The sequence below is a fragment of the Lithobates pipiens genome, unplaced genomic scaffold (genome assembly GCF_037356315.1).
Source record: "Lithobates pipiens isolate NorthernLeopardFrog02 unplaced genomic scaffold, aLitPip1_a1.2 Scaffold_59, whole genome shotgun sequence".
Classification (NCBI taxonomy): Eukaryota; Metazoa; Chordata; class Amphibia; order Anura; family Ranidae; genus Lithobates; species Lithobates pipiens.
This window is the reverse complement of record NW_027507880.1, coordinates 3,126,498-3,270,676: the sequence shown is the minus strand read 5'-3', so window position 1 is coordinate 3,270,676 and position 144,179 is coordinate 3,126,498. Positions and strand designations below refer to the sequence as shown.

Genomic DNA, 144,179 nt, shown 5'->3' with positions numbered 1-144,179 from the left:
CATTAACGTAAGGTGACCAGATTTTTTTAAATGACATTTTTTTTGTTTAATTGGCAAATGGTAAACTATTTGAATATTTTCCACGAATAATATATTCAGTGTATGTGGTATGTGTTTATAGAATAATTGTATGATATATACGTTATTTCTGAAAATCATTTCATACCAGCCCCATAGCATTATTATTATACCAGCCCAACCCCATAGAGTCATTATATTCTTGTTCATAAAAGGGAAAACCATGCATTTTAACCACTTAAGCCCCGGACCAATTTGCAGCCAAAGGACCAAGCCCTTTTTTGCGATTCGGCACTGCGTCGCTTTAACTTACAATTACGCGGTCGTGCGACGTGGCTCCCAAACAAAATTGGTGTCCTTTTTTTTCCCACAAATAGAGCTTTATTTTGGTCATATTTGATCACCTCTGCGGTTTTAATTTTTTGCGCTATAAACAAAAATAGAGCAACAATTTTGAAAAAAATTCAATATTTTTAACTTTTGCTATAGTCAAAAATATCCCCAAAAAATATATAAAAAAACTTTTTTTTTCCTCAGTTTAGGCCGATACGTATTCTTCTACATATTTTTGGTAAAAAAAAAAATCGCAATTAGCGATTATTGATTGGTTTGCGCAAAAGTTATAGCGTTTAAAAAATAGGGGATAGCTTTATAGCATTTTTATTAAAAAAACACACAGCCTAAAAAACACACTATTGCAGCTGATGCTTTGAGGGGTTGCTCCATTAAAGCCTTAAAGGAGAATATACATTGATTGCTGGATACCTGCTGTCATCGTTTGAGTGATCTAAACGCACATCTAGCCTGGCACGAGAGTACTGGGCGCCGCAGCTGGTGAGTTCTCCAACGAGGGGGGCACGGTCACTGAGGGTTATGGTGAAGGCTATACCAGTATTATATGGACACTAATAAGATTTGCACATGAAAAGGATTTAAACTTTTTTTCATGGAAGAGTTTTTACAGTGTTGCACTATGGGAGATTTTTGTTCTTCTTTCTGAGGTGCTTTGAGGGGTTGCTCCATTAAAAGCCTTAAAGGAGAATATACATTGAGTGCTGGATACCTGCTGTCATCGTTTGAGTGATCTAAACGCACATCTAGCCTGACACGAGAGTGCTGAGCGTTGCAGCTGATGCTTTGAGGGGTTGCTCCATTAAAGCCTTAAAGGAGAATATACATTGATTGCTGGATACCTGCTGTCATCGTTTGAGTGATCTAAACGCACATCTGGCCTGGCACGAGAGTGTTGGGTGCCGCAGCTGGTGAGTTCTCCAACGAGGGGATGTATTATTATTTTAAGACTATCACATTGAGTCTTTTCACAAATATATATATTTTCCATTTTTTTAGAGATATTTTGTTGTGAGGGGTAACACAATTTGTTGTTTGAGCGGTAACTTCAATTTGATTACTTTTACACTAATTTAGCGCTACAAGGTGATATTTTATGGTTATTTGGATGGGTTTAGCTACATTCACCTTCTTGTTTATTTATATAATATAATATAAAGGAAAATTGTTGCCCATACTTACCGACCCCTCCAGGACCACCTTTTTCCTAGCCCATAAAGGGCGGCTGTCTGCCCACACCAGTGTTCAAAAAATACCCGCCTCACGACGGATAAACTGGGTGGGAATCCTCCGGCTGACAAGGGGAGGATCCAGGAAAGGAAAATTACAGTAAGTATGGGCAACAATTTTCCTTATTTCTGGACCTCCCCATGTCAGCCTACTACGGGATGTAGCAAGCTTTTTAAAAAGGGAGGGAAGACAAAAAATAAGCCAAACCCTCAATGCTACTCAAATTTTTAATGGGCGACAGCCGCCATAATAACCATAGAGCCAAATGTCTCCTCAGGCGGGCAAGCCAATTAAGCCTGTAATGCCTAACAAAAGGTGTTGGGCACGCTCCAGTTTGCTGCTCTGCAAACTACCTCAGGGGCGACCTTTGCGTATGCTGCCCAGGATGCTGCCATACCCTTCATCAAATGTGCTTTGATCTCTGAAGGAGGAGGAAGGCACAGAGTTTTGTGTGCAATATGCATGGTCTTTGACAAATCTGGAAGAAAAAACTCTGGATGTTGCCTGCATACCCTTTTAGGCCCCATTGGGAAAAAACTACAGCTGATCTGCTTTTAGACCATTTGAGGTAGGCTGAAACCGCAGAGCCCAGGTCTAACCTACTCCACTCATCATCAGCTGTATCCACCGGAAAGGCTGGGAGAATGACCTCCCAGTTCATATGAAATCATATGGCAACCTTAGGTAGTAAGCTTGGAATCGGCCTAAGGACTATCATGTCTGGGAGCACCGAACAATATGGTTCTTTAGATGAGAAGGCGCACAACTCGGAGACCCTTATGGTCGAGGCAACAGCTAGTAAAAAACAAAAAACTGTTAAAAGAAATAATGAACAAGAGAAAGCTTGATCAAATGGAGGAACCAGCGATGTTCCCAAGACTAGTGTTAAGTCCTCTTTTTGAAAAAACGATTTCAATGGAGGTCTGATTTCTATGGCTGCCCCTAAAAATCAGATCACCAACGGATGTAGAGAATATCTTGTGCACGACATTTTACCCTTCAGGGAATTATAAGCTAACCCTTAGAGACCACTCTGCAGAAACGCCAAAATGTTAGACACTGAAGAAGATCCAGGGTCCCAACCCCTTTCTGTAGTATTCCAGATCTGGTGATAGGTTACATTTGTGGACCTCTTACGAGCCTGTAATAATGTCTCCACTACACCACCTGAGAGACCCAAGCAAGTTAAAGCCTCCCTCTCACTTTCAAGTTATTTACTTGATCCTCCTGCAGTTCGGGTGTCAGGTCCCACTCCGCAGAAGGAGATTTTGACAAGGAGGCAGTGGGATTGGCGAGCCCAACTTCATCCTCCAAGCCAGAGGAAACCACGGCTCCCTGAGCCAGTAAGGTAAGACTACTATTGCTGTGATCCTTCTTGCTGAATCTCCAGCAGGATTTTTAGAGCCAATGGAAGCAGCAGGAACACATAAACCAAGGGGAAGTTCCAAGACCTGGACAGAGCTCCATGACCCAACGCCTGTGGAAGCCAGGTCCGGGAGAAGAAGCAAGGCAGTTGACAATTCTCCTCCAATGCCATAAGATCTAACGATTCAGGCCCCATTCGTTGTGATCCTCAAAGCCTCGACTCAAGTGATCTTCTGAAACCATTTCCAGGCCCTGTGAGATAAGATGCTGTAAGCCCTTGCACACACCGTCGGACATTCCGACGGAAGGTGTCCGATTGGACAGTGTTGTGGGATAATCCGACTGTATGTGGGCTCTATCGGACTGTTTCCATCAGAATATCCGACGGACCAAGTTTTCCACCTTGGCTATAAAACTTTCCGACAACATGATCCGATCGGTCCTTGTCCGATCATGTGTAGGGAATTCCGATTAGACAAAGTGCCACGCATGCTCAGATCAAATTCCTACACCAAAGCTATTGGCTACTAGACTGAACGTAGTCCCATCGTAATGAAATCACGTCACCACGTTCTGAACGATTGGATTTTCCGACAACTTTGTCCGACCTTGTGTATGCAACAGTTTCGGACAAAATCCGTCAGACAAAATCGGATTTGGTTGTCGGAATGTCCGACCGTGTGTACAAGGGCTAAGAGCCGAGATTCTTCTCTATGCATAGGAAGATTGACATGTCACCTGAAGGAGAGGGCGACTTCTTGTGCCCCCTTGAGACACACAAGCCACCGTAATTGTTGCCCAAGAATCTAGACAGCTCGACCTTGCAACATAGGTTGGAATGCTAAGAGAGTGTGTCTGACAGCATCCAATCCTAGGAAATTCACAAAAGTTCCATTGGCCTTAAACCTGCTGTCCCAGGCAGTGTGCCCTGTAGCCTGCCAGACTGGCATTGGTCGTCACCACTATTGGTTCTGAAGCCTTCAACGGAACTCCACAGGAAAGATTGCAAGGTACTGACCACCAAACCAGGGACCAGATTATCTGAATTGGCAGATAGAATTTCTGGTAGAAGGAGTGACGATCCCACTGAAGAAGAAAGTTGCATTGAAACCTCCTTCTGCGCCTCCTGACCCATGGGACTACTGGAACTGTGGCTGATAGAACCCCCAGATACTGCATGCATTCCTTCACCATCATCGAAGACCTTTCTATCACTGCTTTTGTCTAAGACTGAATCTCCTGGACCTTCCTCTGAGGAAGAGAAACACCACCCTGATCCATGTTGAATTGCACTCCTAAATACTCCAACATTTGGGTCGGATGCATCTGGCTCTTCCGATAGTTGAACAACCAAGCGAAACTACTGTAGCTAGTTTGCAGGTGAAATTCACATGAAGTAGAACAGGGGTGCCCAACCAGTGGCCCGGGGGCCACATGTGGCCCGCGAAGCCCTCTGATGTGGCCCTCGACCTCCTGCTCTAAGATGGCAGGTTGGCAAGCCCAGATCACAGGTTGCCAACCAGCCATCCCAGAGCAGCAATTTTGTGAATGAAGCCACTGGTAGTGGAAGCAAGTGGCTGCGGAGCAGAGCCACATAAGCCAATGCTTTCTGTATAGTGCCCGCTCCTGTCACAGGCGGAGTAATACCAAATGCACTCCACCTGGGACAGCAACAGCCAGTGATACCAGAATGGAAGATGGTTATTAAAGGTAAGTTTACTACTAAATTCACAGTATATATGGATATATCTGTTTTGCAGTGGTTACTGGGCTGCTTTCAAACTGATTCACAGGTGCAGTGCACCTATGGGTTACCTGCATTGAGCCATAGACATCTGTTATTACCTGCGGGTTTGTTGCGCCTTCAGAAAGTGCGCCACACCTGCAGGATATAATAGAAGTTTATGGAAAAATGTAGCTAACCCGCAGAAAATCCACAGGTTCACTGCACTGCACCCACGCTTTGGGCAAATAGCAGCGCGTCAGTGTGAAAGCAGCCTTAGGTCCCTTTCACGTGATTGGTCAGACCCAATCGGACTTACTATTCACCTCTATGGAGCAGCAGATGTAAACAGACTTGTGTCTGTTTACACCCGCCTACCTAAAAAAAAAAATAGAAAGGGATCTGAGGGCCCATAGAGTAGAGTGGGCTGTGTCTGTGGACACAGACCCGTCATCCTCCTGCTCCGCTCATTGTGACCCGCGACCAGTTGCCAATTCACTTAAGTGGCCCTCACTCTTCAAAAGGTTGGGCACCCCTGAAGTAGAAGGAGCTCATTTGAGGGACCCAGAAGTAGCATGTCGACTAGATAATGGAATATTTGCACTCCCTTGACCCTGAAAGTCGCGACGACAGCAAACAGTAGCTTTGAGAACATTCTCAGAGCCGTGCAGAGACTGAATGGGAGACATTAAAAGTGAAAATGAGAGCCTTCCACGGAAAACCTAAGAAATCGATGCTGAGATGTGTCTATGGAAACAAGAAGATACCCATCCGCCAAATCAATGGAAACCATCCAGTCTCCTAAGTCCACAATGGAAATGATCGTTTCCCCTGACTCCATTTTGAATGGTGGAACCTTCATGAAAGAATTCAGGACTTTGAGGCCAAAAAACTGGCCTGAAACCCCCTGAAGCCTTTGGGACCAAAAACAGAGGGGAACATACTCTTTGACCAAATTCGTGCCTTGGAACCGGAAGGATGGCCCTTGCTGCCAACAGCTCCTCTATATATTCTCTCAAACATCTGTAGGAAGCCCAGTTTCTACAAACAAGGTCTGATGGGGCCTTGTTCTGAACTCGAGACAATAATTCAATGCAGGCATCCTGTAATTTGACTACCCAAACCCCCCCGAATTAGGCTAGTTTTGCTCCTACTTGAGAGGGTTAAGTGGAGACACCCTCAGAAGGACTTATTTGAAGCCTTAGAAGCTTCATTGGCCCTGGGCTTGGAAGGTTTCTGGAAGGTTGAACCGGCTCCCTTCCATGAAAAACTGTCTGTAAGTACTGGCCTCGCTGGACAATTCTTTGGATCTATTGTTAAACTGAAAGGGCTGCTGTTGTCTTTTTCTCTTATGCAGGATTAGGCTAGATCTGCCGCCAGAAATCCGCCTGTGTGTAGGCTCCGGCGGAATTTTTTTACCCAAAAGTCCGGCGGACTAAAAGCATTTTTGCACTCCAATCTGTCCGCCGGACTCGCATTTCGGCGGACAATACGGCCGTGTGTGTGCCAGTCCGCCGTACTTTTGAAATGAATGGACTTTTCCCGCCCGGAGAAAAGTCCGCTCATTTTGAGCGCATCTTCAGGTAGCCAGGGCCAGCAAAGGAGGCGTCGCTGGCCCCGTGACCTGGTATGGACTTAAAGGGGAATCCCTACGCTGAAAAATCGGCGTGGGGTCCCCCCCTAGGTCCATATTAGACCCTTATCCGAGCACGCTACCCGGCCGGCCAAGAAAGGGGGTGAGGACAAGTGAGCACCCATCCCCCCCAGCCGTACCAGGCGCGGCCCCCCCACCCCAAAGCACCTTGTCCCCATGTTGATGAGGACAAGGGCCTCTTCCCGACAACCCTGGCCGTTGGTTGTCGGGGTCTGCGGGTGGGGTGCTTATCGGAATCCGGGAGCCCTCTTTAATAAGGGGGCCCCGGATCCTGGTTCCCCACCCTATGTGAATGAGTATGGGGTACAATGTACTCCTACCCATTCACATGTGAAAAAAAGAAAAAAAAAAAACACAACACACAAGGGTTAAAATAGTTTATTGCACAGCTCCGGGGTCTTCTTCCGTCTTCGGGGGTCTTCTCGCCGGACTCCTCCGCTATCTTCTGCTAGCTCTTTTACTAGCGGAGGAGCCCGGCTTTCTTCTTCGCCGCCGCCGCCCTCTTCTTCCGACTTCGGGGGTCTTGTCCCCTTCTTCGGGGGGTCTTGTCCCCCTCTTCGGTTCTTCTTGCCGGGCCACCGTGCCTTCTTCTAGCTCTTTTACAAGCCACCGCCGCCTTCTGTTCTCTTCTGGAGATGTTGCCTCGTCGCTGTCTCCGGTCACAATGACAGAGACGCTGCGTGCGGCGACTTATATAGGGACATCACCGGATGATGTCCCCGCCCATTATGATGTCACATAGGATCCCTAAAGGAGACCGAATCCTCCAGCGGAAGCGGAATGTGGCAGGCGAATCTAGGTAATGAAGCATGCACCTTAGGCATAGTGCCCCAAGGGTTACAGCTTCGATACTCTATTATGCACATTGAGCTTCTCAGGCCCCGCCCAGTCATAGCCAAATACTTCTTTAATTTCAGAAATGAATGGGAAAGAAGGTAAAGATTTCTTTAAATATGGGTAGTATCTCTGCTGTTTCTTTAAGGCGGCAATTCTTCCTGCCACTACCTGCCACGCATCCTTAACAGCCTCCACCATTAAGGGGAAAACCAGTGCAAAAATCAAACGTATGCGATTCCGAGACCATCTCAGCCTCAGATGGATCTGAATCGCTATCGACGTCAAAGTTAAAACGCACTGAAAACACATGATCTGAATCTGCAAATGCTGAAGATACAGCAGGATGAGCAGGATTCCTTGAAACACTGTTCAACCCTTCCTTGACTGCGTGTTTAATGTAGGATTTAACCTGGCGTGCATTCGCAGCATTGTCCTGAGCCGCCTCCTTGAAGCAAGATGCACACCCGCTTTCCTCTGATGACCTCAACTGAGCAAGCCCAACAGGATCCTTCTTCTGCCTGGGCCGGCGATGAAGACGTATCTGAAGAAGAGGATCTTTTTTTTTTTTTGTAAATAATTTTTATTAGAAGAATTTCACAGTATAATCAAGATACAAATCACATAGAGATCAGAAAATAACCACCAAATAATCACAACATACTCACAAGATAGTCGCAAAGTAATCACAAAATAATTTCAAAGTAAGCACATAGAACTTTCCACATCCCCCCGTCTATTAAGTCAGACCCCAGCCTCCCTCCGCCCTGAAATCACTCCAGTATGCTGAATTAAAGTAGTGAGCCGGCAGGGGGGAGGACATAAAATAGTGGGGGGGTGGACGAGATAGTGGGTGATCGAACTAAAAATAAACTAAGCATAACATGTGAAAGAAGGAAAGGAAAAGAAAGAAGCAAAGGAAAGGGAAAGAAAGAGTGAAACTATCAGAAATTGGTCTGTCATATGCTCAAGGTTGAAAGTTAGTAGGCACAAGAATGGTCCCATGTAGTCTCTGTAACCTACTAGGAGTAATTGGTCAACAGTTCATGGACACGTGTCTGGAATTTTCCTACGCCATGTTTCCCACATTTGCCAATTGTTATCAAACTTTAACTTTTTTCCAAGCCTGAGGGCTAGGGTTGATTCATACGTGTAGTGCAAATTGGTAGTTGCCCACACCTCTGAGGCGTTAGGTGCTTGATTATTTTTCCAGTATCTAGCTATCAGTGTTCTGGCTACCAGAAGAATATGGGATATTACCACTCTGAAATTAGGTGGGTATTTTTCAATGCCAAGGTTGAGAATGGCCAATCCTGGCTCAAGGGTAGAGAGAAAACCGGTGATGCTGGATATACCACGAAATATGGCGTTCCAGAAACTGATAAGGTGCTTGCAAGACCAAAACACGTGGAAGAGGTTAGTTACCCACCTCTCCACAATTTCGCCAGCACAGGGGGGAGGACCCAGCCAGGCCAAACTTTGAAATCCTATACGGCGTAAGATACCACCTCAAGGCTATTTTTTGGGCTATCTCCCAGTGTCCAACACATTTGGAGGCTGCATAATTCGCTCCAAACGCATGACACCATTGTGCCTCTGTAAAGGCCCTCCCTAGATCCTCCTCCCAGCGCAGGAAGGGACGGGATTTAACAAAAATAAGCTTGTGTTGGAAGAAATTATAGAATAAAGATATTCCTTTGGGCAAGGTAGGGGTGGCAGCATAAAAATTCCAAAGAGAGTCTGCTAGCACTACATGAGTGGTCTTACCATCCTTCAGTAGATGAGAAATTTGGCAATATTTGTAGGCATCAGAAGGTTTCAGATGGAAACGTACTTGGAGGGATTGGAAGGGAATCAGCTGGGGTCCCTGGAAAAGATCCTGTAGCCTCCGTATCCCCCTCCCGACCCATTCCCTCACCGTGAGATTAGGGATGATAAAATCTAGAGTCTGCAGCGGGACAGGCAGGCTAGCCAATTTGATATCCCGTGGGGTGGACTGAAGGAGTTCTCTCCAAGCTTGCAAAGATGCTCGAAGAGTATCGGGAAGCCTGCGAAGGGACCACTGTTTAACAGAGTCTGCAAGAAGGAAGAGCCCCAGATCCCGAGTAGGGCAGAGGGCTCTTTCAATACTGCACCACCTTGGCTCCTGGTTAGAGTTGAACCAGTGTTTCAATTGGACAAGCCTGGATGCCAGATAATAGTCTCTAAGGTCCACCATACCCATACCTCCCGCCAGCCTGTGTTTTGTCAGCAGCAGCTTCGAGCATCGCGGTTTTCTGGAGCACCAAATATACTTATGCATTAGGGAATTAAGTCCGGAAAGATGTTTCCCGGAGGGGGGGACTGGCAGTGATCTAAATATGTATAAAATTTGAGGGAGCATCAGCATCTTAAAGGATGCCAGGCGTCCTGACCATGAGAGTTCAGTTCTAGCTAGTCTGCTCGCTTCTTTGGATAATTTATCTATAAGTGGAGGAAAGTTAGCTTCTGCTAAGTCCTGAGCTGACTTGGAAAGTTGAAGTCCCAGATAAGGGATAGTGGAGTTGCTCCAAGTGTATGGGAGCGCGGTCCTCAAATCAGTGAAGAGGGATGGGTTAGTGCTTAAGTCTAAAATGATTGATTTTGAGAAATTTATCTTATAGTAGGAGATCAAGCTAAATTCCTGAAGTACTTGATGTGCTTGTGGTAAAGAGGAGGATGGGAGGGTTAGGAAAAGGATAATATCATCTGCAAATAAGTTGACCTTGTGGGGGCCTTCTTGCATGGGAATGCCTGCAATCTGAGGGTGAGATCTGACCCTCTCAGCCAGTGGCTCAATCAAAAGATTAAAGATTGTAGGGGAGAGGGGGCACCCTTGCCTGGTACCATTCGATATAGGAAAAGGGGACGACAACATATTAAAGGTGAAGACCCTCGCTGAGGGGGAGGAATACAGGGCGAGAATGGCTGAGAGGATCGCCCCCCCGAAGCCAAACTTCTGCAGGACCCGTTTCATGTAGCCCCAATGGATCCTGTCGAACGCCTTCTCCGCATCCAATGAAAGGAGCAGAGAAGGCGTCCGAGAGGTCCGTGCGTATTGGATAACCCCAACGACCCTCCTGGTGGCATCCGATGCCTGCCGGCCTGGTGTAAAGCCCGTCTGGTCCGGATGGATCAGCAAGGGGATGAGGGGAAGAAGTCTCTGGGCAAGAACTTTGGCATATATCTTAACGTCTGTATTTAGTAGGGATATTGGCCTGAAATTGGATGGAGTAGTCGGGTCCTTACCTGGCTTGGGAATAGTGACCACTTAAGCCCCAAGCATCTCAGGGGGGAAAGACGCAGAGGCGAAGGCCTCCGCATATACCCCCGAGAGATGCGGGGCAAGTAGGTCAGAGAATGTGCGGTAGAAATCATTAGTTAGGCCATCCGGTCCCGGAGATTTCCCCAGGGGGAGAGACCCAATGCATTTCCCTATTTCTTCCGGTGAGATAGGCTGGTTAAGAAGTTTTAATTGATCTGTAGTAAGGGAGGGGAGATTAACACTTGCTAAGAAGGATTGGATGCCATCATCCGTAGGCTGAGGTGTGTCTACATCTAATTTCAAGTTGTATAAGGAAGAATAGTAGTCTGCAAAGGCGTCCGCTATTTCCTGAGGATTTATTTTCTTATCTTTAGTCACGGGGTGGTAGATGAAAGGAATCTTGGTCTTGATCCTAGCTGCCCTCACTCTGTTGGCTAAATACTTGCCGGCACGGTTGCTGGAGGAATAGTGCGACAGCTTGAGGAAATACACACATTTATCGTACTTAGCAAGCAATAAACGTCGGAGATCAACACGGAGCTGAGTGAGCTTCTGGGCCATGTTGAGATCCGGTCTAAGCTTGTTGGAAGATTCTAAGACCCTAATGTCCTGCAAGATCGAGTCCAGTTGCTGATTCCTAAGTCTCTTTTCTCTTGAACAAATTTGGAGCATGATACCCCTTATAAAGGCCTTATGGGCACACCAAAGTGTAGTAGGGCTGCGCACTGAACTGGCATTGAACTCAAAGAATTCAGACAGGTGCCTGGAGATAGCAGCAACATGCGAGGAGTTCTGGAACAACTGTGAGTTTGCTCTCCAAACATAGGCCGAGCGCGGAGTGTGCCCCTCCACCACAGCAACAGATACGGGTGCGTGATCAGACCACGAAATATCGTGGATGGTGGAGGAGGACACTGCCTGCAACAACAGCCTATCTACCAGAATTAAGTCGATCCTGGAGTAGGTGTTGTGTCTGGCGGAATGGAACGTATAGTCCTTCTCACTCGCATGTTGGCACCTCCAGGCGTCATATAGATCTTCAGCAGCTAAGAGGTGTTGGAGTCTCGGCAAGGGTCGGTGGGATCTGGACGTAGTATCCAGCGTGTAGTCGACCGTCATATTAAAATCGCCACAGACAACCAACGACCCCCTGCGGCATCGGTTAATCTTACGAAAAAGCCTATTCAAAAACCGTAACTGATGCACATTGGGAGCATAAAGATTTACAATAGTATACGCCTTATTGTTCAATTCAGCAAGCAGAATTAAATATCTCCCTTCAGGGTCCATCAGTACTTCAGATAAAGAAAAGGCCACTGTGTCTCTTATAGCAATAACTACCCCCCTCTTCTTTTCTGAGGCGGAGGCCTGGAAAATGTGAGGGAAGTTCTTATGCTGGAACCTAGGAGCGGCCGAATGCAAGAAATGAGTCTCCTGAATACAAAGCACATCCGCCCCCAGATCCAAGGCCTCCCGCCACACAGAGTTCCGTTTGACCGGATGGTTTAGGCCGTGAACGTTAAAGGATACAAAATTGAGCGACATTAGGTATGGCAGTCAAATGCAAAATAGACAGGATGGGATCCCCTTTAAAGCAAGTATCAGCATCCCCCGAGGTTCTGAGTCCTCCGAGGTGTAGGAGAAGGAAGGGCCAAAATACAGTCAAGCGATTCGGGCACAGACAGACCAGAACAGAGCTGTAGTACAGCTGTAACAAAAATAAAAAAAAAACAGAAACACAAGATGAAAACAGGAAGTGGTAAAAAAAACGACCTCCGAGGAGGTCTGAAGGCACTACAAATGCCCATTGATGTGGGGTGTATCAAAGGTGAGCATCAAAGTACATCCAGCGACTAAGAACATCAGTCGATAGAAGTGCAGCAGCAGTCCGCTTCAGGGCACTCTTTTTTTATTTTTCTTCTTCCTCCTCCGCTGTACTGTTTGCCAGTCTCCTTGAGCATCCACCTTTGAAGGTAGAGATGAAGTCAGAGGTGCGGTTTGATCCTCAGGGAGAATATCCAAGATGCGTAGCAGATCCAGCCCTTCTTGGAGGGTAGTAACCACAGAGGACTTACCCTCGTGGGTGATCAGCAGCTTCAGGGGATATCCCCACCGGTAGGGGATTCCGTGGTTCCGGAGAGCCTTAGTAACAGGCAGAAGTGTTTTACGCCGCTGCATGGTGAATTGAGAGAGGTCTGCATACATCTGTATGTGGGAGAATCTTTCTGGAAGCTGGGTCTCCCTCCGGAACGCTGCCAGTAGCTGCTCTTTCACATGGAAAAAGTGGACCCGCATTAGAACATCCCGCGGGATGTTGTCCGGCAAGTGTGAAGGTTTAGGGAGACGATGAATACGGTCAATGATCATTTCTTGGTCAGATAAAGAAGGCAACAGTGTTTTCATAAGATCTTGGACATGGTGGGCGAGCTGGGTAGGTAGGACAGTCTCAGATATACCCCGCAGTTTGACGTTGTTGCGTCTGGATCTGTCCTCCAGGTCCGCCATTTTGGACTTGAGCCACACAATCCTCAGATTGATCGTTATGAGCATCCACTAAGGTATTGTGAGCCGCAGCAAAGTCCCCCATTTTCTGTTCAACATGATCCACTCTCCCAGCGAGCTCACCCACTTCAGCTTTGAAGTTGCTGATGCACTGCATAAAGTCTGTGTGTAAAGAGGCACGCAGGGAGACAAGCATGTCTTTAAGGGTTGCTTCAGAGACAGGCTGGTTGGTGGCAGGGAAGGCAGAGATACACTCAGAGAGTTCTCTGGTGTCAGCAGAGGAGCTATGTTCTGCACTAACCTGAAGAGCTGCATCTGACAGTCTCGGTCTGGATTTCACAGGGCTGCTGCTCAGTGGTGTTGATGTCCCCGGCGACCTCCTCCCCCGATCTATGCTGGGTGCTGGGCTCCCAGATGAGGCTGAGGAGGAACCAGGGGAAGAATGCAGGCCGCCGCCGGCGCCATCTTGGCACGATTCGCGGGCCGCCGGCGGGAAGAAGTCCGGCAGTTTTTTAGGCTGTACGGGTCCTTTCCGTTTCGGCGGCATCTCCGGAGGGTGAGAGGATTCCCCAGAGTGATTATCCGTCGTTTTCGCCGGCTCAGGGGACTTCTAAAGCTGCAGGGTTCCCGTCACTGGAGCAGAGCTCTCCTTCTATGCGGCCATCCACCAACGCGCGGTAGCCACGCCCCTGAAGAAGAGGATCTTCACTGTCTGCACCCAGATTTCCTCTTTCTAGAGGCTTTCTGATGTCTTGACCTCTCTTGGCTCAGGTCCGAGCTACTAAAGTGAAGTAAGGGCGAGGGAGATCTGGAATGCTGTGACAGGCGTCTATCCAGCTGCATGCGACTTGTCATGTTTAGCCTTTTTACTCCTTTGAGGCTGGAATGCTGACTGGGAACCCCTTTGCGGGCGTTTAGCTCACACTGGGCCCTTCTCTCTGTAAAACAGAGGATGCGCTCTCTTTTAAAGAAATAAAATAAACTTCTATATCCGAATCTTCAGTGCTAAGGCAGCTAGGCAGGCAGACAAAACTCCCCAGATCTATAAAGACACAGGATAATAAAAACACTCTGACAGACAAGTAACACAGCAGTAAGAAAAGAGAGTCCTGGAAACCAGGTTTACCAGAGCAGAGTAGCAGATTGTTCAGCTGGAGACTGAGATTAGCCCTAGAGGACAGAGCCTGCTGCAAATCAGCAGTGAGCATTCTGGTGTTTGCTAGGCAATCCAAGAGGAAGCTACCTCTGACCTCACCTGCTCAACTGAGCTTCCTGAAAGGAATACATGTGGAGGTTGTGAACTACAAGTCCCAGCGAGCCAAATCACTGCCTGAACACACCAAACATGGAAGGAGAGAGTGCCAGCACCTGCCTAACGAAGGTATATACAGTCATTTATACTTCCAGTGACCTTTGTCAGTAATACACAGTCATTTATACTGCACCTTTTTATCCCAGCACCAAGGGAACCCACACTCCTCAGGAGATTTACTGCCTCTATGGGGGGGTCTGCTGATACGGGAGAGGCTGAACCCAAACAGGATGGATGGTGGATGGAGAAAAAAAAAAAAAAATAATAAATAAATAAAATCATTTTTAAAAATAAATAAATAAACTTTAAAAGGCGTCCGGAGCGAGGACGAAAAAAGAACACTGGTGTGGGCAGACAGGCGCCCTTTATGGGCTAGGAAAAAGGTAGTCCTGGAGGGGTCAGAGGGGGCGGAGCTGACCCATAGTAGGCTGACATGGGGAGGTCCAGGAAATGTATATATATATATATATATATATATATATATATATATATATATATATGTAATATATTTGCATTTAACAGAACAAAAATCAGCCCTTTAAGCCCGAGAGGCAGAAGTGCCGTCAGACGTTGCTCCGATAAGGGTAAAGAGCCAAGTGGGGGCAACCTTACCCTCAATCGACTTCCTGTCCAGGTTTCTGAGGGACTGGATCAGTTACGGGCCTACTGACGGCTCAGGTAAGTTTGGAGATGACTGGAAAGTGGTGGGGTGGGGGGACATCTCTCCCGCTGCCTCTAAAAGTGATCCTGTGATGAATCTGCCACTGGGACCACATATATATAAGACACAGAATTGCCCACAATACAAAATAATACTTGGGTTATGGCAGCTAGCTGCTGCCATAACAATGGAATTTAACATCATACTAAAGATATAATTGTACTGTGGGCGGTTGGAAAGTATTACATTTTAGTTTTAGATAGAGTAGGAAAGTAGAGTAAGACCATTTGTTTTGATAGGCAGTGTCAGTGCCTTAGCAGACACTTGAGGTCCTCATCAGTAGGATGCTACTGATAGGCATGGAACACTTAGAATGAATGTCTGCCCTGCCCCTACCAGCAGTGGGGCACCGTGGATAGAAGGCTGGGATATAGATAGTTTTGGTGTGGAGATGCGGGTGATTGGTCTTGATAGGAAGTAATGAGGATACGGAAGGATGTAGGCTATAGGGATCCATCTTAGAGCTTTCCCTTAGGGGGGAAAGCAAGAAAGGAGAGGAGCAGGACTTTGTAGACTATGCTCATCTCTTGCTCAAAGTCTACCTCCTCATGTGTATCATATCAATAAAAATTGATTATTCCTATAGTTGAAGATTGAATCAGAAAAGAAACCCATCATATATGAAAGTATGTATGGCCACCATTAATGCTCCAGTCAAGTCATTGGCTGCTGACATGAGAGAGAAGTTGAGGAGCTGAAGTGGCCTACATAGCATCGCCAGTACTACGTTTCATGTATTGGGAATGGATAGGAGAATTTTAAGCAGCATTCAGAGTTTAGGCATACACTATATTATCAAAAGTATTAGGACACCTGCCTTTACACGCACATGAACTTTAATGGAATCCCAGTCTTAGTCCGTAGGGTTCAATAATGAGTTGGCCCACCTTTTGCAGCTATAACAGTTTCAACTCTTCTGGGAAGGTTGTCCACAAGGATTAGAAGTGTGTCTGGGAATGTCTGACCATTCTTCCAGAAGCGCATTTTTGAGATCAGGCACTGATGTTGCATGAGAAGGCCTGGCTCACAGTCTCCGCTCTAATTCATCCCAAAGGTGTTCTATCGGGTTGAGGTCAAGTCAAGTTCCTCCACCTCAAACTCGCTCATCCATGTCTTTATGGACTTTGGCTCGCCCACTGGTCCATATCATTTCGAGGAGGGGGGATTATGATGTGGGGTTGTTTTTCAGGGATTGGACTTGGCCCCTTAGTTCCAGTGAAGGGAACTCTTAAGGCATCAGCATACCAAGACATTTTGGACAATTTCTGACAAGCAAAATTCGAGAACTGGATCTCAAATTTCCAGACAACAAAATCCATTCTGACCCACAAAGTTCCATGCATGCTCGGAATCAATGCATAAGAGCTGCACGGGCTATTGAACTTTAATTTTCTCGGCTCGTCACATGTCACTGCGTTCTTGCCGTTCCAAAGTTCCGACAAAATTGTGTGATCGTGTGTATGCAAGAAAAGTTTGAGCCAACATCCGTCTGAAAAAATCCCATGGATTTTGTTGTCAGAATGTGCGATCGTGTGTACGTGGCATTAGGGAAATGCAGCTATACAGTTTTTTTAAAAGAACATTACATATAAAACCGCAGTATGTTATATCCGCAAGTACCATTCTGTAATGTATTATTTAATAATAATTTTATATAACATTAAATATGACTGCTGGGTTTCTCTTCCTTTCAACTAAGGCAGTGATTTGTTTGCAAATATTCTGTCTGCACATTTAAAAAGAAGCCGGTGGTTTAAAAGAATAAACTGTTTCTCTTTTTTCATAAATAATATCACATAATCATAGTAGGCAGACCCCCACCTCCTTCCTCCCTTCCCCTTAGCACTCACTTTCAGGAAGCTGACTTGAACAACCTATCTCAATATCTACAAAAGTGCTGAAATACGCAAAACCTTTTTTTTTTTTATTCTTGCAATGTGTACATACGAGTTCAGGCCGTAAACTATTTTCTACGTGAAACTGTATTCTTAGCAAGTGTATTTATGGTTCTTTTAAAAGAATAACTCCATCCAAAACTAGTAACCTTGCTTAATTTCAGATGGAAGGTGGTCCAGAGACAAATCATTGCATGGAACAGCACCAAGAGATACATAAAATGAAAGGATCAGTCCACCCATAAGTTACGTTTTATTTCCCGTGAGAAGTTTAAATCACCAACCAGCTTGAAATTTTATCCATTAGGCTTACATATACATTGTCTGAGTACTACCACCGTCTAGTGGTATATATTAGGTAGCACAGCCACAGAAGTCAGGTCGTAGAATATGCACTGTATTACACAACCAACATAGACTGTAAATCCGACATTTTGAGGACTTGCTGGATCAATTCCAGGATGGCGTCCGCATCCATCATGCTCTTGGTTCTTGTCATCTGGTCTGCTTGTTTGGAGGACATGGTGGACAGAGAGACACATGAGGGAAAGCTTTCAGGGGTTGCCGAAGGATGTGTCCTAAGGATTGATAGGAGGTTGCTTCCCAGTTGTGAGTGAGGTATTTTGGTGAAAGTTAGGGATCGACCAATTTTGACCATATTACAGTAAGAAAGCAGAGAGAACCCCCTGCTGGGTTGGAGCTCCCCACTTAAGCAGCCATCTCCAGTGAGCGCTAGATCACGCCCCACTACAGTCAGATTTTTGGTTACCTGTAAAATATTTTTATTTAAGTACATCACGGGACACAGAGCATCTTCCAGTTCATAACAATAGGGTTATACTGGGACGTGTAGGTGATTGGACACAATGGCAAAAAAATAGGAAAGACAAGAAGTCCAATTCAAGATAAAACCCCTCCATGTCAGGCCAGGTTCCAGTTTTTGTAGCAAAACATGAACCACCAGCAAGAGGAATCCAGTGGTGTACTTAAAGAAAAGGATTTTACAGGTAAGGGGAATCCTACATCCTAGGACACAGAGCATCTTTCAATTCACAATGATAGGGACTTCCCAATGCAATGAAATGAGGGGGAGCAGCCAACTACCAACCACAAAAGCTATGAACCTTGCATAACTGCCTGAAACACATGATAACTGAAAGGAAGCATCCTCAGATTCGTGCTGAACATCCACTTGGTAAAACTTGGTAAATTAATTAAATTAAACCTAGGTAGCAGCCTTACAAACCTGAACTACCAAAGCCTGATAATGAATAGCCCAGAAAGCCCCTGTGACAGACCCAACTGGGACAGGGGCTTTTGGAGGGGACTGCAGGGTAGGCTCTTGTCTGCTGACTATGGGCTCTAACATTTGAGGGAGCTACAATAATTCAGGAAGATGTCCTGTTATATAATGCAAGATGACATTACCACACTTAACAGGCAAGCCATGATGGTCTCTGCCAACTTGAAGCTCAGTGAGAAGATATATGTAAAAAGAAAGCTGGTTAATGAGATTTGGACAGCCCCGAGTCTTCTTGAATACTGGTGCCAAACTGTCTGGGTGGGCACTGGGCATGGACATCTAGGATTGTCTAGGTGACTAGTTGTTAATTAGCTTATTGTTTATGTTTATGTTAGTAGTTCATTAGATGTACTGATATTACTGTTGTAATAGTGAGAGTCCCTGTCTCTGGGAAAATGGGGTTAAAATTGACACAGAGTTTGCATATCTGCAGATTGCAGAGCTACAGAGCGTAGATCTGAAAAGGAGAGGACTGCTCTGGCAGCTTTCTCCGGATCTTTCTAATTCCAGATGGGGCTCTGTAGTTTGGAAATCTCTCAGAGGCTTGGGTCTTGTGGATAGCCAGCAGGTTGTGCACCCAGGTGCACATAGCCCATATAACGAGGGGCTGGTGAGAAAAGTGGAAGGAAGGTGGAGAGTGAGCAGCTTGTTACTGCTGGTGAAAGACAGACCCCTGTCAGGAAAACTGTCTGCCCTGTGTGAGACTACATTCCTGGTGAGGAGGGACTTCGTGTCTGAGAGACTGGGAAGATTGGGACAGCTACAAGGGCCTGTGAGACCAGAGAAGGGTCTGGGAGGCTGGGAGAGCCAAGGAGACTAACAAGTCCAAGGGGGCTGAAGGAAGTCCCGAAGCCTGTGGGACAGTAAGCAAACCCAGGGGGCTGGAGAATCCTATTGTGGCCAGTAGGCCAGTTCAGCAGGGAACTGCAAGGCAAAGTAAGCCTAGGAGCAAGGAGGCTTGGCATTTACTGGAGAAGAACCCCTGTGTGGGAAAACCTATGTAAGAACTTTTATTTTGTTCCTTTTAATTGACTGCTCTGGATTTACTACGTGAAAACGCATCTACCACTAAGCTAAACACCCCAATATCACACTGTTTACAGTTTTCATTATTTGGGATAATGTGATCAATAGTGTATATGTATAATGTATATATAGGCCCTCATATTATGTATATTTTCATAAAGGCTTTGAGAAAACCCAAAGCCATCTTGTATTTCTTTTTAGAGGTTAATTTGAGTTCATAGCTATTGAATAGACATTGTTTTCTGTCTTATGAGACTGTATAAGTCTGTACCATTATCCCAGGTTATATATCTCTTGGCGTTGACACTTATAGATAAAGGGAGATCCTACAGACGAAACCTGAGCTCACCGTAGTATTTTAGAAGCTATAGAAACCAGAGGGCTTATTCACAATTCCTATTGTCTTATGTATTTTAAATAAGGTTTTTCTTTCATGATATGGTTATAAAGTATCTGTATTAATTAGTCACATATAAACCTGTTTACTACATATATACATTATTATTATAAGGTTGCAAATATGGTATCCTATTTAATGGGAATGTTCATGAATAACTGTTAAGCTATGGTTAGAATAATGACTTCACTTTCATGGCATTTATAACCCAACTAATGATGTGGGGGAACTAATGCCAGCGTGTCTGGGGATAGTGACACTTGATTGTCAACCATTAGACAATTAATGGTGTTTTGCTAAGCCAAGGTCAGAAGGTTATGTCAATCACATTAAAAGTAATTTCTGATCCAACACTGCCCCTAAGAGGCTGAAATTGGTAATTATTCAAAATGGCATTGGTCATGGTTGTCAAGATAACATATAAACTACAATGTCATATGACATCATCAATGACATAGTTGTGAGAAACACACCCACATTTGGGGTGGGATAAAAAGGTGTTACTCATAGCAGAGGGGATCTGAGGTCTGATGGGAAAAGGAGCCATGAGAAATCTAGAGAGAGAGATCTAAAAATGAGTTGAGAGAGACAGGAGCTGTCTATACATCACTGAAAGATGGAGAAATGTAGGGAAATTGAAAGAGGTCCCTCTGGGGGACTCATCATCATCATAACAGAATCTTCTCAAACTGACCGATTTCTTAAAGTTCTGGTAAAGTATTAACCTTTCCATATTATACCTTTTTGGTAATTGAATTGTTTTTGCATATTCGTTACTGAGACCATTTAAATATATGGCAAAGCAAATTGGAGTTGTATTATTTTTAACTGCAGTATGAAATAATTATATTCCAAACATTAAAAAGATACACACCGTTTTGTCTGTCTTTAAAAAGCTAAAACCAATATCGGTACAATGGTTTTATTATCAAGATATGTGTAAAATAAATTCACTCTAAATGTAACAATAAGTCTTGATTAAATTATCAAGCTGTGCACAATATAAAAATGTTATTTGTGCATTTAAGAGTGTAAGATAAAGCTCTGTTTGTTTTGAGAAGAGATAACACCGCACTCGAGGTAAACAAGATTGTCTACACTAGCCCGTGAAGACACGGAAGCTATTCACTAAGCCCTTGTACACACGGTCGGAGAATTTGTTGTAATGTGTCCTATCGGACCGTGTCGTCAGATAATCCGACTGTGTGTGGTATGCATCGGACTGATTCCGTCTGAATATCCGTCGGACCCAATTTTCCAACATGTTGGAAATATTTCCCGACCAACTGGGCTGATCGGACATACTCCAATCATGTGTAGAGAATTTTGATCGGACCAAGTGCCACGCATGCTCAGATCAAATTCCTACATCAAAGCTATTGGCTACTAGCCTGAATGTAGTCCCATCGTAACGAAATTACATCATCACGTTCTGAAAGATCGGATTTTTTCGCCAACTTTGTCCGACCGTGTGTATGCAGTTTCGGACAAGATCCGACGGACAAAATCCGACGGATTTGGTTGTGGAAATCTCCGACCGTGTGTACAGGGGCTAAGAGTTACCAAGTCTCAAATATACCCAGTTATTCAAGAATTGAAATGTGGTATTTTATTATAAGAACTTGAATAATAGAAATGTCAATAATATTATCTGAACCATCATCTATCTCTGATATGTAGAAGTACTGTATATCCATTTATTTGTTTTATCACAAAATATACCTGATATTATTTTGCACTGTATTCTTAGTTAATAAATATATATTTTTAAGCAATATCATTTGTATCACTTGTCTTCAAAATAGCACGGATAAACAAACTTGAATTTCTTGTTGGTATTGGTAGAAAATTGTAAATCTCCCAAATCAAAGATTTGCATATGTTCATAATTATAATACTATTTTATTATTTCAGTATAAACATTCTGACACAACTATAATACCCGGTTCCTGGTTCCAGAGAGGAGGAAGCTGTATCTTGATGGAGGCATCCATGCCATCACAGCCCCAATATTCCTTTCACTGAAAAGTTGGTACTTCACACTTTAATACATAAGCCTGAAAAAAAACATTGCCATATTTATCAAGAAATTGAAGATTTAGAAGCTACATGGCCCTTCCTTGAGACCTCAGAAAGCAACAAGTGGGAATCTGACTGACAAATAGCAGCAGTTGAGTTCAGGTAATGAACCACATCCAAAGTGTGCAAAACTTTGTCCCCCATCACCTGAGGACTCAGAAAAAGAGTTGGTAGTACAATATTCTGGACAAGGTGTAATGAGGAAATTAGGCAATAAAGATGGCTGGGGCTGTAAAGCCACTCGGTCCCAGTAGAACGGCCTTACAATATGTAGCAGCAGGCAGGTAAAGTCACCTGGTTGTATCCAGGATGGGAAATATGTGTGCCCTAGATTCAGGCTTTATGCAGACTTGTACAACTAGAGGGGAAGAGTTAATGAGCCCAGCTGAAGTAAATGGGCTCATTAAGACCTCTACAAAAAACCCCAGCATGCTTAGGGAGATGCTCCATCCTGGAACCAGTTTTGTGTTGTATAGACTGGCGAGTGTGATATCTGTTCTGTGCGGTGAGTTAACGCCTGTGTGGCAAACCTTTACAACAGAGGCAGGGACTGGTACAGCACAAGGCTGCACCCAGTTGTTAGACAGGGAATCTAAGTGTGTAGTTAGAGGTCAAGCTGACCAGGATTTATTTTCATGTTTTATTTTTTGTTTGGCTGTTATATGTATCACTGCATGTAGCATAAATAAACCGGATCTTTTGTTTTTTGCACCTACAACGCTGTCTGCTGTGCCTGATTTTGTGTTGTGAACCCATCCAGGGGGTCACACACACCCGCTGCCGAGCTAACCCCTCACAGTTGGTGGAGAATGCGGGCAGTTTTTTTTTTTTTTTTTAAGGCCAGCATGGAGGAGATACTGAGACAGCTGGCTCTAGCAAATGCAAATCAGCAGCAAACAAATGCGGGTTTACAAAGGAGCCTTGCAGCTCAACAGCAGAGTCTGGAAGCTCAGCAGAAGGCTCACCAGCAGAGTCTGGAAGCTCAGCAGAAAGCTCACCAGCAGAGTCTGGAAGCTCAGCAACAAGCCCAGCAGCAGACAAATGCAAATCAGCAGCAGACAAATGCAACTTTGCAGCAGAGTTTGGAAGCTCAGCAACAAGCCCAGCAGCGATCTGAAGCCCGCTTCATAGACCTGTTGCAGAAGCAAGAGCAGAGTTTTCAACAGCAAATAGAGACATTGATACAGCAACGTCCGCAGACAAATGAAGCAAGTGGTTACAATAATACCACATCCTTTGGTGTGAGCCGTTTACTGACAAAAATGACTGGAGAGGATGATCCGGAGGTGTTTTTGACCACATTTGAAAGGACTGCTGAAAGGGAAAAGTGGCCTAAGGAGCAATGGGCTGGACTGGTGGCCCCTCTGTTAACTGGGGAATCGCAGAAAGCTTATTATGACCTAGAGCCTGACCAAGCAAAAGACTATGTGGTACTAAAAACAGAAATATTGGCAAGGCTGGGTGTCACCCTGGCCGTCCGGGCTCAGCGTGTGCATAATTGGACTTTTCAGGTTGGAAAACCCCCCAGATCTCAAATGTATGATCTCATTCACCTGAGCAGGAAGTGGCTGCAGCCAGAGATTTTGACCGCACCAAACATTGTGGAACGTGTGGTTATGGATCGTTTCCTGAGAGCTCTTCCTACTGCCATCCAAAAATGGGTAAGCCATGGAGACCCAGAAAATGCAGATAAACTTGTGGATCTGGTTGAGAGGTACTTGGCTACAGAGAACTTGACCACCTCTTCCAGGGACTCACGGACTTTCCATCCTAAGACCAGATCATCCCCAGTGGCGGGTAAGATGACTCAAAGGGGTGAGGGTGGAGAGAGTGAGAGGGTGGGAGTCCTACCTAAGGTCTGGCGGGAGCAGCCCAGGAAGCCCATGCTGCAAGAGACAGCGAAAAAGATTATTTGCTACCGTTGCCGGCAAGAGGGACATATTGCAGCCAATTGCCCCGTTGTGGATGAGCCTATGCAATGTGACTTTATAAGGGAGAGACGTCAGTCGCTGTTTGCGACAGTTGCATGCACTGCCATTCGGGGACCTGAGAAACATTTATGTAAAATGTGTATTAATGGTAGAAATGTTGATGTGTTGCTGGATTCAGGTAGCCTGGTAACATTGATAAAAGCTGAATTAGTTACTACAGAGGTCTCTGGGAAGAACAGGGTGGCTGTTATTTGTGTGCATGGGGACACCCGAGAGTATCCTGTAACTTCAGTGTTTTTTGAGACCCCCAAAGGTAACCTCTCTCATCAAGTGGGGTTAGTGTCTCACTTACCACATGATGCTGTTGTGGGAAGGGATTTTCCAAAATTCTGGGAACTCTGGGATTGTCCTGAGCCCCCCACTGGTGCCCCTATAGACCAGGAAGATGACCAGAATTCCTCTGGGAGTGGTGAGGACTCTCCTGAATTTCCCTTGTCGGTATTGGCGGGGGAAACTCGAGAAACTGGGGAGGAGCCAACATCTTCAGATGAAAACATGCCGTCTGTGGAGTTTTCAGATCTTGAGGTTCACAGGGAAAATTTTGCCACAGAACAGTTAAAAGATCCCACCCTAATAAAGGCACGGGAAAATGTGGTGAAAATAGATGGCGAGTTAGTGAACCCAGATAAGACTTGCCCTTATCCTTACTTCACTATGGAAAGGGACCTGCTGTATCGAGTGGCTCAAAGGGCAGAAGAAACCATTGAGCAACTTGTAGTGCCCAAACCTTACAGGAAGTTGGTGTTAGAATTGGCCCATGGGCACATTCTGGGAGGTCATCTGGGGGCCGAGAAAACCAGAGAGAGGGTACTGCAGAGATTCTATTGGCCTGGGGTCATGAAGGAAACAGAAAATTATTGTTCCTCCTGCCCTGTGTGTCAGAAGTCGGCACCTATGCCACATTTCCGTAACCCGCTGGTACCTCTTCCTATCATTGAGGTCCCCTTTGAGAGGATCGCAATGGATTTGGTAGGTCCGATAATGAAGTCTGCTAGGGGGCATCAGTACATTTTGGTTATATTGGACTATGCTACCCGTTATCCGGAAGCAATTCCTCTTCGAAATACCTCGGCCAAAACCATAGCCAAAGAGCTATCTCTTGTTTTTAGCCGCGTGGGTATTTGTAAGGAACTGCTTACGGACCAAGGTACACCCTTTATGTCCCGGGTTATGAAAGAACTATGCAAGTTGTACAAAGTGAAGCAATTGCGTACATCTGTGTATCACCCCCAAACAGATGGGTTGGTTGAAAGATTCAACAAAACCCTTAAACACATGTTAAAGAAGGTGGTGGATAGAGATGGAAAGAATTGGGACTGTCTAATACCCTATCTAATGTTTGCCATTAGGGAGGTACCCCAATCCTCTACGGGTTTCTCACCCTTCAAGTTGCTCTATGGGAGACACCCCAGAGGGCTGCTGGATATCGCCAAGGAAACTTGGGAAAATGAGAGTTCTCCTCACAGGAGCGTGATTGAGCATGTCGCCCTGATGCAAGATAGAATTGCACAGGTAATGCCAATCGTAAAGGAACATTTGACCCAAGCGCAGTTAGCACAGCAGAGAGTGTACAACCGTGGGGCCAAGACCCGTACTTTTTCCCCGGGGGATAGGGTCTTGGTGCTAGTCCCTACAGTTGAAAGCAAATTTCTGGCCAAATGGCAAGGTCCATACGAAGTAATTGAAAAAATTAGTGAGGTGAACTACAGGGTTAGACAGCCAGGAAGGCGAAAGCCGGAGCAGATCTATCACGTCAATCTGCTGAAAGCCTGGAGGGATAGGGAATCCCTAGTCGCAGAGACTTTGTCACAAGTACAGCCTGATTGCTTAGTTCCTGAGGTTGGAATAGCAGACACCTTATCGAAAGCCCAACAACAGGAGGTTAAAGAGTTTGTACTTCGCAACAAAGAGATTTTCTCTGAGCTGCCGGGACAAACATCTGGCGTAGAGCATGACATTATCACCCCGCCAGGAGAAAGGGTAAAACTAAAACCTTATAGAATACCAGAGGCCCGACGGGAGGCAATACGTGGGGAGGTTCAAAGGATGCTGGAATTGGGTGTGATAGAGGAGTCCCAGAGTGACTGGTCCAGTCCTATCGTACTAGTGCCCAAACCTGATGGGAGCTGGCGGTTTTGTAACGATTTTCGACAATTGAATAAAGTTACAAAATTTGACACCTACCCCATGCCGCGTATAGATGAGTTGATTGACCGGCTGGGAACAGCCCGATATATGACAACTCTTGATCTCACCAAAGGGTATTGGCAAATTCCCCTGGCCAAGTCGGCCAAGGAGAAAACTGCGTTTGTAACCCCAGATGGGGCATTCCAATATAAGAGAATGCCGTTTGGGTTACAGAATGCACCGGCAACATTCCAACGGAAAATGGATAAGATTCTGAGGCCCCATCAGAAATATGCTGCAGCTTACCTGGATGATGTGATTATCCATAGCACAGACTGGGTCTCACATTTGCCAAAAGTACAAGCAGTCCTAGACTCTATCCGGGAAGCTGGGTTTACGGCCAATCCAAAGAAGTGTACCATTGGACAGGAGGAGGCCAAATATCTTGGGTACACTATTGGGAGGGGGGTGATAAAACCCCAAGTCAATAAAGTCGAGGCCATACAGAGTTGGCCACGTCCCAACAGCAAGAAACAGGTACGAGCCTTTCTGGGAATCGCTGGCTATTATCGACGATTCATTCCCCATTTTGCTTCTCAGGCTGTGCCCCTCACCAACCTGACAAAAGGGAAAGAGTCGGTCATGGTTAAATGGTCCCCAGAGGCTGAAGAAGCATTTCAGTCCTTAAAAACAGCCTTATGTAGCCAGCCAGTGTTGTACTCACCAGACTTCTCTAAGGACTTTGTGGTACAAACTGATGCATCAGACGTTGGGTTAGGAGCAGTGTTATCCCAGGTCTGGAACGGGGAAGAGCACCCAGTCATTTACCTCAGCAGGAAGTTGAAGTCCCATGAGGTAAATTACTCCACGATTGAGAAGGAATGTTTAGCAGTGAAGTGGGCTCTAGATTCCCTTCGGTACTATCTGCTAGGTAGGCACTTTGACCTGGTGACTGATCACGCTCCTTTAAAGTGGATGGCTCAGAACAAGGAGACCAATAGAAGGGTAAATAGGTGGTTCCTGGCCCTACAAGAATTTAACTTTACAGTTAAGCATTGCCCTGGTGTTAAAATGGGGAATGTGGATGCTTTGTCTCGGATACATGCGTGTCTGACTGCTTGTGTTACAACCCCAAGGTTGAAACAAGAGGGGGGGGGTATGTGGCAGCAGGCAGGTAAAGTCACCTGGTTGTATCCAGGATGGGAAATATGTGTGCCCTAGATTCAGGCTTTATGCAGACTTGTACAACTAGAGGGGAAGAGTTAATGAGCCCAGCTGAAGTAAATGGGCTCATTAAGACCTCTACAAAAAACCCCAGCATGCTTAGGTAGATGCTCCATCCTGGAACCAGTTTTGTGTTGTATAGACTGGGGAGTGTGATATCTGTTCTGTGCGGTGAGTTAACGCCTGTGTGGCAAACCTTTACAACAGAGGCAGGGACTGGTACAGCACAAGGCTGCACCCAGTTGTTAGACAGGGAATCTAAGTGTGTAGTTAGAGGTCAAGCTGACCAGGATTTATTTTCATGTTTTATTTTTTGTTTGGCTGTTATATGTATCACTGCATGTAGCATAAATAAACCGGATCTTTTGTTTTTTGCACCTACAACGCTGTCTGCTGTGCCTGATTTTGTGTTGTGAACCCATCCAGGGGGTCACACACACCCGCTGCCGAGCTAACCCCTCACAAATAATAAGCAGCCAATTCTGAAACTCTGCAAGCCGAAGTAATGGCAATCAGAAAACGAACCTTAGGAGTCAGAAGCACTAAAGGAATATCTCAAATAGATTAAAATGTTGATGTCTGTACCAGGTTGAGGTCCCACAATGCAACATCTTGAACAAATTCCAGTACCAAAGAATGTGAAGCAATCAGTATCACCAAGACTGAAATTTTACTTTGGTACTCAAGATAAGGCCCTGATCTAATCCCAATTGAAGGAAGGCCATAATATGACCAACCACATACCTATGAGAGTGAAACCCTCATGGCTCACATGAAGAGAAATACGCTTTCCAAGTCCTATTGTAAATTGTTCTGGAAGTTGCCTTCTTAGCCTTAAGCAGAGTTAGGAATGACTGAATCTGAAATGCTACTGTCCATTAGGACCCTGATTTCAACAGCCACACCACTAAAGCTAGCGTCTATATAGTAGGATGGAAGAATTGACCTCCAACATCAGGTCAGGTCATACTTGAAATGTACAGCGTTCATCTGACGACAAGCTTACCATGTCAGTGTACCAAGTCCTCCTGGGCCAAGCCAATGTGATCAGAATCACTGAAATCCCTTTTATTTGAATTCTGCAAAGCAGAACAGGTAGAAGCTGCAATGATGTGGAAGGCATATATTATGTGCTTCAACCATGGGCTTTTTTTCTCAGAGAATAGGTGCTGGAACTCCCCCCTTCTGAGTCACCTCTTGTCCAAGCCTCTACCCACCTCCTAGCACCACTTCATTTAGAGAATACAGAGCCAGAGCCAAGTAATTTGTATGGAATTTTTTAATGATAACAAGAAAAGTAGTAAAATAGACGCCATCCACCCCCTAGCCCGCAGCATCTCCCCCAGCAATAAAAGATTCCTCCAGCAACATTAGACCCCCCCAGAAACAATAGACCCCCAGAAAAAATGGGCCACGGAAAAAAAATATCACCCCAGCAACAATAGACCCCTGCCTGCAACAACAGATCTCCCAGTAGCCAAGAATAATAGACCCCTCCCTCAACAGTTGATTCCTTCCAGCAACTATTGACCCTCCCAACAACATAAGACCTCCCAACAACAATAGACCACCACACAAAAAAGATCCCCTCCAGCAACAATAGATTCCCAGCAGCCAGCATCAAAGACCCTCCAGCACACTCCAGCAACCCTTTGCCATTACATACATTAAGTGCTGGAGGTGCCGGACCCAGGAACTGCGTTCCCCCATGTTCCCACTGAATAAAAAAACGTGTGTGTATAATATATATATATATATATATATATATATATATATATATATATATATATATATATATATAAATGTAGCGGACTCCATGCTTAGATGGGTGATTAGTATGGGTTTTCTTGTACGTACCCAGTGTTTCCCCCAAAAATAAGACCTAGCATGATTGTCGGTGATGGCTGCAATATAAGCCCTACCCCCCAAATAAGCCTTACCCTGAAAAGAAGACCTACAAGGACTTTAACTAGGGCTTATTTGGGGGTAGGGCTTATATTACAGCCATCACTGACAATCACGCTATGTCTTATTTTTGGGGAAACAGGGTATAGGTTAGATATAGGTCAATTTGACTAGGCCTGGTTGTTTATTTGGGGATGGGAGTGTTAGTGTAGGTTGGGGTGTGGCCGCTTACACTTGGACTCAGGGATACCTCCTCTGCTGGACGGTGGGCAGGACTGGGCAGAGAGGAAGGACTGAGGTCTGAGTGGCAGGAAACCCATGTGAGAGAATGGACCAGTGGTTAATTTCTTTGGTCACTGGATGTCTCTCATATAAAAAGTGGGGTCACATGCTCAATGGGGGCTGAAAGAACTGAGAAAGGAGGGCCGGGGGTTTAGAGACCCCGGAGCCTCCGGGTGGAGGTTTGAAGGCCTGGGGGTTCAGAGACCCCAGAGCTGGATAACGAAGGAGTAGGAGTCCAGCGGACCCACAACTGATCCCTGGAGGAACATCAGCTATTCAGAGATTTAACAGAGATGGGGATACACTGGATATCAAAGGAGGAGGAAGTAGGAGTCAACTGGATGGAGGAAACTGGGAATCGACTTTCTGTGAGTAACATGGACTGTTGATTGGGAGTGAGCAAAGGGAGTGCAACCCAGTAGTGCTATTCCGGGAACACACTGTGTGTCCAAGGACTGCAATGATACACAAGTTCCAGGACTTGACAGAGGGATGACAGCAAGGGTCATGGAAATAGGCAGTTTGGCCTGTGACATTGTAGTCTAAACGCATTTTTCAGAGTGATGCTGGTCAGTCCATATTGGATGTGTTAAGTTCTAATCGAGCAAAAGTTAAGTGCAGGAGGGAGTCACCAGAAGTGAAGTGTAACGTGCTAAGATAAAATAACGGGGCATCTCATATCATCAGCTTCAGCATTTATTTATGTACCCCAGACTAAAGCATTATCAACCTTAAAGTCGTGTGGTGTGTGCAATTGCATGGGACAGGAAAATAACGGGGCTAACTAACAAAAAGATAATGAACAACATTGCAGCTCCCAAGGGGGTAGTGCGCTACATAAATAAAATACAATATCACACACATGTTTACCCAATGATAAGGGCATAGCAGGGACATATGGCACCCCTCCCTCATTACTTATTTTTCCTCTGTTGTTCTCCTTCCCCCCTTCCTTTTGGTTAATATTCATTTATCATTTATACCTTTTCATCGTGCCGCTGCCCCCGTAGGGATTGCTGTGTGTAGCCTTCCCTGGGCCTTCCTCTGATTATCTTGCAGCCAGTTACTAGGTATTTTCTCCCGACCAACGGTGCTCACCAGGGCAGGACTTAGGGTGGTTGGGGCCCCTGGGCTTGAGTCACTTTCGGGCCCTACCTTCTATAGATTATCGTAATTATCGGCGTATAACACACGCCCCAAGTTTAGGAGGGAAATTTAAGGAAAAAACTTTTAGGATGGAAGTTTAAGGAAAAAACTTACATTTAAATGCCTTTCAATGCAGCCTTATCAGTGTCCATCTACAGCCTTGCCCATCCATCTACAGCCTTGCCCAGTGTCATTGGAGCCTTTTTTTATTGCAGTCTTGAAGTTTAAAAATGGCGCCGCCAAGATACAGAGTGCTGTCTATCTTGGCGGCTCTCGGGTCCTCTCGCAGTCCCGAGCAGAGCCGAGAGTAGCCGAGTTTATTTGGCTTGGCTCACAGTCACGCCCAGTCCCTGTGTTATGTCCATCATAGGGCGGAACTGGGCGTGACTGTGAGCGGAGCACGCGGAGCCCCCTATTGGGTGGGGCCCATGGGCTGAGCCCAGTCAAGCCCAATGGTAAGTCCAGCCCTGGTGCTCACATCTGCTCTTTATCCAATAATCAATCAAGGCTATTTGGTATTTTTTTGTATTTATTGTTGTAACTTGGATGTGAGAAGGGAATAGTGGGATACTCCAACTGGAACTACTTACAGATGAGGACAACTCTCACTTGGCCTCACCAGGTTGAATGCGGTAGCAGACTCTATGTTATACCATACTGCACTGGTATGGGAGAAATAAGTCCTTTGCTTGCTCTAGCAGCAGACTTGATGAAACAGTTTTATCTTCAGGATCCTCACTAGCATCCCCTTTGACTGACACTCATCCACTGACTCTACTAGCTGAACGGATGGCCCTCACAGGAGGAGACCTGTACTCACTGTAGGCAGAAACAGATCCTTCCTGGTGTGTCTCCTTTTCAGTCAGCTTTGCAGGGCATCTGGGTTGCAGCTTTACTCTGATTCAGGCCCTCAAGTTGACTATGAGAGGCTGCATGGCAGCCTGTGAAGAGAAGGGGCAGCCACCCCCTTCCTCTAGGACCACATTCTCCAGCCAAAGACTCAGAGCACATGTGCCCTTGGTATATATACAGTCACCCAGCATGCACTGGGGCACTTTCCTCTGCCAATGGCCAGGGCTGTAACTATGACTGTGCTCTTATTTGTTGGGCTTCCTTCCACTGTTCAATATGCCCCCCCCCCCCCCCCATTGGACCAGTGTGAAACATTCAGACAACGTGAGCAGCACCTGAGCACCATGAGCAGACCCTATCAATGGATCTCTGCTCCCTGATAAGTAGAGAACATCTAAATTTACCTGGCAGCCTCCCTGGTAAGCAGAAAACCCCAAAATCTATACACTCTCCTGGCACCTACCTAGGAGGGTGCTACGTCCTGTATACGATATATTTGACAGACTTTTAGATGAACCTTTCTATAGGTATAAATGTGTTTTTACATGAACTCTACCACCCTATACCATCAGATCACAGAACTTTTATTTTTTTATTTTTCTATAACTGCACAGCAATATAGAAAAGATGCTTGTTTGTTTTATAATAGCTTTATTTCACATAATATATAATATCTATGTTACAACAATATGTTACTGTTACGTTGTTGCATTGTAATCACTCAGATGCAATGTACAGTATTGCTGCATTCTGTTATAACCCGTATCATATAGAACATTTTAAATAAATAGAAAATTAAAAAAATATACCATTGAAAGTGCTTTGTTATATCGATTTGATAAGAGCAAAAAATATCCTTTGATCCTGCCAGAAATCCAGTGATCTGATAACTACCTGGGCTCTCTGCCTGGGTTGAACTCATATCAGTTGGCGTTGCTCTCTGCCATCTCTCTGGACAGTGGGGTGACAACGATGGTCCACTATATATACAGTGTAGGTAATAAGTGTTGTCACCCTAGGACAGGAAAAAAAAAAGCTTAAAAAATTGAAAACCAATGCAGCCACCACATCTGAGGACTGAACTAAGGTGCAATATATTACATTTCACTCTTTGGTTTGGCTATATTTTATGTCAAGGCCAGGCATGCTCAGGTGTCTGTTGCTATATACTGTGATGCCATGAATGTATTCATACAGAACTATAATATAAAACTGATAGGTCCACTTTACAATATACATCTCAACATAATTTTTTAAACTTCATTTTGTATCCATAAATGTCCCAACTTTGCCCCCTTCTGTGTTGTAAAGTTGCTCATTGCCATATGGGATTCTGTCTTTCCCTCTTTAAATTAGCTACGGACACACTTGCCTACCAACTGCTTTTATTTTTTTGATGTCTGAGCTGCATGACCAAAATTCAAAGAAGAAGGTGATGTGGTTGAACAATGGAATGGGCCTTCATCCCAATAAATCTAGAAAATGGAGAAGACTCCCCCTTACGGGACTTTCATGGGCCAAATGACAATACATAAAAATGTATGAAAAAGTAGTACGAAATGGATTGAAATGTAACATGATGAAAGTGGAAACATATGAACATGGAGCGGTCATAGGACTACGGTGATGAGAGTCACCATGGCAGAACATGCAGACCACTGAGGTGTTTCAGAGAAGTTTTCTTAGCCACTTCAGCCCCGGACCATTTGGCTGGCCAAAGACCAGAAATTTTTTTGCGATTCGGCACTGCGTCGCTTTAACTGACAATTGCACAATCGTGCGACGTGGCTCCCAAACAAAATTGACGTCCTTTTTCCCCAAAAATAGAGCTTTCTTTTGGTGGTATTTGATCACCTCTGCGGTTTTTATTTTTTGCGCGATATACAAAAAAAGAGCAGCAATTTTTTTCTATAATAAATATCCCCCAAAAATATATAAAAAAAAAATATTTTCCCTCAGTTTAGTTATACGCATTCTTCTACATATTTTTGGTAAAAAAAAAATCGCAATAAGCGTTTATTGATTGGTCTGCGCAAAAGTTATAGCCTCTACAAAATAGGGGATAGTTTTATGGCATTTTTATTAATAATATATATATATATTTTGTTACTAGTAATGGCGGCGATCTGTGATTTTTATCATGCCTGCGACATTATGGGGGACAGATCGGACACTCTTGGTGCTATTTTGGGACCACTCACCTTTATACAGCGATCAGTGCGATTAAAAATGCATTGATTACTGTGTAAACGTGACTGGCATTGAAGGGGTTAACCACAAGGGGGCGCTGCAGGGGTTAAGTGTGTACTAGGGATGTGTTCTAACTGTGGGGGAAGGGGCTACGTGTGTCACGACGCTGATCACCGCTCCCGATTTCAAGGAGCTGTAACCAGTGTCCTGTCACTAGGCAGAACGGGGAGATGCTTGTTTACATCAGCATTTCCCTGTCCTTCCTCTCCATGAGATGATCGCGGGTATACCAGCGGAAATTAAGTCCGCGGGACACGCAATCACACTCACGGAGCTCTCGGTGGACGCGCGCAGGCCCACACATCTTAAAGGGCAACATACAGGTACGTTAATATGCCTGTACGTGCCCTTCTGTCGATGTATATCGGCGTGAGCCGGTTGGCAAGGGGTTAGAAGAAAGAAGTTTCTTGAAACGCGTCGGTGTGGTCTACACCTTTTCATACTTTTTTGACATATTGTCGTTTGGGCCAATAAAGTCCTGTAAGGGGGAGTCTTCTCCATTTTCATGACCAAAATTCTCTCTTTTACTTTTCTGATATTGCACGGCTTGTCTCTAGCTGCCATTAACTGTGTGCACACCTGATTACTTAAAAGTGTTTGTTACCCCAGCATTTCAAATTCCTAATATGTACCATGTACTTGTATGAGAAAGTATCCTGTTCTCTTTGTATTGCTTTCTTTGTGTGAAATCCCTGGTGATTATACCAGTCCCTCTGCTTTCCTGTTAATAACTGACCACACTTAGCCCTTGTACACACGGTCGGACATTCCAACGGAAAATGTCCGATCGGACCCTGTTGTCGGATAATCCGACTGTGTGTGGGCTCCATCCGACTGTTTCCGTCAGAATATCCGACAGACAAAGTTTTAGAGCTGGGCTATAAAACTTTCCGACAAACTTTTCCGACAACATGATCCGATCGGACTTTGTCCGATTGTGTGTAGAGAATTCCGATCGGACAAAGTGCCACGCATGCTCAGATCAAATTCCTAGACCAAAGCTATTGGCTACTAGCCTGAACGTAGTCCCGTCGTAACAAAATAACGTTGTCACGTTACGTACGATCGGATTTTCCAACAACTTTGTCCGAAAATGGACACACAGAGCTGTGACTCGGCTCGGGTGCCCCCATAGGAAGTTGCTTGCTGTGGGGGCACTCGACAGGAGGGAGGGGCCCGGAGCAACAAAGAGGGACCCAAGAAGGGGAGAATCCAGGCTGCTCCATGCAAAACCAACTGCACAGAGGAGGTAAGTATGACATTTTTGTTATTTATAAAAAATTTTAAACAATGCTTTAAAATCACTTTAAATTTTGCAACCTAATAAAATTCAAAGTTTCTTATCTAGGTAAAGACAGCATTTGGATTTGGCAGGCCACATGATAAAAATTAGAGCAGATCTTTTGTGGTAAATAATGTTCTGGTAAAGGGAAAGTGCTCCACCACACTGTGTAATTCACTTATCACAAGAAGGCCATATTTAATATAACTGGCATGTAATATTGTCACTAGGGGTGTATGTTGTAACCTTGTGTAAAAAGAATTTAAAAAGAACCAGTCGAAACCAGATAATCATAGAAATTCAGATTCTTGCAATTAAGTTATTATAATAGTGCTTCTTTTCCTCTCAGGGAGGGCTGTGTGTACTGTTATTCACTTTTATTCTCTCCTTGTCATTGCAGAAATGTCAGTCCAGTATTAAGCTTGTAAGGCCTCATGGAGGCCAACTTGTCTTCTGCCTGATTTCAGGAATGACAAATGTTAATTAACTAGACCTTCTGAGTTTTTTTCAGTAATTTAGGCAGCACCTTTGTTACAGCACTGAGTCAGAATTGGAATCCAAACACATATATAAAGCTGATCTTCCACCAGTGTTTCCTATGAGTTCTGAGTGCAATATGCTGAGCCTGAATCCGAATGATCTGCTTTCCCACCATCTACTCACTAGATAAATGAGTTCAATGCTTGACAGTGTTTGTTATCGATTGAAATACAAAATTTTCCTTTTACTGTTGGAGATTGTGATCAACAGGAATAAATCTAACAGGAAAGAATGTGTATCCTAGTAGATCCAACTCATTCCAGAGTTTTGCTCTACAATGCTGACAAGTGCCCAGAACATACTGTACATTGTTCATTAGGAAGTGACCATATGCTGCTGAAGACCTTCGGTGTTCACATAGTTATTCCAAAAGATTTCATAGGTAAAATACATCACTATGAGTAAGCTGATCGGTGATCACCAATACATCTTATTTAGAGGATGCCATACCACAAGGTACAATTACTGCATGTTTCTATACAGTATATGGTACACCACGTTACTGCACAAGGCTACAAAAAAGCGTTGGTAATAAACATTAGGTACAGATGCTAAGTAGTTCTTCAAAAGGCATGATAGACTCCTTCAGAAAATGTACTACATGGCCAAGATGTGTTGAGGCCACTCACAGGACCCTGTGAGACAACACCGGGGGAAGAGAGCAGGGTAGTATACCAGCTTTTGGGTATACTACATTTTATACATGTACCCAAGTGTCAGCACTAGTTTATGCTGAAGCTCCTTCCACACTCCTTTCCCGACTTTCCCTGGTACCCCTCTCCATACTATTCCCCCTTTCCTCAAACACAAGTTTCCCAATGCTACCCTCTGCACTTCTCTCCTACACATACAATCTACTGTTACACTCTCAACACTCCCTACTACACATACCACCAACTGGTATATCCTCGACACTCCTCGACTACACATTCCACCCATCGGTATACCCTCAAAACTACTCTGTTACACATACCACCCATTGTTATACCCTCAACAATCTTCTACTATACATACCACCAACTGTTATGCCTTCAAAACACCTGTACAACACTTACCACCCATCGGTATACCCTCAAAACTCCTCTACTACTCCTACAACCCATTGTTATAACTTCAACAATCTTCTACTACACATACCACCAACTGTTATACCTTCAAAACACCTGTACAACACTTACCACCCATCGTTATACCCTCAAAACTCCTCTACTACTCCTACAACTCATCATTATACCTTCAACAATCTTCTCCTACACATACCACCAACTGTTATACCTTCAAAACACCTGTACAACTCTTACCACCCATTGTTATACACTCAAAACTCCTCTACTACTCCTACAACCCATCGTTATACCTTCAACAATCTTCTACTACACATACCACCAACTGTTATACCTTCAAAACACCTGTACAACACTTACCACCCATCGGTATACCCTCAAAACTCCTCTACTACTCCTACAACCCATCGTTATAACTTCAAAACTCCTCTACTACACATACAACCCATCGTTATACCCTCCACACTCCTCTACTACAAATACCACCCACTGTCATACCCCCACCACTCCTCTACTACATATACTACCCACTGTTATACCCTTTGTACTCCTCTCTTGCACATACTGTCCACTGTTATACCTTCCACACTTCTGTCCTGCATATGCCTCCCACCGTTGTACCTTCTGTACTCTTCTCCTTCATATTCTACCCTCCAGCCCTTCCTCCTGCACACAGAAAACATACATTTCTTACTACAAAACTGTACACACAGTTCCTACTTCTTATTGACATTTCTGTAATAAAGCACCTTAATGTTTGTAATATCCCAAACCCTACACTTTTGCTAGTAAAGCAAATTAAGTAACAAGAGAACAATTTAGTAGTAGACAATTAGATTATTACAGATGTCCATCAATTCTTTTTACATACCCCACAGAAGTACTTAAATCCACAAGTAACTGATTATATACATTTTGGTAGGATTATTTTAATGATACATGAGACAACAAAGAGAGTAATGAAAGAGTCCATAATGTGCAATATCCAACCGAAAATGCTTGTTTTTCTTCAGAATGCCAATGCTCTCATAGCCTGTAAAACAAACATCTTAGTTAGGGTCTACACACAGAAGACATTACCACACTGTATATTATAAAGCCCAGATCTAACTGATATTTTTTAAAGTGTAGAGATCCCAAAACCCCAATTACTTTTTATTTTTCTGCAGTCTTCGGGATGGGTGACAGGAGGGGTCCTTCTTACTCAGCGGAGGTGAGTGGTTCTTCCCCTTAAGCACTACATAGTTCAGATATACTGGTGGAACTCAGTACTCCTGGAGCTGAATGACTAATGGCATCATTGAACCCACTTCTTGTGAACCCAGGCGGCCATGGACACGCCACCCAACCTATACTTTTAAGAGGCGAGTTGGAATGATGTTGGTCATCGTTCAACTCCCAAGAGACCAGAGATTCAAAATGGAAGAGAAAGCAGGATACAGCACTGGAAAGGGTGAGTAGTAGCATTAGGTTAGTCATATTTCCATACCACTTGACTTGCAAATTAAGGTTCCAATTTGCTGTTATAGGGAACATCTAATTGTTTCAAAGCAGTACACTGAAAAATCTACCTTTTTGTCTTTAATTCCTCCTAAAAAATAGCAGTGCACTTCCACTGTACTGCATATCCACAGTATTTTTGAAATGTGAGATCACCTAAGGCACTGCTGTTTCTAACTACTAGTTTTACTAGATTTGAAGTCAGATTTGGTGATGTCACTTCTGTGCTACTCACTGTTCCCCTTGGTGGAGAAAAAGCTCTACCTGAGGACCCACAGTGCAGAGATGACCCCTGTTTTTGCTTCATCACGTATGTGGATCTGATCTTCTTGCTCCACGCCTGCTGCTTCTTGATCATTTTTCCTTTCCAGCTATAAGCTCACCAGTCATCGTTAACTAAGCTCTTTTCCTCTACCAAGTTGGCCTCCTCCAAACATAGACACAGTATAGAACAAGGCATGATAAGTTGGTAAGTTCTTTAGATAGCTCAGGCCTCCTCAGGTATGATATGCCAACAAGAATGGTGAATTGGATAAGATTCAAATTTTTGCACACATGCCTGCCAGTTGGAGGCATATAGACACTACAGGAAGGGATTAGGGTTAAAGTAGGTGGCCTGTAAAGTGACTCAGTCATGAGAGGTGTATTTGAGATGCCACTGTAGGCCTCCTTTTGGAAATATTGCCTGGCTGTGCCTAACTGCAGGCATGTACTGGCCATAGGGACTACCGGGAGTTTCCCGGTGGGCTGATGGCTCAGTGGGCCAGTTTCAGTGACAGCCAGTGGCATCGCTGGAGGGGGGGGACTTTTGGGGCCCATAGCCCAGAGTCAGACCAGGAGTCCCCAACCACAGGGTCCCGGCCCACTACCGGGCCATGGGCTCTCTGCAGCTGTGTGGCGGGCAGCACGGGAGAGCTGGAAAGTGGGCAGGCAGCTCTCACTGCCTGCCCTCTCTCTGGTGACCCTGATGTAGGGGGGGGGCTCTCTGGGGAACCTGATGTAAGGGAGATGCTCTCTGGGGACCCGGATGTAAGGGGGAGGTTGTCTGGGGACCCTGATGTAAGTCGGAGGCTATATGGGTACCCTGATGTAATGGGGGGCTCTCTAGGGACCCTGATGTAAGAGGAAGGCTATATTGGGACCTTGATGTAATGGGGGGCTCTTTGGGGATCTTGATGTAAGTGGGGGGCTGTCTGGGGACACTGATGTAAGGGGGGCTCTTTGGGGACTCTGATGTAAGGGGGAGGCTTTTTTGCACAATTGCATACAGTTTACATACTGTTTTTGTGTGTGTTTGCAAAATTAAAGTGGGCCGGTCTGGGTGAAGTCCAGGGCCAAATTTTTGTCCCAGTCCAGCCCTGCCTAACTGCAGTATGTTTCCGTCACAATCCTGGAACAGGAATGCTATAAATGAGTTTCAGAAAAATCTCTAAAAGTTATTGGTATTTATCTCTATACTTGTTCCAGGTCAGACATTCATTTGCCACCTTCATGTCAACCTTCATTTGCAAGTAGTGTGGAAATATGACTGACCTAATGCTACTTACCCTTTCCAGTGCTGTATCTGCTTTCTAGCACTGAGGTCAAAGCATCAGAAGGACAGTCAGGAAACTTAGATTCTTTAAGATTTCAGTAAAGACGGTCTCTATTAATCTCTCAGGAGAGTGTCTCTCAGTAAGGATAGTATGTTCCATCAAAAGGAGATATGGCACTAACCTCGTCTGGTTCCTGTAGCTCCTGGTATTCTGGCAAATAATTGGATTCCTTCATAAGTGAGATCTATACAAAAACAAATTTAATGAAATACGTTGATCAAAACAGACAGACTGACTCTTTGCTTTTGGTGAGATAATATCTGATGATTAATGAGGTGTATAGTGATCTAAACCAATGGTTTTTAAACTGTGGCCCTTTGGGAACCTTTTTCTGGCCCTTGGGGCATTATTCTTCCCCCGAATATGAGGCACTATACCCCCTCCACTGACATCAGCAGTAAGGCATAACTCCACTGACAGAAACGACGGGTCACTATTCTTCCCACTGACACAAACAATAGGGCACTATTTCTCCCACTGACACCAGTGATGGGGCAGTATTCTTCCCACCGACACCAAAAATGGGGCACTTTTCTTCCCACTGACACTAACAATAGGACATTATTCCTTCCATTTACACCAATGATGGGGCACTATCCCTCTCACTGATACCAACAATGGGGCACTATTTCTCCCACTGACACCAAAGATGGTGCCCTATTCCTCCAACTGACACCAATGATGGTGCACTATTCCTCCAACTGACACCAATGATGGTGCACTATTCCTCCCACTGACACCAATGATGGGTAGGTATTCTTCCCACTGACACAAACAATGAGGCTCTTTCACTCCCACTGACACCAGTGATGGGGTAGTATTCTTCCCACTGACACCAACAGGGCACATTTTCTCCCACTGACACGAGCCAGTGATGGGGCACTTTTCCTTCCACTGATACCAATGATGAATCACTATTCCTTCCACTGACACTAACAATGGGGCACAATTCATCTCACTGATACCAATGGCAGGGAACTGTTTCTCCCTCTAATACCAATCATGGGGAACGGTTCCTCCATCTTATACCAATGGTGGGGAACTGTTCCTCCCTCTAATACCAATGGTGGGGAAATGTTCCTCCCATTAATACCAATGGTGGGGAACTGTTCCTCCCTCTAATACCAATGGCAGGGAACTGTTCCTCCCACTAACACCAATAGTGCGGAACTGTTCCTCCCTCTAATACCAATGGTGGGGAACTGTTCCTCCCTCTAATACCAATGGTGGGGAACTGTTCCTCCCTCTAATACCAATGGTGGGGAACTGTTCCTCCCTCTAATACCAATGGTGGGGAACTGCTCCTCCCTCTAATACCAATGGTGGAGAACTGTTCCTCCCTCTAATACCAATGGTGGGGAACTGTTCCTCCCACTAATACCAATGGTGGGGAACTGTTCCTCCCACTAATACCAATGGTGGGGAATTGTTCCTCCCTCTAATACCAATGGCAGGGAACTGTTCCTCCCACTAAAATCAATGGTGGGGAACTGTTCCTCCCAATAATACCAATGATCAAACACTATTCCTCCCAATAATACCAATGATCAGACACTATTCCTCCCAATAATACCAATGATCAGACACTATTCCTCCCACTGATACCAATGATAGGGAACTATTTCCCCCCCTTAGTACCAATGATCAGACACTATTCCTCCCACTGATACCAATGATAGGGAACTATTTCTCCCCCTTAGTACCAATGATCAGACACTATTCCTCCCACTGATACCAATGATAGGGAACTATTTCCCCCCCTTAGTACCAATGATCAGACACTATTCCTCCTACTGATACCAATGATAGGGAACTATTTCTCTCCCTTAGTACCAATGATCAGACACTATTCCTCCTACTGACTACAGGCGATTTGTAATATTTTTACTCCCACTGAGCACCAAATGGGAATGGGCTACAGTGGGATTTCAACACTGAAATGTCAGAACTTTGTCTTATCAAGCGATTAGAGATATGTATAAAGATACAATAGGAAATAGTTCATTAAAGGCCACTGTGCTTGCCTTTTTCTCAAGCGCCTTGAAAGACTTAAGGAAGGAGTTGAGCAGCTTTGAAACACGTAGCCAAGTCACTCTGATGCCCTTCAGTTTCCGACGTCACGCTGGACTGCCTTCATGCTGTCAGATTGGCTTACCAAGCTTTGAGCCTACCTGAGTTGGCAGAGCTGCTGAGGACTCCTGTTGCACTGCGCACCATCATTCAGATGGCAGCTTTAGACCACATGACAGGCCCATATGTTTTCACTACCTGTGAGTTGACTTTTTTTTTCTACTAACAACTATTAGTTTTGCTGCACTCTGGTGGTATTTTTTTCATTATAAGATTCCAGCCATGTTTTTTTTCGACTCCTACAGTGCTATGGTACGCCTTTTTCCAATAGAAAATCCTGTGATTTAAAGAAATAATTTTTGGTGATCTGCATACCTTTTCTAGAAGAGGATCGTGCCCGGGTTTATACTTCTTGTCGTGTTCTATATGTAGGACAGCATCATGGACAGTAAGGAAGAAGATATCATAACTGATTGTAGCCTCAAAGAAGGAACACGCTTCCAGTTTTTTGAGTACAGAATCTGTAAAACGGGAAGATGTAAGCACACAATAACCCATAGCAAACCAGTCCAGTATCAGCTTTGATTTGTTTAGCAGATAAAATAAAGAAAGCTTTTTACTTTTTTACTGCCTTCTGTGTGTTAATGTACTTTGACATCTCTCTTTGATTAACTAATAAGACGTACCTTCACAAGCTGCAATGTAAACATCGACATCAATTCTCTTGAATTCTTTATAGATCTGGAAAATAAATCACACATAAGACACATATTCTTTTCTGTTCCATGAAAGATATTGCAACATAAGTATATATATAGGAAACTAGTAAGGAATATATAGTGGTGGGATTTTAAGTCACAGGTCCTTTTCATGAGAGGTTTACTACTTTTCATGTCCTACCACATGTTCTCACCAAGTTCTTAGCCATTGACCTTTGGCTTGAGCAGATGGTATTCAGTTTACTGAATTAAAATGGACCTGAACCTGAAAAGGTGAAGATTTATTATTTTATAGGGGACATCTATAAATGTCTATTGTGCCTAATTTTACCACGGGGAAAAAAAAAAGAACAGTTTTGTTTTGACTTCCACCTGAAAAATAGCTGTGCACCTACGGAGCCTTGGCCCTTGTAGCATTATATTTGCATTGAGGCATCTAATGCCACGTACACATGAGCGTAATGTCTGATAGAAAAAGTCAGATGGAAGCTTTTCATCATATATTCCGATTGTGTGTATGCCTCATCTGACGGACCTAGAAATAGAACATGTTCTAAATATTTCCAACGGAACCAATTCCTATCGGGAAAACCTCTCGTCTGTATGCTGTTCCGACGGACCAAAAATGACGCATGCTCTTTAGCAAGTACGAGACGGAAGCTATTGGCTACTGGTTATTGAACTTCCTTTTTCTAGTCCCGTCGTATGTGCTGTACGTTATCGCGTTCTTGACGATCGGACTTTGGTGTGATCGTGTGTACGCAAGACAGTTTCCGCGAAATTCTGTCAGAACTCTGTCGGAAAAAACCTTTAGCCCTTGTACACAAGGTCGGACATTCCGACAACCAAATCCGTCGGATTTTGTCTGACGGATTTTGTCCGAAACTGTTGCATACACACGGTCGGACAAAGTTGTCGGAAAATCCGATCGTTCAGAACGTGGTGATATTATTTCATTACAACGGGACTACGTTCAGGCTAGTAGCCAATAGCTTTGGTGTAGGAATTTGATCTGAGCATGCGTGGCACTTTGTCTGATCGGAATTCTCTACACATGATCGGAGTATGTCCGATCGGAGCATTTTGTCGGAAAATTTTACCAACAAGTTGGAAAACGGATACTCCGACGGAAACAGTCCGATGGAGACCACACACAGTCGGAATATCCGACAAAATGGTCCGATCGGACACATTCCGTTGGAATCTCCGACCGTGTGTACAAGGGCTCAGAGTTTATTCTGACGGGAAAACTGGTCGTGTGTACGTGGCATAAGTCCTCCATAGATGGATCAACTCTTGGACAAATTAGCAGGGACCGGCTGAAATTTGATCCATCTATTAGCAGGTTGGTTGTACCCAAGTCGATCCAGCGATTTGGTAGTGCAGGAGACTATGGTATAGTAACTGACTAACTGCCACTGACAGCACTGATCACTGTAATTGTGAAGAGAGAGATGAAATATAGAGCTAGTGTCAAAATAGCATGTGCTTATGGCACACACTAAAAGTGACCATCAACTTAAGTACACTGATCAGTAATTAAATGCAAATAAAATTAAAATATAAAATATAAATGAGTCCATAAAGTATCCATCCAGATACTTGATGGATCCGCCACAAAGCCGACCGGTTTAAAGAGAAAAAAGGCCAGCAGTTGAGTAAACCTCTAAATATGGTGACATTGGTAAAGCAATATAGATGGATACTCTTACCAGAGCTGATGGACCTGCATGTCAGCAACACCAGATCATAAAAGCATGTAAAGCCACGATCATGCAGAGACGGTATGCCGGGTCATGGATGATCCTTCATCAATGCGAGCCAGTCTGTGATGTCATCAGAAGACCTTTGCACAATGGAATCCAGGAAATGGAAGGAATGCCGGCAAAAAGTATGCCGCCCAAAGGTGATCAACAAACTCCAATCACTGGGACATAGCCAGCACTGCGAAGGTGCAAAGGTCTCCTGATGACATCACAGACTGGCTCGCATTGATGAAGGATCATCCAGGATTGCACAAAGACCTCCTTAGATAATGTCTATGTGACACTGAGCCTCCATGAAGGATATAACTAAAATCCAATCCAATGTAAGAGGCAGACCAGGGACATTTGTGCTGGGAGGGAAAATTAGGGGGTAGATTTGTGCTGGGAGGAGGATTTGTGCTTGGACAGGAAATTTGAGGGGTAGAAGATTTGCGCTAGGATGAGTGGTTTTGGGAATGGGATTTGTGCTAGGAGGAGAGATTTGGGGAAAGAGAGGATTTGAGCTGGGAGGGGGGATGGGGTCAAAGCTTTGTACTGAGAAGGGGGATTTCAGCAGGGGGGAATTGTACTGAGAGGAAGGGAAAATTTTTTTGGGGCAAATTTTGTATTGCAAAGGGATTATATGCTTTTGGGGCAGGAGCGGCCCATCCCTCATCACCCCCTATATGCAGTGGATAGATTTATGCATAGCATGAATCTATCCACTGACGCCGCAGCCGCCCCTTGTTCATGTGTCTGGCCCCTTTTGGGGCTTCGGCAATTAGAGCGGCCAGGGTTTCTTTTTTAAGCACCTGATTAGAGCCAAAGCTTTTAATAGGCTTAAAAATAGGGTGGAATCTGGAAGCAGAGCATTGCGTCTGGAGCCCACCCAGGTGTGTTGCAACAACGAATAAAAATTCACTGTTGCAACACTGATCCTCCTCCTGGCCAATCGGGAAGCAGGTGTGAAACCTGTTTCCCAATTGGCCAAAACGTCAGGCAACCCTATTGGACGCCTAGCGTCAGGAGGAGGAGAGAGGAGACACCGCAGTAGCTGCTCCAGGAGAGGGAGTAGCTTTCCCCAAGCCTGCCACGCTCACACCACCTGCATCCAAGGTAAGGTAAGCGGGTGGTGGGGGGGTGTTAATGCCGTGGGGGGGTAGTACCACTCCAGCGGCAGCCCGGGGGGAGGTTTAATTGCCACACCCCCATAAAAAAAAACACCAGCCACCACTGCTTTGGGGGGGGTTAGCATGCAGATTTGTGCTGACACATAATGCTCATACATTTTGGGGGGGGGCGCAGTTTGACATCTTCGGGGTGCGAGATGACCCTGTTCTTGCACCGAATAACACTACCAATTATCCAACATTAAAGATGAATGGGCCATAAGATTTCCAGATAGATAGGATATTTACCAGCTTTAGGACTTTGACGGCCACCACATCCAGGAATGTTATTTGGCTGAAGTCAAATATGATGCTGTGAATGGACACCTTGGGCACGGAGACTTTGACAGGTAGGTCAGCGTTCCAATCTACTTGGATCTCTACTTCCTTTGTTTGAATTCCATCGTCCATCTCATGGTCAGGGTCTTCTGGATCTTCGGCTGACTCATAGCCAAGGTTGTCAATGCCGACTGGACTGATGACTCCATTCTGAAGAGATATGCGACATGATATTTAATACCAATTAACATGCCAGCTATATTGAGAAGTCAACGGACTGCTAATATACAGTAAGTGGAGAAAGTAGCCTTTAACATACATAGCCCCTCTCATCGTCCTTATGGTCAGTGAAACCACTCCTCATACAAACCTAAGAACATTTTCGGCAAGTACTACCAGCTGACCTTAACAGCCTTTCTTTTATAAACTCTCAATCCCATCAGCCTCCAGTGTAACTGGGATGAATAAAGGTGATGTGTTTCAGCCCGCGTGTCAACCATGGTTCCTTCCACAGATACAGTGTAGGAGTTAGCGTAACCCCTATGCACAGGATGTGTGTTTTTCTCAGGAACACCCAAAGAAAATAAAAAATAAAAGCGTGAAAAATGAAAACTCATTTATTCACCACATCTAATGACTTCTAATCTGAAATATATTACATTTTTGGTTTTGGGTCTAGATGCACTCTAAATAGCCAACACAGCAAGATGCAAGCAGGCAAAATCAAGCTGAGGTAGTATTTAAAGTGGAAGTAAACATGAATTGTAAAAAAAAAAGGCTAGCAGATAGATATTTATAGTAGAAGAGAGTTTGTATGTCTCTTCTGCAATAAAATCTTACCCCCACCTGCTAGCATTTTGTTTTAAGAACTGCACATTGACAGTCGTACATGTGCAATTCAGTGCAGTAAGTACTGGTAGTAAAGATTAATTAACTCCCATGTACAGAAGTTATGTCATCCCGGCCCAGCCTCCTAAATCGTGGAAGAATACGGGGAGAAGATGGAAGCACCAGTGATGAAATGATGAAGGAGACTTCAAATGTCGCAGCACTGGAGGGTAGGGTTGGCCCAAGACATTGTGCTGCCTGGGTCCAAAACTAAAAATTCTGCCCCCCCAAAAAGAAACCACACCCACCTAAAGGCCCCCACATCCATTATTTTATATCATGATCATTAAAAAACAAAAATGTAATTAACCAGGAAGTGAGATTTATATGCAATGGCACCTTGTCTATGTAAAATGATATGACATACCATTTTGTTCAATTCCAAGAGGTGGGCTAGGGTAGTATATAGACAGGCAAGGGTAGTATCTGGACAGGCTAGGGTAGTATATGGACAGGCTAGGATAGTATATAGACAGGCTAGGATAGTATACAGACAGGCAAGTATAGTATCTGGACAGGCTAGGGTAGTATATGGACAGGCTAGGGTAGTATATAGACAGGCTAGGGTAGTATAGGAGCAGGCTAGAGTAGTATAGGGGAAGGTGGAGTGGCCCAGTGGGCAGTTGTCATCATGACAAACAAAACTGCTGGAAAAAAGAGTAAATAGAAGAGAAGGAGAGGTGGCCGTGGTTTAATTTGCTGCCCCTCTCAAAGTGCTGCCTGGGTCCAATGGACCCACTGGGACCCATGATAGGACTGGCCCTGCTGGAGGGGAGCACTTTACAAGGCCTCACCTCTAGGTAAGGGCAGGTTTAAAATTGGGCTCAGAACAACCTTTCTTTTACCCTATATTATACCAAATCTCCTCCAACCCTAAACTTTGAAACTACAATTTTTACTATGTATCTAATCCAGTTATTAAACTTTATACATGTTTATCTTTAGCTAAAATGTGGTAAACTAATATATCCCAAATTACATGACTGTTATTATAGTATTCACCTCCTGTTAATATACTGAGAAGCCTCATGTCACACTTTTATACATTCTACTTAACTATAAATCTATTGTATGACTCTTTTTATTGCATTATATTCAATAAAATATTTGAAAAGAAAATTGGGCTCAGAAGCCATGTGTCTATGGGTGCCTTTCCCTTAATCATGTTTTTTTTATTTTTTATTTTTTCATTATCAGTAGGAGTAGCAATCTCATTTACATTTACACCTTGTTATACAATAGTACTGTAAGCCAGTTAACTCCAGTCAAATCCAGCCATGCCACAACAGTTTTTTTTTATTTAATTTCATAAAACAGAGAAGGTGCTTCTAAGTGCAGTACGACGAGGATTTTAATATAAAAAGCAGTTAAAAACACCTACAAGATGCATGAAATTAATCAGCTCATCAATCACAAAAGCAAACATCCGACGGGTCTCCTGTCACAGTCCCAAGGCAAGTCTCACATCCCACCAGCGGTGTGGAGCGGTGATTCCAGAAGACCAGAGGACCGCCCCGCTTCTGGAGCCAGTGTGGAGCGCTGGCAACCAGAAGTGACGTTGAGGGGGCGGTGATACGTTGTGGAGCACAAGCAATAGCTACTTTTTCATAACCATAGACCTGGGACAGGAGAGCTGTGATATATAGAGGCCTGGGTGGGACGGCCATAGCAATTAACAAAAAAAGTTTGTATTTGTATTATAACCTAGATTGTTGATACATTTTTTGTTAATTGCTAAATGCCCCGTCCCGGAGACAGGAGACAAATTCGGGATCGATAAGTTTGTTTATTTTATGCATCTTGTAAGTGTTTTTAACTGCTTTTTACATTAAATTCCTTGTCATACTGCACCTAGAAGCACCTCTGTTTTATGAAATAAAAAATAAAAAAAACAGTTGTGGCATGGCTATTCTCGGTTTTATATTTTGTCAGAGCCTGCTTCTCTCTTATGGAGTGCTGCTGCTTCTCTCTTATGTACATTACAGATATTTTGCCTATTGATTCCCAGTTTACATCCAGACTTTCCATCTGGATTTTCCTGACCATTCCGACGGAAAATGTCAGATCGGACCGTGTTGTCGGATGTTGCCGTGCGTGGGCTCCATCGGACCGTTTCCGTCGGAATATCCGACGGACCAAGTTTTCCAGCTTGGCTATAAAACTTTCCGACAACATGATCCGATCGGACTTTGTCCGATCATGTGTAGAGAATTACAATCGGACAAAGTGACACACATGCTCAGATCAAATTCCTACACCAAAGCTATTGGCTACTAGCCTGAACGTAGTCCCGTCGTTACAAAATAACATCATCACGTTCTGAACGATCGGATTTTCCGACAACTTTGTCCGACCGTGTGTATGCAACACTTTCGGACAAAATCCGTCGGACAAAATCTGTTGGACAAAATCCGACGGATTTGGTTGTCGGAATGTCTGACCGTGTGTACAAGGGCTTAGGGTGCCAGAGCACCTTATAAATATCTATTTACTATTATTTTTATCTTAGATACAGCAAGGAATAGTTGAAACCTTTATCAGGTCATTATGTTGTTGTTATTATTATTATTGTTTTTATTATTTTTTTGATTTTTATTTTGTTATTATTTTTATATTAATATTTTTATTAATATTATTGTGGCGGTGCCTCCATTGGGTCGCTGTGTGTTCTAACATCCACATATATCATCCTGTGAGTCAGACATCCATTTTGGCAAACTTTCCCAGACAATGAATGGTCTCTTGCTTGTTTTTGTTGGTTTTATTAGGGGATTAAACTTGGATGGGGGGAAAGGGACATGAGATGCCCATATGATGAATACTTCTCAAAGAAATCAAAGCTGGTTAATCTAGATTTGACAGTCTCTTCACATCTCCTCCAGCACACTACTTGAGATCACTTGCTTCACTTCACTATCCAAATCTAGGTTCCTGTCACCATTAGCACATGGCTAGGCCTCACTCTGAATAAGTCGCAACATTTTTCTAGTAGCCCTTTCAGACATGCCAGCACGCAAAAACAAATTTCAGGGAGGTTGAAAATTCATTCCTGGTATTTCGCAAGGCGCTTGCGGGTGTGCAGGAGCTTCCGCAGAAATGCGGGAGACTCCCGCACCTCGCGGGAGACTTGGGATGTCTGCCCTTTACAGGCAAGGGTCTGCAGTCCCCTTTGTGGTAGCAATCGTTTTAGTTGAGAATAAACGTGCTGATACTTGGTGGACTCCTGCTCCCAGCACGTCTGATGGAAATCCTGCCAGCCCTCCTGGCTGCAACTCCAAAACACCCCCACAGCCCTTCCCTTGGGCTCCACATCCGAATCCTTGCATGTCTCTCCCAGAGCTTCACACTATTTTTCTCACTCACCGACCCCAACATTGATCCCTCCTGAATGACTTGCCTGGCAGTGCTCAAACTGTCCTCTTCCTGCTCCTGTTTCAGGACACCTCTCAATGACCACGTAAAGGCCAGAAAGGGGGTTCGCTCAGACCATGACAGTCTAACACTCCATCATTCAGTTCTTCCACTCGACAACTCCTCCCACAACAGGCTGACCATGGGTATATATACGAGGCCTGCCCCCTGACAATCCTAGTTGGGGATTGGTCAGGGCTCCTACATACACCCCATGTCACTCCAGCTCTCTGCCCTTCCTCTGAAAACCAGAGGAGGCGCCAAAGAGCTGAAGCACATGTTAGTAACCTGCTGCTACACTAAACAACTCCCCTGAACCCAGATCAAAAACAAACAGGACTAGCTCACAGGCCTAAATTTACAGTACAAAACAAACCCACTACTCTAGCACCTACCTACCTAAGGTAGAGGATGCTACATTATTATTTATTTATTTGCTGCCTGTGTCCTATTGGGGAGATTTAACTTTACTTCCTGTCCTGCAGACACAACAGGAAATAAGATGATATTGCTTCCATGTGAATGAAATTCTCTTTTTAGAAAGCTGTCACAGGAACAGGTGCCCCCGTTGGTGGACTATCCCTCACCTCTTGCTGTGTTGAAAACTCCAACATTTTTGGATTTCCCTCACTTTCTGTCTCAGTGACAGTGGCCACCAGAACAAATAGGTTTTTATTGCTGTGTCCCTACTTTGGAAAATCACCCCCCTAACAAAGGATCTAAACCTACTCTACCACTACTCTATCCAAAACTACATACAAGGTAATGGTAGTTTTATTCCAAGCACAGTAACTCCAGCATCATACTTACACAAGAAATGTAACTTTTTTTTTGTATAACCCTTTCCTGCCCAGCCCTGGCATACCATTAACTGGGCTATTACGCTATCAGGACCGGGATCTGAATCCACAACCTCTGCTGTGTCCAGCAGTTCCTCTTCTGACTAAGACACCTAAGATGCTGAACAGCTCCCTTTCTGATCTTTTAGACTTTTTTCCCTTGTCTCATGTTTCTGGGGAACCTTGAACTCTTTCCTCCTCCCATGGACTTCCCGATTTAAGCCAGGTATATGCACTACCTGTTTGCTAGATTATTGTGCTCTCTCCAGCTGATATCTTGCTCTTTTGCGTACCTGCAGCTATCATTATCTGCATTACCACTAGTTACTGACCTTTAGCTTGTTCCTCGACTACGTTTCCACCTGATCCCAGCCTTTTGGTTGGTGGGTGCCTCTCTGCTGCTATAGGTTTACTGGTTTCGAACCTCACCGTGAGATACACCCTGGGACGGGGGGGGGGGGGGGGGGGAAGGTCTGCCCTATAACCTTACCACTGTGATTGGCTATCACAGTCATCACATGATTGGGAGCTCCAGATCATTAGTAGGGACTGGGAGTGGTTATTCACAGTTTGGTCACTGTGTTGGGAGCGTGCAGTGAGTGCTCCTCTAGCACGGAATCCTCTGCTGCCCATATGCGTTATGTGGATGGCACCAGGTTAACAGATCAATTTTCCTAAGTCATCATACTAACATAAGAATTATTCTTAACTGAGTCAAGTCGTACACTATTGTTGTCAAGTAGCTAGTCCAAGCCTTCCGTCAAGGTTACAGGATTGATCCAGGATTGGGTCAATCGCAACATTTGTAACACACTTGGGTAATCAGACATCATTTAGAATGTAAGCTCACCTTGGTGGTTGTAAGCTCTCCTTTTTTGATAAGTTTATGAATCTTGTTAAGGGCTTTGGTCCTTTTTGTGTAAACTCGGACACTGTCAAATCCAACCTGCCAAATTCAAACATAAGTAATGAATACAAGTGAAACTTCTATATTAAATATAAATCTTGAAAACTTTCCTTTAAAGCCAGTGGGTGGAGATCTAGTCCCCATTCAAGCCCACTGTTTATGGAGGTCAGTAGCTCAAGCAGCAATTTACACACATACAGTAATTGACTTATTAACTAATTTTAGTAACTGGTCACAGAGAGTTATGCCTTATCAGATGGTCCAGTCCAAATTTTCAATCAAAAAAATTATCTTGAAAGCAGGCAGTATATTCCTTGCTGTCTATATAGCTAACCCAAAATCCTCTGGGAGTTCCATAACCACTTTCCTCCCATATGACATCATGTGATGTCCTTGGGTTGAAGTGGTTGTAAAAATTTTCAGCTGGTGATGCCCTGTAGGCAAAAGTGACCAGAGTGGCTGAACAGCCACACAATCACTTTTACGGGCGGCGGAGAGGGGTCCTCCCACTGTCGCCGCTTTCCTGGGCAGTGCTGTCCCATTTTAGGAGCCCAGCAGTGATGCGACCAGCAGCAACGGCGGCACTACAGAGAGAGAGAGAGGAACTGACCTTGTTCCTCCCTCTCTGTGACCCTGGAAACCAGAAGGGACGATGATTTTAAAAAAAAATGCACAATTTTAAAGCATGGCATGTTAGGTATCTACTTACTCAGCGTAAGATCATATTTTATATTTTAACAAAAAACTGGGTATTATATAGTGTTTGTGTGCAAAAAATTATTTATTAAATTTATTAAATTGTGTTTTTTCCCGAAAAAAAATGTGTTTGAAAAATCACTGCACAAAAATTGCATGACATAAAAAAGTTTAATACCTACCATTTTATTCTCTAAAGTCCCTGCTAAAAAAAAAAAATTATGTTTGGGGGGCTGTAAGTATTTTTCTAGCAAAAAATACAGATATTTATATGTAGGTGGGAACCAGTTAATGATCATGTAAGCGCCAATCACTAAAATGCCATAGAAGCTTTAACTTCGTATTTCTAAATGTATTTTTCATATAAAAATGTACGATTGTTTAACTCACAATTCGTCGAATGCCACTTCTCAACCCTTCGATGTTACCATAAAAGATACCGCTGGAAAACCGGATGATTTTCACCCCTTCTGGCTCTACAAGCTGGAAAAAGAAGTTATGGAGTTAACTTGTAGTGTTTTCTATGTCTTATTCCATTGAGACTATGAAATACATGTTGGAGTGTACATACGTTTTGGTATAACTTTACATTTTTGTAGAGGTCGGTATCAGGAATGTTTGCTAGAGCACTGCAGGAAGGGCTAAAAAAAAAAAATTGAATGATAAAAAATTACATAACTTAAAGCTGAACCCCAGGAAGGTGCAAAATACATAAAGTAATGAATGAATGAAATAATTTAATAAAAAAACATTATTTATCAATTTTTATTTGTTAAAAGCAAGCAGCATAAGTATCTATATTTGACCCGATCTCAGCCTCTTAATTTCCCTGTACAGGAGAACTCAGACTCAGGGAGGGAGAAGCAGCACAAGGAGCCAATCAACTGTGCTGCAGTGCAAAAAGCATGCTGATAGGAGAAGAGAGCAGAGTGATGGAGACATTAACTAGATTCTAATAGACTGTCAAGGAGACAGATGCTAGACTGGCACTGTCAATTGCAGTGGCAGGAAAGCAAAAGGGGGCTGGGGAACCCCACAGTGGCAGAACACCAGGGCACGGTTGCAAGTTCTACCTTTGCAACACTGGTAGTTTTCCCACTGCTTTGGACCCTTATATTTTCCTGGTGTGCTGGTGACATATCTCTTGTTTTCTTTCACCCTGGGGGACCTCAATACAGTAAGAAGGGGGCTCACTGCAGCACATGTGAAAGTGTCCCATTGCGGGATCGTAATAAAAGGCCCTGCATCAGAAGTAAAGAGGCCCAGAATATATATATATATATATATATATATATATATATATATATAATTGTGTTTTATAGTTGGCCCCCCTACTTTTGTCCCTGCCCCCCCCCCCCCCCCTACATATGAAAGCTGAAGATGCCACTGCCCCTGAAACCTTCACTCTGAGGCAATTTTCCTTCCACTTCACAACTATGTGTCACTTTGTGTTGGTCTATCACATAACATTCCAATAAAATCCATTTACAATTTTTGGTTGTAACATGACAAAATGTGGAAAATTTCAAGGGTATGAATACTTTTTCAAAGCACTGTAATATAATAGATCCAACAAAGGGAATAGACCTTTACAGTGTCAGTAGTCTCACCTTCAAGTGAATTCTGGAGTCTTCCTGCCAATACTAGTGTAAAAACAGAAAACAGGGACGGGGAGAGCGCCCAACACAGTCTAAGTGCAGCATCGATAGGAAGATTGTTTAACACAAGCGTTACTCTAGGTCAGTGATGGCGAACCTTGGCACCCCAGATGTTTTCGAACTACATTTCCCATGATGTTCAACTACACTGCACCTGGGGTGCCAAGGTTCGGCATCAGTGCTCTAGGTATTGAATAGGGATGAGCTTCGTGTTCGAGTCGAACGTACGTTCGACTCGAACATTGGCTGTTCGGCTGTTCGGCCGTTCGGCGAATTCCGAACGTTTGGGCCGTTCGCGTCAAAATTCGTGTGGCGCGCGCGGACCACAATGCACTGCGGTGGCGCAGTGCATTGCTGGCTCATGATTGGCCAAGCATGCACTGTGACCCCGCATGCTTGGCCAATCGTAGCGCCAGCAGCGAGGAGAGCCATGATTGGCCACAGGCATCCTGCCTGTGGCCAATCATAGCTCAGGCTGTGTAGTGCACGCCCCACACTATATAAGGCCGCCTTTGAGGCGGCCTCGTGTAGTGTGTTAGCATCTGAAGCAGTGGGTGTTCTGTGTACCTTCAACACAGTACACACCAATCGTTTTTGGCTGATTTCCTATCTTGCTGCTGTGTAGTGGTTGTTGTCTGTGCCCTGACCGCAGTATACACCACTAGATTCACCTCACCTATATAGCTAGTGATCTAGCTTTAACCACTTAACAACTGCCCATTGCCGATTAACGGCTTCAGGGCGGTTGTTTAACTCTGAGAGGCCGTTAATTAACGGCCTCCCAGAATTCTGCTCTCGTGCGCCCCCTGGGGCGCGCACTCGAGAGCATCCGTGACCGCCGGGTCCACAGGACCCGGCGCATCACGGATCACGGTAAACGGCCGCTCGTCGCGGCCGTTTACCACGTGATCGCTCCGTCAAATGACGGAGTGATCACTTGTAAACAAACCGGCGTCATGTTATGACGCCGGTTCCTCCCTCCCCTCTCTGTACCGATCGGTACAGCGGAGGGGAAAGAGATCGGTGTCAGCAGCGATGTGGGCTGCATCTGCAGTGCCCACATCGCTGCTCACCGAATTTAACCCCTCAATTCCCTGCCAATACTCTGCAATACCAGTGCATACTCTGCAGTACCCCGCCATTACTCTGCAGTACCCCGCCATTACTCTGCAGTACCCTGCCATTACTCTGCAGTACCCCCCATTACTCTGCAGTACCCTGCCATTACTCTGCAGTACCCTGCCATTACTCTGCAGTACCCCCCATTACTCTGCAGTACCCCCCATTACTCTGCAGTACCCCCCAATACTCTGCAGTACCCCGCCATTACTCTGCAGTACCCCGCCATTACTCTGCAGTACCCCCCAATACTCTGCAGTACCCGCCATTACTCTGCAGTACCCCGCCATTACTCTGCAGTGCAGTACCCTGCCATTACTCTGCAGTACCCTGCCATTACTCTGCAGTACCCCCCATTACTCTGCAGTAACCCCCATTAATCTGCAGTACCCTGCCAATACTCTGGAGTACCCCCCAATACTCTGCAGTACCCTGCTATTACTCTGTAGTACTCCGCCAATACCCCGCCAATACTCTGCAATACCCTGCCATAAATTGCCATACCCAGCCATACTCGGAGATACCCAGCCATACTCGGTGATACCCTGAAATACCCAGCCATAGACGCCCCCCACCCCTCACCGCCCTCCGGTGCTTCTACCAACTCGCCAGTACGATCAAAGCCAGAATCTTTTTTTTATTTTTTATTTCAGGCTTCCCAGCCTAGAGGTGAGATGTGGGGTCATATTGACCCCCAGATTTCACTGTAAAGAGGACCTGTCACCCCATATTCCTATTACAAGGGATGTTTACATTCCTTGTAATAGGAATAAAAGTGATCAAAAATATATTTTTGGGGAAAAAAATGTCAAACTAAAATAAATAAAGTAAAATGAACAATAAAAAAATAAAATAAATTTAAAGCGCCCATGTCCCCATGTGCTCGCATGCAGAAGCGAACGCATGCGTAAGCCCCACCCACATATGAAAACGGTGTTCAAACCACACATGTGAGGTATCGCCGAGAACGTTAGAGCGAGAGCAATAATTCTAGTCCTAGACCTCCTCTGCAACTCAAAACATGTAACCAGTAAAAAAAAATTCAAGCATCGCCTATGGGGATTTTTTAAGTAGCGACGTTTGGCGCCATTCCACGGGCATGTGCAATTTTGAAGAGTGACATGTTTGATATCTATTTACTCAGCATAACTTCATCTTTCACTTTATGCAAACATTGGGCTAACTTTACTGTTTTTTTTGTTTGTTTTTTAAGCACAAAACAGTTTTTTCCCCCAAAAAACGCGTTTGAAAAATTGCTGTGCAAATACCGTGTGAGATAAAAATTTGCAACGACCGCCATTGTATTCTCCAGGGTCTTTTGGTATGCATATGCTGTGTGTGTGAAATAACCTGATAATATGACAATTTTGTGAAAAAAAAAATAAAAAATAAAAAAAAGGAAATAGGCCGTCAGTACTTCAGGTGTGATCAATTTTCAGATATTGGCACCACAGCTTGTGGACTCTATAACTTTCACAAAGACCAAATAATATCCACCAATTTGTACTTATTTTTACCAAAGATATGTAGTAGTATGAATTTTGGCCAAAATGTATGAAGAAAAAATTACTAATCTGCTAAATTTTATAACAGAAACGAAGAAAAATTAATTTTTTCGCAGAATTTTCGGTCTTTTTTCTTTTATAGCACAAAAAATAAAAAACTGAGAGGTGATTAAATACCACCAAAAGAAAGCTCTATTTGTGTGAAAAAAAGGACAAACATTTCCTATAGGTCCAGTGTTGCATGACTGAGTAATTGTCATTCAAAATGTGAGGGCACCGAAAGCTGAAAATTGGTCTGGTTATTAAGGGTGTTTAAGTGCCCAGTGGTCAAGTGGTTAATAATAGAGCTTGCAGTCAGTAGTGTTAGGAGATAGTGCGTGCTATCTGCGTGCTCTGTACCCAGTACATACCGCTATAATATAGGGCAGGCCCCTACTTTCAAACATCCAACTTACAAACATCTCCTACTTGCAAACGCAAGGAGACAGCAGCAACTGAGATGAAAAAAGATGGACGACAAAACAAATTATACAGGGGTGATAACCCTTCCCTATGTTTTCCAAAAAGCTTAAAAATAGTTTTTTTGACTGGAGCTACACTTTAAAAATGTACCGGTTGAAAATTACAAACAGATTCAACTTAACACAACAAACCTACACAGTCCCTGTCTTGTTTGCACCGCCTGTATACTGCTGTTCTGAGTATATAGGGCCTGGGGGCCACATGCATTTCCTTTTTTTAATATGGGTACGGAGTTCCCCTTAATATGCGTACAAGACCCAAATAGGCTGGTAATGGGCAGGGAGGGCTACCCATGCCATTTTTCTGAATGATTTTCAACCATATTGCAGGAACCAGATATAACATTAAAACCGCAAGCAGTTTTAAATGGTGTTATTTCCGTTTAATGTAATTTTGTGCAGGGACTGTTCTAAACACGGGAAACACGTGGCACTTCACAGGCATACTACAGACACCCCCCAGGAACCATATTTAAAGGAATATTTCACCTTTTTTTTTCACTTTAATCGTCATTAAAATCAGTGCTCCCGCCAAAACGGTAGTTTTTAAAACTTTTTTTTGCAGTGACCCATGTCCCCTGAGGCAGGAGGCAGGTCCCCAAACCCTTTTTAGGACACTATCTTGCATATTAGCCGTTAAAATTAGCACTTTCCATTTCGAACGTTCGAGTCCCATAGACTTCAATGGGGTTCGAACGTTCGTAACGAACGCGGGGGTCGTTCGCAAGTTCTGGTGCGAACCGAACCGGGGGGTGTTCGGCTCATCCCTAGTATTGAACCAGTGGCATCCTTCTGATGGTACTCATGATGATTAGAGGGTGGATACAGAGCAGCTGCCTATCCACCCTCCATACATCTCCATTGAGTGCCATCAGAAGGATGCCACCCTAAGTAATGTTTTTGTTACATAATCTTCATGTCATTGCATCTCATCTTTTTTTTTTTACATTGCCTTTTATTAATGCTACACTGAGAGTGGTGTGCGTCTTCACTTTTTTTTTCTTATCATTTTACAGTATATCCATCAGAGTATTCTTAAAAAGCTGCCATCAGTTAAGGTCTCCACTGAACATATTGATACGCTGTGTTCTATCCATGTTTATGTGAGTGCAGTACTTATCATCCACATTGTTATTGATTTTCATATCACCACTCCCCCTGTTATATGTTCAAGTGAACATGATATGAATGACAGTGCCAAATATTGCAGGTAGCACTCACCCAGTAGATGCAGATAATGCTTGCTTTTATATAAAAAAAAAACAAAGTCCTGTCTGGAGCACTTTATTTTTATGTTACATCTTCATAATGTAATAAATAAATAATAAATAAATAATAATAATAAAAAATACATCTACATCTTCATAATCCTTCATCAGGTACAAGAAGCATTAAACAGCATAATACAAACGTGTTTAAATCATATTTCATAAGATACGATTTAAACGCATGTTTGTATTATGCAGTTTGATGTTCTTGTACCTGATGAAGGATCCTTGTGGGGTCCGAAACTGTTGTACTGATTATCCTTTATTTTCAATCTTCATAATGCTTTAATCTTTAATATTATGCAGTTTGATGCTTCTTGTACCTGATGAAGCATCCGTGTGGAGTCCGAAAACTGTTGTACTGATTAGCCTTTAACTTCATAATGCTTTAATCAATACAACAGTTTCGGACACCACAAGGATCCTTCATCAGGTACAAGAAGTATCAAACTGCATAATACAAAAATGCATTTAAATCATATCTTATGAAATATGATTTAAACACATGTTTGTATTATGCTGCTTACTGCTTCTTGTACCTGATGAAGGATCCTTGTGGGGACCGAAACTGTTGTACTGATTATCCTTTATTTTCAATCTTCATAATGCTTTAATCTTTAATATTATGCAGTTTGATGCTTCTTGTATCTGATGAAGGATCCGTCTGGAGTCCGAAACTGTTGTACTGATTATCCTTTATCTTCATAATGCTTTAAAACAGTTTCGGACCCCACAAGGATCCTTCATCAGCTACAAGAAGCATCAAACTGCATAATACAAACATGCATTTAAATCATATCTTAAGAAATATGATGTATTATGCTGTTTAATGCTTCTTGTACATGATGAAGGATCCTTGTGGGGTCCGAAACTGTTGTACTGATTAAAGCATTATGAGGATTGAAAATAAAGGATAAAGTGCTGCAGATGAGACTTTGTTTTCATGATATTAACGAAGATAGAGTGTACTTACAACTGCACTCGGAGAACAACGGTGAGCAAGCCAAACACCAATCCAGCCAATAACCCCAAATCCAATCCCAGGATGATGGCTGCGATACAGGTAAACACCCAGATCAGCTGAAATAGAACACAAGATATTTCGTATGTCAGGGGTGATAATTTAAAATTCATAGAAGTCAGTGAGTAAATATTTCTCTCAGTAGGGGTGCTATTACTTAGGCCCCCTTCATCTCACAGCCCCCCTTCACATCACAGTCCCCTTTACAATACAATCCCCCCTTTAAATTGCTTCCCCCTTTACATCACAGTCCCCTTCGCATCACATACTCTCTTTACAATATAGGGTCCCCCACCTTTATATCACAGCCCCCCTTTGCATCAGTTTCCCCCTTTTAGATCACAGTCCCCAATCTTTATATCAATCTTTACACCACATCAGTCCCCCATTATTCCATAGCAGTTCCCTATCTTTACATCACAGTCCCACCCCCTTTTCATCGTAGTCCACCATCTTTACTTAGCAGGCCATTACATTTATATTGCAAACATCCCATTTACATTGCAGGTGACTCTTTACATTACAGCCCCTTCACATAAAAGTCCCCACCTTTTACAATACAGTGCCCCCTTTACATTATACTGCTCCATTTACATCATAGACCCCCTTTACTTTGCCACCCCCTTTACTTTGCCACCCCCTTCATATCAAAGCCCCCCCCCTTTTGTGTGTGGGTGGCACAGTGGTTAGCAGCACTATGGTCGCTGGTTCAAATCCCAACCACAACACTACCTGCCTGAAGTATGCATGTTCTCCCTGTGCCTGCATGCATTTCCTCCCACATGCCAACAACAAGCTGGTAGGTTAATTGGATCCTGCCTAAATGGGCCACAGCATTTGTATGAATGTGAGTTAGGGTCCTTAAATTGTATGCTCCTCGAGGGCAGGGACTAATGTGAATGTACTGTATACACAAAGTGCTATTTAAGTAATAAAAAAATAAATATATAGCAGTCCCTCCCTTTACATTGCAACACCTCTATTACATCACAGTCCCCCTTTCCATAGCATTCCACTCTTTACATAGCCTGCCGCAGCAATACAGGCCCTCTCAACATTTTCATTGGTGTGATCATCCCTCCCCCTTCATAGCAGAGGGCAGGGGGAGTGATCAGTCTGGATGAAGGGTGGGAGTTTCCCAACTACTCCTGTAGATTGGTTGGGACCAGTGGCGGCTGGTGTTTTTTGTTTGGAGGGTGGCAAACAACCATGACCCCCCCCCGCTGCAACTCAAACCTCCCCATTCGCCCCCGGCTGTCTGCCAGGCAATCCATCAGCACTTACGCCATCTAGGCAGCAGGCACCGCTGGGGATCGGGCATTTGCGGGCATCCGAGGAGCAGCCACTGGGATCAGGTATCCGAGGAGCAGTGGGCATCGGGGGGACCAGGCATTGGGCAGCAGCACTTCTACTCCTCGCTTCCACCATGCATCTCTTCCCCTCCTTCTAGGCATACAATAGGATCACCTGTCCTTTCAGCCAACCACGTGATGGGTATCAGACACGCTTCCCGATTGGCCAAGAGGAAGATCAGTGTTGCAACAGCGAATATTCATTCGCTGTTGAAACACAAGTGGGTGGGCTCCAGATGCAATGCTCTGCGTCCGGAGCCAACCCTATTTTGAAGCCTATTAGAGCCTCTGGCCCTAATCAGGTGCTTAATAAAAAAACAGCCGCTGTAATTAATGCATCTGATCTCCTGAAAAGGGTCGGGTGCATGGATAGGGGCGTGGCTTCGGTGTGCCCACAATGGATGGGATGCCCTTGGGACCACCCCGTGTGATACCAACTAATCAGTTGCTTGTTAAGTTAAAAAGAAAGGCCGCTCCTGCCTATTATTCAGAGAGATCGCTCCTCCCACCCTCTGTCCTGCCGTGAAGATGAGAGCAGCGGCAGTGGCGGAAAGAAAAGAGGATACACAGGCAGCTAAATGGCATGACAGGACTGTCACTTGGTTTGGTTTCGGACCGTGGTCCGCCATTTAGTGATGCCTGCTGTATGTGCATAGATTACATACATTGATAATCAGTCTAATGTATTCAAAATGAAACAGGGAATGTGCACATTCCTATAGAGCATTTTGTAGGTAGGTAGAGCTGGGAAAAGGTTTCGAAAGACATCAGAGTACTACATTGTGCTACCACATTAGGTTTCTGGTAGCACAGTCACATGGTTACAACAATTTACAAGGCACAACAATCTTACAATTTACCAGTTACAATTTTACAAGTTCAAAAACTATTTTACAATTTACCGGTTACACTTTTGCAAGTTACAACAATTTTGCAATTTATGAGTTACAATTTTACTAACTTTTACAACTTTTTTAATGCTGGTTTATTCTCAGTGTTCTACGCCCATTAAATCTTTGGTTAGAGTTCATTCACAGTTCACCGAGAGGCACTGGCTGGTGGCAGTGGCAGAACGCTACCCTAGTAACACTAACCTAACTAACTTAAGTAAACTATCCTAGTAATTGGAACCAGGGCGGTCTTTAATATTGATTGGACCCTGAGCAAAAAAAAATTTGGGCTCCCCACCATGCAATTTCACTCTCCACCTCTGAGACATACAATAAATAGCCGATACTCAAAATATGTTTTTTTTTTTTGCAGCAACAGCAACTGCGATTTGTTGCCAGAGGTTACAGCATATCATTTCCGCTCACAAACTGGTTGCTAGAGGTTACAGCACATCATTACTGCTTACTGATTGGTTGTTAGTGATATATCATCTAAAACCCCACGTACGTGTCTCCTCTTCTTCTTTTGTTCTACACCTTTGGTTAGAGTTCATTCACAATTCACAGAGAGGCACTGACTGGTGGCAGGGGCAGAATGCTGCCGTAATAACACTAACCTAATCTCACATATAAGCACATAACTAAAAAATGAATGAAGACACACCAAACACGCCTATTATAGCAAAGCCTGTAAATACAATAACCTTGGAAACAAATTATTGCAATTGCATATCACATCTATGAAAGCTGTGCAAAATAGTTTAAAAGCTTGGAAGCAAAACCAAAGAGCCAATACAAAGGACTAGATAAAGGATTAATAGATGGATCCAAAAATTATCAGTATTATAATATTCATTTATATTGTTTTATTGAGCTTTGAACAAGAACCACCAGCTGCCAGGTGATGAAGGTTAACCACTTTCAGACCGGACCATTTTGCTGGTCAATGACCAGAGGTCTTTTTACAATTTGGCACTGCGCTGCTTTAACTGGTAATTGCGCGGTCATGCAATGTTGTACCCAAACAAAATTTGCGTCCTTTTTTTCCCACAAATAGAGCTTTCTTTTAAAGGTATTTGACTGACTCTGCGATTTTTATTTTTTGCGATATAAACGTTTTGAGAAAAAATGATATTTTCTACTTTTTGTTATTAGAAAAATCCAATAAACTCAATTTTAGTCATACATTTAGGCCAAAATGTATTCAGCCACATGTCTTTGGTAAAAAAAAAGTCAATAACTGTATATTTATTGGTTTGCGCAAAAGTTGTCACATCTACAAACTAAGGTACGTTTTCTGGAATTTACGCAGCTTTTAGTTTACGACTGCCTATCTCATTTCTTGAGGTGCTAAAATGGCAGGGCAGTACAAAACCCCCCCAAATGACCCCATTTTGGAAAGTAGACCCCCTAAGGAAATTGATAAGAGGCATGTTGAGCCCATTGAATATTTTATTTTTTTGCCTCAAGCGATAGAATAATGACAAAAAAAAAATTATTATTTTTTTTTACACAAAGTTGTCACTAAATGATATATTGCTCACACATGCTATGGGCATATGTGAAATGACACCCCAAAATAAATTCTGCTGCTTCTCCTGAGTACGGGGATACCACATATGTGGGACTTTTTGGGAGCCTAGCCGCGTACGGGGCCCCGAAAACCAAGCACCGCCTTCAGGCTTTCTAAGGGCGTAAATTTTTGATTTCACTTCTCACTACCTATTACAGTTTTGAAGGCCATAAAATGCCAAGATGGCACAAAACCCCCACAAATGACCCCATTTTAGAAAGTAGACACCCCAAGCTATTTGCTGAGAGGCATGTTGAGTCCATGGAATATTTTATATTTTGCCACAAGTTGCGGGAAAATTACAAACTTTTTTTTTTTCACAAAGTTGTCACTAAATGATATATTGCTCACGCATGCCATGGGCATATGTGAAACGACACCCCAAAATAAATTCTGCTGCTTCTCCTGAGATACCACATATGTGGGACTTTTTGGGAGCCTAGCCGCGTACGGGGCCCCGAAAACCAAGCACCGCCTTCAGGCTTTCTAAGGGCGTTACAGTTTTGAAGGCCATAAAATGCCAAGATGGCACAAACCCCCCCCCAAATGACCCCATTTTGGAAAGTAGACACCCCTAAATTTAGGGGTACACTAGTGAGACTAGGTAATAAATGGCGGGTGCCCTGAAACTATAAAAAAAATAACTAACCAACCAGCGTCACCTGTAACAGTTATATGGTGATCACTGGTGAAAGGGTTAACTAGGGGGCAATCAGGGGGCTTTATGCGGTAGTATATGGAGGTCCCTGGCGCTATAAAAAGCTGCGGCGAACCTAAATACCTACCTGCCTAGCTAGCGTCACCTGTGACACTAATACAGCGATCAGAAAAACGATCGCTTATTAGGCTGGGTTCACACTGGAGCGATGCAGGAACGCCACGAATCCGCGGCGGGTTCCCGCATCGCATGCCTTCCGGCGGCAGTTCACACTGCCCTATGCGAACTGCTGGGAGTGTCAGTGAAATGTTAATGACACCCCCAGATCAGTTCGCATATCGCAGTGCGATCTGCAAACTCAGATCGCATGGTGTGAACACCCATGCGATCCGATTCTGCTGCGGGCCAAAAAAAGGGTCCCGTGCGAATTTGCGGCGGGTGCGGCGCAAATTCAGCCATACTATCTGTATGGCTGAACTCGAATCGCACAGAGATCGGATGTGATTTGCACTGCAGTGCGGTGCGAATCACATCCGTTCTCATAAACCGTTGCAATGTGAACCCAGCATTAGTGACACTGGCGACGGGGGGTGATCACGGGGTTAAACCTTTATTGGGGGGGTTAGGGGGGTACATTAGAACTAAAGGGGGCTAACCCTAACTGCCCTAACAGTTATTACAGTCACAAATGACACCAATGCAAAAAAAAATAAAAAATAAAAATAAAAATGCAATAGGTGTCACTGTGACTGGGGGGGCAGGGGTAATTGGGGGGGGTGATCGGGGGGTGAAGGGGGGGTGTGAGTGTGCCTGGCATGTTCTACTGTGTAGTGTCGTGTTGGTGCAACTCACCGATCCTCTCTCCTCGGTGCCGGAACGAAAAATACAGACACGGAGGAGAGATTACATCACTTCCTCTGCCTGTGTTTACATTACAGGAGAGGAAGTGATGTCACGGAGCATTTCCATTCGTCGGGAGCGATTGCGAGGGGGTGGCCATGAATGAATGGCCGCCCCCTCATCCCGGATCGCTCCCGAACGAATACCGACCGCCGCAGGCACCGGGGGGGGGGGGGCCCGATCGGGCCCCCCACCCGCGGGAAGGCAGGGACGTACATGTACGCCCATATGCCTGCCCATGCCATTCTGTCGACGTACATCGTCGTGCGGCGGTCGGCAACTGGTTAAACATCATATATGTTTTTTTCTTTCTTAGAAATTAATCTAATAGGTTTGATTCAGTTTGGTCACGATGGTTGGTCCATAGGAGTCTGGTTTTGACCTAGGTCACAACCATTTGCAATATTTGACCATTGTTGATCGCTATAAGGTTTCGTTTTTTTCTTTGTTTTTTTTTTAATATACATATTTATTGCTCTGATTATATTTAGTCATGCTTTATGTTGGGCTTTTTTTATCTTCTTTGTTTTCTTGAGTACGTTCTGGTTGTTTTTGGTTTGTTGTGGTTCTTTGAGGCATGTAGAAGTAGAAACTTTCATAGGTTCACATGGGCCACCAGATATTTCAGGAGTGAACACCCTTTCGGATCAGGGTCAATGCATTTGGCACTCCAAGTGGAGTTATCCTGAAATAAGGTACCGTATCTCACAAAAGTGAGTACACCCCTCACATTTTTGTAAATATTTTATTACATCTTTTCATGTGACAACACTGAAGAAATTACAATTAGCTACAATGTAAAGTAGTGAGTGTGCAGCTCGTATAACCATGTAAATTTGCTGTCCCCTCAAAATAGCTCAACACACAGTCATTAATGTCTAAAATGTTGGCAACAAAAGTGAGTACACCCCTAAGGGAAATTGTCCGAATTGGGTCCAATTAGCTATTTTACCTCCCCGGTGTCATGTGACTTGTTGGTGTTACAAGGTCTCAGATGTGAATGGGGAGCAGGTGTGTAAAATTTGGTGTTATCACTCTCACTCTCTCATACTGGTCACTGGAAGTTCAACGTGGCACCCCATGGCAAAGAACTCTCTGAGGATCTAAAAAAAATAATTGTTTCTCTGCATAAAGAAGGCCTATGCTATAAGAAGATTGCCAAGACCCTGAAACTGAGCTGCAGCATGGTGGCCAAGACCATACAGCGGTTTAACAGGACAGGTTCCACTCAGAACAGGCCTCGCCATGGTTGACCAAAGATGTTGATTCCCCCTGCTCAGTGTCATAACCAGAGGCTGTCTTTGGGAAATAGACGTATAAGTGCTGCCAGCATTGCTGCAGAGGTTGAAGGGATGGGGGGGTCAGCCTGTCAGTGCTCAGACCATACGCCGCTCAAATTGGTCTGCATGACTGTCATCCCAGAATGAAGCCTCTTCTAAAGATGATGCACAAGAAAGCCCACAGACATTTTTCTGAAGACAAGCAGACTAAGGACATTGATCACTGGAACCATGTCCTGTGGTCTAATGAGACTAAGAGAAACTTTTTTGGTTCAGATGGTGTCAAGCGTGTGTGGTGGCAACCAGGTGAGGAGTACAAAGACAAGTGTGTCTTGCCTACCATCAAGCATGGTGGTGGGAGTGTCATGGTCTGGGGCTGCATGAGTGCTGCTGGCACTAGGGAGCTACAGTTTATTGAGGGAACCATGAATACCAACATGTACTGTGACATACTGAAGCAGAGCATGATCCCCTCCCTTCGGAGACTGGGCAGCAGGGTAGTATTCCAACATGATAATGACCCCAAACACACCTCCAAGATGGCCACTGCCTTGCTAAAGAAGCTGAGAGTAAAGGTGATGGACTGGACAAACATGTCTCCAGATCTAAACCCTATTGAGCATCTGTGGGGCATCCTCAAATGGAAGGTGGAGGAGTGAAAGGTCTTTAACATCCACCAGCTCTGTGATGTCGTCATGGAGGAGTGGAAGAGGATCCAGTGGCAACCTGTGAAGTTCTGGTGAACTCCATGCCCAAGAGGGTTAAGGCAGTGCTGGAAAATAATGGTGGCCACACAAAATATTGACACTTTAGACCCAATTTGGACATTTTCACTTAGGGGTGTACTCATTTTTGTTGCCAGCGGTTTAGACATTAATGGCTGTGTGTTGAGTTTTTTTGAGGGGACAGCAAATTTACACTGTTATACAAACTGTACACTCACTACTTTACATTGTAGCAAAGTGTCATTTCTTCAGTGTTGTCACATGAAAAGATATAATAAAATATTTACAAAAATGTGAGGGGTGTACTCACTATTGTGAGATACTGTATATTAAAAGAGAAGTATGTTTTTTTGTTTTTTTTATATTCATACTTACCTCGGTGGATGGAGCAGCAGACCGATGCTGCAGCTGTCCCCTGGTATCTCTGCCCTAAGAACCGAACCACCGAACATCGCCGTTTGCGCAGTTATCACTCCGGCCTGTCAGTCAGCATCTCTTCTGCTCTGATTCTCCACACTCATTGGAGCTATTGGGGGGGTTTGGCTGGGAGTGCCCATCTCAGCAGCTCGCTGAGAAGCTGAGACTGCCATCAGTCAAGGCAGCTGGTGGATCCAGACTTCCGAAGTCGGAATAATGTGCTGCCTCGACTGATGGCATTGACGTCAGCGGAGAGAGGACTTCGGGCTGCTCTCCACTGAAAATGGGTCACAGGAGTGCAAAACAAATTGCACTCCTGTGACCCAGAGGAGAAGCCCAGCCTAAAAAGCTAAGGACTTCTCCTTTAAAAGGCAGTCCATGTACTTTTAATAAACTTCAGGAACCACTGAAGCATCAATTAAGGGACAAAGCATATATCCATGACTCGTACTGAAATTTCCAAGGAGGATTCACCATACAGGAAAAATAAACTAAAAGTCACTCACTGCTTCCATGTAGGTAAGTCAAATGTAACATTCATAGATGGATATGCAATTGCAAAACATTATAATTTTTTCCAGGGGTCTTGTATTGTATCTTGAAGGGGATACACATATGTGTGGTTTTATATCAGCCTCTCTCAACCTTTTCAACATGGGGGAACCCTTGAAAAAACTTTCTGGTCTCAGGGAACCGATAAAACGTACTATATCTACAATTCATAGTATATTAGTGTGTTGGTCATTGGGAAGAATGCTCCTTACTCTTGTGGTCATTGGGAATTATTACCCCCTTATAGATAGCTAAAAAGGTCATTGGTGTCAATGGATACTTATCTGAGAGGCATAAATTGCTCATTGCTCAAGGAACCCCTAGCAACCTCTGGAGGAGCCCTGATTGAGAAACCCTGTTTTAGATGGTATACCAAATTGCGTATTGTCTTGGTTTTAACCTTTGTATTTATTGCTAAACATTGTAAAATGAAAAGCTGGTTATAATTATCATTTGTCCTTTTTTATATCTTAGGAAAAATAATTCTTCCATGGTAGTCCTGTGAACAGTAATGTTGCTATTGATAGTTGGTTATGACTAGCAGCTATACAATAGTCTTTAGAGAAATCAAAAACATGGAACCGTACATCACAGATGGAATTATATTGTGCACTTCTAGCATCCACCTAAAATTAAACTGCTACTTTTGGTCTGAATGACCCACAATGTTGTATAAGAACCCATGCAAGGGTTAACATTTTTATTTCCTATAAAATTCTGTTGATGACCCAATATAAGTTGGGTTATTGATCAGGAGGTTGGGCCAAATATAAGATACCTCCATAAGTGATTGTAAAGCTGTTCTACTTTCAGTAAAATATCAGTCCAACCTGGGAGTTGCCTCCTCGGGCAGGCGTTTATGGATGGAGATGGGCAGCTTGTGGACTAGGCTTCCCTGTGTTGCCTTCTTTATTTCCCTTCTCCTCCTCCATCCCCTACCTTTTACCTTTATTCTTTATCTTTCCCTGCCTTCCCTTCCTTACCCGTTTTTCCTCTTTCCACTTCCTCTTGCCTCAACCCCCGCTCCACACATCCTTTCTTTTCTCTCTCTCTCTTTCTCTCCACCCCTTCTTCCCTTCCTTTTTTTTCTTCATGCGTTACTTCTTCTTAGGTTCCCCTTTGCTTTTCTAAAATGGTTTCTTATAGTGATCCTATCCGTTTTTTAGGTATACTTCTGTAGCGGTGGCTCCTGAAGAGCATGCGATATGTGTTTTTCAAAGTTAAACTTTGCCTAAACTGCAGTTTGGTTTGGGTTTATTTGTCTAAATTGGACCTCTGTATCAGTCTGACTGGACTGTGAGATGTTCAGCCTGGCTACAGGGGGCACTGTCTCTTGTGGCAGGCGTGGAACTATGGTCTGGTTAAGTGCTTAAGTTACTCTCTTTCGGAGCCAGGTCAGTGGGAGTGGCACTCTCGCTGTGCCCTCTGGCAGAGGGTATTTAAGATGCGGACATCACGTGGTTCGGGGTTCCGGTCCAGTATGAAGTGCTGATTACATGGCCCTGGTCCTCCTGACCAGCCCCTAGGAAGGCTATGGCCTAGGGTGCGGAGTCACCCAAATTTAATGCCTAGGGGCTGGCTAGCCCGAGGCAAGGAAACTAAAGGAGGATTCTGAGGGAGTTGGGTGATGTCTCCGGTTCGGGAGAGACCCATTGTACTTCAAGCATTCCAGGGGAGGACACTTTAGAAGAATACCACGTACGGGTTGGTTTTCTTAACAAGAGCCTGGAAGGGCTGAAGTAACCAAGAGAATCCGGTCTTGTGGATATCATGAAGCAGGCTGAAAGATCCAGGTATTCTACAAGTGTTTCAAGTTTAGTTTCCTTACATGTTCTAAAACAATGTCTGTGGCAGAGACATTCTTTTGTACGTTCTACAACAACGTCTGTGGCAGAGACTTGTTCCTGAGTAAGCACCTTGTTGGCTTCTAGGCCCTGTGAGAGAGGGACTGTCCAACCTGGGTGACCATCCAGCTGCGAATGGCTATTCTCTGGATGCAGTCAAAGTAATCAAGTTCTTCAACGTTTTTTTTTACTTTGACACTAATGCCGCGTACACACGGGCGGACTGTATGGCCTACTTAGTCCGCCGAAACACATTTCAGCGGACAGTCCGCTCGTGTGTGGGCTTCAGCGGACTTTTTCAGCGTGCAGTCCGGCGGGCTAAGTATTTCGGAATGTTCGAAATACTGTCCGTCGTACTCGCATTTCGGCGGACAATCCGCCTGTGTGTATGCCAGTCCGCCGTACTTTTGAAATGAGCGGACTTTTCCCGCCCGGAGAAAAGTCCGCTCATTTCGAGCGGGTATCCAGGTAGGCGGGGCCCGCGAAGGAGACGTCGCTGGCCCCGCCGCCTGGTATGGACTTAAAGGGGAACCCCAACGCCGAAAAAAATCGGCGTGGGGGTCCCCCCCAAGTCCACAACAGACCCTTGTCCAAGCACGCTACCCGGCCGGCCAGGAAAGGGGGGCGAGCGAGCGCCCCCCCTCCTGAGCCGTACCAGGCCGCGTGCCCTCAACATGGGGGGGTGCCTTGAGGAAGGGGGGGCCGCGCGGCCCCCCCACCCCAAAGCACCTTGTCCCCATGTTGATGAGGACAAGGGCCTCTTCACGACAACCCTGGCCGTTGGTTGTCGGGGTCTGCGGGCGGGGGGCTTATCGGAATCCAGGAGCCCCCTTTAATAAGGGGGCCCCCGGATACCGGCCCCCCACCCTATGTGAATGAGTATGGGGTACAATGTACCCCTACCCATTCACCTGTAAAATAAAAGTACCAAAAAAAAACACAACACACGAGATAAAATACTTTATTGCACAGCTCCGGGGGTCTTCCGTCTTCGGGGGTCTTCTCGCCGGACTCCTCCGCTATCTTCTTGTAGCTCTTTTGCTAGCGGAGGAGTCTGGCTTTCTTCCTCGCCGCCGGCCTCTTCTCCCGACTTCGGGGGTCTTGTCCCCCTCTTCGGTTCTTCTGCCGGGCCACCGCGCCTTCTTATAGCTCTTTTACAGGCGGTGGCCCGGTCTTCTGTCGCCGCCGCCGCCGCCTTCCGTTCTTCTTCTTCTTCTCCAGGAGATGTTGCCTCGACGATCTCTCCGGCCGGAATGCCAGGGACGCACTGCGCGGCCACTTATATAGGGACAAGGGGCGGTGTCACATGGCTTTATGTCACATGGGTTGGTGTCACATGGTGGCCCCGCCCCCTTACGTTGTCATAGTCCCCATGTGACATCAACCCATGTGACCAACCCATGTGACCAACCCATGTGACATAAAGCCATGTGACACCGCCCCTTGTCCCTATATAAGTGGCCGCGCAGTGCGTCCCTGGCATTCCGGCCGGAGAGATCGTCGAGGCAACATCTCCTGGAGAAGAAGAAGAAGAAGAAGAAGAAGAACGGAAGGCGGCGGCGGCGACAGAAGACCGGGCCACCGCCTGTAAAAGAGCTATAAGAAGGCGCGGTGGCCCGGCAGAAGAACCGAAGAGGGGGACAAGACCCCCGAAGTCGGGAGAAGAGGCCGGCGGCGAGGAAGAAAGCCGGACTCCTCCGCTAGCAAAAGAGCTACAAGAAGATAGCGGAGGAGTCCGGCGAGAAGACCCCCGAAGACGGAAGACCCCCGGAGCTGTGCAATAAAGTATTTTATCTCGTGTGTTGTGTTTTTTTTGGTACTTTTATTTTACAGGTGAATGGGTAGGGGTACATTGTACCCCATACTCATTCACATAGGGTGGGGGGCCGGTATCCGGGGGCCCCCTTATTAAAGGGGGCTCCCGGATTCCGATAAGCCCCCCGCCCGCAGACCACCGACAACCAACGGCCAGGGTTGTCGGGAAGAGGCCCTTGTCCTCATCAACATGGGGACAAGGTGCTTTGGGGTGGGGGGGCCACGCGGCCCCCCCCTTCCCAAGGCACCCCCCCATGTTGAGGGCACGCGGCCTGGTACGGCTCAGGAGGGGGGGCGCTCACTCGCCCCCCTTTCCTGGCCGGCCGGGTAGCGTGCTCGGACAAGGGTCTGTTGTGGACTTGGGGGGGACCCCCACGCCGATTTTTTTCGGCGTTGGGGTTCCCCTTTAAGTCCATACCAGGCGGCGGGGCCAGCGACGTCTCCTTCTCGGGCCCCGCCTACCTGGAGACGCGCTCGAAATGAGCGGACTTTCCTCAGCGCGTTTGGGCGAGTCCGTTCATTTCAAAAGTAGGGCGGATAGTATGGCGGACTTAGTACGCCGTATTAGTCCGCTCAAAAAGTGGTGTGTGTGGTCAAGTCCGTTCATTCGAAAGTATGAGGGACTGTCCGTCGGATTGTCTGACGGACTAAGTTGGCCAGACAGTCCGCCCGTGTGTACGCGGCTTTAGAGTACCTGAACTTCCTTCCCAACCCTCTAATCCCAAGATGAAAGACTGGTCAATTGACTGCGTTTTGCAAATAAAATCCATTCAAGTGGATCTGTTGTCAGTCTCAAGTTACTGGGCTATTTTCCACGGGACATCCCCTAGACGTGCCACAAGGAGAACAGAAGGTAACGGTAAGCCCAAAAACAACCAGCAGCTCCTTCGGGGGTTAGTACTACACTTCTTATTCTGGTCATACCTTGCCCAAGTACTTGAATTAGTATCTGGGTTTTGCCTTGTATGTGGGGATGTACTCCTTTATTGCTGTATATTAGCTGCCTATTATTGATGTTATTTTGACAATGGATGCAACAACCTACTGAAGGATCAATAAAAGAATGGACCACGGTGAGCTTACTGGTTGGTTCAACTCTGAGGCCGCGTACACACGGGCGGACTGTTCGCCCAACTTTGTCCGCTGAACAGTGTTTCAGCGGACAGTCCGCTCGTGTGTGGGCTTCAGCGGACAGTTTCAGCGGACAGTCTGACGAACAAAGTTTTTCGGAATTCCCGTAAGACAGTCCGCTGAAACTTGGTTTGAGCGGACAGTCCGCTCGTGTGTAGGCTTGTTCGTCAAACTAAGTTCCGCGCATGCTCAGAAAGGATTTACACGCCGAAGGTTGCATTGCAGTGTATAGGACGTCGTTTTTCTAGTCCCGTCGTACGTGCCGTTCACGTCATCGCGCACGCTTTCAGCGGACTGTTCGTTCATCGTGTGTGGTCAAGTCCGCTCATGCAAATTTTGAGCGGACTGTTTGTCGGATTGTTTGACAAACTAAGTTGGGCGAACAGTCCGCCCGTGTGTACGCGGCCTTATGTAGTACAAATGGGAATGTCACCATGAAAAAGATGCATTCAGCCACCCGCAGTTGACTCTACTGCATATGCCTTGAAGTGAATGTAAACCAAAACCTATTTTTTCATTTTGGATAGAGTAGGGACTGATTATAACCCCTGTCATGTTTTTTTTGTCTTGTTTGGCATATTCGGCCTATCTTTTAGTTATCCAAGATAGAAAGTAATGGGGAAAAAATATATAAATTGATGGGAGAACCCTTTAAGGGAAGGTGAGTATACACATTGGAAGAGGGGAGACTCAAGGAACATGTTGTTTGTATAGTATGGCAAAAGTTAACTTTAAAGCTTAAGTGAACTTTCACCTTAAATTAGCTAAATACATTCCAAAAGGAATGTACAGTTTGTCATCTTTAGAAAACAGACATCAGCTAAGTAAAAAACCCCTATTCCCCGTCAACATGCTGCAGAGAAGGATTATTGTTCTCTGTGTGGAAGCAGTGGTCTCTCTACAGGGATCTGACACCACCATTTTTGAGTAATACCTTGTCAGGGCTGGGTTCAACCCTTCCTTCTCAAAGCTGGCCGCTCAGCTGTCGGCTAATTGCCAGTTCCTATCTCTCCACAGTGACTCACCTGTTGATTATATTCTGCTCGTCAGTCCTGCCTACTTAGGCCCCTTTCACAAATGCGGACAGTATGTCCGTATTTCATCCATCCGTTTGCGGATGAAATATGGACATACATGCATTCCTATGGGATAGCGGGTGTCTGCGGATGAATATCCGCAGACACCCGCTATTGTCCGCCTCCGCAATTGTCCGATTCTGCAGACGGAGGAAAATCCTATTTTCTATCCGTCTGCAGAGAGGATCGGATGAACACGGACAGACAGTCTGTGCTCATCCGATCCCCCATAGAGGAGAACGGAGAGCTGATAGGGTGGTCCCTGCACAGTGTGCCGGGATCACCCTGTCCGCCACCGGCTCAGCGGGGACAACGGAGCGATCCCCGCTGAGCAAGCGGATCATCACTGGGCGGATCATTACTGATCCGTCCCGAGTGAAAGGGGCCTGAAGGCGTCAAGCCCAGATGATCTCTGCCTTCGCATTGGTCACATCTCTAGAGACGCTCTCCTGTGTTCCTGTTAAAGACTTGCTTGGCTGACATTCTACTACACTCATCTCTGGCTCCCTGACATTTTGGCTTTTATGACTATCCGCTCCAGTTCCTGAACTCTGGCTATGTTCTGACTACATTTACTCTGTTTACCTTTTTATTATTATTATTAAACAAGTGTGATTTAACAGCACCATCTTTATGCATTTTTTAGGGTGTGCCCCCCAATATCTTGTTTGTCTATTGTATGGATTCTGACCAAATCTTTTTGGGTGGAGAACCCCACTCCCTCATTAAGTACCTCTCATTAGTGACCACCTGTGTCATGGTGGAGACCTCATGTTCTCCCATATAGAGGAGTATAGCTCCCATGGTTCAGAGAAGCAGGATCTCCCAATCTATGGATAGTGTAGCACCCACTAATCATGGAGTACTTTGTCGCAGTAAGTGGGCTTAAGCACCATATAGCAATATGGTGTGACCAAATCCCCATATTTTTTGATAATATTTTTTGAAAATGTCTAGATGTTTTTAAAAAGCCTTGTTGGAGGTAAATGTTAGTTTTGTGTGCGCTGTAATATTTTTTCTTAACTGTACTTCTGTCGCAGTCTGATTCATGGTTTTTTACATACTTATAGTTTTGCAATCAGCAAAGGTCATGTTCCCTGCTGATTGAAGAGCTTTTCCTCTGACTTAAGTGGGTGATAGACCTCTGCAGAGAGAACACTGTTTCCAAAACAGAGAACAAGGGTCCTTCTCTGTGTCAAAAGAAAACATACTATAGGGCTTTGCACCCCTTTTGTTAGGCTGCATCTGAAATGTATCTAGTTCATTTAAATTGAAAGCTCAGGTAGTATTTACCTTTTTTTTTTTAATCTAAAAGAAATGCTTTGCTTTATTAAATATAAATGAACCAATTTGTAATACTTACAGAATCCCATTTGTTTTCTCTCCACAGCTTCGGTACATCTTTGACTTGCCAGAACATACCTTTGAGGTTGGCTATGCAAATGGCTGCCAAGACAGACTGAAAGTAAAAAGTACATGATGATAAACCTGATTATAATATAAGTTTGAAGTTGAGTGAATAGAAAGCTTAACGTGTTACTAAACCCACAACAGTAAAATCTGTCTGTATATGCAGCATAGCATACTGGTTATACTCACTGTGAAACTTGAGGGGTTAATCCCCTGCATTGTGTAAAAAGGCTGTTTTATTCTGTATGCACAGATCCTGCCATTCCTGCACTGTCTATCTGAGGAAAGTCAGCTAACACAGGCAGGGTAGAAACCTGCACATGCTCAGTTGTGTCTGTTATGCTGGAGAGAACATTTGCGTGTTCTCAGAGCTAGCCAGGTCACATGATATTGGCATCACACATGTGGGTGTGTATAGAGGCTAAATGGAAATCTCTGCCTACCTAAACTCTCAGCACTGGGGAACGGTGCAGTTTATCACTGACCGTGGTATACAGATCATCCAAAAGGGTATATAGTGGCAATGTTTTAATGTAATAAGAAGATTTATAAGCTGTGGGCACTATGGGGGGGGGGGGGGGCTGGGCAGATCAACTATTTTCATATTACTTTGTTTAATAACACTTTAAAGAAACAAAATTCTTGTGTGTAACTATAACCAGTGGGTGACTTCACTAGTAAGAGCCCGCAGCTTCCTGTGTCACCTCCCCACGTCCAATCTTCAATGGAGTGATCATGAAATGTGCAGAGTTCCTCCATATTGCACTTCTGTTCCTGTAAGTTGCCTAAATTCCATCCCTTCCAACTGCCAGCGCCTGAAAAATCTCAGGATCAAGGTACTATTCAGAACATAGGACTCTGGCAAGGTATTATGGGGAATCAATAAAGCAACAATGTTCGGTATCAACATGTTCCTACTAATTGGTTTGCTATATGTTTCATTCCAGGCTTGACTAAAATATTTTTGAAGTCCATTATTTATTTTATATTTTTTCCACTCATATAGAGATAGCCTTACCTTTTGTAGAGGTTCCAGCAGACGGCCAAGTGCCACAATTGCGATTAGCACGACTCCGGCTGAAACCAAGCTGGCCAACTGAAAGGAGAGACAAAGCAAAAAGGCAGAATCACAACCACTGTTATTAAGTAGTGCTTTCTTTTTAATGAACCCACATTGTGGTGTGCTAAAGCAAAACAACATAGTGAACCAAAAGGTGCACTATGGTTTGTCATCATCCTTCTCCAAAGAGGAGAGACCCGACCCTGGACCACTGTGGTGCAAAACACCTAACAGGGGCAAGGTGCACTAAGATCCACCCAGCCAAAGGACCTGCTGGAATCCACTCATCGTGATCAACTGAAGCTGACCAATGAGTACTGGGCGGAGGACTCTCCTGAAGACAGTCCCCCCAAGGCAGGGGAGGATGGAACCTGATGGCCACACATCCATTTAAGCAGTGAGCTCACTTTAAATAGCTTTAGGACTGGATTATAAAAAGTCTTCCTGGAGACTGCAGAGGTGGGATCTTCTCAATGGAGTTACGGTAAGGGGGTAAATCATCCCTTTTAATGGAATTTGTAAGTACTGGGCTCCTACGCTTTTAGGGTTATCTCTCCCTTTCTTTTAATGCAGACAGGCAGCAGGGCATTCTTTGCGGTACTGATCTGTATGTGTGCTAAGTTAACACCTGGACTTGTCTATTTTGGCTGTGCCCAAGTACTTGAAGATTTGGCATGAATCACCTATACAAACAACATTCATATCAACCCATTTGAAAAGATTTGATTTTATGTTCTACAGAAACCATTCAAATTTAGTTTCTCATATTCCCAAGTGAGATTACAATATTAAAATCTGTTTGGTCCCTGTGTAATAAACATTTTATGATGTATTGATCATGAAAGTATTTACCTGGGTTTTTCCCCCAGTGCCCTCCTGGATGGCAGTCCGTGATAGAGCAGTACTGGCACAAAAGCAGGAGAAGATTCCCCCAAACATATTGCTTGCCCCATATGCAATAAACTCCTGTTGAAAGAAAGATGAAGAATATAGTGGTCAGCTCTTCTACCTGGTAGTACTGGGGTCATAGGCTTGAATCCTATCCATGATACTACCTTCCTGGATCTTGCACATTCTCCTTGTTCTTGCATGGATTTCCTCCCACACTCTTATGCCTCGTACACACAATAGGATTTTCCGACAACAAAACCATGGATTTTTTTCCGAAGGATGTTGGCTCAAACTTGTCTTGCATACACACGGTCACACAAATGTTGTCGGAAATTTGGAGCGTCAAGAACGCGGTGACATACAACACGTACAACAAGCCAAGAAAAATGAAGTTCAATAGCCAGTGCGGCTCTTCTGTTTGATTCCAAGCATGCGTGGACGTGTGCATCAGAATTGTGTACACACGCTCGGAATTTCCGACAAGTGTTGTTTGAGAACCCGCTCTCACACATTTGTTGGCGGAAATTCCGACAACAAATGTTCTATGGAGCATACACACGGTCAGCCTTTTCGACAACAAGCTCACATCCAACATTTGTTGTAAAAAAATCCTATTGTGTGTACAGGGCATAAAAGGCACATTGGTAGGTTAATTGACTCCTGACTATATAAGCCCTAGTATGTACAGTATATGTATGAATGTGAGTTAGGGACCTTAGATTGTAAGCTCCTTGAGGGCAGGGACTGATGTAAATGTACATATATGTAAAGCGCTGTATAAATTGTCAGCACTATATACAGTAAATAGCAATAATAAATGAATACATCACAACACACTAGCACTCGCATTTGAGTTGCTTCACATTACTGCAAGGTTTAGATGGCAGCAAGCTACTCTAGCCTTACCACCCAATAAGATTGAAAGAACAAAGGCAACCTGCTTTTATAAATTTCAATAAACTGGGAAATTTTGATCAGCTGATTAAAAACAGAAACGCTGAAATAAGTGGATTATCCATTCAGTCCTTTTTTTAAGTGTAGCCCCCACTCTGATACCCCAAGGATAGCACCTTTAGAGGCAGGGGCGGGTTAGAATTTCACCCCAGGGCTGAATCTATGGATAAAATGGGGACCAAGAAAGGTTATTGGGCTCCAGTCACTTTTGTCTTTTAAAAGTTTTATTGCAGAACGGTTAAGGAATTGAGGGCTAGGGGTCCCAGATACTGGAGCAGATCACTTACATCCAAATCCAGAACAATGTCCAGCTTAACAGTGTTAGAACCATTAAGCCGACCTGGGAACACTGTAAACACGTTACCAAATTTCGGTGCATCCTCCAAGTGTGTCACCAGGCGCTTCTGAGCGACCAGCCTTTTTCCTGGCTCTCTCCAGCAAGGGGCATCCCCTGGGTCTCCTCCTTGGCACAGCTTTCTCTGGACCAGGCAGGACAGCTTCAGGACAACTCCAGCATATTAGACCACCAAACAGGCTATTGGGTCTAATAGTAGAGTTCCATCCAGCAGCACCTCGCTAGCCCTCAACCCATTGCCTGTCCCAGATATTTATTCCCTCACCCCAGCATGCACCAGTGGCATAAACCTTCTACTGGATTGGCTGAAGGAAATATACATGACTTAGTTTGTGAAATCTTGTGCTATAACCACTTATACTAGTGACCTCTACTGGCAACGGAGAGAAATCATAAACCAGCTTAAGCTTTGGTAAAAACCAGGTGAAAAATTATACAATCAGTCTGAGCTAACTACAGCCCAGCCAACCCCTAAATTGACATAGTAGCCCCTATTTAGGACAAGGGGGCTACATAAAAATAAATAGAAAATCAAACTGGAATTGAGATCGCACTATTAGATTGCTGATGGTATAGCCAGCATACAGCTGTTGGCACTGCCTGCTGTAATTCTGTAAGGGCGGTGAGGACTGCAAAAGGCAGAGGTATTGCTAAAAGTTTGCTTAAAATATCTTCAATGGATTATGTAGAAATCATCTCATAGACAAACTATGTGAAATGTCGGACTAGCACATTTGATTCCTGTACAGCATTAGCCATGAGAAATGTAAAAAAAAAACATAACCACCACCATTCCTTTCAAAATCAGCATGGAATATTGACAGTTACCTGATTGCCGTCCACCGGATAGTTATTTTTAGTCCCATAAACTTTGGCCACAGACACAGCCACAGCATAGGAAACAATGCCGATGGAAAAAGCCGACCCAATCATGGACTGAAACATAGAAATATCAGGAGCGATAGGACTTATGAATCTGAAACAAGAAAAAAGGAATCACATATTAAAATTAAGAAAGCAAAAATTCCATACTATCCTCTGGTCATAGTGACAACAATGGTTTGTACCATAACACAAAAGAACCAAAACCTAAATATTCCATTAATATTATGATTTAATGTAGTAAAGATTTTACAGTTGTGCATGTGCATATTTAATTTTAATCAGGTAAATATTACATATTATGTACAGATATTGCATATTCACTTTTCCAGCCAATAGGAGGAGCTCTAGGCTCCTTTTCACATGTTTAGCAGGCTAGTCTTAAAGTGATTGTAAAGCTTTGTTTTTTTTTTTCAAATAACAAACATATCATACTTACCTCCACTGTTCAGCTCACTTTGCGCAGAGTGGCCCTGATCCTCCATTTCTGGGGTCCCTCGGTGGCTCTCGCGGCTCCTCCCCACATCAGATAACCCCCTAGGAGAAGCTCTCTCCCAGGTGGTTACCTTGCAGGCGCACTCCCGAGTCTAGCATTTGTGTTCATAGACACGGATGTCAGACTTGGCCCCCACCCCCCGACACATGGATTTGATTGACAGCAGTGGGAGCCAATGGCTGCACTGCTATCAATCTATCCAATCAAGTGCCGAGAACCCCGGGCAGAGGGACAGCGCGTCTTCGCCATTGGAAATTCCAGGGCTCAGGCAAGTAAAACAGGGGGGGCTGGGGGACTGGTGACTGACAGAAGTTTTTTCAGCTTAATGCATAGGATGCATTAAGGTGAAAAAACATGAGGGTTTAAAACCTCTTTAACCCTCTCCTTCCATAATCTGTGCAGCTCCATGCAGAGTTACAGAAACAGTCCCAAAGCAAACAGCTGCTGCTTTGCTCTTGCTTTGATAACACACAGTGCATAATTAAATGTAAAACAATTGTTTCAAAATATATGAACTTAAACTGTAAAAAATGTATTCCTTTACTCCAGTTAATAAGAAGAAGTGGCCAAAGTAAAGGAAACAAAAAAAAAATCAAAATTTTTAAATCTGACTGCATCACAAATAAAGTTATTGCAGTTTGTATATTTTTAGACTTGGCTTTGCCCCTCCAACCTTCCTACCCTAGGCACTGTCCCAGTAGTGGTAAATACATTGAGAGAGGTCTTCAGATGTCGTAGTAGAGTCTGGATCACTTAATATAGGTGTCACTGTGCCTTTAGAGGGATGTGGAGTCAGGGGTCAAGTCCTGGGAAAAAAAGTGTGGAGACTCACCCAAGATTCCCCACCCAACCTCAAAAATAAAAAAATGTGTGTGTAATATACGCATTCCTTTTTTAACAAATAAAGTGCAACATTTATTGTAAAGTGACAGTTTACGAGGACACCTCCAAAATTCATTTGCATCAACAAAATAAATATAGAACAGATCTAACATCAAAATAATTTAACCTGCATGCTATACCAACAAAAAAAAAACACAATGTGTGATAATGGTTCAATGCAGACTCACTGTTCCCATCATTGCAGTCTCAATGTGCCCATCAATTCAGCCTCACCGTGCCTATAATTGCAGCCTCACCATGCCCATCAATGCAGCCTCACCTGTGCCCATCAATGCAGCCTCACCTGTGTCCATCAATGCAGCTTCACCTGTGTCCATCAATGCAGCCTCACAGTGCCCATAATTGCAGAGTCACTGTGCCCATCATTGCAGCCTCACTGTGCCCATCAATACAGCCTTACTGTGCCCATCAATTCAGCTTTACTGTGCCCATCAATTCAGCCTTACTGTGCCCATCAATTTAGCCTCACCTGTGTCCATCAATGCAGCCTCACCTGTGCCCATCATTGCAGCCTCCCCTGTGCCTATCAATGCAGCCTTACTGTGCCCATCAATGCAGCCTCACTGTGCCCATCATTGCAGCCTTACTGTGCCCATAAATGCAGCCTCACCAGTGCCCATCATTGCAGCCTTACTGTATCCATCAATGCAGCCTCACCGTGCCCATCATTGCAGCCTTACTGTGCCCATCAATGCATCCTCACCGTGCCCATCATTGCAGCCTCCCCCAAGCCCAAGGTGGGAAGCGCTGCAAGCAGTGGGAATTTGCAAACATGTATACACATGCTGTCCTTCTCATTGGTGGAGTGTAGCGTGTGTAGTACTGCAGCAATGGTTAATAGATCATTGGGCACTTGCCAAGCTCACGCTGTTCACTGCCAGATTGCCAGGCTCGGACTGACCGACACAGTTCTATTCCACTAGGCCACGCCCTCCGTTATATAAGACCTGTCAGAAGAAGAGAAGCAACACACAGCGGGAGCCTATCATTGCGCGTAGTGGCCCAAGAATGAAGAAGAGACGCCGTGGAGGAAGATACTGGATGAGAACACCGGAGCAAGAAGAAGCGGATCGGAGGAAGAAGAAGATGGAGGAAGAAGAGGAAGAAACTGAAGGATGAATAAAGGAAGAAGGAAGAAGACCAGAAGAAAGAAGATGAAAGAAGACTTTAATAAAGGACTTGTCAAAGACTGTCTCCTGTCATTTTTAACACTTTTGTCACTATTTTGGTGAAATGGTAGGGGTACTTTTGTACCCCCTTATCATTTCACATGGGGGGGCACGGATCTGGGGGTCCCCTTGTTAAAGGGGGCTTCCAGATTCCGATAAGCCCCCTGCCCGCAGACACCCACAACCACCGGCCAGGGTTGTGGGGATGAGGCCCTTGTCCTCATCAACATGGGGACAAGGTGCTTTGGGGGGGCCACTACCCCAAAGTACCCTCCCAATGTTGAGGGCATGTGGCCTGGTACGGTTCGGGGGGGCGCTCTCTCATCCCCCCTCTTTTCCTGCGGCTTGCCAGGTTGCGTGCCCCGATAAGGGTCTGGTATGGATTTTGAGGGGAACCCCCACACTATTTTTTGTTTTTTTTGCGCGGGGTTCCCCTTAATATCCATACCAGGCCCTCTGGTATGCTCTTGGAGGGGAACCCATGCCATTTTTTTTTTTATTAAAGTCGCCTGGCCTGGGGCGACTTAAAGTCGTGCTCTAAGTCGCCCCAAGTCGTGCTGTAATTCACACTCAGGTTGTGTCCAAGTTGTCTCCCAAAGTCGCGCTGAAAGTCATGTTGCCCCTGTGTGCATGCACTGTTAATGATATGGTGTTCACTACTATGAATTGTGCCGGCATATTATGCGTGCGCCGGTTCATACCCTCACTTGAAAATTTACCTGCCGCACAAATGGAGGTATGAACTGGCGCAGCACATTCATCTTAGTAAATCAGCCCCTATATGTACTTTATACGTGTATTTAGCTGTTTGTCTGGAGTATAAATTTCATGTACAAGAATTTTAACTAATAAAAAGACAAATAAGCTCACTTACCCACTGGGAATTGTTTTGACAATGCCAGCCTTGTATCTCTCTTCAAACTTTGCTCCATACGATACTCCAGTCGCCACCACCGTCTTATGAAAAGCAAAGGGAAGACATTGTATACATTCCAACAGTATATGCTAGGTTAAATTCAACAACTGAATCATCAATTACAGCAAGTCATCATAGAGGGCCTTCATAAACCAACTGAAAAGAGTGCCTTTATTTCATTTAATTTAGATGTTAGGACAGGAAGTGATGGGAAACAACTCCAACAGGCACGCAGGGGGTGTATTTTTTTGAAGTAACTACTCAGGTTCTTTTTTTTTTTTGGATACTCTACTGTAGAAAGTTATGCTGATGATGGTGGCATTAGCTGTGCACTCTGCAGTATGTTACTACAGCCCCAGGTCGACAGGATGACACAACCCTAGGAGGGGTGTCCATGTCTTGAACAGTTGCGACGGCTCCATAAGGAGTGCATGGGCGCCACTCTCCATCCATGTGTCCGGCCCCCTTATCTACATATATGGCGCCAGATGCATGGATTCTAATGGCGGGGGTGTATTTTTTTGAAGTACCTGCTTAGAGCCAGAGGCTCTAATAGGGCTTCAAAACAGGATGGGCTCGGGGCGCAGAGCACTGCGCTCTGATCCCACCCATTTGTGTGACACTAGCGAATGAATATTCGCTAATCTGCCTCATTTTCCTCCCGGCTAATCAGATAGTCCCTAATGGCCAGGGAGTCTTAGTCCCTGCTGGTAGATGACCTGCTATCTGTCTCCCGGGGGAAGGGGGAGGAAGTATTGGTTGTACCGCCCCCCCCAAAAAATAATGAGTACCAGACGCCAATGACACTGGTCATCATATAATCCAGACACTCGATGACGGGGGGACAACATCAGTGAGAAAGTGAGCTCTGCAGTGAGAGCTAGCCAAGCTATTTTTAATTTTTTTCTAACTCCAGATGCCCTGAGAAATTAATAAAGAACCACCTTATACTACTGTTTTGGTCGAAACCGAACTACAGAATGAAATGCAGGTCCAACTCTCCACTCACCACAATTATCTCTATCGGAATGGGAACTCGAAGTTTATGCTTGTACCGTTCATTTATCTCCTTCACCACCACACATACCAAGAAGGACAGAAGTCCAGCGATGAAATCACAGATATTGGTTTTTGCAATGTTTTTGAAGATGTCTATAATGGTCTAAAAAGTAAAGAACAAGACAAAATGATAATGCATCCTATCCTATGGAGGTGTTAGGTCACATAATATTAAAACCAATGGACATCCAATTTTCTACATTTGTTCTAACTAGCACTAAAAAATTGCCAGCTGGACAAAATGAAGATTTAATAAAGATATGTCTCAGCTGAACTTGATCTTCTTCTACAATGCCTCCTACTGCGCCAAGGCTTAATACATGTGTTAATATTCATTTATGAAAGTATATCTAAATCCAAACCATTGTTTTCCTTTTAGGATAGATTGGGGTGGTGATCCAGTTGGATGCTGATGGCCCATATGACTTTGGCAGCCATTATGGGTCTGACAGAGCCTATTTAAGACCCTGCCTCCTGGGTTTGGCATGCTTTTATCGTGTGGACAGCGTAGGGACAGGTTACCCTTTTGTCGGGTACAGGGCCAAGTAGGGAAAGTCTAGAGACATCTTCTTGGAAATCTCCCCACTTGGGCTTAGATGTCCAGGTCACATTCTGCCCCTCAAGACAGACGCTGTCAGCTCAGCTGAGACCTGCACCACTACATGCGGTTGGACTGGCTTCCACTGGGTTGTTTTAAACTGTTTACTTTTGTTTCAATACAAGTTCAAGTGCATTACGTCTGGACTCAGTGTGTGATACTGCTGCCACACCATGCTGCACCCACCCACAAGAACCTGGGCATCATTTCAGAAGCCTCCATAGGGGGTAACCGCCACAATTGTTTCTTCAACTCAGGAATTAATTGTCCCCTTTTATTTTAAAAGCATGTTTTATGTTCCACTCACTAGTGTTGGGCACTCAAGGCACATGCCCCACATCTCTTGCTGGGTGCCCTGGATCCAGACATTGTCACTGCCCAACTTTTTTTTTGTCCCTGATTATTTTTCAAATTACAAATATAGATCAACAGGACATTTTCTGTACTTGCAGAAAATGTTCTTAGATGTAATGACTGTGTTATTTTTTTGTTTTGCGGGGTAAGGACTGGTAAACTGCAATATATTAAGCTTTTGTTCTTGGGTTTGTATATGCTTTACATATACCTATGAAAGGACATTTAATGACAGCTTTCTATAGACAAGCGGCACAGTGGTGTAGTGGTTAGCACTCTCACCTACCAGTAAATAGGGTCGCTGGTTCGAATCGCAACCACGACACTACCTCCCTGGAGTTTGCATGTTCTCCCTGTGCCTACGTGGGTTTCCTCCGGGTACTCTGGTTTCCTCCCACACTCCAAAGACATGCAGGTAGGTTAATTGGCTTCTGTCCAAAATTGGCCCTAGTATATGAATGGGGAACCTTAGATTGTGAGCTCCTTGAGGGTAGGGACCATCATGAGTGTGCAATGTACAAGGAAATGGGTAGACACTCACTCAGGTTGAACTGTATGGACTGGTGTCTTTATTCAACCTTACTAACTATGAAACTATGAAGCAGAGAAAGATAATAAATCATATTTCAACATTAGCTTTATCCTGTAAACATTAAAGATAGTAAGCGGTTTTCAAAAGTGCATCTTTCTTCTAACTTTTTAGCAGGATTTTAAAGTATAATTTGAATGGTATAATCCTTTAGAAGTAAAATACTTGCATATATAATTGACAACACTCCATTATAATTCCCTGTGGGGACGTTCAGAAGTTGTTTCACTTGCGACACAAAGACCTGAAAGGCTGCAGCGGTTGTGAAGCCGCCAACCAACGGTTCTCCAAGATATCGTACAATGAACCCGATCTGCAACACACCTAGTAAGAGCTGTAAAAAGAAGAAATAAATAAATACATAAAATATATTTTTAGTTAAAATGTTTTAATTGAAAATAGGTGAGAAAAGCAACTTATGCAAGGGTTGTACCAAAAATCATGTAAAAGTGGGAAAAGCTTTTTTAGTAACCGTTTTTTGTGATACAGCACTGCGTTACTTTAACCAACAATCGATTGGTCGTCCAAATAAAATGCACCCAATGCTGTATCCAAACCAAATTTATGTCATTTTTTTCCCCACAAGTAGAGCTTTCTTTTGGTGGTATTTGAGCCCCTCTGTGTTTTTCATTTTTTGCGCTATAAACAAAAAGAGACTGACAAATTTGAAAAAAGAAAACCCTTATTTTTTACTTTCTGTTATAAAACATATCCAATAATAAAAAATAAAAAAAAGTCTTCATAAATTTAGCCCAATATGTATTCTGCTACATATTTTTGGTAAAAAAAAAAAATCCCAATAAGCGTATATTGATTGTAGACGCTATAACTTTTGCACAAACCAAACTATAGGATATACAGTATACTGGAATTTTCATATATTTTCATTTTTTATTTTAGTAATGGCTGTGATGAGCGACTTATAGCGAGACTGCGATATTGTGGGGAACAATCGGACACTAACTGACACTTTTGATCCTTTGTGGGAACCAGTGACACTAATACAGTGATCAGTGCTAAATAATATGCACTGTCGCTGTATTATTGACATTGGCAGGGATCGAAGGTCAATCAAAGGGTTAAATGTGTGCCTAGCCAGCATTTTTGTGTACTGTTTGGGGGGGGGTTGTGCTATCTTGCATTTGATGGCTTCCGAAACTGTGAGAGGTAGGGGGGAGTGAAATCAACAATTTAAACTCTTAATTTAAACCCTTAGAAAGTCTGCATGCGGTCATTGATTTTCAGGGTCCTCTATGTGGCTAGACTGCCAAAAACTCTCACACATGTGGTGTCCCCATACTTAGGAGAAGCAGCAGAATATATTTTGTGCTGTCATTTCACATATAACCATGGCATGTTTGAGCAATATATTGTTTAAGTGACAATTTTGACAAAAAATCGTTTTTTTTGGGGGGGGGGGGGGTTACACATTAAAAAAAAAGCACCTGGTTGTCAGAAGTCTGTTTGTACCAATACGAAAAAAGTAAAAAAAGTAACTGCTAGCACTTGCAGGGTTGGGGCCTGACTCGGTTTTGTGTCATATGTTTTGAAAGTGACAATGCCCTTCTGATACTGCACTTGGGTGGGCTGGGCTGGGCGGATGGGCTAAACGCAGGTACTGGCAGGTTTCTGGGCTGATCCTGCTAACACCGCATTTTTGGGAACACTATACTTGGAGACGCTAGTATAGGCCGGATCAGATCAAAGATATTGATCCATCCAGATACTATTCTAGTAATGGAGGTGTGTGCATGTATGTTAGTGCTACTGGCAATCAAAGGGTTAAATTTGACTGTCTGGGTTTGTTCCTAACTGACACTAACACCTAACTGATGCTGACACTAACTAGCAAACTATCGTCACCTGTGACACTAATACAGTGATCAGAAAAAAAAATTGTACACTATACTAATGAGACTGTGACAATGAGTGAAAGGGTTAATGGGGGGATGATTAAGGGGTTACCCTAAATCTATCTGGACCCACCACTAACTGCTCTAATGTTGATTAGCGTCACAAATGACATCGATAGAGTGATCAGAAAAAAGGAACATTGTACTTGGTGACAGGGAGTGAAAGAGTTAAACGGGGGGGGGGGGGCGATCAGGGGGTGAAATATGTGCCTACATGTACTGGTGTTAGTGCATTGTTGTGTACTTGCTATGAGATGCTTCTCTCCCACACTATGGAACCGAAAGGGCTCCAGGATGACATAGCATCACTTCCTCTGCCTGTGTTAACATTACACAAGCATAGGAAGTTTGTCCATTGGTCAGAAGCAATTAGCAGGTCCAGGCCAATTAAATAAATCATTGGCCTGGACCTGTTGAGTATTCGGTTCTGAACCAAATCCAATCGCTGCTGTGATGGCAGGGGACGTGCATGTGCGCTCCTGATCCACGGGGGGCGAGTCACTTACCTGTACGTGACTTTAACCAGTTCCGCACTGCCCCTCGTACATATACTGCAGCAGGGTGGCCTGGCTGCGCAAAAAGCCTTGTGACTCATTTTATTATACCCTGCTCCCCCTTCAGTTCTCTTGCTAAAGGCCATAAGAAAAAAAAAGAAAACATTTACAACCTGAATATTTAGTCTTGTTGTGATATTTGTTTTAATTATATGTGGTAGTGTGGTTAGGACTGTAGTTACTATAATAGTTAGGACTGTAGTTACTATGATAGTATTCGAGGGACAGTACCTAATCATTATTGCTGGGGATGCAAACTGTAAATTGCATGCCACCAAGTAAATTACTGTTTCACTGCGACTGTTTTGGCCAGATCACATTAGAGGAAGTGAGTGTGACTGTAATTAGTTTGAAGGTTTTTTTCTCTCAGACAATTTACCTGTATAATTCCGATAAGGAAGCAGAGCGTTCCAGATACTAACACCCTCTGCTGATTCATTCTTTCAGTGTCTAAGCCTGAATTTGAGTCTGAGCTGTTTGTGAGGTTTGTGAAGTTTAGTTCCACTGATGTGCTATTGCTCAGTTTAAAGTCAGAATCTGGGGCCAGCTGAAGAACCACCACACCAACCATCAAACTAACCACTGGGAACGGTCCTGTTGAAATATTTCAAGAAAAAAAGTTTAATATGTTTGCATCATCACATTTCAAAAGAGATCATCTGTATGCGCACAAAAAAATATTTTTAATAATACATAAAAAGATGCATACACAGGCACCTTGTTCAAGTAGGGATCCAGGACAATATATCTGTATAGGGGTCCCTGCGCCCCCTATACTCACCTTACAAGCTCTCCTTCATTGCTCCTGCCTCCACCCCTACCAGCAACAACACCTGAGTATGGAGGAGCAAGTGGTCTTAATCCCCTGTGACAGTAATCAGGCCTAGCAACTGTGATAGACCCAAGTGGGAAAGGGACCTTTGGAGGGGACTGCAGGGTAGCCTTTTGCCTACTGACTGTGGGCTCTGGCTTTTGAGGGAGCTCCATTTTTTGGAAGGCGTGTGCTTGGGGGGCCTTTGGAGTGATTTTGTTTCAGATTTGGGTCCATGTCTCACCACAAACACACAGACCTCTGTACCCAAACAAGCATTGACTGCTTCAACCCTGCGACCAGGGCCGGGACAAGGGGTGGGCAGGAGGGACAGCTGCCCCTGGCGCAATGGTTTATTGCAGGGGTAGGGGGCACCCTGACCCTAACCCTAAGGGAAAGGGGGCGCAATTTGGCATCTTTGCCCTGGGCGCTTGTCCCGGCACTGCCTGCGACCCTGCGGTCTTCAAGTGCATGTGGGTCTGCGAGTGCACGTGGGTCTGCGAGTACCTGTGTATTGTCTTGTTGAGTACCAGTGTATTGTATAAATGAGGAGGGTGCAGATCAGCTGGGAGTGCAGATGGCCAAAGAGTTAGAGGGGTTTTTAAGGGGTACAGAGGTAGAGATATTCTGCATGGAACATATTCAAGAGGGCAGTATTGGGGGCATTAGTGGTAGCTTGACCAAAGCACATAAACCCAAGGTAAGTATTGTAGCAAGTCCTAGTTGCAATCTTGGAACACCCAATAAGAGGATAATATGCGACCGGTCTAAACTACTCACCAATGCCAGGAGCCTGGCAGGCAAGATGGGTGAACTAGAGATACTGTTGTACGAGGAGGATTTGGATTTTGTGGGAATTTCAGAGACTTGGTTCAACAGCTTTCATGATTGACTGGCAACCATTCAAGGGTGTACCCTTTATCGCAGAGATAGAAAGGGTAAAAAAGGGGGAGGGGTATGCATACAGTATATATCAAGAATAATGTACAAGTGAATGTGAGAGATGACATCACTAAGGGAGCTAGGGAAGAGGTGAAATCCTTATGGATAGAGCTCCAAAGGGATGAAGCTAAGGGGAAAATAATCCTGGGAGTTTGGTATGGGCCCCCTAACCTGAGGGAGGAGGCGGAGACAGATCTCTGATCACAATTTATATTAGCAGCTAGTCAGTCTCTGTAGTTGCTGGTTGATCTTTGGCTCTCCAGTGCGTTTGTTCCTGTGTTTCCTTTGCCTCTGTGGATTCCTGTTACCAACTCGACTTGCCCTGGACCTGTCTTGTGCTGCCTCCTGACCTGACCCCAGCTTTTTTCATGGATCTCGCTTACTCTGATCCCCACCTCCCACCTGACCTTGGCTTCAAACAGATTTCTCTCCTGTTCTCTGCTCTACTGAAGACCTGTTGCTTCCCACGGTCGTCACCTGCCTGCAGAACACCATTCTAGTGCATCAGTTGTATACTGGGCATTCCTCTGACAGATTATCCCTGCAAGCATTCCAGCTGGTGACCCGTGCTACTTTGGGCCTGACTCTTTCTATTCCATCTTCAAGGGAGGAATTTAGCCGCAAGAGAAGCCCTCTCTCCATTGGCCTCCAGCACCAGGTATGTGATAGGGGTCCTTGAACTCCTGAAACACGCTTTTTTGGATTGTACCCCTGACTTTTACTGGAATGAAGTTGTATCTGAACCTCTTGGCAGTGTTTTCAATTCTCATTACATTACACTACAGGCCAACGAGACTGGGGTGATCTTCTGGGATGTAGCAGCCGCCTGCCCAGGAACCAGATCATTTACACCAACACCAATACCTTAAGTTAATAATACCAGTAGCAGCCCTTTGGGTTCAGAACTATCTTTCCACTTTCCTCAACATGGATGTAAGAGGGCATTTGAACTTACAGGCCCAATCTAACCATCCTTAGGCTATTCTGACAACCTGAACATATACATGTACGGTATGTTTGTGCTCAACAGCCAATGACCCATGATGCATGGCAAATTGGGATGATTTGTGGCAAAACCAAAAGCAGCTGACCTACCAACCAATATACTTGGCTCTGTCTTTAATGTTTTTCCTAATGTAAAAAAAATAAAATAAAAAATGTGCTGTTACTCTTGTGTGTGAAATGTTATGCATAGTTATGGTAATGTTTATATTATTGGTTATTATACTGCCATCTTGTGGTCATTTTAGTTATTGCACCATCCTTTTCTGTTTATTGTCTGTGCCCCCACCCATCTGGTGATGTATTTTCTGTTCCGGCTTCTGTCTTGTGAGGAAAGAGATGGGCACTTCTGTATAGGCCTCATGCCACCTGCTTGCATCTTGGAACACATTACCATGTTTTGAACTGCAGATACCATCTTTCATTCATCTGCCACATCGTGTTTTTTGCTATACATAGTTAGTCAGGTTGAAAAAAGACACAAGTCCATCCAGTTCAATCACAAAAAATACCTGTTGCTTGCAATTAAGACACAAGCTTATGGAAGAAACTGTCTCTGGTGAGTTCAAGCTATCTGATAAGACTGTCGGCGGTGATTATATCTGCTTATACAGGTCAGGCATAAAGGTCTCAGCAAGGGATAAGTCACTATTACAACGGCTGGAGTCAGAATACCCAGTTCTCAATGACACACCTCCTCCTATCCTAATTTCTGCCCTTATGTCTTCCGGGACCAGATTGGTGCCTCTGATGCAGAGTCAAATCCAACGGGGCTCCATTCTCTAAGTGCAATCTATACTGTGGCTTTACAAAATGGAAAAAGCAAAGAGGTATTGGGTAACATGCCAGTAGGTTGTGAGTAACACCAAGGGTTTTGAGTAAGCATTTACCAACTGTGCAAAATGACTCATCTGGGGAGATCCTAAGGCTCAAAAATGTGCCCTTGCAATTGCTTTTCCCATTTAAGTAACTTTGCCTATTTTGTATTAAATCCAAAGCAGAGAGGTCAGGAGGAAAATGGTCCAGGCAGACTCTGCTAGGATCACCTAACTTGAGAAGAACAAAAGCAATTGGGTGATTTTTTTTAACTTGTCTGATCACTGTTTCCCGGTGGGTAGTTGGGTAGCAAGTATCTGCCTACCACCATGAGGCCATTGCATGATCCAGCCAAGAACAGCTGTAGTCGACAAAACTCATTCAATCTTTTGGTTGTTTTACAGTTACCAAGCTGATTTACTCACCAATGGAAAGATGTCTGGATGTCCCCAGAAAGAGGTACATTATTACAGGGAAGAAAGACGAGTATAGACCATATCCTACAGGAACTACCGCCAGCAATGCAAAAGATAAACCTGAAATAAAAAAAACAAAATGGTATCCTTGAGATTATAATTAAGGCAGCATCTGTGATGTGTAATCAATAATTTTTCACTTTCACTGGTGACCAGTTGGGATAATCTTTGATTTACAGTAAACATTTAATGCAGAGTGTATCCATCACACCCAAAACATGTTCTTAGAACATTATGGGTTTCCCAAAGAGGGAGTGCAGTAAAAGCTGTTTTTGTTGGAGGAGACGAGTGAAGGACGCATTATTCTTTTAAGGGAGCAAAGAGTCACATGAAGCCTATATGCGTCATTTCCAAGTCAACTGAATCCTGCAGGGCAGTTCTGGGCTTTTGGATACTTTACTGTAGTGTTGTGTCTACAGGCAGGGCTGGTGCAAGGATTTTTGACACTCTAGGCAACCCCTCATTTTGCCGCCCCCATTGGCTCCACCCCTGACTCCACCCACTTTGCCCTGCCTATGTGACAGTAGGTGGTGCTATAAAGGAAGCATAGACTCTGCTTCCTATAACGCTGGCTCCAGTGCTGTGCCTCTAATTACACTACCGGCCAGATGAAACAGCTGTATGAGACTGAGTTAGTTACATGCTGCAGACCATGCATACGCAGAGGTAAATCAGCGGTCAGGCGCCCCTAGGCAGCAGTGCGCCCTAGGCAGCTGATTAATTTGCTTAGTGGTAGCACCGGCCCTGTCTACAGGCTGCAATCAGGATACCGGCTGCCACAGGACAGAGTGGCAGCGGGTGCAGAGTGATACAATGCTTTGTCTTACCTCGTTCGCACTTGAGCCAGCTCTGTCTAGGAGGATGATCTACTGCAGAACAGGGATATTATAGTTCCAGCCTCAGCATCAGCAGACTATGAGGGTCATTTTGTTCTCATTTGCACCAATGACAAGAACCATATTGCTCCCATTAGCACAAATGATTGTACTTTTTTTACTCTCACTGACACTTGTGATGGGGCTGGTTTTTGCACCCACTGGAAAGCAGTGAAGAATTCCTATGTTACTTACACCTTACCTCTGCACCCTGTACACTGTGCTATAAATTACATAATTCTGTCTCCTGCAATATGTACATTCAATTCCTAAACCAAAGTATTTATTGTCTCACAGTTGTTGGTGGCTCTGTAGTCCTTGACTACTTTATTGAAGTTGTTCTGTTTTGAATTCCACTTTATATATACCTCCTTAGACCCAGCCTGTCCAGACAGTATGGTCATCTGCTGACTTGCCATGATCCACAATCAGTTTATCTCTTCAATAAGACACATTTTTGAACACCTTGTTAAACAGCTTTATTGCTTTTGCAAAGGATATTCATTGAAAGCAAAAACCTCCTGAGTGTTTTACGAGTTTCTAAGGCGCAGTTGTTATTAACTAGAAATGAATCGTTTGATAAGCTTTACAAGCTGTCAATGCCTGCAAAACATTGTTAGCAAGGTCAAAAACAATGCAAAATGAAACAATGCAACCTCATTATGCCTTTTACAGTGCCTTGAAAAAGTATTCATACCCCTTGAAATGTTTCATGTTTTGTCATGTTACAGCTAAAAACATAAATGTATTTTATTGGGATTTTATGTGATAGACCAACACAAAGTGGCACATAACTGTGAAGTGGAAGGAAATGATAATCGGTTTTCAAACATTTATACAAATAAATATGTGAAAAGTGTGGTGTGCATTTGTATGGTGCCCCCCTGAGTCAATACTTTGTAGAACCATCTTTCACTTCCATTACAGCTGCAAGTCTTTTTGGGGATGTCTCTACCAGCTTTGCACATCGAGAGAGTGACATTTTTGCCCATTCTTTCTTTAACAGAACTTGAGCTATTTTGCAGAGTGTCTTTGAACAGCAAAGTTCAAGTCTTGCCACATATTCTCACTTGGATTTAGGTCTGGACTTTGACTGGGGCATTCTAACACATGAATATGCTTTGATCTAAACCAGGGATATGCAATTAGCGGACCTCCAGCTGTTGCAAAACTACAAGTCCCATCATGTCTCTGCCTCTGGGTGTCATGCTTGTGGCTGTCAGGGTCCTGCTATGCTTCATGGGACTTGTAGTTCTGCAACAGCTGGAGGTCCGCTAATTGCATATGCCTGATCTAAACCATTCCATTGAAGCTTTGGATGTATGTTTAGGGTCGTTGTCCTGTTGGAAGGTGAACCTTCCGCCCCAGTCTGAAGTCTTTTGCAGACTCTAATGCTGCGTACACACGACCTGACTTTTCGACGGACTAGGTCCAACGGTCTTCCCGACGGACTTTCGACTGAGGTCCGACGGACTTTCTGAACGAACGGACTTGGCCACACATGACCAGACTAAGTTCGAAAGTCCGTTCATTTTGAACGTGATAACGTAAACGGGACTAAACAAGGAAGTTAAATAGCCAGTAGCTGCCCTTGTGTTATATCTGGTCCATCGGACTAGCACATAGGCAAAAGGTTTTCCCGATTTTCAGTTTGTCGGACTTGAGTCCGTCGGATAGATTTGAAACATGTTTTATTTCTAGGTCCATCTGACTTTTGGGGAAAAAAAGTCCTCTGGAGCCCACACACGATCAAATTTTCGGATTCTGGTCCGCCGGACCAAGTCTGCCGGAAAGTCTGATCATGTGTATGCGGCATAACAGGTTTTCTTGTCCTGTATTTGGCTCCATCAATCTTTACATCAACTTCTCTGTCCCTGCTGAAGAAAAGCATCCCCACAACATGATGCTGCCACCACCATGTTTCACAGTGGGGATGGTGTGTCAGGGTGATGTGCAGTATTAGTTTTTCACCACACATAGAGTTTTGCTTTTAGGCCAAAAAGCTAATTGTGGTCTCATCTGACCAGAGCACCTTCTTCTACATGTTTGCTGTGTCCCCCACATGGCTTCTTGGAGACTGCAAACAGTACTTCTTATGGCATTCTTTCAATAATGGCTTTCTTCTTGCCACTTTTCCATAAAGGCCAGATTTGTGGAGTGCACAACTAATAATTTTCCTGTGGACAGATTCTCCCACCTGAGCTCTGCAGCTCCTCCAAAGTTACCATGGGCCTCTTGGCTGCTTCTCTGATTAATGCTCTCCTTGCCCGGCCTGTCAGTTTAGTTGGATGGCCATGTCTTGGTAGGTTTGCAGTTGTACCATACTCTTTCCATTAGGATGATGGATTGAACAGTGCTCCGTGAGATGTTCAAAGCTTGGAATTTTTTTTTTATAACCTAAGCCGGCTTTAAACTTCTCCACAACTTTATCCCTGACCTGTCTGGTGTGTTCCTTGGCCCTTATGATGCTGTTTGTTCACTAAAGTTCTCTAACAAACCTCTGAGGGCTTCACAGAACAGCTGTATTTATACTGAGATTAACACACAGGTGAACTCTATTTACTAATTTGGTGACCTCTGAAGGCAATTGGTTCCACTGGATTTTAGATAGGGGTATCAGAGTAAAGGGCGCTGAATACAAATCCACACCACACTTTTCAGATATTTATTAAAAAAAAAATTTGAAAACCATTTATAATTTTCCTTCCACTTCACAATTATGTGCCACTTTATGTTGGTCTAGCACATAAAATCCCAATAATATACATTTACATTTTTGGTTATAACATGACAAAATGTGGAAAATGTCAAGGGGTATGAATACTTTTTCAAGGCACTGTATGTGTATGCTGGACTCACTTTTTATTACAGAACAGGCCTTTGCTTTGCAGAGTGTTTGGGTGAGACCTAAGACAATCTGAATAGTTGATGCATGCATTTGCATACATTATCACCACGCTTTTTTTTGTTTTTTCAGAGTTCAAGTTACACTACCCAGATTGCTAAATATAATTTAAGTTTAGGCTTTATTCAACAAAAAAAAAATTATATATTTAAAAAAAAAATCAGCACAAGGGATGATACTAATATTTAATGATGCTGGTGACTGCTGTTACTCTGCCACCTCCATCTTCTGGTGCTGCGGAGGGTTAATATAACCATTTGACCTGTCATAAACACTCATCAAGAGTGTCGACTGTACCTGCCCATTCTGTTCTCCTCCTTTATTCATAGAAACTGTACTATAGCTTACAGCAATAAAAAGCGAGTAAAATGGATACCAGAGGGTGCTTCTACCGGTAAGTGTAGCAAGTTGTTGTTCATTATAAGAAAAAAACTGTAAAAAATGCACTCACATTTAGTAAGTTCAGAAGGGAAGTCTTGGTTTTAGTATATGCCTTCTTTCGTATTACTAAATGTGAGTGCATTTTTTTACAGTTTTTTTATAACAAAAAAAAAAAAAAGAAAAAAAGGAGTGGGTTGCGCTAACAAAAATAAAATTAATAAATATAAATAAGAAAAACCCTAAAGTAAAAGACTCTAGGAAGTTACTAATTAGTTAATCAAAACTGTGCCACGAGAAAAATAGTTATGTTAAATGTAGATAACAAATATACATCAATTTTACTAGTGAAGACACCATAGAACATAATGAATAATCCTAATGTGATGTGAACAATAAGTTGAAAGAAAGAAGCTATGTTACACCAAATAACCAATTAGTTTGAAAAACTAATAAAACATCAATACATGTGAAAAATTGATAACACTAAAATATTGAAGTGTCCATAAGGTCCTTGGAAAATATCTATTTTCAAAGTATTCCACAGTGATATGGTGACAGCAAAAATATCCAGAACGAACGTGAACAGTGCACAACCTCCACCACAGATATTACTGCCGCTTACCGAAGGTGTATGGTTCTTTATTATAGAGAACCATGCAGAGCGGGTGACTGATTCCCCCAGTCCAGGGTTTTCGCAAATGGATGCAAGAGAACTCAGGAACCAGTTAGCCTTCAAATACACTCCCTCTCACCGGTTTACATAAAAGATAATAAAACTCACAATAGTGTAAAACCCAAGTAAATTTTAATCGAACGTAAGAGACAAATGCGCACTTACGAGAATGATGTCTAAAAAGATCATTCAGCAAATTCGAGCCGGCCGGTCTCGATTAGCGCCCAATACTACCGCAAACAAACAATGCGAGCTGGTGGCGTCAGGACGTCGCTCCTCCTCCCTTCGCATTGTTTGTTTGCGGAAGTATTGGGCGCTAATCGAGACCGGCCGGCTCGAATTTGCTGAACGATCTTTTTAGACATCATTCCTGTAAGTGCGCATTTGTCTCTTACGTTCGATTAAAATTTACTTGGGTTTTACACTATTGTGAGTTTTATTATCTTTTATGTAAACCGGTGAGAGGGAGTGTATTTGAAGGCTAACGGGTTCCTGAGTTCTCTTGCATCCATTTGCGAAAACCCTGGACTGGGGGAATCAGTCACCCGCTCTGCATGGTTCTCTATAATAAAGAACCATACACCTTCGGTAAACGGCAGTAATATCTGTGGTGGAGGTTGTGCACTGTTCACGTTCGTTCTGGATATTTTTGCTGTCACCATATCACCGTGGAATACTTTGAAAATAGATATTTTCCAAGGACCTTATGGACACTTCAATATTTTAGTGTTATCAATTTTTCACATGTATTGATGTTTTATTAGTTTTTCAAACTAATTGGTTATTTGGTGTAACATAGCTTCTTTCTTTCAGCTTATTGTTCACATCACATTAGGATTATTCATTATGTTCTATGGTGTCTTCACTAGTAAAATTGATGTATATTTGTTATCTACATTTAACATAACTATTTTTCTCGTGGCACAGTTTTGATTAACTAATTAGTAACTTCCTAGAGTCTTTTACTTTAGGGTTTTTCTTATTTATATTTATTAATTTTATTTTTGTTAGCGCAACCCACTCCTTTTTTTCTTTATTCTAAATGTAGTATAACATTTGGGTTGCTGCTTAATTTTTTACTTGACAAGCGCGGTTTTTCCTCTTTTTTATATTTTTTATAACAAACACTAACTTGCTACACTTAGAAACGCCTTTGGGTGTCCATTTTATTCTATTCCAGATAACCTTCAATCTGCTGAGGAGCTGCTCTGGTGCCAAGCAAGCTGCCATCAGATTGACCTATGAACTGTATTTAAATCTTTTTTGAGGCTATTGGTGGTGTTTGCGCCATAATCTTATCTTATTTTAGCAATAAAAAGCGAGCCTGTCCTCCACTCATACAGTGCTTTTCGTTGATCTTCCATCCTCTACACCCCCTTCTCCCCCAATACCAGCCACAGCGATAAACTTCTGGTGCTGCTCTTGGGAAATGGGGAGTGCAGAGAAAAATTCCAAATAAGATAGCAGCCAGCAGCACAAGGGACACTTCTTATTGCATGTAAGTACCACTCCTTGTGCTATTGCCAGGCTGCTGATTCTTACAGTTGGCGAAGGGCTTTCAGATAAAAGCACTAGAGCTCCCCAACCACTTTTATGCGGCTAGTCAAGCAACATCTCTATAGAGGGCAGAGGAGACACTGGGGGCTTAGAAGGGGGTATAGATTTTAAATAAAGTAAAAAATGTATTATATAAAATAAATCAAAATAATTTAAACATGTTAAAGTTATACACTACCCAATTCAAACACATAACATAGGGTGATGTGTATGTCAGCATAAGTTGCAACCTACTGTACACGTCAGGTATTTCTGTCAGCATCAGGTTAAAAGCAAAAATTCTAGGACTATAGTTCATGGTTAACTCTAAACTGATAACCTGTAAAGTGTTTTAAAGCGTCACCTACGGAAAATTTTGGGTATCATGTTTTTTTTTTTGCTATTTTTTTGCCTAATAAGGCTTGACATGTCTGCCATCTATTTATTCGACAAAACCCCATATTTTACAAAAATTGGTAATTGTATTGTGTTTGTTTTTACTAAAATTTATTTTAAAGTTTTTTTTTTTAAATATGTGTTGGAAGTTTTTGCATCACACAATATTTCTGTAGCTATTTATCAATCTGCCACCATTTTATTCTCTGCTTTCAGAAAATATATTTTGTTCTGGGGATTAACCACTTAAGGACCGCCGTATTGCCAATGTACGTCATTACAATGGCACAGGCAGGCACAAGCACGTACATGTACGTGCCTGCCTTCCAGCGGGTGGGGGGTCCGATCGGACCCCCTCCCGCTGGATACGACGGTCCGGTTCGCTCCAGGAGCGTTCCGTGATGAGGGGATGGCCGTTGGTTTTCGGCCACCCCCTCTGGATCGCTCCTGGCCAATGAGAAGCTTCCTCCCACTGTGTATTGTTTACACAGGAAGGAGGAAGTGATGTCATTCTCCTCGGGGCAGTCTTTTTGACCGGACTACGAGGAGAAGACACCAAGTAAGTGTGCACCAACACTACACTGACATGTAGGTACACACAGGCACACAAACCCCCCCCCCCCCCCGACCCCCCCCCCCCGATCGCCCCCCAATCCCCCCCGCCCCCTCTCCCCCCCCAGTCACAGTGTCACTGATTGCAGTGATAATTTCTTTACTGATCACTGCATTCAGTGTCAGTTGTGACAGTAAAAACTGTCAGGACAGTTAGTGTTAGGTCCAGGGTAGCCCCCTATCACCCCCCAATAAAGATTTAACCCCCTGATTGCCCCTAGAGTTAACCCTTTCACCCCCTTTTGCCAGTGTCACTAAGCGATCATTTTTCTGATCGCTGCATGTGTCGCTAGTGTCGCTAGGTAGCTAGTTATTTTTTTAGGTTCACCGCCAGGTTTTTATATCGCTAGGTACCCCGATATACTACCCACTAATGGTTTTAACCCCCTGATTGCCGCTAGTTAACCCTTTCACCCCCTTTTGCCAGTGTCGCTAAGCGATCATTTTTCTGATCGCTGCATTAGTGTCGCTACAGTCGCTAGGTAGCTAGTTATTTTTTTAGGTTCACCGCCAGGTTTTTATAGCGCTAGGTACCCCGATATACTACCCAATAATGGTTTTAACCCCCTGATTGCCGCTAGTTAACCCTTTCACCCCCTTTTACCAGTGTCACTAAGCGATAATTTTTCTGATCGCTGCATCAGTGTCGCTAGTGTCGCTAGGTAGCTAGTTATTTTTTTAGGTTTACCGCCAGGTTTTTATAGCGCTAGGTACCCCGATATACTACCCAATAATGGTTTTAACCCTCTGATTGCTGCTAGTTAACCCTTTCACCCCCTTTTGCCAGTGTCACTAAGCGATCATTTTTCTGATCGCTGCATTAGTGTCGCTAGTGTCGCTAGGTAGCTAGTTATTTTTTTAGGTTCACCGCCAGGTTTTTATAGCGCTAGGTACCCCGATATACTACCCAATTATGGTTTTAACCCCCTGATTGCCGCTAGTTAACCCTTTCACCCCCTTTTGCCAGTGTCACTAAGCGATCATTTTTCTGATCGCTGCATTAGTGTCGCTACTGTCGCTAGGTAGCTAGTTATTTTTTTAGGTTCACCGCCAGGTTTTTATAGCGCTAGGTACCCCCATATACTACCCAATTGCCCTTAGTTAACCCTTTCACCAGCGATCACAGTATAAGTGTCACTGGTGACGCTGGTTAGCCAGTTAGTTATTTAGGTTCCCCGTCAGGTTTTTATATAGCGCCAGGGACCCCCATATACTACCTAATAAAAATTTGAACCCCCTGATTGCCCCTAGTTAACCCTTTCACCACTGATCACCGTATAAGTGTTACGGGTGACTCTGGTTAGTTTGTTTTTTATAGCATCAGGGCACCCGCCATTTATTACCCAATAAAGGTTTAACCCCCTGATCACCCGGCGGGTGATATCAATTAGGTTTTAGGGTCAGGGTCTCTGTCGCCCCTGGCAGCGCTAGGTTAGTGCCAGTACCGCTAACACCCACACGCAAAGCATAAACCTCCTGTAGTGGTATAGAATCTGAACAGATCAATATCTGATCTGATCAGATCTATACTAGCGTCCCCAGGTTCCAAAAAAACGCATTGTTAGCGGGATCAGCCCAGATACCTGCTAGCACCTGCGTTTTGCCCCTCTGCCCAGCCCACCCAAGTGCAGTATCGATCGATCACTGTCACTTACAAAACACTAAACACATAACTGCAGCGATCGCAGAGTCAGGCCTGATCCCTGCCATCGCTAACAGGTTTTTTGGTAGCATTTTATATTTAAATCCGGAAGGCAGTGCTTGGTTTTCGGGGGCCCGTACGTGGCTAGGCTCCCAAAAAGTCCCCCACATGTGGTATCCCCATACTCGGGAGAAGCAGCAGAATTTATTTTGGGGTGTAATTTGACTTATGCCCATAGCATGTGTGAGCAATATATCATTTAGGGACAACTTTGTGCAAAAAAAAAAAAGTTTGTATTATTCCCGCAACTTGTGGCAAAATATAAAATATTCCATGGACTCAACATGCCTCTTAGTAAATAGCTTGGGGTGTCCACTTTCCAAAATGGGGTCATTTTGGGGGGTTTTGTGCTATTTTGGCATTTTATGGCCTTCGAAACTGTGATAGGTAGTGAGGAGTAAAATCAAAAATTTACACCCTTAGAAATCCTGAAGGTGGTGATTGGTTTTCGGGGTGCCGTGCGCGACTAGACTCCCAAAAAGTCCCACACATGTGGTATCCCCATACTCCGGAGAAGTAGCGGAATATATTTTGGGGTGCAATTCCACATATAACCATGGCATGTGTGAGCAATATATCATTTAGTGACAACTTTTTGTAAAAAATATTTTTTTTTTTTTTTTTTGTCATTATTCAATCCCTTGGGACAAAAAAAAAATATTCAATGGTCTCAACATGGCCCTCAGCAAATAGCTTGGGGTGTCTACTTTCCAAAATGGGGTCATTTGGGGGGGTTTTGTGCCATCTTGGCATTTTATGGCCTTCAAAACTGTGATAGGTAGTGAGGAGTAAAATAAAAAAATGTATGCCCTTAGAAATCCTGAAGGCGGTGCTTGGATTTCGGGGTCCCGTACGTGGCTAGGCTCCCAAAAAGTCCCACACATGTGGTATCCCTGTACTCAGGAGAAGCAGCAGAATGTATTTTGGGGTGTCATTTCACATATGCCCATGGCATGTGTGAGCAATATATCATTTAGTGACAACTTTTTGTAAAAATTATTATTTTTTTTTTTTTTGTCATTATTCAATCCCTTAGGACAAAAAAATAAATATTCAATGGGCTCAACATACCCATCAGCAATTTCCTTGGGGTGTCTACTTTCCAAAATGGGGTCATTTGGGGGGGGTTTGTACTGCCCTGCCATTTTAGCACCTCAAGAAATGAGATAGGCAGTCATAAATTAAAAGCTGTGTAAATTCCAGAAAATGTACTCTAGTTTGTAGACGCTATAACTTTTGCGCAAACCAAAAAATATACGCTTATTGACATTTTTTTTTACTAAAGACATGTGGCTGAATAAATTTTGCCCTCAATGTATGACTCAAATTTAGTTTATTCGATTTTTCTTATAACAAAAAGAAGAAAATATCTTTTTTTTTCAAAATTTTCGCTCTTTTTCCATTTATATCGCAAAAATAAAAATCGCAGAGGCAATCAAATACCATCAAAAGAAAGCTCTATTTGTGGGAAGAAAAGGACGCAAATTTCGTTTGGGTGCAATATTGCATGACCGCGCAATTACCAGTTAAAGCAGCGCAGTGCGAAATTGGAAAAAGACCTCTGGTCCTTAAGGTGTTTATTGGTCCGGGGCTGAAGTGGTTAAAGTACTAGCAAAAAATGCAGATTTTAACATTTACAAAAAATAAATTGCACTAGTAGACAAGTGGTTAATGTACTTTCCAGATTTCTATTTGTTCATGTATTAAACCACAACTTAGGCAACAAAGACCACTCAATTTTTCACCATGACATACCACGCCAAAATAAAAAAGCTGTAAGGAAATAAATATCTGAGAAAAATACGGCAATGACCACATCTTGTCAATGACAGCACCCAGGATCCCAGGTATAGAGTTAAGAAAGCTGTGATTATTAACAAAAAGAACCATGCCCCGGAATAGACGTCACATCTGACGAAATGCGTAAGCTGGAGCTGCATGCTGACGTCATCACGTTACTGGAAGTGACCTGGAAGTGTGTCCATGTGCCAGCAAGAAGTGTGTTCTTTTGCATGTAGTTGTAAGATAAGTCATATAATTTTGTTTCTGTATATTAGCACAACAAAATGAATATACAATATATTTACCCCCCAGTTCTTGTACAGGCTTCTTCTAGCCTGGAAATGATAGGACATCTCCCTAGTAGTTAAATGCATAGAAATAAAAACCCATGAGAAAATTTAACTCTTCCATTCTCTATTAAAAAAAGAAAAAGTCTGAAATTGGGCTTTAACATTAAGCCAAGACAGCAGGCCAGTAAGTGCTTTGTTGCTGCCTCCACTGAAGATCTGCCTATGAAAGGCAAATGTAGGACACAAAAGTTGAAATTGATTTACATTTGACATCTGATGTATTCTGCTAGCTTATATGCCCTTCACTTCATATTAACTTTTTACAGTGACAACAGTATATGTATGTGATCTATTAAAAGGCTTTATCACTGGAAAAAGAGATAAATAAATATTCTCCATTCAACTCATTATTATCTGCCCCATCTAACTGCTCTATAAAGTTTATTTTTAACAAAAGCTTATAGTGGAAAGTCAGCTGTTTTAAAATACCATGGTATCTCTTAAAACATTGTTAAAAAGGACACTTGCCTGTGGTCGAGGTCTTGGAAAAGCCACCATATGTGAGAATCCATACTCAAGTTGCTTACCCATTATAATGCAAGGAGACAGATGACATGAAACAAATGCTGAAAATTCATGACTAACAGTGAGCCCCCCTAATGGGTTCTCCAAAGAAAACAGCATATGTACCTTTATTTATTTTATTTAGTGTAGGTAAATTCAGGCTTGGCCTGTGTGTTTTTGTGGGTCAGGGTTGAGTGACTCAGGCAAGGCCGGTATGACTCACAGGCTCTGAGACCCCCCGCCCCCTACTTCTAGAAACAATTGGGAGTGGAGGGGAGGAGCTGTCTGGAGTGTTCTGGGGGCCCTGACCAATCCCAAACTAATGGGTTGGCAGGAGGCAGGCCCCCTCAAATACTCAAGGTCTGCCCAACTGGGGCAGTGTGAGTTCAGGCGGAAGATGGAGATTGGGTGTCAGGCTGTCGGAGGCCTTTCAGAGTAGCCCCCTAGTCTGGGGGGGTGAACTTGTCTTGGGTGTGGAAGGGACCCCTTCTCAGGGGATCCTGACCAGGTGGCACGGGAACAAGGAGAGTACAGCGGGAGAACACTGTCGAGCGAATCTCAAAAGGCTGAGAGGATTGCCTGAAGGGACTGGGTGCAAGCACTCTGGGATGGATGCAGAGTCAGTCTGGGAAGATTGTAGAGAAGTAGCCAGAAGGGCTAGTGAAAGGGGCAGCTGCAGGTAGCCAGGCTGTCAGTGCCTGCAGAGGTGGTACTGGGAGCAGTAGCCACAGGAATAGGACATCTAGCACCAAAGACCTCTGTTTTTGCTACACTACTAAAGGGACCCATGGTCCCTGCCTGCAAAGGGCATTTACAAGGATCTGATGGAGATTGTGTGTGATCAAACAGTCAGTGGTAGCTGGTACTGGGAGTTGTAGTTCTACAAGCAAGTCTGTGCTGGAGGTAGAAGAGCAGTAGTATGTATATACCGGATGTATATAGGTTGTGTCCCTGAAGATTCTGTGCAGGGTGGGAGATATCATATTTACCAGCAGCTACTGTGGGGGGGGCAGCGCTGTATTTGGGGGCTCGTCTGGGATATCTGCCCATGGTCAACCTGATGGCCATTGCTCCTACCAACCAGAGTTTTTCATCGAGCCAGGGAACTGTGCCTTGTTCCAAAGACCAACAGAGGGGTTGAACCAGGGAAAGGCTTATGTGTGCTGCCTGTTTGTAACTGTTGCTCTAAAAATCAAGTGCCATTGTCCATAGCAACCAGCGGGAGCTGGCTTTCAAGTTATTGCTGCCCTGCTTACCCAGTTACCCCAACTGTGGCTGGGACGGACATTTGCTTTATTATCCTGCTTTGAGCGACTTTACCATGTGCTGTCACCCATGACAACCATGGCTGGTGATAGGGTCCATGGATTACAAATATGTCCAGCAATCTGCTAATGCTGGACTTTATGCTTCAAACTCCTGAAGTGCGCCTGGAGATGTCTAATGTTTCCTGTGGAGATTGGGGTAACCCAGCAGGACTGTACTCCTGCTCATTACAGTGAGATATGTGACATGGGTTTTTCATTGTTACCCCAGGCAACCACCGTGCAAGTCAGCGGCACCCTGCTTCCAGTTGCTTGGGCAGTCTGTGCCGAGTGGCATGTCCGGACAAGTTCTGCAAGCATCAGTGGGCCTGAAAACTTCAGTACAGCTAAAAAGAGGTTACAGCCACTCGTGCAGGAAAAGGACTGCTTAACAGCTCTGCAGGCGCCAGCCCATCTGGAAGCTTGGGGGTGGAGTTTCACTCCATAGGAAATCCAGTGTACCCTGCTAGCAGCGAGGAGCAAGATGGTGGAGTGTGCTCGTGTTTGTCCAGTGCTGACCCCACCTGGAAGGAGCCAGTGCAGGAGGGAAATGTGCACTCTGGTGAGCCAAAAAGGGGAAAGCGGAGACAGGGCCAAAGATTGGGTTTCCCCCAGACTGCAAGCAGAATTCGGGTCCCTGAAAGATGAGATAGCAGATTGGTCCTTACATTATAGCTCGGAGGAGGAATGTTTGATTGGAAGCTGCCTGGTCCAGGAAGAGATCCAGTCTGAGATGTTAACTGTACCAGATCCTGCTGTGGGAACCGGAGGGGCAGCAGGAACCCTGATCAGTGTGAAAAAGATCTTCTTCAGCAGACCCTCCACCACACAGACCAGAGCAGCTGAATTCAAGCAGTGGGTCAATGCTTGTACCCTGCCAGGAAAAGGGAAGCCCAGAGAACTGCCCAGGTTTTCCAGCTTCCAGCAGGAGGCTTACAGCTCTGGAGTGGGGTCTGGACTACCCCTATGTCTCTCCTGACATCATGGACATCACTGAAGACTCCTGGAGAGAGTGGGAGGATGACCTGGTGTGGGAGTATATGCATATCCCTACACCTCTGCAGGCAGGCATGTACTGGCCCTTGGTACTACCAAGAGTTTCCTGGTGGGCCTATGGCTCAATGGGCTGGTTTCAGTGACATCCTATTAAAGTAATGACTGACTGCCCTCTCTCAACCCGGCTCAGCCTCAGCGCTGCTGGATTGCTGAAATTTGCAATTTGCTAAATTAAAGTGGCCTGGTCTGGATGAAGTCAAGGGCCAAATCTTTGTCCCAGTCCAGCCCTGTCTGCGGTTGCCAGATTGTGAGGAAACCTAGGCCCGGTTTAAGGACATTCGGAAAGAATGAATGGAGACTCCACAAAGACAGACTGGTGGCCGTGAAAGCAGGACAGCCACTATGTTTCTTTCAGAGAAGCTGTTGGCAGTAGGAGAAGACTGCCTGATTCCAATCTCTACGCCTGAAAGACTGCTGGAGTGTGTAGTTCACAAGTGGAGATTGTCACATGGACAGCTGGAAGACTGCTGCCTGTGAGGCTTTGCTGTTTTCTTTGCAGACTAGGCTTCACTAGGTCTCATATCTGACCTTTTATTTTGCCCCGAAAAAGAGGTAACTTTGAGATTCTTGAAACAAGTTGGAATCTTTTCTTAAAGCTAATTTATGGAAAAAGGAAAACCCTTCCTGGTAATGCTTGCTTGGGTTTATGGGGCCACAAAAAACAGTTCTATTTTCTCAATCCTTTGCTACCCCAGCAGATGGTGCTCTCCTCTACTCTACTATGGGCAATGCATTGGATTTAACAACATTAGAGGATTTGCGACTGCCAGAGAATTGAGGAGAAGAGACTACCTGAAGGAGGACCTGTCCTACACATTGAAGGGAGCCTAGGAAGAGGAAGATTGGATAATTAAAGTGGATTTTTGCAGCCCCTGCACCTAACTGAGCATCTTACCCTTGCAATGCAGGGTAGCCTCACTGCAAAAGGAGCACTTTTCCTTAAGTTGAAGTTCAGTTATAAAGATTTAAGCAATTTGAGGAACAAAAACTTTTGAAGATCGGATATTGATCTCTTATGTGTGGTGCTCCTACACTTCAAAGAAACCAAGTTACCAAAGTCCTCCATAAAGAGGCCAGTGCTTCTTTGTGAGCAGTGTTTTGTGAAGCCCTAAAACCTCTTATAATTCAAATGAAATCATCACCTATCCTTATCTGGTCCAACACCACTACAATTAACACTACTTAGTTAAGGGTTAATGGAAGCTCATTAAATCACTTACTTAGTAAATCAGGCTCACCGCTTTCCAGGTTGGGAGTGTTAACTATTTTACTTTTAATAAGAGTCATTGCCTTCAATGTGTGTTTTTTAAAAGTCTATAACTAGCAATAAACGCATATAAATGTTACATTTTACATTCTGTGTGCACAATTCGCAACAGAGCTTTGCAAGATGCAATCAGGCCACCAGTAACAAGAGTCACCACCATGACTAGACAGAAATTTTGGCAACATAATAATATACAAGTTATGCACGAAAAACATGTTTTTCTTTTTTTTAACGGTGGGGAAAAGGTTAATCCTTTTTGAGATATGCAGTCTGTTCCCAATTGTAGAGATTTACTCTCAAAGCCATGAAGTAGGGTGACCAGACGTCCCTGTTCTAAGGACACTGTCCCCAGACCAAGTCTGTCCCCAGTTTTGTCCCCAGATTAGATCCATCCATCCATCCAGTAAATCTGTACTGACTTCTAGGGATGCAGCTAGTGCCGGACCAAGTTCCAGCACTGCACTCCACTCAATGGGCTATCCTCAACCCAGTGAGGATTCCTTTCAGCTGCGCCTGTCTCTGCCTTCAGTTCCCCCCCACCCAACGCCTCTTGCATCCCCTGCTGCCACGAAAATCTTTTTTGCAGTCTTTGGTAGCTGTCCTAGCAACCAATGACACTCTTTCTGCTGTTTACTCTGCATAGTGGGAGGTAAATAGCCCTAGAGTGGCTCCACCTCCCAGCTCCATCCCAGCTCGGCTCTCACACTTCTCTCCGTGCTTGCAGGGTCCTGCTGGTAAGGCAATCTGAATAGATGTCTTAAAGATATAAGGGGGGGGTCTTTCTGATCTCTGGAAGTCTCTAAGGAAGGGATGGGCACTGATATAAGGGTACTGTGAGCTAATGGGGGTCTCTAAGCCCTTGTACACACGGTCGGACATTGCGACAACCAAATCCGTCTGATTTTTTCTGACGGATTTTGTCTGAAACTGTTACATTCACACGGTCGGACAAAGTTGTCGGAAAATCCGATCATTCAGAACGTGATGACGTTATTTCGTTACGACGGGACTACGTTCACGCAGGTAGCCAATAGCTTTGGTCTAGGAATTTGATCTGAGCATGTGTGGCACTTTGTCCGATCAGAATTCTCTACACATGATCGGACAAAGTCCGATCGGATCATCTTGTCGGAAAATTTTACCGACAAGTTGGAAAACTTGGTCCGTCGGATACTCCGACGGAAACAGTCCGATGGAGACCACACACAGTCGGATTATCCGACAAAACGGTCCGATCGGACACATTCCATCGGAATCTCCGACCGTGTGTACAAGGGCTAAGAGGGGGTACTGGCTGATCCAATGGTTGGTGATCAACCATTAGATCAGCAGCTTTTTTTTTTTGCTGGGCATCTCATAATTCCCATACCATCCAAGTTAAATTCCCTAATAAAAACAACAAAAACAAGTACATGGACTGTTTTCTGCCTGAGAGTGACTGAGGAGTGAACTCTGGGCAGGGTGACAGGTGGGCCACATCACGTAGCAGCCCCTATGGGGATACCGCTACGTGTTTTTATTGTTTCATTTTAGGCATTATTAAATTCTTGTTCCCCACCAAGTAGAATTAAAAAAAAAAATGATTTGCTTTGGTACATGTTCTTCAGGGCAGTGCTCAGCCCCCCCATGTCATTTATTTGACAATCCCTTGTAAGCTGGAAAATCCGTGCGCAGGGCGAGGCTGAGAATGCAATCATTACAATATCTATTATTGTATAATAAAGGATTGCAGAGCTACCTGACCTATAGATGTAATAAACATGTAGGTCGGGTAACTGTGATGAACAGGGTCCGCACTTGAAATACCTGAGCCAAGATGCACGCTTGAGGCAGTGACTATGTGCTACCTAGCGGAATAAGCAGTGGAGGACTTCCCGTATCCAGATGGTTGAGCAGGTCTCAACCTGCATGGATTTTATGTGATATGCTATGTTGCCAAGAATCCTTGTGAATATAAGATTTTATTATACAATAAAGTAGTATTGAAGATATCACGCCTTGCCGATGTGCTTTCTATTTATTCTTTAGTGTTGCACAAGGAAAAAAACTCTCACCATCCAGAGGGAGATAAAAATAAAAACCTCTGGAGAAACCTTGACCAGTTTTGCAATGCAGATCAAAAAAAATTTCCCCCCACACAAGGGTTTTCTGGCTTATTGGTACGTTGTGCATTACAACTAAAGTCGGCACAACATGACAATAAAGCCCCATACACACTCAGTTTTTCTCCTGAGTTTTTCCTTCAGATTTACCAAAACCATATAATATGAGGTCAAACCTTAGGAGTTTCAATTTGTATGCAATAAAGGCAGGCCCTTCCACTACATGATTTTGGCAAACCTGAAGGAAAAAATCAGCAGAACATCTGATAGTGTGTGTGGGGCATTAAATAAAAATGACCTTACCCAGCTGCAGTCACTGCAAGCAAAATTCACAATTCAAAATGTATAAAATCAAAGATATACTTACATTCAGATGTGATTGGCATCTATAGCATTGTCTCCAAAACAAGCCTCTCCCTACACGTTTCGCCCTGCCGACACCTTCGGTGTACCTTTGATTGTATATATTTTGGGTAAAGAGGGTTTTATGTGATGTTGCACATTTCTGTGTTTGCACCTATGGTCTCGAGTATGATGGTAATAATTTAAAGAGGAGATTAGATAAATGTATCCTCATAGTGGCTTGAGGAGCTGGTGTTTGCCATTTGGAATATGGAGAAAGCCTGTTGATTGTGAGTCCTGGTGAGCAATTAGTGTGGAAGGTGAAGGAGACATGGCGTGAACACTGGGAATCAAGAAGAATTTATTTCCTGAAGTACTGCCACTTTTATGGAATTCATTTTTTTTGCACATAATTTTGCATTTTATTAACTATGGAATCATTTTTGCACATGATTTTTTGCACTCAATTAAATTTTGTGGGCACGAGACGCTTTATTCATTGTATGAATATGTGGATACAGTACACATTGTTATATATGGACTTTTGTATATAATTTGGACACTTTTTGGCACATTGGGCTTTATGATTGAGGTTTGTATTCGGTCACTTTGATATGAATTTTGATGATTTTTTTGATTAATTGTTTAATTTTATGTAATATGTATTGAAAATAGTTATAGCAAAATCTCATTTTTAATTTCACATATTGCTATGTTGTACTTTTATTATTATACCTGTAGATACAATTCCTTGTGAGAAAATGACCCATTCATTTTTGAGCCATTGCTACTGAAATGAGCTTCTTCCTAAACGGATCGTTACATCCCATTCCATTCAAAGCTGATGTATCCTTGTCCTTAGAACAATGCTTGGGATGAAATGTTAAAATAGATCTAAAACCAATCACTAAAATCTCAGTTACTGTATTCTTTAAAGAAGATGTAAACGCCAACTAAATGACATCTAATTTGCTGTCTACATGCACTCCGGTGATTGCTTTATTCTCATGGCTAATTTCCTGATGGTTCAAATTGTGTACCATGCCTGTGGTAGGGTGTGTTGGCACAGGGGCACTTGTAGTCTGCATAGGAAGCTTGTGTGAAAGGGTGACAACACAGGAGCACAACTGAGAGAAATGGACAGAGTGTTGTCACCTTGTAACTGGAATTACCGGAACAAGGATCTTCATAGCAGGTTCACCAAGTGAAATTTAATGAAAATTGTGATTCTCAAATAAACTGTAAATAGTATGTGTTAAAAAAAACATCAAACGATGCAAAATTGTGCAGAATCCCTGGACAGAGTCCCTGGATGTCTTCCCTGACATAAAGATGTGGCTAAAAAATGAAAGTGTTTGTTATCCTAAAAAAACATATTGATTCTGTTCCTTTAAAGCGTGCATAACAGCACAGTGCTTGTGCTGTGTAATTTGCCTCCCTGTACAACCTAAAATACGTGGCTGATCCTGCCTGGTTCTGCCCTCCCCCCTGTAAACTGACCACGGTTTATCATGGCTGCTGAGCCCTGACACCGTGGTCAGTTTACTTGCCTCCGTCATCAGCAGTTCTCCTCTGTCCTCCTCCCCCTCCCTGCCTGTCAGCTCCATGCCCTCCCGTCCCTCCTGCTGTTACCTTAATTGTTACATAATCATACAATCCCTTCTGTTTAATAACGATATATGCCCCAGCGTCTGTACTATATAAAAAAATGACAATTTCTACCTTATACCAGAGCGTCTCCCGGGCTCACCTGATTTACATAGTTAGTAAGGTTGAATAAAGACACTAGTCCATCTAGTTCAACCTGAGTGAGTGTCTATAATTGTCCCTATGCCTGCACATTGCACACCCATATCGGTCCCTACCCACAATCCAAGGTCCCCATGCATATACTAGGGCCAATTTTGGACAGAAGCCAATTAACCTACCTGCATGTCTTTGGAGTGTGGGAGGAAACCCACACAGACACAGGGAGAACATGAAATCTCCAGGCAGGTAGTGTTGAGATTCAAACCAGCAACCCTTTTTACTGCTAGGTGAGAATGCTAACCACTACACCACTGTGCCGCCCTACCACTGTGCTGCTGATTGCTAAGCTCTCACCTGCATTTCTCTCCTCTTTCCCGGCTGACATCAATGGGAGTTCTGGGCCCCTCCCACTGTAGCTGTCAGACTGGGAGAGCAGAGAGCTGAGCATTCACGTGAGCGCCAGGGGAGGCTCTTATATAAGGTAGAAATCAGCATGTTTTTTATATAGCACAGACACTGAGGCACATATTGTTATTTTAACAGAGGGTAAAACCACTTTGGAGGCAGCCCAAGGAAACTAGGAAAACAGCAGCAGCCCTGGAAGCTACATGTGTATCAACCTTTATGGAAAAAATATTCTCAGAAGCAGTGAAAGCATAAAAAGTGGTGTGAGTCAGTTATTCCAAAAGTGATGCCAAAAGTGCAATGCTGAACATTACTCAAAGTTTGGGCCTGGCAGTTGGCAAGAGCATTGGGGTGGAAAGGTAACCACATCAGTAGGCATAGGTGCACAAGCAACAATAAGCACTTATTCCAAACTTGGGTAAGTAAAAAAAAAAACTGATGGGAACAGTTAAAACTGGTAGTCAAACGAAAGGCGTTCAGGCAACAGCAGAAGTACAAGGTTTCTAGAATCCTTATGTGTAAGCAAACCACCAAAATAACACAGAAATTCGGATTTAACCCAGGGCATCTAAATTTAACACCATCCACATTTTAAGGTTAGCTTTATCTTTCATTAACTTAGACTGTCTTGGAAACATTCCTATAACTGCTAGGTCCTTTCTAGAACATGTTGTCCAAAACTGCACCCCATATGCTGGACTCCATATTACCATCAGTATAAATGCCCAAATTATTTATACCAATGGTAGTATTATATCTTTATTCACATTTGCATTTCCTTTTCTAAGCAAATCATTTATTTACTTTTGCAGATGCAGCTTGACATTAAGTGGTGGTCCTTGACTTACTGCTAACCAGCATGCCCAGCTCTGTTGTTCCTAGATAGTGATGGCCGAACGGTTCGCCCGGCGGTCGTTTCGCGGCGAATTTCCGACTTTCGCCGTCCGCGGGTTCGAACGCCTTTTTCCGTCGTTCGCCCCGGCGGACTTACGTGTTTAATGTATACAAGAACTTTAACCTTTCGTGACACGTTTATCATGTGTTACAGGACAACCAATTGAGACATGACAGCTCATGGACACTTGGACATTCCCCCTAACCTATAAATACACCCGATCCGGTGGCCATTTTACATTCTTTCTTCTGTCACTGTAGGGAAAGGATCCTGTGTGGAGTAGGGACAGAGAAAACGCTAGCTATTTGGTACACAAAAGTTCTTTTCAGGACTGGTATAGGTGTTAGGTCAGCAGCCTGAGTTTCTTTTGTCAGTTTAGATAAAGGGACAGAGCGCTGTATGCTGCTATTTTAGGGACAGCTCAGCCAGATTAGTCTTTCTTCATCATCATCATCATCATCATCATTAGCTGTTACTATCAGGTCCACAAAAGAGCTGTTCCAGCTAATCGTTCCAGCCTACTCTTTTTTGCCAATTTGTATAGGGACAGGCAGGAAGCAGTGTTGTCAGGCAGTGAGGATAATTTTAAAGACTTGCTGTTACTATTAGTTCCACAAAGGTTCTTTTCAGGACTGGTATCAGTGGTACGGTAATAGGCTTGTACACGTATAATATTCTTTCTTCCAAATATAGAAAGAATATTATACTTGACTGCTGCCCTTCTGCTGCAGTCTGCTAATCATTCACAACTCACTTGTTCCACAAAAGTTCTTATAAGGACTGGTAACTTGGTCTGTCTAGGGTGCTACGGTACATAGGCTTGGGTGCGGTACAGTCTGCTGTTCTGTAAGGACCGCTATCGGTCCACAATAGATAGGGTTGCCGTGCACTACTGCTGACCGCTGCCCTATACTGCAGCAGTCCTTCAGCGGCATAGGGACTGACGCACAGTCTGCTAAACACTAATACACAACCTGCTTGGTCCACAAAAGTTCTTATAAGGACTGGTAACTTGGTATAGGGTGCTACGGTACATAGGCCTGAGTGCGTTACAGTCTGCTGTTCTGTAAGGACCGCTATCGGTCCACAATACATAGGGTTGCCGTGCACTACTGCTGACCGCTGCCCTATACTGCAGCAGTCCTTCAGCGGTATAGGGACTGACGCACAGTCTGCTAAACACTAACACACAACCTGCTTGGTCCACAAAAGTTCTTATAAGGACTGGTAACTTGGTATAGGGTGCTACGGTACATAGGCCTGAGTTCAGTACAGTCTGCTGTTCTGTAAGGACCGCTATCGGTCCACAATACATAGGGTTGCCGTGCACTACTGCTGACCGCTGCCCTATACTGCAGCAGTCCTTCAGCGGTATAGGGACTGACGCACAGTCTGCTAAACACTAACACACAACCTGCTTGGTCCACAAAAGTTCTTATAAGGACTGGTAACTTGGTATAGGGTGCTACGGTACATAGGCCTGAGTGCGTTACAGTCTGCTGTTCTGTAAGGACCGCTATCGGTCCACAATACATAGGGTTGACGTGCACTACTGCTGACCGCTGCCCTATACTGCAGCAGTCCTTCAGCGGTATAGGGACTGACGCACAGTCTGCTAAACACTAACACACAACCTGCTTGGTCCACAAAAGTTCTTATAAGGACTGGTAACTTGGTATAGGGTGCTACGGTACATAGGCCTGAGTGCGTTACAGTCTGCTGTTCTGTAAGGACCGCTATCGGTCCACAATACATAGGGTTGACGTGCACTACTGCTGACCGCTGCCCTATACTGCAGCAGTCCTTCATTGGTATAGGGACTGACGTACAGTCTGCTAATCACTAACACACAACCTGCTTGGTCCACAAAAGTTCTTATAAGGACTGGTAACTTGGTATAGGGTGCTACGGTACATAGGCCTGAGTGCAGTACAGTCTGCTGTTCTGTAAGGACCGCTATCGGTCCACAATACATAGGGTTGCCGTGCACTACTGCTGACCGCTGCCCTATACTGCAGCAGTCCTTCAGCGGTATAGGGACTGACGTACAGTCTGCTAATCACTAACACACAACCTGCTTGGTCCACAAAAGTTCTTATAAGGACTGGTAACTTGGTATAGGGTGCTACGGTACATAGGCCTGAGTGCGTTACAGTCTGCTGTTCTGTAAGGACCGCTATCGGTCCACAATACATAGGGTTGACGTGCACTACTGCTGACCGCTGCCCTATACTGCAGCAGTCCTTCATTGGTATAGGGACTGACGTACAGTCTGCTAATCACTAACACACAACCTGCTTGGTCCACAAAAGTTCTTATAAGGACTGGTAACTTGGTATAGGGTGCTACGGTACATAGGCCTGAGTGCAGTACAGTCTGCTGTTCTGTAAGGACCGCTATCGGTCCACAATACATAGGGTTGACGTGCACTACTGCTGACCGCTGCCCTATACTGCAGCAGTCCTTCATTGGTATAGGGACTGACGTACAGTCTGCTAATCACTAACACACAACCTGCTTGGTCCACAAAAGTTCTTATAAGGACTGGTAACTTGGTATAGGGTGCTACGGTACATAGGCCTGAGTGCAGTACAGTCTGCTGTTCTGTAAGGACCGCTATCGGTCCACAATACATAGGGTTGCCGTGCACTACTGCTGACCGCTGCCCTATACTGCAGCAGTCCTTCATTGGTATAGGGACTGACGTACAGTCTGCTAATCACTAACACACAACCTGCTTGGTCCACAAAAGTTTTTATAAGGACTGGTAACTTGGTATAGGGTGCTACGGTACATAGGCCTGAGTGCAGTACAGTCTGCTGTTCTGTAAGGACCGCTATCGGTCCACAATACATAGGGTTGCCGTGCACTACTGCTGACCGCTGCCCTATACTGCAGCAGTCCTTCATTGGTATAGGGACTGACGTACAGTCTGCTAATCACTAACACACAACCTGCTTGGTCCACAAAAGTTTTTATAAGGACTGGTAACTTGGTATAGGGTGCTACGGTACATAGGCCTGAGTGCAGTACAGTCTGCTGTTCTGTAAGGACCGCTATCGGTCCACAATACATAGGGTTGCCGTGCACTACTGCTGACCGCTGCCCTATACTGCAGCAGTCCTTCATTGGTATAGGGACTGACGTACAGTCTGCTAATCACTAACACACAACCTGCTTGGTCCACAAAAGTTTTTATAAGGACTGGTAACTTGGTATAGGGTGCTACGGTACATAGGCCTGAGTGCAGTACAGTCTGCTGTTCTGTAAGGACCGCTATCGGTCCACAATACATAGGGTTGCCGTGCACTACTGCTGACCGCTGCCCTATACTGCAGCAGTCCTTCATTGGTATAGGGACTGACGTACAGTCTGCTAATCACTAACACACAACCTGCTTGGTCCACAAAAGTTCTTATAAGGACTGGTAACTTGGTATAGGGTGCTACGGTACATAGGCCTGAGTGCGTTACAGTCTGCTGTTCTGTAAGGACCGCTATCGGTCCACAATACATAGGGTTGCCGTGCACTACTGCTGACCGCTGCCCTATACTGCAGCAGTCCTTCAGCGGTATAGGGACTGACGCACAGTCTGCTAAACACTAACACACAACCTGCTTGGTCCACAAAAGTTCTTATAAGGACTGGTAACTTGGTATAGGGTGCTACGGTACATAGGCCTGAGTGCAGTACAGTCTGCTGTTCTGTAAGGACCGCTATCGGTCCACAATACATAGGGTTGCCGTGCACTACTGCTGACCGCTGCCCTATACTGCAGCAGTCCTTCAGCGGTATAGGGACTGACGCACAGTCTGCTAAACACTAACACACAACCTGCTTGGTCCACAAAAGTTCTTATAAGGACTGGTAACTTGGTATAGGGTGCTACGGTACATAGGCCTGAGTGCGTTACAGTCTGCTGTTCTGTAAGGACCGCTATCGGTCCACAATACATAGGGTTGACGTGCACTACTGCTGACCGCTGCCCTATACTGCAGCAGTCCTTCAGCGGTATAGGGACTGACGCACAGTCTGCTAAACACTAACACACAACCTGCTTGGTCCACAAAAGTTCTTATAAGGACTGGTAACTTGGTATAGGGTGCTACGGTACATAGGCCTGAGTGCAGTACAGTCTGCTGTTCTGTAAGGACCGCTATCGGTCCACAATACATAGGGTTGCCGTGCACTACTGCTGACCGCTGCCCTATACTGCAGCAGTCCTTCAGCGGTATAGGGACTGACGTACAGTCTGCTAATCACTAACACACAACCTGCTTGGTCCACAAAAGTTCTTATAAGGACTGGTAACTTGGTATAGGGTGCTACGGTACATAGGCCTGAGTGCGTTACAGTCTGCTGTTCTGTAAGGACCGCTATCGGTCCACAATACATAGGGTTGACGTGCACTACTGCTGACCGCTGCCCTATACTGCAGCAGTCCTTCATTGGTATAGGGACTGACGTACAGTCTGCTAATCACTAACACACAACCTGCTTGGTCCACAAAAGTTCTTATAAGGACTGGTAACTTGGTATAGGGTGCTACGGTACATAGGCCTGAGTGCAGTACAGTCTGCTGTTCTGTAAGGACCGCTATCGGTCCACAATACATAGGGTTGACGTGCACTACTGCTGACCGCTGCCCTATACTGCAGCAGTCCTTCATTGGTATAGGGACTGACGTACAGTCTGCTAATCACTAACACACAACCTGCTTGGTCCACAAAAGTTCTTATAAGGACTGGTAACTTGGTATAGGGTGCTACGGTACATAGGCCTGAGTGCAGTACAGTCTGCTGTTCTGTAAGGACCGCTATCGGTCCACAATACATAGGGTTGACGTGCACTACTGCTGACCGCTGCCCTATACTGCAGCAGTCCTTCATTGGTATAGGGACTGACGTACAGTCTGCTAATCACTAACACACAACCTGCTTGGTCCACAAAAGTTCTTATAAGGACTGGTAACTTGGTATAGGGTGCTACGGTACATAGGCCTGAGTGCAGTACAGTCTGCTGTTCTGTAAGGACCGCTATCGGTCCACAATACATAGGGTTGCCGTGCACTACTGCTGACCGCTGCCCTATACTGCAGCAGTCCTTCATTGGTATAGGGACTGACGTACAGTCTGCTAATCACTAACACACAACCTGCTTGGTCCACAAAAGTTTTTATAAGGACTGGTAACTTGGTATAGGGTGCTACGGTACATAGGCCTGAGTGCAGTACAGTCTGCTGTTCTGTAAGGACCGCTATCGGTCCACAATACATAGGGTTGACGTGCACTACTGCTGACCGCTGCCCTATACTGCAGCAGTCCTTCAGCGGTATAGGGACTAAGAGTTTTGTCACAGGGTGATTTAAAAAATGACAGGCAGAGGAAGAGGCAGGCCCTTCCGCAGGGGTGGTAGGGGTAGGGCAGGAGCAACAGCCTTGAGCCAAAGTGGGAAGTTGCAGAAGGTGCGTTCAATTACTTTAAAGGACGCACCAGACTTGGTTGAGTGGCTCACTCAGCCTTATTCTTCTGCACCCTCCTCATCCTCTCGATCTGCACCCTCTTCTTCACTCTCTGCTATGTGCACCCCCAAAGACACTACCACCAACAACACCACCACCACCACATACCTTCCGCTTGAGTGCAAATGGGGGCCTTCATGCTCCAGTGTTTTAATAGGGACCCCCGTATAAAAAGCATGAGGGTCAAGGACCAGTACTGGGTGGCAACGTACTTAGATCCCCGGTACAAACACAAAATGGCGGAAATGTTACCGCCGTCGCAGAGGGCTGTCAGAATGCAGCACTTCCAGGCCTTGCTTCGAGAAATGCTGCATTCTGCTTTTGCGTGCGCTGGCAGAGGAGCAATTCCCACTCCCAGAGAAGGATTTGCGGGTACCAATCCAACAGCGCCTGCAAGAAGAGGCCGGTTTGAAGATGTGTTGGTGACTTCGGATATGAGGTCATTCTTTCAGCCGACCCATCGACAGGTGTCATCCGGATCCAGCATCAGGGAACGCCTAGACCGTCAGGTGTCCGACTACATTGGGTTAACGGCCGATGTGGACGCTCTGAGGAGTGATGAACCCCTAGACTACTGGGTGGGCAGGCTTGACCTCTGGCCAGAGCTTGCCCAATTTGCAATCGAACTGTTGGCTTGCCCCTCATCCAGTGTCCTGTCCGAAAGGACGTTCAGCGCAGCAGGGGGGATTGTGACCGATAAGCGTACTCGCCTAGCTCACGACAGTGTTAACTACCTCACATTTCTAAAAATGAATGAGGCATGGATCTCGGAGGAATTCAACACATGTGATCAGTAGACCATGTATATGTCTATAAACAATTTTTGGAATCAAGCACACAGACCTTCTTAATTCATTTGGCTCACTTCCCTGACCCAAAAAAGCACACCGTACTATATGCCCCTACCCTCCTCTTTGAAGAGGTTGAGCGGTGTCATATTTCTACTGGGGCTGCTTATTATGAGGGGTTCCCACCATCCCTGTGCTGTGCTGACTTCCTCCTGGGTGTTCTTATTATGAGGGGCTCCCACCATCCCTGTGCTGTGCTGACTTCCTCCTGGGGGTTCTTATTATGAGGGGCTCCCACCATCCCTGTGCTGTGCTGACTTCCTCCTGGGGGTTCTTATTATGAGGGGATCACACCATCCCTGTGCTGTGCTGACTTCCTCCTGGGGCTGCTTACGGTGCTGCTGTCAGCGCTGTATGTCACGGAGCTGCTGTCAGCGCTGTATGTCACGGAGCTGCTGTCAGCGCTGTATGTCACGGAGCTGCTGTCAGCGCTGTATGTCACGGAGCTGCTGTCAGCGCTGTATGTCACGGAGCTGCTGTCAGCGCTGTATGTCACGGAGCTGCTGTCAGCGCTGTATGTCACGGAGCTGCTGTCAGCGCTGTATGTCACGGAGCTGCTGTCAGCGCTGTATGTCACGGTGCTGCTGTCAGCGCTGTATGTCACGGAGCTGCTGTCAGCGCTGTATGTCACGGAGCTGCTGTCAGTGCTGTATGTCACGGAGCTGCTGTCAGCGCTGTATGTCACGGAGCTGCTGTCAGCGCTGTATGTCACGGAGCTGCTGTCAGCGCTGTATGTCACGGTGCTGCTGTCAGCGCTGTATGTCACGGAGCTGCTGTCAGCGCTGTATGTCACGGAGCTGCTGTCAGCGCTGTATGTCACGGAGCTGCTGTCAGCGCTGTATGTCACGGAGCTGCTGTCAGCGCTGTATGTCACGGAGCTGCTGTCAGCGCTGTATGTCACGGAGCTGCTGTCAGCGCTGTATGTCACGGAGCTGCTGTCAGCGCTGTATGTCACGGTGCTGCTGTCAGCGCTGTATGTCACGGAGCTGCTGTCAGCGCTGTATGTCACGGAGCTGCTGTCAGCGCTGTATGTCACGGTGCTGCTGTCAGCGCTGTATGTCACGGAGCTGCTGTCAGCGCTGTATGTCACGGAGCTGCTGTCAGTGCTGTATGTCACGGAGCTGCTGTCAGCGCTGTATGTCACGGAGCTGCTGTCAGCGCTGTATGTCACGGAGCTGCTGTCAGCGCTGTATGTCACGGAGCTGCTGTCAGCGCTGTATGTCACGGAGCTGCTGTCAGCGCTGTATGTCACGGTGCTGCTGTCAGCGCTGTATGTCACGGAGCTGCTGTCAGCGCTGTATGTCACGGAGCTGCTGTCAGTGCTGTATGTCACGGAGCTGCTGTCAGCGCTGTATGTCACGGAGCTGCTGTCAGCGCTGTATGTCACGGAGCTGCTGTCAGCGCTGTATGTCACGGTGCTGCTGTCAGCGCTGTATGTCACGGAGCTGCTGTCAGCGCTGTATGTCACGGAGCTGCTGTCAGCGCTGTATGTCACGGAGCTGCTGTCAGCGCTGTATGTCACGGAGCTGCTGTCAGCGCTGTATGTCACGGAGCTGCTGTCAGCGCTGTATGTCACGGTGCTGATGTCAGTGCTCTGTATTACGGTGCTGCTGTCAGTGCTCTGTATCTCCTGCACCCTCTTGTTTGCCTACCCTGGTCCCTGACCTTCCCTCTCCTCCATTGCCTTCATTAGCTCCATAGTCCTGAATTGTCAGAACAATTTCCCAAATAAAAAAAAAATGCTTGTAGTTATCGATCCCAAATTCACCTCATACATGTATTATGCTATTGTCCAGGTGGTGGGACTACGTGCTACCCCCTAATAATTACCCCGTGGCCGCAAATTCGACCTAAAGGTTTGCGAAATTCGCCTCCCATTGAAGTCAATGGAGCCCGCGGCGAACGGTCGTTTTCGCGAACGTTTGTGCCCGTTCGCGTTTCGCGTTCGCGAAACGTCCCGTCGGAAGTTCGTCCATCACTATTCCTAGATGTATTATATATCATTTAGGGGTTACTACTATCACCAAGGCTGAGCTTTATAACCCTACTTATCTTATTAAATTTAATTTGTCATTTAAATGTAATCACAGCTAAACTTAGTGGCAGATTGTAGAACATCTCTTTTCATGGCAGCTATGTTTGTTTACCAGGCCATAAGTTTCCACTCCTTTACTGGCTGCAATCAGTTATATGACATAAATGTCCTTGAATTCCCTTACTTAGCATGTATGATTCTGAAAGAAGGCTATGGCAACTTTACAGGAAGACCTCAATAAAATAAAGGGGTGGGCAACTACATGGTTTAATACAGAAAGATGTAAAGTAATGCACTTAGGGTCTAAGACTATGAATGCAAGTTACACGAGTCCTCTCGCGTCATCCAGGGCCGTTTTTTAAGGCAGGGCAAAAGAGGCAGCTGCCCTGGGCCCTGTCATTGTTGTGGGGCCCAAAGCAGCTGCCTCATACTTGCCAACTATCCTGGTTTAAATTCCCTCATCCCTTGAGGTTTTAGTCCTGTGCTGTGTCCCGATATCTCAGTGTGAAGTGCTGCTACTAATGCTGCCCAGCTCTGCCCTATTGTTATGTACAGCTGACTCACTTGCAGACCTGTGTTTACATGTAAATTACCAGCATTCATATGTAAATAGCGACACCCACAGTTGATCCAGAGAAAGGCAAAAAAAAAACCCTAGCAAAGCATGATCCAATTTGTACAGCAGGGGAAAAAAATCCTTCCTGATCCCAGAGAGGCAATCGGTTATTCCATGGATCAACTTTACCTATACGTGTTAGTATCCAGTTATATTATGTACATTTAGGAAAGAATCCAGGCCTTTTTTTAATCTGTTTAGCTGGCTAGAATTTTCACAACTCTTTGGAGATAAATTCTGTTTTCCCCCAGATATAAAGAGTGCCCTCTTGTCCTCTGTGATGACCTTAAAGTGCATAACACAACACCAAGTTCACTATATGGACCACTTATGTATTTATACATTTTGATCATATCCCACCTTAGGGCCAGTTTACACCATAGAAATACAGTCTGGATGTGTTCCAGATGCTTTTCTGCATGCATATTTTTGACGTGTTTTTGGTGTGTTCTTTACGAAGTCCAGTGCATTTTTTACCCTTCTTTTTTCTCAACCTTAAATAAGGAGATGTGTGTTCCAGTGTATATTTACTTAATTTAGGTGCGTTCCAGTGCGTTTTTTGAAGCGTTTTACAAAAATAAGAGCATGTTATACATTTGATCTGGAACTGGAACGCACTGGAACTGCAAGCACTGGTGTGAACTATGCCATTGAAAACCACATAACCTGCTTTCCATACATTTTTGATGCAGAAAAAAAACACACTGGACTGCATGTGGTGTGAACTGGCCATCAATCTCCTTTTCTCAAGACAGAATAAATTGAGTTCCTCTAATATTTCCTCATAGCTGAGCTCCTCCATGCCTCTTATGCGTTTGGTTGCCCTTCTCTACACTTTCTCCAGTTCCCCAATATCCTTTTTGAGAACTGGTGCCCAAAACTGAACGGCATATTCCAGATGAGGTCTTACTAATGATTTGTACAGGGGCAAAATGATATCTCTCTCTGGAGTCCATACCTCTCTTAATACAAGAAAGGACTTTGCTCCCTTTAGAAACCGCAGCTTGGCATTGCATGCTATTGTTAAGTGCATGATCTACCAAAACCCCCAGATCCTTCTCCACTATGGATTCCCACAGTTGTAATCCCCCTAGTATGTATGATGCATGCATATTCTTAGCCCCCAAGTGCATAACTTTACATTTATTAACATTAATCCTCATTTGCCAAATATTTTTCCAATGAAAGTGCATTGAGGTTGGCTTGTAAGTTGGAGGCATCCTGTAAGGGCTTTATTCCACGGGTTGGTGTCATCAGCAAACACTGAAATGGTACTTTTAATCCCAGACACTATATTAGTGCTCAAAATTTCAAGTCCTGAGCTACTAGCCAGGCCTTAAGAGTTATTCGCCACCAGTTGCCCCTAATCCTGCCCCTAAACGCCCTTGTAAATTATCATATTTTATCCAGATCATACACGGGTATGCCATGATTGCAAATGTCCCCCAGTTCTCTCACCTCTCACAAATGCCCCCTAGCTCTCTCACCAATGCCCCCCTCCAGTTCTCTCACCAATGCCACCCTCCCAGCTCTGTCAATAATGCCCCCCAGCTCTCTCACCAATGCTATCCCCAGCTCTCTCACCAATGCTATCCCCTATGCTACCTCCCCAGCTCTCTCACCAATAATATCCCCGGCTCTCTCACCAATGCTATCACCAATGCTATTCCCCCAGCTCTCTCACTAATGCATCCCCAGCTCCCTCACTATTGTGCCCCCAGCTCCCTCAATAATGAACTAATCCCCCCAGCTCTTGAAATAATGTCCCCCCAGCTCTCTCACTAATGAACTAATGCACCCCCCCCCGCTCTCTCCCTATTGAACTAATGCCCACCAGTTCTCTCACTAATACCCCCCAGCTCTCTCACCAATGCTTCCACCCAGCTCTCTCACTAATTCCCTCCCAGCTCTCTTACCAATGCTACCCCCAGCTCTCTCACTAATGCCCCCCAGCTCTCTCACTAATCCCCCCTTCTCTCTCAGTAATGCACCCCCAGCTCTCTCACTAATGCCCCACTAGCTCTCTCACTAATGTTACCCCCCAGTTCTCTCACTAATACCCCTGACAGTCAGAGAAAGAAGCTGCTCCTCAGACTAGAACAAAAGCATTGCAGGCGGCTGTGGCGACGAGACACCCACCAGCAAATTTGAGGCATATGCCCTGGATGCCTGGCGCTCGCACCACAAAGTGATCTCTCCAAACAAAAACATGCAGGGGCTGCAGGATTCCTTACCATGGGAGCCCCTGAGAGGCAAAAAACAGGAGCAGAGGGAGGAGCTGGCCTGAAAATTGTGTGATCAGTGTTTGCTTGAGGATGGGAGAGAGCAGAGATTGCCAGCAAGCCGGGATGGTTTGGGGTTATCCCCTCAGCATCCACTGGGTGCCTCTTCTCCTCCCTCAGCAGGATCCTGGGTGCTTCTGCCTGCTCTAATCACCCTACCTTTATATCCATTCGCCAAATGCGAGCAGGCGAGTGGAATTTTTGAGGGCTGCCCTATATAATTTATAAAGATATTAAAAAAACAATGGTCCCAACACTGAACCTTGGTGTACACCACTGATAACCTTAGCTGATTCAGTGTAAGAGTCTGAATTCGGTCTTTTAGCCAATTTTGTATCCATTTACAAATTGATCTTTCCAATCCTGTAGAGCAATGATTCTCAACCAGGGTTCCTCCAAACCCTCTCACCAATCTGCTTGGCGACGGTCTGGTAGCCCATTCCAGCCTTGTTTAGGTCTACAATCTTATCCCTGACATCCTTGGACAGCTCTTTTGTCTTGGCCATGGTGGTGAGACTGGAATCTGATAGATTTTTGGCTTCTGTGGACAGGTGTCTTTTATACAGGTAACAAGCTGAGAAGAGGAGCACTCCCTTTAAAGAGTGCTCCTAATCACAACTTGTTTCCTGTATAGAAGACACCTGGGAGCCAGAAAATCTTCCTGACTGATAGGGGATCAAATATTTATTTCACTCCTTAAAATGCAAATCAATTTATAACTTTTTTGAAATGCGTTTTTCTGGATATTTTTGTTGTTATTCTGTCTCTCACTGTTAAAATAAACCTACCGTTAAAATTATAGACTGATCATTTCTTTGTCAGTGGGCAAACGTACAAAATCAGCAGGGAATCAAATACTTTTTTTCCCCTCACTGTATTTTGTGGTCAAAAAACATTTGTTATGACTCTTTCAGTGACCAGCCACCACTTGGTCTATACTCTTCCTCATAAGTGTGTTAACTTTGTTTCTTTGCATGGCCTTTAAGCCTTCCAGTAGCTGAGCCAACGTTATCTCAGCACAGGACTTTAATAAAGTTAATAAAGATTCAGGCTCAATTCTAAATGGAGTCAGTATTTTTGGGCCAACAGTTATGATTGCTGCATAACTCACCCTGCAAGGTGGATACCAGTCCTGTGCTGACCCCAGAGATGATATCACTCACGATCCATTCTTTCCATTGGTACTTTGGCAACCAATCCAGTATTGGGAAAATTGATTTGATGATCTGGAAGACTCTTCTAGCTGAACAGCTGCCAGAAATATATGTGAACAAAAGAGTCATTTGATTTAAAATAGTCAGCAAATATCTATAGTTACAGTTACATTTGTTATATACATGTAACAACCTCACTGGTTGACACAGAGCTTTTTTGGAGGGCGCCATCTTTAATAAAGCCCTTTAAGGACATAGTCACGCTCTATTAAAGATGTAGGAAGATTAATATGTGAAAATGCAGATATTTTTTTTTTTATTGTAGCTAACCAGGCTCAAAGTGTCCTTTTTGGAGTCAAAGATAAAGCCATTTTGACCTATAGAGAAGGGGAGACTTAATTGCTGGAAGAAAAGCCTTGAGATGAGTGGTCATGAAATGTAACAGGATTCTTGATCTACCAAATGATCAGACAAAGGTGGCTTTAACTTGAACTTAACTATATAGAGGCAGCATAGAAACTGGCAATGCCAACAGGGTCAGAGTAATGAAAAAACATGCATATAACATAATACAATATACAGCAGAGAATATGGAGATCGAGAAACGCCTCCCAGGCAGCCCTGGTTTTGCAAAGTATCACCATGTTTCAGCACAGTCTATGAAATTCTCAGTAGAGACAATATAAAATCAGCACTAATGAATATTTGCACTTCCCTTAGAGCAGGGGTCTCCAAACTTTCTAAACAAAGGGCCAGTTTACCATCCTTTAGACTTTAGAGGGGCTGGACTGTGGTTTGTGAGAAATGTAGAAAATGTCCTGGCATAAGTGGGAGCAAACAATACCCCATCTTTAGTGTCAGTGGGAGGAATAGTGCACCAGCATTGGTGTCAGTGGAAGGAATAGTGCTACATTGATGGTGTCAGTGAGAAAAATAGTGTCCCATTTTTGGTGTCAGTGGATGAAATGGTACCACATCATTGGTGTCAGTGGGAGCAATAGTGTCCCATTGTTGGTGTCAGTGGATGGAATGGTGCCACATCGTTGGTGTCATTGGGAATAATTGTGCCCCTTTTTTGTAGTAAGTGGGAGTAATTCTGCCCCATTGTTGGTGTCAATGGATGGGACAGTGCCCCAAGGGCCAGATAAATGAAAGCAAAGGGCCGCATCTGGCCCCCAGGTCACACTTTGGAGTCCACTGCCTTAGAGGAGTACCTTTCTCACAGGAAGGTATGAAGAGCCTGGTAGGTCTGAAGGAATCTCAGACCTGTTTCTTAGTGTATGTCAGGAAAGGTTCTGCTCTGGATACACAGGATAACAGCTGCATACACAGAACCACCTTACGTCAGGCTTAACCTCCCATACACAGATTGGAAGGGTTCCTTTTCCCAACTGCTGTTCTGTGGAGATCTCTCCACAGGTTTTCTATGAGATTTAGATCTGGATTTATTGCTGGCCAGTTCAGTAATCTCCAGCGCTTTTCTTAAATAATTTCTGTGTACTTTTTGACATGTGATTTGGGTCATTGTCCTACTGTAAGACCTATAACCTCTGACGGAGACCCAACTTTCTGACACTGGGCCCTACAGTGCACTCCAGAATTCTTTGGTAGTCTTCAGATTTCATAATGCCATACACACAGTCAAGACATCCAGTGCCTGAAACAGCAAAGCAACCCCAAAAACATCAGTGAACCTCCACCATTGTTGACTGTTGGGACTGTAGTCTTTTCTCTAAAGGCCTCATTTATTTTTCTGAAAGCAGTAGAATTATGGGCTTTACCAAAAAGCTGTAATTTGGTTTCATCTCTTCACGGCACATTCTCCCAAAAGGATTTTGGCTTCCTCAGGTAAAATTGAGCAAACTCTTTGATCAATTCTCTTTTGTCCACATCCAGGGGGATTAGCTACAGTGCCATAGGCTGTAAACGTCTTGACTATGTTGCACACAGTGGACACAGGAACATTAAGATCTCTGGAGATAGACTTTTAACCTTGAGATTGTCCATGCTTTTCCATAATTTTTGTTCTCAAACCCTCAGAAAATGATTTGCTCCTTTTTCTCTACTCCATATGACATACAGAGGCATACAACAGAAAGGTTGAGTCAAATTTTCACCATTTTAACTGGTTGCTGGTGTGATTTCTATATTGTCAGCACCTGTTAATTGATACAGGTGAGTTTAATTGCAAATTACAGGAGCATCACAAACTTGGAATGCAATTATTTTTTACAATTTTGAGGGTGCCAATAATTTTGACCAGCCAATTTTGGAATGTCAGATTTGTTTTTTTGTAAGGGAACCAAGTACAATAGAAAACCCCTGGGTTGTTGAAACAATATTTATATCTAGCAAACTTGGAGTATTGCTGAACTGCAAGTGTGGACCACGTGGGATTTGTAACATAGTACACAGATGCATGTAATTATTGCAGCTGTTTGTGGTGGTTAATCCTGTCTTGTTGTACGAGGTAATATGGGACTGTGATGTTGGACGTAATTTGCAATGAAGTACAAGTTCTCCAGTGGGTTTTGAGCTAATTGTTAACCTGTTATATCTCAGTTACAATGCGACCATTAAAATCAAGAAGAAAAGAGAAAAATGCATCAAGAGTATTTAAGGAAGATGTTCTTTTATTATTTAAGGCTTGAATTATGTTTCAGTAACATATATACACCTGACATCTGACACCTTAAAACTTGCCCATAAACATATACAACACTCTAAAGTCACACCTTTGTTTTGTTGACAAAAAACATCTTTTATGGGGATAAGAAATGCAACATATCACATGTAAATAGAATTGTGATATACTGTACAACATTCCCGATCATACAGTGGAACCTTGGATTGCGAGCATAATCCGTTCCAGGAAAATGCTTGTAATCCAAAGCACTCGCATATCAAAGCGAGTTTCCCCATATAAGTTAATGTAAACTACAATACTCGGGGACAGCTTGGAAAGCCTCAGAAACACTCTGGAACGGAGTATTTCCGAATGGCTTTGAACCATTTCGAGTGTCTCCGACACCCCCGCACCTCTGGCCAAATGTGGTACTGCATCACCCATTAGCTTGAATTCTGCTCGTTTTGTGATACAACACTCTGCATTTTTTTATCTATTGCTGAGCCTTTTCTCTCTTTGTCCCCTCTCCACTGCTCTGTCCACTTAATTCTTTGTCCCCTTTCCACTACTCTGTCCACTTAATTCTTTGTCCCCTCTCCACGGCTCTGTCCATGTCTTAATTCTTTGTCCCCTCTCCACTACTCTGTCCACTTCTTAATTCTTTGTCCCCTCTCCACTGCTCTGTCCATTTCTTAATCATTTGTCCCCTCTCCACGGCTCTGTCCAAGTCTTAATTCTTTGTCCCCTCTCCACTACTCTGTCCACTTAATTCTTTGTCCTCTCTCCACGTCTCTGTCCACTTCTTAATTCTTGTCCCCTCTCCACAGCTCTATCCACTTCTATCCACTTCTTAACCCTTTGTCCTCTCTCCACTGCTCTTAATCCTTTGCCCCCTCTCAACTACTCTGGCCACTTCTTAATTCTTTGTCCCCTCTCCACGGCTCTGTCCCCTTCTTAATTCTTTGTCCCCTCTCCACGGCTCTGTCCCCTTCTTAATTATTTGTCCTCTCTCCACGGCTCTGTCCCCTTTTTAATTATTTGTCCTCTCTCCACAGCTCTATCCACTTCTTAATTCGTTGTCCTCTCTCCGCTGCTCTATCCACTTCTTAATTCTTTGTCCCCTCTCAACTACTCTGTCCACTTCTTAATTATTTGTCTTCTCTCCACTGCTCTACTTTTTTCAATTATTTGTCCCTCAAAGAATTTTGGTGGTATTTGATCACCTCTGCGATTTTTTTTGTTAAAAAATTTAAAAAGACCGAATTAAAAAAAAAAACTGTATTTTTTTCTTTAGTTATAAAATTTTAAAACAGGTAATTTTTGTCCGTCATTGATGTATGCTGATGAGGCAGCACTGATAGGCACCGATAGGTGGCAGTGATGGGCACTGATGGGTACTGATCGGTTAAACTGATAGGCAGCACTTCTAGGTGGCACTGATTGGCACCACTGGTGGGCATTGATAGGTAGCACTTGTGGGCACTGTCAGTTGGCAAAGATGAGGCATAATTGCCTCTTCCTCTTCGGGACCGGTGTCCCTTTCAGATGAGCCATGATTGGCTTTTTTTTTCTCCTCCACTGTGAGCGTGAGGAGAAAAAAAAAGATCACGAGCTTTTGTTTTGATCATAGTGATCAGCTGTCATTGGCTGACAGCTGATCACATGGTAAGGGGCCCGGGACCGGCCCCTTACTCAGATCGGTGATCACCCGAGTCCCATTGACTTGGTGATCACAGTGCACCCCATGCGTGCCCTACAGGGAGCGTGCACAGGGGAAGCTGTCATATGACGGCCTCCCGGGAATTCAGGTCTGCGCTGTGGCCGCCATTCCGCTATAGAGCGGATGTCAAGAGATTAAATAACAGCGGCAATAAGAAAATATACCAGAATTAGTTAAATCAGGAATAGTTTACTTAATAAGATGAATGCACAAAGAATCAAAGAACAAACCTGAATTTAATCCAAAAAAGGTTGTCTTACAAAGAATATTATTGGTAGCAAAATAACCATCATCTTTGTAATTCAAATATTCAACAATGCACACTATATTTCCTATACCCAAATAAGTGCCTATGTGAGTGGGCTACAGGAGAGCAGAGGAATGACTTGTATAAGTGTCAGACCCCCCCTCTACTGCTCCTTCACATAAGAATAGGAAACAGCAAATAAATAAATACAACTTCAGCAAACAGTAACTGTAGCACAATTCATCCGGCTCTTACAGAGAGTTATTGGTGAAATGTAGCTTTAACAGCTTCAGCAAACAATTCCCTGAAGTGGGGAGGGAAGTAAAAGCAGTCAAGTGTTGCTATGTGGCAATCCGTTAAATCTTCAGATAGCTCTAAGGTGTTTAATTGCATGCAAAGAATATTGATTACTAAAGTAGAATAGCTGATCCAATAGATGGTGTATAATCAGGAGACAATATCCATGTGCAAATCAGAACTGTAATTGAATTCACAGTGATCCCTGTCATAAAGATGTTAAACTCTGTGGAACTACAAACAACAGCAGAACAATGGATGGCATAGATGTCTGTGTATAGTGTCTATGATATGCTGGAACAGATCTTTAGACTAAAGATGGTAATGGGTGCAGGAAACAATGATGTCTATACACAGTGTCTATCAGACTGGGCTATCGCCCGTTCCCCACACTGGAACAGAAGATGATGAGGATGATCTCTCAGGAATGTGGCTCAAGGGATGAGCTCCAGCCTCCGCCGCACCACAGCTCACACGGATCTGATATCCCTGCAGGGTGGATAGAGCAGGAGTGGCCTCCAGGCTGTCTACGGACAGTGAAGGGGAACTGTCCGCAGGTATCCTTCGAGATATCCGCAGGATAAATCCACCAGAGCATGCCACAAAACAGCTGTAACTCACCCTGTAACAGATTCCCTGTATGTAGATCCACGCTGTTCCCACGCTGGAAAGAATGGTGTCCCATTACTGATTTGAGTGGGAGTAATAGTGTATCATTATTGGTACCAGTGGAAGGAATAGTGCCCCATCATAGATGTCAGTAAGAGGAATAGTGCCCAACCATAGATGTCAGTGGAAGAATAGTGTCCCATCATTGGTGTCAGTGGGAGGAATAGTGCTCCATCATTGGTATTAGTAGGAGGAATAGTGCTCCATCATTGGTATCAGTGGGAGGAATAGTGTCCCATCACTGGTCTCAGTGGGAGGAATAGAATCCCATAATTGGTATTAGTAGGAGGAATAGTGCCCCATCATTGGTATTAGTAGGAGGAATAGTGCCCCATCATTGGTATCAGTGGGAGGAATAGTGTCCCATCACTGGTCTCAGTGGGAGGAATAGAATCCCATAATTGGTATTAGTAGGAGGAATAGTGCCCCATCATTGGTATGAGTGGGAGGAATAGTACCCCATCATTGGCATCAGTGGGAGGAATAGTGACCCATCATTGGGAGGAATAGTGTCCCGTTAGTGGAGTCAGTGGGAGGAATAGTGCTCCATCATTGGTATCAGTGGGAGGAATAGTGACCCATCATTGGGAGGAATAGTGTCCCTTCAGTGGGAGGAATAGTGCCCCATCATTGGTATCAGTGGGAGGAATAGTGTCCCATCACTGGTCTCAGTGGGAGGAATAGAATCCCATAATTGGTATTAGTAAGAGGAATAGTGCCCCATCATTGGTATGAGTGGGAGGAATAGTACCCCATCATTGGCATCAGTGGGAGGAATAGTGACCCATCATTGGGAGGAATAGTGTCCCGTTAGTGGAGTCAGTGGGAGGAATAGTGCTCCATCATTGGTATCAGTGGGAGGAATAGTGACCCATCATTGGGAAGAATAGTGTCCCTTCAGTGGGAGGAATAGTGCTCCATCATTGGTATTAGTAAGAGGAATAGTGCCTCATCATTGGTATGAGTGGGAGGAATAGTACCCCATGACTAGTATCAGTGGGAGGAATAGTGACCCATCATTGGTATTAGTGGGAGGAATAGTGTCCCGTCAGTGGGAGAAATAGTGCTCCATCATTGGTATCAGTGGGAGGAATAGTGCCCCATCGTTGATGTCAATGGGAGAAAAAGTACCCAAGTGTTGATGTCTGCAGCAGGAATCATACCCCATTGTTGGTGTCAGTGGGAGGAAAAGTGCCCCAAGGGCTGGATAAAGGTGAGCAGTGGGCTGAAGTTTGGAGACCACTGTTCTAGTCTATATAGACAGTGCCTAGTGTGTCTGTAAAATCTGGCCCCAAAGTTATTCTAACTTTGTATTTCATAAATAACTTTTGTGTCTTTTTTATTTATTTTCTTTATTATTTTTTTTAACAAAAGGATAATACAGAAAGTCATAGCATTGCGGACGCAGACATAGCAAGGAAAAGAACAAAAAGTATTGAGTCTCGCTAAAAAGGAATGTACAGGACATCTAGACAAACGTAATGGTGAACATGTTAGTGCAAATAAAGTATAAACAGTATACCTGAGTTTAGGCAATTCCCTAACGGAACATTGAAATAGGACTAACTGGCTACATTGCTTAGAATTGCCTCAACCTATTCGCTGATGTAGAACTTTTTGTGTCTTTTTATGTAATGACCTAACCCCTATGCATAGACAAAGACAGTTATATGGTCAGGTGATTTAAAACAAACTATCTTTTTCTATACTTGTTTGTAACTCTATAATGGGTATATGATAGCCAATAAGCAGCTTTATAAGCACTTCAGTTATCCATTAACACAGTTATTTGCTTCCTTTCCAACATTCTTCTCTTCAATGAGTTTGCTATATTATTTTTATTGAAAAAAAAAAAACAAACAAATGCATGGAAACTAACTTGAGAAACACTAAAATGTTCTATTCTCATTCCTTGTATAATTTTCCTTTCAATGGAAAATTACAGTGCCATTACAGTGGCAAACTAACTACCACTGACCCCAAATTGCCATAAGGAGGTCTGGAAACTTCTTGCAAACTGATATAAATGTAATTGAGCCAAACTGAAGACAGGTGTCTTCAAAATGAAGTTAAAGTGGAACTAAACCCCTTTGATTTAAAGCGGAACTAAACCCTCCTATCCTTTTCAGTCGAGGAAGCTGCCATTTGCTGCAGTGCAACCCTCCTGGTGTTTTAAATCTGTGTTTACGGACCTTTTATCCCTGAATGCACAGGGCCCCAAATGCTTGCAGGCATTTGTCCCAGGGGGCATACTGCTCTAAACATTACTGACACTAATTGCACTGTACAGCCCTGTCCAGCCACAGCAGGTTTTAGCCTCTCATAGTTTTATAGGTTGACATCATGACATCAATGCCCCTTCTGCCAACACCAGTATCTTATGCAACGGGGCTAAACTCCCAGTATACATGAAACCTAAGGGCTTGTTTACACTAGGGGATGGGGATGGTAAAAATACATAGTTGTTTTGCATTTTTACTGCCTTCCAACCTCTCCTCATCAAGCTGCACAGCCAGTTTACAAAGGTGCACAAGTTATCCCTCCCTCGCATTTGGAGGGAAGCACTGCCTGCTAAATGGGAATCATTCAACTGAAACGTACATGGTTGCGGTGGTTTGGCTTTTAAAGGGTTAAAGCAAGCAGTGAGAGGATGACATTATGGCTTCTTACCACCTGGTAAATACCATGGATCGCTCTTCAGAGGGAGCCAAAAATTGTAAACGTACCCTAAGTGAATTTATGCATGTTTGGGGCAAACAGAGATCTATACTTAGACAAGGTTCAGTGTTTGGACCCCTACATTTAAATAACTTTATAAATGATGGGTCTGGGATAAAAAGTAACATTTCTATCTTTGCAGACGACACTAAGCTATGCACTGGAATAACGTCCTTACAGGATGGCTCCCTTTTGCAAGCCAACCTCAATTCTCTGTCTAATTGGGCGTCTATGTGGCAGATGAGGTTTAATGTTGAGAAATGTAAAGTTATGCACTTGGGGCCTGAGAATATGCATGCATCATACATATTAGGGGGAGTACAACTGTGGGAATCCATAGTGGAGAAGGATCTGGGGCTTTTGGTAGATCATAAGCTCAATAATAACATGCAATGCCAAGCTGCGGTTTCCAAAGTGAGTAAAGTCCTTTCTTGTATTAGGAAAGCTATGGACTTGGAGCGGAAACTGGATTGTTCGGAATGGAATCAAATATGATCTACAACAAAAACAGCATCCCCTAACATATTGGCGTTAGAGGCTAATTATAAGGTATTAACAAGATGGTACCTAGTACCAGCTAGAATAGCTAAATATGTACAAAACTATTCTGCACAATTTTTTAGGGGATGCTCTGAATTGGGAACGCAATTTTATATTTGGCGTTCATGTCCAAAAGCTCAAATATTTTGGAAGGGTATATTCAATATTGCATCTAAACTCCTCAATAAGAAAGTTATTCTGGATCCTGCAACAGCATTGATGAACATATATAACACATAATCAATTTAATCTGCTAGTGTATCTCTTTACAACAGCTAAACAAATGTTAGCAAGGGCCTGGAAGTCTTCTAACTTGGTCGAAAAGAAAGCATTGAATAAGATGAATAATACTATGACACAGGCCAAAATGTTAGCTATTGAAATGAACATGATCCCTAAATTTGGAAAGATGTGGAAGCCTTGGATTGCATATACCATGCCACCAACCTTTGACAACCAAGTGCTATTGCCATGGTATATGGAATAAGGAAATGTATAACATGTATTCTCCAATTGCAGTATTGGCTCATGGCCTGACCTCGCGGACTCTTCCACTTCTCCACTATACCTTTCTCTACTTTTTCTTTCTCCTTCCTTCTCTTATGTACTTTCATTATTATTTCCATTATTTTTTGCATTTTTAATGTTACTCACTTAAATAGTGATTATTACTCCTATATTAATATATAATACCTTGAATTCTATACACTTACCATTTACAGCATTGTTATTTTGCACTTGACATTATTTATTTTCCTTTAGAATATACTTCTAGATTTTTTTTCTCTTCTCTTTGTATAGTAGTGTAAATGAGCTTCTTTTACATGAATATATTATTTCGATAATATGTTACTTATATAATGTATTGTCTTTTTTGAACTCTACAATAAAATATTTTGACAAGGAAAGCTATGGACTCCAGAGAGACATATAATTTTGCCCCTGTACAAATCATTAGTAATACCTCATGTGGAATATGCAGTTCAGTTTTGGGCACCAATTCTCAAAAAGGATATCAGGAAACTGGAGAAAGTACAGAGGAGAGCAACGGAACTGAGGAGGCATGGAGGAGCTCAGCTACGAGGAAAGATTAGAGGAACTGAATTTGTTCACTCTTGAGAAAAGGAGATTAAGGGGGGATATGATCACTATGTATAAATATATAAGGGGTCCATTTAGTGAACTTGGTTTTGAGTTATTCACTTTGTGAAAATATGAAATAGACTCCCTGCAGAGGTGGTTCTGGCCAGCTCATTAGATTGCTTTAAGAAAGGCCTGGATTAATTCCTAAATGTACATAATATAACTAGGTAATAACATTTATAGGTAAAGTTGATCCAGTGAAAATTCAATTGCCTCTCTGGGATCAGGAAGGAATTTTTTCCCCTGCTGTCCCTCTCTGTCCAGCGATGTGCACAAGTGTCTTAGCCATCCAAGGATCTCCCTCCTGATTAATTGACAGCAGCAGCAGCCAATGGCACCTCTGTTGTGTTTCAGCCAAAGTCAGCTAGCCAATCAGTGGAGAGAGGAGGCAGGACTGGGTCAGTATTCCTTCTCTGAATGGACATAGGGAGCTGTGACTCAGCTCAGTTGTCCCCATAGCAAGCTGCTTGCTGTGGGGGCACTGAACAGGAGGGATGGGGCAGGAAGACAAAAGAGGGACCAGAAAAGAGGATAACCCGGGCTGCTCTGTGCAAATCCACTGCAAGTATAGGAAGAATAACATTTTTGTTATTTTTATAGGAAAAAAAATGAGACTTTACAATCACTTTAATCATTCATAGTCAGAGGTACCTCTCTAGGGACATATTTAAATATATGGTTATCCATATATATTTATCTCTGGAGTTTATCTCCTTTTTAATGCATGCCAATAGTCTGTTTGCTTTTTAGGAACAGCTTGACATTGCATGCCATTGCTGAGTCTATCATCTACTAGGACCCCCAGGTCCTTTTCCATTCTAGATTCCCCAGAGGTCCCCCCCCGCCCAGTGTATACATTGCATTAATATTTTTGCCATCCAAATGCATTATTTTAAATTTTTCTACATTGGACCTCATTTGCCATATAGTTGCCCACCCCATTAATTTGTTCAGATCTTTTTGCAAAGTTTCCACATCCTACAGAGAATTTATTGCCCTGCTTAGCTTAGTATCGTCAGCAAATACAGAGATTGAACAGTTTACCACATCCTCCAGGTCATTTTTAAACAAATTAAATCGGATTGGTCCCAGCACAGAACCCTGGGGGACCCCACTACCCACCCCTGACCATTCTGAGTATTCCCCATTTATCACCACCCTCTGAACTCGCCCCTTGTAGCCAGTTTTCAATCCATGTACTCACCCTATGGTCCATGTCAATGGACCTTATTTTGTACAGTAAACGTTTATGGGGAACTGTGTCAAATGTGTTTGCAGAATCCAGATACACCACATCTACAGGCCTTCCTTTATCTAGATGGCAACTCCCCTCCTTATAGAAGGTTAATAGATTGGTTTGGCAAGAACGATTATTCATGAATCCATGCTGATTACTGCTAATGATACCGTTATCATTACTAAAATCTTGTATATAGTCCCTTATCACCCCCTCCAAGAGTTTACATACTATTGATGTTAGGCTAACTGGTCTGTAATTCCCAGGGATGTATTTTGGGCCCTTTTAAATATTGGTGCTACGTTGGCTTTTCTCCAATCAGCTGGTACCATTCCAGTCAGTAGACTGTCAGTAAAAATTAGGAACAATGGTCTGGCAATTACTTGACTGAGTTCCCTAAGTACCCTTCGGTGCAAGCCATCGGATCCCTGTGATTTATTAATGTTAAGTTTCCCAAGTCTAGTTTAGCTCAGGGGTCTCCAAACTGTGGCCTGTGGGTCGAATCTGGCCTTTTGCTTGCCTTTATCTGGCCTTTGGGGCACTATTTCTTCCACTGATACCAAAGACGGGGCACTATTCCTCCCGCTGACACCAACAATAGGGTACTTATCCTCACACTGACACCAATGATGTAATTTTTCTACTCCCACTGACCACTTAGCCTATGACATGGTTTACTCCCACAGATGCCAGAGCATTTTCTACTCCCACTGGTCACAGTCCAGTCCTCCCAAATTTTGAAGGGCAGTAAACTGGCTCTTTGTTTGAAAAGTTTGGAGACCCCTGGTTTAGCTTACTGTGAACAAGCTGAATTTTCTACCTGCTCATTTATGTATGTATTGCCATTTGCCCTTATCTGTTACAGCATACCCACTTTACTTCCAGTTGAACAGCCTGGTGTTTATTCCCTGGTGCTATAGTTTAGTCAGATGCAGGGTGTGCTCTTATAAGCTTTTTTTGTAATAGGTTGCACTCAACCAGATGTGTCAGAGGGGATGGGTCGAAGCAGTCTGGAGGTGGAAAAATTACACCACTGTACTCTTTAAACATTCCATAACTGTAAGAAAGTGGCATCATCAGCTTGTCTGTACTGTGCGGCAGAAATGTGTACAAATCCTTTGACAGGTAAAACAGCTCATATACACCAATCAGCCAAAACGTTATTACCACTTTTAGGCAGGTGCAGTCTTTTTTCTCCACTGCAGGTGGTGCTTAATCGTAGCGGCATCACAGAAAGAGAGGAAGCCAAGAAGAACATGGTTACTCTGCAGTTCCTGGTTCACTTGGGCAGCAACCCAGTTGGTTGCTGACCACCCATGTGACTCTAAGGCCATCTTGTGTCTGGCAGAGTCTATTTAAGACCCTGGCTCCTAAGTTTGGCACACATTTTTGCAAGTGGACAGGTTAGGGACAGATCTCCTGTCTGTCAGGGAAAGTGACTAGCAGTAGGGAGAGGTTCCTGACAAGTATGCCCTCCTTCTTGGAATCCTTCCGCTTGAATGCAGACTGGCCAGGCTGCATGCCACCCCCTGTGACATATGCTCAATTCTACTTTGGCCAGACATACTGTGAGTGTTCGCAGTTGGGTGCCTTCTCGCTGGGCTGTTTCTATCATTAAACTTTCTTCTCAATACAAGTTCTGCTTAGTTGCAACTGGAACCTTTGTCTTTACTGGCACTGCACCACTTTGCACACATTCACAAACTGATAATTTAATTGAATAATAATGATTATCACAATGGCATCTGAAAGTTTATGAGTTATGTTAGACAGCAAGTAAACATGTCATTCACAAAGTTGATTTGTTGAAAGCAGAAAAAATGGGCATCGCAGTATGTTGTGTATGGGGCTGCGTAGTCGAAGACTGGTCAGGGTGCACATGCCCATGCTGACCCGTGTCCTTAGCCTAAAGTGCCTACAATGGGCAAATGAACATCAGAACTGGACCACAGAGCAATGGAAGAAGTGGCCTGGTACAATGAATTACATTTTGTTTTACATCATGTGGATGGCCAGGTGCCTGTGCATTGCTTAGCTGGAGAAGAGATGGCACCAGGATACACTATGGGAAAAAAGCAAGCTGACGGAGGCAGTGTGATTCTTTGGGAAATCTTCTGCTGGTAATCCTTGAGTCCTGTCATTCATGTGGATGCTACTTGACTAAAGTGGTTGTGAAGCCGAAACATTTTTTACCTTAATACATTCCTTGCATTAAAGTAAAAATGTTTAGGCATCTGAGTATAAAAACTTAATTTTTCTTTTATATTTTTTCATTATAAAAGTAAAAGAGGGCAACATAAAACTAGTGCAATATTTGACACTGTTTTTGATTAACTAATCCATTATTATCTGATTGGATGGCTAGTGTAGCAATTCCATTAATTCTCAAGGTGCTCATCAGATATTTTGGTTCTAACTTTGCCTTTTCGTGTGCTTAATGCTTGAAAATAGTCGCTCACAAAGATAGGTGTTGCCGAAAACTGATGACGTGAATAAGACATGATTGTGAAGAGTGCGAGATTTTTTTCTTTGGTAAGATACAACTTATAAATGTTCAGTAAGGAAACACTGTCAAATTTTCCTTCAGCCACATGTGTTCTCTAAGCCCTTGTACACACGGTCGGACATTCCAATTGAAAATGTCCGATCGGACCATGTTGTCGGATAATCCGACTGTGTGTGGGCTCCATTGGACTGTTTCCGTCGGAATATCCGACGGACAAAGTTTTAGAGCTGGGCTATAAAATTTTCCGACAACATGATCCGATCGGACTTTGTCCGATTGTGTGTAGAGAATTCCGATCGGACAAAGTGCCACGCATGCTCAGATCAAATTCCTAGACCAAAGCTATTGGCTACTAGAAGAGATTGTCAGAGGGGTTTAAAGGAAAAAAAAAAGAAAAAGGTATATATATATTTCAAAAGAAAAAAAGGTTTCAGGGAAAGAGTGATGGTGGTGGAGCTAGAGCTTTGACTGGAACTCCATTTTAACTCTCCAGATTCCATAAATAACACATTTCAGTTTTAAGTGGACTTATTTTTAATTTACTTTGTAAATCATTGAAATAAAAGCATACCTGCAGCTGTTTTGCAATCTTTCCCGAATTTTTTTCTGGGTAATTTCTTTCTTTTCATGTTCCGCCTGAAAGTTTGTTTCGGCATAGACTGGCCTTTTAACCAAATACTGGTTGTACCCAGTTTTAGATATATCCATATTAGCTGACACCATCTGGTAAAGAGTGAATAATAGCAATTAAAAAAAAATGTGATTTGTTCTTATATATATTTATATACAATGCCAGTTTTGACTCTCCAGGGAAAATATATAAGACATGGGGTTTGCCTATATCAGTCATTTGCCAATATTAACAGTGAAATGTTCCTCTGTTTCTCACTGGTCAATGTATATACACTATATTGTCAAAAGTATTGGGACCCCTGCCTGCACATGAACTTTAATGGCATCCCAGTCTTAGCCTGTAGGGTTTAATATTGAGTTGGCCCACCCTTTGCAGCTATAACAGCTTCAACTTTTCTGGGAAGGTTGTCCATAAGGTTTAGGAGTGTCTATGGGAATGTTTGACCATTCTTCCAGAAGAGCATTTGTGAGGTCAGGCACTGATGTTGGATGAACACTCATCACATGCCTGACAAATGTGTCCTGTGCTGCTCCGAAACATTTCCTTTCTTTCTTTTGTCATATGATTATTCCTCAATAAAAACTTCTCAGACGACATTTGATTATTCGTGGTGTGCTGGCAAATATGCACATTGACCTGAGATATTTCCAATCTCCATGTTGGTGACTGGAGATGAGATGTTGCTGTGGTGCCAGCTACTTATGAGCCTGTTCCAGGAATGTGTACGATGGGAATATTAACATTATCTATTTTCCACTGGACACAACTAATTTACAATGCCCCACTCTACACACAACACTGCGTCCAAGGATAGAGAGGGATTAGGTGTTTATGCAAAAATGTAATCATCTAACAATCTATTGGTGAGATCTCTGTGCTAAGAACCTGGATCTGCACACCTACTGTGCCCATGAGTGCCTCCTACCGTCATTTCTGGAATTTTTATTGATTTTAATATATTTAAAGTGTAACAAGAGGAACTATGAGACACAAAGGTGGGACACCCAAACCTCCCAAGTTGACAGGACCAGAATTGGGAATTGTGTGTGGGAGCTCTCAATGCTGGAGTATCCAAGACGAATAAGCAGCCAGGGGCTGATTATATCCACTATACTCTACTTTATAGCTAAAATATTACTTGGGTTGATATTTTCCTAAGGTTCATTCATAAATCTATGTGTGTAAAATGTATTGATATTTCTTCAAATATCTAAGTTTGAGACAATGTGTTCTGCTATCCCTTGCTAATCTGAATTTGATAGATGAATATTTATATGGTGGTCACCCTTTATAAAGTAGACAGTTCTCTAGGTCACAACAGGTAGCAAATTGTTTACTCAAGTATTGTGTGAGTATTCTAGTATTGCTTTAGCAAAACTTAGAGCTGTATATATTTTTCCTTTACAGTTATATCCATAAAAATATAAGCTTGAAGGAGCAACTGAGCCAAAGCATGAAATGATGATTAGATATTTCTTGATGGGATGGTAGTGAGTTCCTCTAAGGACAAGCAAGTAACCTTTAGTAGAGGGAACATTGCAGATAAGGCAACTAAACCTGTCATTTTCAGTTGAAAGAAAATCTTCCAATGGTTAAACCTGTTTTTGGGAATATTGTTCTGCTTTGCATTTTATTATATACTGTGTCTTTGGGGCAGGAGGTGAAAAAAGTGAAACAGGCTTTAACCCATTGGCTTTATGGACCTTGTTTGTGTACTGGTGCGCAGTCATGTTGGACCAGGAAGGGGGCATACCCCGACTCTTCCCACAAGGTTGGGAGCATCAAATTGTCCAAAATGTCTTTGTATGTTGGCGCGAGTTCTCTTCATTGGAGTTAAGGGACCAAGCCCGACCCCTGGAAAACAACCCCACACCATAATCCCCCCTCCACCAAATGATTTGGACCAGTGCACAAAGCAAGGTTCATAAAGACATGGATGAGCCAGTTTGGAGTGGAGGAAGTTGATAGTTGAGTCCTGCCCTTAACAAGTTAGAACACCTTTGGGATGAATTAGAGCAGAGACTCAGAGACAGGCCTTCTCATCCAACATCAGTGCCTGACCTCACAAATGCGCTTCTGGAAGAATGGTCAAACATTCCCATAGACACACTCCTAAACCTTGTGGACAGCCTTCCCAGAAGAGTTGAACCTGTTATAGCTGCAATGGGTGGGCCAACTCAATATTGAACCCTACAGACTAAGAATGGGATTCCACTAAAATTCATGTGTGTGTAAAGGCAGGCATACCAATACTTTTAGTAATATAGTGTATGTGCGTAACTGTGTTTGTGCTAGGCGCATGCTGCATAGCATGATCAGGGTGGGCTCCTGATCATATGATCCTCATTATACTCTATGATTGGTTATCATAATGATCACTAATGCTACGTACACACGATCGGACTTTCCGGCAGACTTGGTATCGGTCGGACAATTCGATTGTGTGTGGGCTCCAGCGGACTTATTTTTCCCAAAAGTCAGACGGACCTAGAAATAAAACATGTTTCAAATCTATCCGACGGACTCAAGTCCGACGGACTAAAAATCAGAAAAAACATTTGTCTGTGTGCTAGTCCAACAGACCAGATATGACGCAAGGGCAGCTATTGGCTACTGGCTATTGAATTTCCTTGTTTAGTCCTGTTTACGTCATCACGTTCAAAATGAACGGGCTTTCGAACGGACTTAGTTCGGTCGTGTGTGGCCAAGTCTGTTTCGTTCAGAAAGTCAGTCGGACCTCCGCCGAAAGTCCTAGTCCATCGAAAAGTCCAATCGTGTGTACACGGCATTACTGTTTAACCTGCCATTATACTCTTTCTCCTATTAAAATGAAAAGAAGATGCATTGGGAATTATTTACGAAAGGCAAATCCACTTTGCAGTGCACTGCAAGTGAACTTGGAAGTGCAGTCACTCTAAATCTAAGGGGTAGATCTGAAATGAGTGGAAGCTCTGCTGATTTTATTATCCAATCATGTGCAAGCTAAAATGCTGTTTTTTTTTCCTTGCATGTCCCCCTCGGATCTACAGCGATTTTCCTTCCAAGTGCACTTTCAATGCACTTTCAAGTGCACTTGCGATGCAAAGTGGAGTTTCCTTTACTAAATAACCCCCATTGCATCCTTTTCTCCTTGCTAGAGGAGAAGAATGTGGGCAAAAAAAAGTCTGTATTAAAAAAATAAAAAAATAAATAAACAAATCATTAAATAGCTAGATCAGGGTTTGATGTAGGTTAGAGTCAAGGTCAGCACTAAAAATTACAATGGAAAATTTAGTTTAGTTTAGTTTCATTTTCATTCGTAAAATACATAATTTCGTTCTGTTATATTCGTTATGTTACGTTAATTCGTTTTCAGATAATTTGTTATTTCTGTAGAGTGACGATATACTGAATTGATTCGTTTTGTATGTATATCAATTTGATTCGATAATTATGTATGTATATATATATTTGTGATAATGATTTGTAGTTTGGAAAGTCTTTTGATTATTGAATTGATTAACACACACAATGACAATATCTCTTCTCCTCTACTCAACACCCTTCTCACTCAGTTCTCATGAAAGCACTTAGCCAGTAATCCAACCTCCAGCACAAATCTAATCAGCTGATTGGACTGTAAGACTTACTTTGAGTTGACCTTTTGTTTCATTAGATCTTTAATGAATTATTGAATCATGTCAAATTCATTCGTTATATCCGCTCTAATTTCTTTTGTATTAGTTGAAATTTGTTATTTTTTTCTTTGGACATTCGGATGCATCTGAATGTCCGAAAGATGCAAAATTTGGCCGATTTTCGATTTGTTACGAAACTAATTGCACATGTCTACTAAAAATGCACTATTGTTTCTGGGCCCTACTATGGGTACACAGCACAAATAACAAAAGCATACTGTATATGGTATCGCTGTGAATATTAGGAAATGGAAAATTGATTTTGGGTTGTTCTTTGGTGGTGGGTCATGGTAATGGAAAGAAAAATACTCCTTTTGATATAAAAACAAAAAAAATAAGAGATATCCTTTACCACTTGCCAGCAAATGGAGGGTCCAATTTGTCATGAAAAATAAAACAAGGTATAATTCACCTAGATGCATTAAATAGTTGCAAAGATGTGTAAAGTTTTACTAATACATGTCTGAGTTAAAAACTGGGTTCAGGCTTTGAGATTTGTCAATAAGTGGTTAAAACAGCAAATATAACAAAATTGTTCATGGGAGAAGACAGTCTTCTAAAGCAGCTACAAAAACGAATACATAAAAAATAAAAAATAAATCCATCATCTATAACCATACCATTAATATGGAAGACAAGTAACTGAAGATTAGTTATGCAATGTGCTAAAAAATACACAATATGCTATTAAAAAAATAATTTTTTACACTGTTGGAAAGAAGTAAAATGATGTAAGTGATGTATTTAAAGTCCCTTTAAGTATGCATATATATATTCATTTAATATTCAGTAGAAATTAAACACTGCATACAATCTCTTATCAATCGCTTATCCTTACCCTCAAGCTCCTTCAGCCCAAGACAACCTTGGAAGATGTTGAGATGTTTACTTGGCACGTTATATAGTGCCACTAAGTCAAGGGAAGATCTTTTACAAGGTTTGAAATTTTAACAAGAGAAAAATATTGCAATCAGTTGCATATAAAATTGGAGAAGAGTAAGTTATAAAGATTCCATGTTACCCACTGTAAGTGATTGTATAATACTGTAGCTGTAGTTATACATTTATATAAGTCATGACAAGGAACTGAGTGATTGGTATAATATGTAACATTCCAGGTATGGTGGGCAAAGTTAGATCTTTTGGGCATGCTGGCTGGGCATATACTGTAAGTTTGCCATACAACATACTTTGTGGTACTCCGTCGGGGGTTTGAAGTAAGTGTATTCACGGGTTCTCCAACA

At 43.9% G+C, this 144,179-nt stretch overlaps 1 protein-coding gene across 1 annotated transcript; it reads right to left on the bottom strand.

Moving 5' to 3' along the window:
• Positions 1-34,751: 34,751 nt before the first annotated feature.
• On the bottom strand, positions 34,752-143,912 carry LOC143958177 (pendrin-like). The gene is made up of 21 exons (XM_077467644.1): positions 143,774-143,912; positions 139,196-139,347; positions 124,879-125,018; positions 91,579-91,689; positions 87,962-88,176; positions 85,285-85,449; positions 83,525-83,677; positions 82,474-82,556; positions 78,978-79,125; positions 76,802-76,915; positions 75,908-75,985; positions 74,843-74,938; positions 59,219-59,325; positions 52,746-52,815; positions 52,565-52,657; positions 51,422-51,517; positions 45,404-45,643; positions 42,208-42,262; positions 41,897-42,042; positions 39,573-39,635; positions 34,752-37,389 (listed from the first exon to the last, which is right to left on the bottom strand). Exons 2-21 carry the CDS (start codon positions 139,345-139,347, stop codon positions 37,366-37,368), a joined length of 2,349 nt encoding a protein of 782 aa, XP_077323770.1. The 5' UTR covers positions 143,774-143,912; the 3' UTR covers positions 34,752-37,365.
• Between the last annotated feature and the right edge of the window lie 267 nt (positions 143,913-144,179).

Coding starts and splice junctions, on each gene's coding strand:
- LOC143958177 (XM_077467644.1), bottom strand. CDS start 139,347: ATGGTGTCAGCTAATATGGATATATCTAAAACTGGGTACAACCAGTAT. Junction 88,177..91,578: donor ATCCAGACATCTTTCCATTG/GTGAGTAAATCA, acceptor ATATTTCAACAG/GACCGTTCCCAGTGGTTAGT. Junction 52,658..52,745: donor ATGTAAAGTTATACCAAAAC/GTATGTACACTC, acceptor TTCTTTTTCCAG/CTTGTAGAGCCAGAAGGGGT.